The sequence below is a fragment of the Ahaetulla prasina genome, chromosome 3, assembly GCF_028640845.1.
Source record: "Ahaetulla prasina isolate Xishuangbanna chromosome 3, ASM2864084v1, whole genome shotgun sequence".
Classification (NCBI taxonomy): Eukaryota; Metazoa; Chordata; class Lepidosauria; order Squamata; family Colubridae; genus Ahaetulla; species Ahaetulla prasina.
Genome location: NC_080541.1, coordinates 79,478,550 through 79,619,808, shown reverse-complemented (window position 1 = coordinate 79,619,808; position 141,259 = coordinate 79,478,550). Strand labels below are relative to the sequence as shown.

Below are 141,259 nucleotides of genomic sequence, written 5' to 3'. Positions count from 1 at the left end.
CAGTAGTAACAAATTTTACATTTCACCCCTGATTATTACAATTTTTGTTTTTTATGAGATATCCAAGTGGGTATTGAAGTAGATCAGATACATGTAAATTAAATAATTGAAACTGAGTTTTATGGGCCTAGCCCAATGTTTCTCAACCTTGGCAACTTTAAGCTGTGTGGACCAGGGGTGAAATGTAAAATTCGTTACTACCGGTTCTGTAGGCGTGGCTTGGTGACTGGGTGGGCGTGGCGTGGCTAACTTTTTTTTTTACTTTTAAAAGCATCTTTTCTACAACCTCTTCAGCCGAAGAGATTGTAAAAAAATGCTTTTAAAAGCCTCTGATGATCAGGCAACTTAGCTGGGATCGCCAGAGGAGCCTTTTAAAAGCATTTTTTAAACAACCTCTTCAGCTGAAGAGGTTGTAGAAAAAATGCTTTTAAAGGGTTCTGATGATCCCAGCTGAGCTGCACGATCATCACAGGTTTTTTTTTTTTACTTTTAAAAGCATTTTTTCAGCCGAAGAAAAAATGCTTTTAAAAGTTAAAAAAAAAACCTCTGATGATCACGCAGCTCAGTTGGGCATGGGCTTGTGGGGGGGGGGAACAGGGATTTTTTCTACCGGCGAACCACCTGCCGCCATCGCTACCAGATCGGGCGATCCGGTCCGAATCGGGAGCATTTCACCCCTGGTGTGGACCAATTCCATCATGCTGGCTGGGGAATTCTGGAGGCTTAAAGTTTGTAAGACTGAGAAACACTGACCTAGCCTGACCATGTCTAAGTCTTTTTCCAGATGTGTGAAACAACCATTCTCATTAGTCTCAATATTACCAGACATAATAGTCCAACCCAATTAGAAGGGGTTAGTTTAGAGAAGTTTGATGCACTGAATTGGTAAGAGACATTTTGGAATAAAAGTCAATAAAATGTAAAACTTGCATGCTTTGATCCAGGCAGGTCCAAGATCTAGAAGCTAGGGGTCTTTACATTATTCTTGCAGGTATAGTGGGAAAATTAAAAGCAAATTTGTGATAGATACATATACTAGAGTAAAGATTATTTGTCAATAATTAAAGACTCATATTGCAGTTTTGCTTTTGTTTTAGCTACAATCATTATTAAGTGATGCCTTCAGAGGGAAAGGATTTCAGAAAATACATGTAATGATACAAGAAAAAGACAAATATGTCCCTCAGAAGTGTAAGAAGCAATTATTAAATCAACTTGACAAAGCTCTACGAAAGGTATGTAGGAAATTCTTAATTGCTGAACATTAAATCTATTCAACTGTTTAGACAGTCACACATGTGAAATTCTCTGCTTTAGGAACTGGACAAAAATGAATTTTCGAATGTTTCCCTACTGTTGAAATGCATTCAGCTGTACTATAGAAGTGATTATCCGGAAAGTATAAATCTGCTTCTTCAGCAAGGATTGATACCAAAGATAAGTAACCTAATACATTAATATCTTTGTTACTAATCAGTAATATTATATTCTAAAACATACTTGCCTGGCTGGAAGTGTCTATGAAGTTGTTATCTGAAAGGTAAACATATTTTTCAACGTTTCTTGTTGCAGCTAAAACTTTATTTTCAATTACTTTTTTATTGTTTTAAAATTTCACTTCACCTCACTATGCTGATCGTGAGCAAGAATTGCAAACTTCCTATTGACTGTATATGATAGGGGCTGAGTCCAACTGTTGTTCAGTGTGAAAATCCAAATTAAGTAAATCCCACATATCCAATTTGTCCTTGAAGACATTTAGCAAAAGGGAGCCCTTTCCTTTCTTATGTAACTAATTTCCTTCCTCCTAGTATGCAGTTTTCTCTAACATTCAGCCAAAATCTGCCTTTATATAACTTCCAGGATCTGCTATTTGAAAGAATAAAAAAACAGGCTCATCTCCTATAGCAGTGATGACTAACTTTTTTGCCATCGTGTGCCAGGAGGGGGGGCGGGGGATTGTGCGCGTGCATGGCCACACTCATAATTCTATGTGGGCCACCCCTGCGTATGTGCGTGCCCCCCCCCACGATGGCTCAGTAGGGCTGTTTTTTCTCTCACTTGGCTCCAGAGCCTCTCTGAGTCTGGGGAGGGCAAAAACAGTCTTCCCGGCCCTCCAGAGGCCAGAAATGGCCCATTTACCAACTTCCAGTTGGACAGGAAGTGACTTTTTTGTTGTCCCCAGCCTCCAGAGACTCCTAGACTTCCTGTCCAACCGGAAGTTAGCAAACGGGCCGTTTCTGGCCTTCGGAGGGCCTCCGGGAGTGGGGTGGGCGGGGAAAGCCGTTTTTGTTCTCCCCAAACTCATAGAGAGGCTCTCGAGCCAAGTGAGAGAGAAAAACGGGCCTTCCCCACCCGCTGAAGCCCTCCAGAGGCAGGAAACAGCCTGTTTCCCTAATTCTGGTGGGCCCAGAAGGCCCGAAAATCAGCTGGAGCTGAGCTTGCGTGCCCACTGATATGGCTTCACATTCTACCTGTGGGACACATGCCATAGGTTCGCCATCACGGTCCTATAAGATACTTACTTCTTCATGCACTTGAGAAGAATATTACCAAACCCAAATCTCCCTTTGTAAACTAAATCCCTGTCCTTCTTTGTATTTGTTTCAGTTTGTCTGAATCCTTTACGGCAGGGGCCTCCAACCTTGGCAACTTTAAGACTTGTGGACCTCAACTCCCAGAGTTCCTCAACCAGCAAAGCTTTGCTGGCCGAGGAAGTCTGGGAGTTGAAGTCCGCAAGTCTTAAAGTTGCCAAGGTTGGAGACCCCTGCTGTAAAGTGTATCCAGAGCTAAATACTTTTCTCAGTGTTGATCAATGCAGAATACAATTTATTGATTCACATGAGTTGGAAATGGAACTTCTCTTGATGCAGCCCAAATGCAATAACACTGATTCATATATATCCTAGAAACAACTACAATCCCATATTCCTTTTCATAATGCCTCCGTTTTTGGGGAGAGAGACAAATTTAACTAGATCTCATAGGGAATGCATTGTGTGTAGCTGTGTGTTTCTTGACTAGAGAATAGAAAAAGTGCAAGGTATGTACTTCCCAGGTCTGTTGGAGGAACCTCATTAATTGCCTACAGAACCTCCATGGAACTTGAAAATATAATTAGGGTTATCTCAAGACACTTTGCAAATTGAGAAGCATGAGAGCACTCTCCTTCTACCAAGTCAAAGTGCAGACTACTGTGTATTCTTTTCTGGGATAGGCTCCTGGGGCTTCGGCAGGGTTTGGGCAATCCTCTAGCCAAGGTTTGCTGGGGTTCGGCGAACCCCTGGCTGGCCACGCCAACCCCACACTGCCCCTCCCACCCAACCCCTCCCAGGAGTCTCCAGGCAGCCCATTCATCATTCCAGGTAAGTGCAGGGGCTGCAAAGAGGGTCTGAGAGGGCAAAAAATGGGCCTACTGGAGGTTCGGGAAGTCCAGAAAAGGGCCTGTTTCTGGCCTCTAGAGGGCCTCCAGACCCCGGGGGAAGCAGTTTTCGCCCTTGTGGGCGCTCGAGGAAAACCTCCGGAGCTTGGGGAGGGTGAAAAATGCCCCCCTCTGTCATGGTGCAGGCGGCCAACTAGGCTGCATCCACTCAGCAAAGGGGCAGCAAACTCGTTGCTAAAGGATCTGAAGCCCACCCCTGGTTCTTTTGCTGTTGGGGGCAAAGGATTTGAGAAATATCTCCTGCTGTTTCTAGTGATAAAACTACAACAGCAATAAATTAAATAACTTGCTTTCTTTTCGGGACACCCAACTTTCATATTGCCCAGTGGTAACTAACAACAACAAAAAAAGGGTAGACCTTGTAAGTAAGTGGTGGTGGTGTTAAAATGTCTGCTTGCTTTCGTGGCCAACCTGCAGCAAATAATAGTACTGAACCATAGGTTTTTGTCATGGTTGGTTGACTTCAACCATAATGAGCAGAAAATTTTGTAGCACTAAGTCATGATAGTGAAGGCAAGGCACACAGATCACATTGTTATTTACACCCAGTGCTGGGTGAACCTAACGAATGGGAACTGGATAAGTTTTGTTGCAGTAAATCTATCTCCTCTTGCACTTTAATAGAGAACACCAACAGTAACAATAATAATGACAATAATGACATTGTCATTTTACTTACTGCTGAGCAAGCACACAGTAACATTCACTGGTTCCAGTAAATATAATTCCTCTGTAGTTGTATATTAAAATTTGGTGTGAAATTGGCTTTAGATGCTCATTTGATTTTTGCTTGCATGTGTCTTCCTTTTTACATGGTTGCTTGGTTTGAAAGGACAAGAGAATTTCTGATACTGGGAGAATTCAAAGAAAACAAAGACTTGGTAAATCTTATTGAGGATTTCTTTAATACAATCTTGGTAAGCACATAGAAAGAACAACAGAACTATTGGTCTTTCCCTATTAATATATATCCATGTGGCTATAGCCATGTTGCTTGTATCTTTACAACTTATATTGTTTTTATGGTTTCCTAGTATGATTTGATTGCTTATTAGTATCCTATGACTATCACTAAGTGTTCTTATGATTCTTGACAAATATATTTTATTTTTTCTTTATGTACACTGAGAGTATATGCACCAAAGATAAATTCCTTGTGTGTCCAATCACAGTCGGCCAATAAAATTTTCTATTCTATTCTATTCTATTCTATTCTATTCTATTCTATTCTATTCTATTCTATTCTATTCTATTCTATTCTATTCTATTCTAATACTTGTCATTATGAAGCAACTGATTTACACATCTCTTTTTTTCTGACAGCCTTGCCAATAAGTGGGGTTGAAAAGACTTTTGGGGTCCATTGATTTCTTATGTAGTTCACTTAGGGAGTTTGGCACAAATTCATCTTCCAGTATCATCAGACCTAGCATGATCCATACTCATTACCTGCTATATATAATATATAATATATATCCCATCTTTCTATTATGGCAAGTACTCTGGGAGTACTCACTAGAACATTGGGAGCAGTTGTCAATGATAAATATGTTGTAATGATATAGGAACTGAATTCATTATGCAATGAAGCCTCATTTTCACAGACTAATGGGTGAAAGTATCAGTTGTTGCAGCAAACTACTCTATAGAAGAGTTCATTATTGCAGCAAAATAAATTGAATTCTTTATATGATTATATACTGATAATATTAGTATATGGATTGCATAAAGTAACACAAGTGTTTGAAACTTCTGTATTCTTGCTAAATATCATACTGACTTTTAATATCTCCACTCTGTCGTTTGTTCCTTCCTTTCTACTCAACATCTTGCTTTTAGATTATTGGCAAAAACAACACTGAAGGTCAGTTACTAAACAGTGTGATAATTACTGAATAGTCAAAGTGACAGTCAGATTTTGTGATTGTAGTTTATGCGTATAGAGTTAAGTAGACTCTACATTTGAGTAAATTTAGGATGAGTCTATGGATTTTATTGTTGGGTCTGTGTGAAAAGGTATTATGAGTCATTTTGAAGGGGGAGGGAAGCATAAATAAGGCTGCAAACTTTATTTAGCTTAATCATTAAAATGCTGAAGCTAATTGATTCCAGTGGCGCTGCTCCAGCCAATCAGTTAGTTTATAAGGAGTTATGGGGCAATTTGTTGTTCCATATTATATTACATTAGACAGAAAGTATCTTCAAAAATTCAACCACGGATTTTTCTACTTATAGCTTGACTTGTTTCAATATCTCAAAAGCTACACTTCTGAATTAAACAGCAATACGCAGTTATGAGTTAAAAGGAGACGATTGGCTCAAATTTGACATTTCATCATAGCTTTACATGGAAATACTATTTAAAATAAAGGACTAAAAAGTAAACCTCATAAAACTGTTAGGAATATTAAAAATCAATTAAAGAGATAGTGTGTGATTGTTAATACTGTCAATCCTGCCACCTTTTCTTCCTCAACCAATATAGGAAGAAAACAGTTGCTTGACTTTTTCATACAACATCTGGGATATTTAGCCACGGAATCTAATGTGGATTATGCCTTTCGACAGGAGGTTAGTTTAAAATTCATGTAGCAAACTGTAAGGCATGAAATCATCAATTTTTATCAGCTTGCAAATTTCTATTACGTAGCAGAGCACTTTTGATCAGATTGGGATAGCTGAGCTTTATTTCCTGTCTTTTTTCTTTATTTCTTTCAATCGCTAAAACCAAGGCTCTGAAAACATTAAATACACTTTTGGCTAATGTCACCCGTGAGGAGAAGAAGGCCTTTGCTGCCTCTGAAGAGATGTGCTTGCTTATGTAAGTCAACTTTTCATGTCAGGATTATATTTTTATTTATTTTTCACATTCCTTTATCACGTATCTCTCAAAGATATTTAATAATAATAATAATAATAATAATAATAATAATAATAATAATAATAATAATAATAATAATAATAATAATAACAGAGTTGGAGGGGACCTTGGAGGCCTTCTAGTCCAACCCCCTGCCCAGGCAGGAAACCCTACACCATTTCAGACAAATGGTTATCCAACATTTTCTTAAAAATTTCCAGTGTTGGAGCAATCACAACTTCTGCAGGCAAGTTGTTCCACTGATTAATTGTTCTGTTAGGAAATTTCTACTTAGTTCTAAGTTGCTTCTCTCCTTGATTAGTTTCCACCCATTGCTTCTTGTTCTACCCTCAGATGCTTTGGAGAATAGTTTGACTCCCTCTTCTTTGTGACAACCCCTGAGATATTGGAACACTGCTATCATGTCTGCCCTAGTCCTTCTTTTCATTAAACTAGACATACCCAGGACCCAGATTGTTGGGGGCAATAAAAGTTGACTTTGTATATAATATACAAATGGATGAAGACTATTGCTTAACACTGTGTAAGCCGCCCTGAGTCTTATAAATTCAAATAAAAAAATAAAATAAAATAATAATAAAAAAAAACCAAGTTCCTGCAACCTTTTAAAGGATATCCCTTCTACCTTTGACTTCATTTCCTGCAATAGTGTTTAAGAGACAGTATTTCTTAACCACTGCCATGAGTGATTTGTAAAATTAATAACAGCAGGATATATAAATAAAAATCTTATTTTCTGTCTTAATTGGTTATATTTACCAGTTTCTCAGGGGTTTTTTTCTGAACTGAAATAAAAGGATTTTTTTGCACGAATCAAGAAGAGGGCTGTGAAAATATTTACAGATCCCTCACATCCAGGACATAAACTGTTTCAACTCCTACCTTCAAAACGACGCTATAGAGCACTGCACAACCGAACAACTAGACACAAGAACAGTTTTTTCCCGAAGGCCATCACTCTGCTAAACAAATAATTCCCTCAACACTGTCAAACTATTTACTAAATTTGTACTACTATTAATCTTCTCAGTTCCCATCACCAATCTCTTTCCACTTATGACTATGACTGTAACTTTGTTGCTGGCAATCCTTATGATATATATTGATATATTGACCATCAATTGTGTTGTAAATGTTGTACCTTGATGAAGGTATCTTTTCTTTTATGTACACTGAGAGCATATGCACCAAGACAAATTCCTTGTGTGTCCAATCACACTTGGCCAATAAAAAAATTCTATTCTAAAAGTTACCCAAATCTTTAATTATGATTAAGTCTGGAACTGGCTCACTTGTCTTGCTTTTCTGCTTACATTATTAGACAAGCATCTGAATAGTTAATATAGACCCAATTGGTCCTGTTTTTCAAAATAATACAAGCAATTTAGCAATAGATCCTCTGCAGTCCATTGGGTTACATTAATTTGTTTTAAATTTTGATGTGTTTGCATTTTACGTCTAAAAATTTTAATCTCAAATTACTGTTTTACTCTTTCAAGACATCAGTGTTATTAATGGGCTATGTTGTTTCAGGAAGGAACTTGTGAAAACTGTTATGGATATTGGTGGTAAGAAATGTTTGATATCTTGATCGGAGCTGGGGAAATTCTGAATTGAAAATAAAGAGCTGGAATTTAAGATTGTGAACAGAGAGGGAGAGCATGAGAGTCAGGAACTTAACCTGTCCTTCACCACGCCTTGCCTAAGAATTGGAAATAAATTTTTTACCTTTAATTTTAACTTTATTCTTCTTGGTGCACTAGTTTAGTGCATTTAGTAGATTGACATTTGCCCAAAAGATAATAAAGACAGCAATGAGAGTCGGTATGGAGCAGTGGTGAAGGTGCTGGGCTAGAAACCAAGAGGATGAGTTGCAGAAGTATTATGCTCACTACCTTGAGCTGGGCTGAGAGCCAGTTTGATGTACTGGTCAAAGTACCAGGATAAAAATTGGGAGATTGTGAGTTTTAGTTCTGTCTTGGACACAGAACAAAATATGGGACCTTGGGCCAATCATTTTCTCTCAGCCCTAGGAAGGAGACAAATTCTAGAAAAAAACTTGCCCAAAAAATGCTGCAGGGACTTGTCCAGGCAATTTCTGAGAACTGGATTTGACTGGGATGGAATAAAAAAAAATAATGTAGGCCAAAAAGTTTTCGATTTAAACTTGTGACGCTGTGAATAGAAATGAGTTTCTTCCTGCTTTGAAAAGATGATTTGTAGGCTTGGGTGGGGGTAGCTAGTAAGCTTGCTATTTTGAAAAATAAAAAACTTCCTATTTTTTCCCCGCAGATTATGATATTCAGGTTGCTTTTGTTGAAGCCCTGTTTAGGATGATGTTGAAAAAGTGCCGAGATGAAATGGTGCACAGTTGGTTTGAAGATCAATATGTCACTGAGATTTTTAGAGAAATCAAGGATGAAGACTTTGAGACAGTAAGGGTTTTTGTGATTCATATCAGAAATAAAGTCATGGGGAAGGGGAGAAAGGAATCAGACAGCAGTGGTTGTTTTTAAATTTATAGGTCAGTAATACAGAACACACAGTGGTACATTGCTACTCATCGTTAATTGGTTTCCATGAGGACCAAACGCAATGAGTTCCAAACATTATTTCCCATAAGAAATAATGTAGTGAGTCACAAGGCAGCCAACTTCAACAAGTTTTAGCTTGTGCGTTGAGTACCAAACAAACGCTAAGTACTGGGACAATTTTTTCATGGCAAAATGCATTGAGTACCAAATTCGATGAGTTTCAAAGCAGTTGAGTGCCAAGGTACCTCTGTATAACAATCCAGATTTGAATTTCAGCTTTGAGTATTCCTCACTTTTAAAGTGGTGGAATAATGGTTCAGCAGAGTTTCACATCCCTGCAAAAGGCTATTCATAATTCATTTTTAGGATAATTTGTGCTAGTGAACCTAAGCTAACTAATAGTCCATTATAATTATCACACAAATATTTTGCATATTGTCTTGAATACCACTGGAGCGAACATACTTTCTAGAGGTGGATTCTACTTACCTTTACTACTGGTTCGCAGCGGGACCGTGTGAACTTCTGTGCATGCGCAGAAGCTTCCTGATGATGTCGGGGTCAGTGGGCGGAGCCTCCCCCTGGTTTTACTACTGGTTTGCAAGAATCGGTCCGAACCGGGGAGCAACCCACCACTGGTACTTTCTATAGTATTCCCTCCTCCTCAAGTTGGCAAGAGAACATTTAAAAAAAAATAAATGTAACATTCTGTTTTCTGTCTTCACTTCAAGGACAGCAGAAAGTTTCTTAATAAACTAAATGAAGGCCTTGGTGATAAAAGAAGGTAAGTGTTTGCTATGAACCTTTCCCAGATGGGCACAATGGCACACAGCTTAGTCTGCCAATAGGAATTTATTAAAGAGAGAGAGATGCTAGCTAACAATTCAGTATTAACTATTATTTAAAATTATTGGAAAGGTTTTTTTTATTTCAGCATTGACCATTTGAGATAAGGGTAAGTAATGCAAGATATTCAAATCAGCTGCATTTTTATACAAAATACTCTGTTTCCCTGAAAATAGGACCCAACCAGAAAATAAGTCCTAGTATGATATTTCAGAATGCTTTTAATATAAACCCTACCCCCCAAAATAAGACCCAGTTAAGATTGTCAGCCAGATGGATGCATTTAATACCATATTTCCCCAAAAATGAGACCTAACCAGAAAATAAGCCCTAATAGATCTTTTGGAGCAAAAATTAATATAAGACCAGGTCTTATTTTCGGGGAAACATGGTAGCACAATTGATATTCTTGAAACAAATGATTCCTGTAGTTTTATAATATTTAAGGCCATAGATACAATATGAATTATTCTTTAATGCAATTAATAGCCTCTTGAACTTTTAAAAAATCTTGAAAGCATGAACTTTTGAAAAAGTGAAGGCTGGCTTATTCATGCAGGATCAGGAAACATGTTCCTTTAAAAAAAAAGTGTGGATATCCAATTTTGAATCTCATTAATATCTGTGCTGATATTATCAAGTGGTATAAAATGCAGTAATGTCAGAAGTTGATTGTCAGGTAGATTTGTCCATTTTCCATGCCAGTTTCATTGCGCGCCCCCACCCCCGCCACACCAGTGCAGAAAACAACCATATTGGCAAGATATCTTACTTAATTTGGAGTTCTGATATAACCTTAAGCAGTGTGGAAAGGGAAGTGCCTCTCTTAATGAAGTGTGAATTGCTGATGAAGCATGGAATTAGATGTGGGCTTGCTTTATTTTCCACGACTTGTTGACATAAGATAGTGCTGACCTTCCCTAAAAATCTCCAAACAGGTTTGCTAGCCCAGGATAAATCACTCTTTCTCATGTTGTGTCTTGCTAAGTTAGATATTTTGCTAAGCAACACTTCACATAGATTAGCTTCTTAATTCATGAGAAAACTTCATGGATAACATGGTGTTATGTTTGTTAGTAATGCCTCTCTTCATTTGTATGATTGAATCATACCTGCCAGCACTGTTCCTATGAATTGTTTAGGAAATTTTTTATGTACTTAGGCCATATTCAGTGCAATAGGGCAAAAGATAAATGTTCTCAAGTTCACTTTTAAAACCACCTAGATGCAGGCTGCTTTGAAGCACCTTATTGTCTTAGTAATTACTGTGATTAATATAATTTTAAAAACTCCAGATCCACTGTTACTTTGTGATGAGTATAGATTTGTTGCATTTTTGAAGGTTCAAGATGAAATATTTCTTAACTGGGGGACAGGGCATTGCTGTATAGATCCAGATTGACTTCAGTTGATAGTTTAGATAAGCTTGATCTTCTCTGGTTTAATCTTTGCTTATCATTCAGGCTTTTACAACTTGAAAACCTCTAGATGAATTAGGTCTACTATATCTACTGTATTCTAGGAGCAGATTGAAATAGAAATTGTGTTTCAGGATCAATGAAAATTTTCTTATTTTTCAGGATCTATTCAATTCCGTGTAAAACTGCTTATGCTGAACTGATGGAGGTAATCAAGCTAGCAATTACATTGAGATGTTATGAAATATTGGAAGTATAGAGATTTTAATAGGATTGTTTATAATCTGTTCTTTCTAGTTTAATAATGGGATGGCAGAAGTGTTATTTGGGAGAAATTAATTATTTCTGTTACTACCTTTAAAGAGAGAGAGCTGATGAAGGTCAAAGAAGATGTGAAAATATTTTTATGTAACTTGGAGAAATAAACGTTCTTCTCTTTCCATCCCATAATTGTGATGCTTTTTGTTGCTGTTCCTGGTTTCTTGGGTGTACGATCTTTTCAGCTATCAAATAAAAGTATTGAAAACAGTTTTCAGGAACACTTGATGCATATAATTCCACCCATTCTTGAATATTAGCAAAATAAAATTTGAAAATAACTTAAAATTGGTATTTTGCAATTTCTTATTTTATAGCCACTGAAGAAAAAGTACTTGGGATTTTGTGGGACATGTCATTCTTTTTAAGACGTTGTTTTATAATTTCACCGAGAGCTAAAAACACACTTATTTATTCAAGCGGGACTGGCATAGTAGTTTTACTATTTTAAATTGGGTTTTTACCCAATTTTAGGGTTTTTAAATTTTTAAATTTTAAGGTCGGTCTTTTTTCTGTAATTTGCTTTGTTTTAACTTCTGTTTTTAATTGTATATATATTGAGTTTTATTCTTGGCTATACACCGCCCTGAGTCCTTCGGGAGAAGGGCGGTATAAAAATCTAATAAATAATAATAATAATAATAATAATAATTATTATTATTAATAATAATAATAATAAATAATTAATAATAATAATAATAATAATAATAATACTTTTTAGAATTATTATTTTATTCAGGTCTGAAGTGCCTCTTGTACCCACAGCTTCAGAAATTGTTTCCAAAAATTGCATATATTCTGCTAGTACTAAATATTAAAGCTAATCACCTTTAGTTCATTATGCAACAAGGAGTCAGGTAATTTATATCTTGCTAAACAGTGACTTCATTGGGAAGTAGTTTTGAAGAATGAAAAACTTTCAGAAGCTTTATTATCCTTTCATCTGATGCCTTAGGAAATCTCAGGAAACAAAAGCAGTAGAAATTCTCTTGAGGGCTCTGTGCAAGAGAAGGGGAGTAGCTGAGGCTCTCTAACATGTAGCATTGTACTATATAACTTGTTTCTTGGGTTTCAAAAATTCAAAGTTATGTTGTACCAGATTTCTTTGGGGGGTTGAAATCAAATTCAGACTGTTTCCTTTTATATCCAAGTTAAAGAAACCTGCTGATGACAGACTAGAAGAGTTTTGGATTGACTTCAATTATGGAAGTGAGAGTATTACATTCTATTTAGAGAGCCTAGAGGTAAAATTATAATATTTTTAAAAACGGATCTTTATTTACTTACTTATTTATTTACTTACTTAGCTGCCATTAACATGACTTTTACCTCAAATATTGTTTTTCAGGACATACTTTGGGAGTCAGTAAGATTGCCAAAGGAAGACATCATCAATTATTACCTTCAGGGTAAGTCCATGAGAGATTACTCTCAGTAGAAATATTTATGCTTAAATTGAGTTTTTGAAAATGTGTGTCATTTTTGGTTGCACTTATTAAACATCATGGCAGAACTACTTACCTCCACTGCTTCTCTGCTGCAGTGCGTAGGCTTTGATCAAGTGGTAAAATTCAAAAGTTTTCCTTACTGGTTCAAAAATTCTCCCTACCAGGTGAGGTTTGGTGGGCATGTGACTGGGTGGGCGTGGCTTGGTGGGCATGTGACTGGGTGGGCGTGGCTTGGTGGGCATGTGACTGGGTGGGCGTGGCTTGGTGGGCATGTGACTGGGAAAACCAACTATCAAACTTTACCCAAAAATAACATAAAAGCTACACTGACTCACACACAATGCAAAAGCAGCTGGACTTCACACAAAATGGCCCCTGCAACAAGCAGGAACCTCACGGGATCACAGAGCTCAAAAACAAACTATCCCGCTTTACACAAAAATAACACAAAAGCTACACAACTGACTCACACACAATGCAAAAGCAGCTGGACTTCACACAAATGACAAACAAAATTACAGAGAGCTCAAAAACAATATCACATTTTACAAAAAAATACCAGTCCGGGTAATAGATGGTAAAAAAAAATGCTTTAAAAAGTAAAAAAAAAAAGTTCAGAGGATCCCACAGCCAATTGTCACAGCTGATTGTTGGAACCTTTTTAAAACTTTTTTTAAAGCATTTTTTTATTACCTATTGCCCGAACCAGTAGTAAAAAATGCTTCAGAAAAATTAAAAGTTCAGATGATCAGCTGTGCTGTGCAATTCAGAACTTTTTTTTTTTACTTTTTAAAGCATTTTTTTACTACCGGTTTGCGTGAACCAGTAGCATTTTCAGTACCGGTTCGGGCAAACCGCCGTGAACCGGTAGCATTTCACCTCTGCTTTGAGCGCGAAGTTATTTCCACCTTTCTCCAGGGTTATCTAGAACATTGTTGAATGTGTGGATAACTTCCCCCACCTCTATGTTAAAGAGCTGTGAAGATGCCATATGCAGAGTCACCTGGGAATAAAGCTGTACGTTGGCTAAAAAGCTGCTTCCCTTCCCCCAGAATCAAGAAATCTAATTTCTCTCACAGTTGCAATAAAAATGACCATAAAAGTACAGAGCACAGTGATTGGAGAGGTCTGTAGTGAACCAGAAGATTGTTGATCTCTGAAGTCTTCTCCATATGTCTTAGAAGATTTGTATTGCAGTAAGAAGAGGCATAATACTTGTATGCCAGTTCACTTAAAGTCAATCTGGGGTTTCCTTAACAGTGGCTCCATCATGGGGATATGTTCTCAGCAAATGACTAGCACAGCATCTTCACGAATGGCACAAGTACAAAAAACTGTCCCATTTCAGTCCATCTGGAGCTAGTCTTGTATAGGCTGCAAACTAACAGAGACAAGTAAAGCCACCTTGAGTCCCCATGTGGGAATAGGTGGCAATATAATATTTCTAAAATAAAAAATAACTAAAGCCAGATAAGTTCCTTGCTCCTTCATCTTTTTAAACAAATCATATGCAAGGTGATGTTTCTTTAATGTGTGCTATATGGATTGGTTGGTTGGTTCTAAAGTGTCATAGAATTCTTTCAGTTAATTGACAGAAGAATATCTGAGAGATGGAAGAATATTTTGATTTCTCAGAAAAGTTTCTTGATCTATGACAGCTCATTTTGGCATGGATTGAAGATGAATTCTATTTGATGGTATAATGAACAATATTGCATTATGGTCCAACAGTGAAGTGTCTAAAAGAGAGATTTTTCTTCTTCCTTGTGGTGGTGATTGTTGTTGGTTGATAGTGATGATTTTATTTCAAAGGACAGATGTAGATTTTCATGCCAAAATAATTGGAGCTGCTGTTTTGGATATTCTGAGGTGTGGAGATCACTGTTTGGTCTTTTGTTTCAAACAGCAGAATATGCCACACTGATCCTAGTGCCTAATAAGTATTATAGGATGCTTCATTGAAGCTATTCCGAGAAAGTTGCCAGTTGTGGGAATGACTAGAAAATGCATGTGTTCTTTTTCTTTTGCATACAGAGGAAGGAGGAGAAAAGATTCTTATAATCACCATGAGAAGGTTTGTTGTGATCAACAAAGCAGAAATCACCAAGATCAGAATTCACTTTGATAGCCGGTTTGATGTTTTAGCACCACTCCTTAAAGCTATTGGAAAAGATAAAATGGTAAGGAGTTCAAGGTGTGTGTGTGTGTGTGTGTGTGTGTGTGTGTGTGAGTGAATTGTCCATCAACTTTTGTCTAGTAAAAACTATAGGTTTCTACAGTTTTGTATCAAACTAAGCTGTTATTTTTGGTTTGAATATTGTTAGAAATTTCGCTCAAAGTATTCATATGAATATTCTTAATGGGTAGTTGGTTGCAATGTTATAAACGGTCTTCACAAGTTACCGTCAGTAGTCTTTGCATTGTTTTTTCATTGTAATCTTCTCTAATGCTAACTTTCTCTAGAGAGCAAGACATGCTTGATCCGAAGGGACATCTTAAAACATGCATAAGAAAATATATACACCAAATCTTTGTTAAAAAAAGTGAAGTCTTAATCCATATATATATGGATTTTTAAAGCATATATATATAAATTATAAATTTATTATAAAATAACATCCTGATTCTTTTGGTAACTCTTACAAATAGAAAGGGTATCAGAAGAACAAAAGCTTCCCCCCCCTTACCTTAAAAGAAATTATTAGTCCATCTACAAACTGAGTCCATGAATGACAAAAGGGTCTATCTCTGAGAATGCTTCTAAAAACTGATCTAAACTGATTTTAAAAAAACCCTAGTTTTGAGGCAGGATTTAGAAACAGTAAGTAGTATAGGAAATATATTTGCATTAGCTATATAACCCTGGTAGTTTTGCTTAGCTGAGAAATGTCATAAAAATCCTTAAATGGATGACACCTCTATAGATGGAAGACAACAGAACCTCTACATTTGGGCACATATGAGACAGACAAGGCTGAAATCTTCTCTTCCAATGAAGAATAGGTGCATGTGGAATGCACATGGCTGATGAAGCTTCTTTTTATTGATGGAATTGCCCAGCCAAAACTTTTGAGAAGAAACAGCACCAAAGTTTTCCAAATCTGGTTGATTTCTTAAGTTGCTTATCAACTCTGTTGCCTTCTAGTACTAGGAAATAGTAGAAAATTCCACTCGCTCTTCATCTAATGAATCAGTTGTCCTCTGAATTGAACCAAGAGAAATTGTGCCTACTAATTGAAAAAAATATTTTTATTTAAGGGACCCTAATTTGACAACCGAGTTCGATAAAAATGCTTATTAGACAATCAGCTAATGGATATTCCTCTGTTTAAATTTAGAAAGCATTCACTAAAACTCAAGACTATGATTACTAAAGACTTTCATAGGATTGGTTGAATCTTGTTTTTTTTTCTGAGAGAGCTTTCTTTCTCCGGATTAAACTTTTCTTTTCCAATAACTTAATTTGATAGATAATATTGGATGAAGAGAAGAATGCCAACCAAGGGCAAACTGCAACAGGTGAGTGGGAATTAATGCCAAAAGAATCCTCTCAGGTTGTCTTCTTGCCTGATCATAAGCAAAAAGAGGTAAAGTGTGAGCATTTTTGACAGTGGCACCTTACAGGGATTTTCCTGGGCAGAAACACTTATTAGCTTTGATGGTTCCAGATGGGTGGGTGGATGGAGACGGAGGGAGGGAGGGAGGGAGAGGGAGAGGGAGATAGAGATACCTGGATGGATGGATGGGTGAATGGGTGGGTGGGATCTCCTATGTTTTTCTAATTTTCTTGGATATTGACTGTTTAGAGAGAGAATACATTTCTCAAATTTTCAATCTGAATCTGGAGTCTTAACATTATGTTCTTCACTTCCTCTTACCTATTGCCCACAAAAGAGAAGTTTATATAACATAGTAAGGATTTGAAAGAGCTAAAAAGAGATTGAAAGAGATGTAGTAGTAGTATTGTACTAATAGTAGTAGCAGTAGGATAGTGATGCTGATGTATTTTGCTAAAGCAAATGTGTCTCTCATAACATTGTTGGGGTTTTTTGTGATAATACTTTTGTGCTCTGAATGCTTTTTCACTCTTTTTATAAATAGCTGCCTCAATGAATTTCGGCTTGCCGAACACTCCAGGTAGTGTGGAAAAAGTTATTCTCAAATCAAGTAGCATCTTCTTGATTACTATAGGGCACATCCATTTATCTTTATGGACAACACTTTGGACATGATTTTCTACTGTCAAGTTGTGGGTTTTTTTTCTGACTTCCTTGCTTAATCTACTGCCTTATTCTTTGTGGTTTCCCATCCAACTACTAAAACAGCCTGACTTCCATGCCCAGCACATTCAGGCAGATGCTGTCATCCATAGAAAATATAAATTAGGTAAACCTATTGAAAGCCATAAATTGATTTCAACAATCACTGTTACTATCCTTCTGACATATCCTACTGACATTCCATATATTTATTTATTTATTTGTCAATATATATTGACAAATATATATAAGTATAAGCCTGAAATAACCGTACGAATTGGATCCAACCAAAGGGAACATTAGGACAGGAACGGTAGGCATGCTGGTGCTCTTATGCACGCCCCTTACAGACCTCTTAGGAATGGGGTGAGGTCAATAGTAGATAGTCTTTGATTAAAGCTTTGGGGATTTTGGGAAGAGACAACAGAGTCAGGTAGTGCATTCCAGGCATTAACAACTCTGTTACTGAAGTCATATTTTCTACAATCAAGACGAGCGGTTCACTTTAAGTTTAAATCTATTGTGTGTTCGTGTATTGTTGTGGTTGAAGCTGAAGTAGTCTTCGACAGGAAGGACATTGTAGCAGATGATTTTATGAGTTATGCTCAGGTCATGCCGAAGGCGGTGGAGTTCTAAATTTTCTAAACCCAGGATTTCAAGTCTGGTGGCATAAGGTATTTTGTTGTAATCAGAGGACTGGAGAACTCTTCTTGTAAAATATTTCTGGACACGCTCAATTGTATTAATGTCCGAAATGAAGTGTGGGTTCCAGTCAGGCGAGCTGTACTCGAGAATTGGTTTAGCAAATGTTTTGTATGCTCTGGTTGGTAGTGTAATCTTTCTGGAGAAGAAGCTACGCAAGATTAGGTTTACAACTCTTAAAGCCTTTTTGGCGATGTAGTTGCAGTGGGCTTTGGCACTTAGATCATTTGATATGAAAGCTCCAAGGTCTTTGACGGAGTGAGGGTCATCTACAAGGTAATGTCCATCAAGCTTGTATTTAGTGTTCTGATTCTTTTTTCCAATCTGTAAGACAGAGCATTTGCTGGTTAAGATTTGGAGTTGCCAAATTTTTGACCATTCCGACACAAAGTCAAGATCTTTTTGAAGGGTAGCCGCATTGTTGGTAGTGTTAAATAGTTTAACATCATCGGCGAAGAGAACACAATTACTTATAATATGGTCACAGAGGTTGTTAATATATAATATGAAGAGTTTTGGTCTTAGAACACTGCCTTGGGGGACACCGCTATTAACAGGAGCAGGATTTGATAGGGCACTTCCTATTTTGACCACTTGTTGCCTGTTTGACAGGAACGCAGTTATCCAATTATGGAGGGGTCTGGAGATGCCGTAGGATTTTAGTTTTAGAAGAAGTTTGTCATGTACCACTGAGTCAAAAGCTTTACAGAAGTCTATGTAAATTGCATCTATTGCTTTGCCCTGATCAAGATTTGTAGTCCATATGTTTTTGTAGTGAAGAAGTTGTAAATTACAGGATAATTTTTTTCTGAAACCAAATTGTTTATTATAGAGTAGGTTGTTTGTTTCTAGGTAGAGGGTGATGGATTGGTTGATGATTGATTCCAATACTTTGCAGGTGACGCAGCATAAAGAAATCGGCCTGTAATTTTCCAACTAGGCTGGGGTCTCCTTTTTTGAAGGCAGGGATGATCGTGGCTAGTGACCATACTTTGGGAAGGGAGCTGGTCCTGAAAGATTTTTCAAAGATTATGCTTAGGGGTTCTGCTATAACAGTGGAAAGCTTTTTTAAGAAGTATGCACATAGACCATCAGGTCCAATAGATAGAGTTGGTTTCAATCTGCGAAGTGCCTTTTCAACATTATCTTCTGTGAAATCTATTTGTGTTATATCATTGTAATCATTGTTGGTACGACTGGGGAATGTTGGGTATGAGCCATTACTGTTAACAAAGACTGAGCCGAAGAATGTGTTAAAGAGGTTTGCTTTAACTGTTTCATCATTGCATTCTTTACTGTTAGATCCTTTTAGGGGTGGGATGGATCTCGAGTCTTTAAGTTTGTTGTTTACAAAATTATAGAAAGCGTGTTTGGATTTTGTGCACAGAAGGTCTTCTTGTTTGATGTGGTAATTGGTGCATTCAGTCCTTATATGTGAATTCCCCATCACTTCCAGTCAGACATTGGGCCTATTTGACTTTGCAGTTGTATTAAACTTCTTTCATGTCCTTTAGACATCAGGATTTTCAAAGAGTGGAAGCGTCCACTTTTCAATCCTTGTTTTTATAACCAATATTTAGGGAGATCAAGGAGGAGATGCAGTATAATAGTCATTTCATGTTTCTGGTTAGAAATAGTTTGCATTCCTTTGCCTTCTTGCTCCTCTGCATTAATAGAAGGAATGAAAAGTTAAAATGAAATTTGGTCAATGTTTGTGGCCACGCCTCAGTTCTCCTGAGATCCATCTCTCTTTCGTATGTCTTTAGTCAGTAGCCTGTTTAAGGTGTTGGCTGTACTAATGTATTTGATGATAGAAATAACCTTGTTTGTGTTTAAAACTGAGATCATGTGAAATAGCCAATAGCTCATGCCCCACTGAATCAGTTTTCTCAGTAGACATGCAGCTTACAAGTGAAGATGAGTTATGGCAAAGAGGTGCCAAAGGGGGTGAGAAGGGAGAAAGAGAGAGAGTGGGAGATTTGAAATGCAAAGGGATTTACTCTTGAGCATAGTACAAAACATGGGAAAGCCTGAGACTACCATTTCTACTGTTTAAAAAACTCTTGTCATTAGAAACTTAGTTCTGATGTTTAACTGAAAATGTCCTCCTTGTGATTTTTATGTGCTGGTTCGATTCCTGGTGTCAGGGCAATGAAGAACAATTTTGCTCTGTCTTATATGACAGATGTTTAGAAAGTCTCCATAAATAGAGGAGCGACCTATCTGCAAGACAATCTTGTGGAGGTTGATGAAAATGGTGAAGGGTATATCACTTCTCTGTATTTGCATGATTATGAGTCATCTTATTAGTGGTCAAGCCTACCGTTTTGAGAAAATTAGGGAACCCCTGATAAATATCAAAGGATTCATTAGAAACTATAGGCAGTCCTCAACTTACGACCACAATCAAGCCCAAACATTTATGTTGTTACGTAAGGATTTGCTAAGTTTTTGTCCCATTTTACCACATTTCTTGTCACAGTTGTTAAGTGAATCACTGCAGTTGATAAGTTAGTAAGCTGGTTGTTAAGTAAATTTGGCTTCCCCATTGACTTTGCTTGTCAGAAGGTGACAAAAAGGTAATTGCATGACCCTGAGATGCTGTAACGTGTCATAAGTATGAACCAGTTGCCAAGCATTTGAATTTTGATCACATGATCATGGGGATGCTGCAAAGGTTGTAACTGTGAAACATGGTCACGGTTACTTTTTTCAGTGCCTCTGTAACTTTGAACAGTCACTAAATGGACTGTTGTAAGTTGAGGACTACCTGTACTGCCCTGGAAGATACGTGGGCTGTGAAGTCAGTGAGTTGCAGTTCTAAAAATCTAGACATCAGCAGATTGGAGAAGGATGGTCTATAGTAATTGATTTGGATAAGCTTTCCTGTTGACCATTTTACCCTGTTTCTTGCCCTCGAACATTTTTATGATATGACAGTAGTAAATAATATTGCTTTATTACAGTAAGCATTCAGCCGGAGAAGAAAGAAGATCATACAGAAATAGATTCCTTATCAGACATTCTGACATCGCACCAAAGCAATGAGTCGGTTACTCCTGTAATAGTAAGTATATTTGCATCTTAGAAAATCTTGGATGAATTGTGATTGCCAAGGTCTGTCCTTTGCTTTGTGGCAAATGATGAATGAAAAAAAGAAAAGCAGTTCTCCCAAATCTCCAGCCTCATCAGCCATCACTATGAGGCTGCTAAGTTGGCAGTCAAGTTTAATGATCATCATCTTCATTTAACAACCCCATAATCCCTTGTGGAATGGAGTCTGGGCAACTGAATGGAGCTAGTAGAGTTTTTAATGGCCGGATGCCCTTCCTGTTGCCAATGCGGAGTTTTGTTCAACAGATATATTCTCAGTGTGCCCAGAGAGAGAAATAACTGCCTCTACCTAGGATCGAATTCACAGCCTCCTGATTGTGAGGCAAGAGTTCCACTTCTAGGCCACTGCACCGGTCCAGTCAAGTTTAATGATGTAGAAATAAAATAAGAGGAAACAAGAAGAACTGTAAAAGAAATATTGCACAGTAATAGACATAGACATATATCTTGAGCTCCTCTAATATTGATAATGCATTCCAGAATTTTCCATTAAGTCATACACCTAGGCTACAGACTAATAAACATAAAATTTATCCAATCAGTTTCATTTATCTTGGACGGAATTGTTCAAGAAATTCAGAATGAATATTTAGTTTAGTGAACGGTCAACTTACAAATACTTTTTGGGGACAGCCCAAATAGAGAAAAAGACCAAGGTATATAGCACTTGTTGAGTTGCTTATTGGACTATTATTGATTGGACAATTATTTATTTCCCACTGAGCAGGAAAACAGTGGGTTGATTATTCTGTTACCTGCTATAGAATTGGAAAAGAACACCTGCACTTTTTGGTTTTTAAGAACTATTTCTCCCCAGTTAAGATTTTTAAAAACTCCCTGGGTTAATAACATTAATAATACGAATGGTATTGATTATCCCATTATCTAGAAGAAAATAACTACTCCTGCAGCAACTGTGGTCGATGGAGAGAAAGAGAGCCAGCAACTGGAAAACAAAGATGGCTTTCAAGGTCAGAGCAGCCTTCCTGTTCTTTCATGTGATTCTTACATCACAAGACTTACGTTCTTAATCACATTAAAGCCAAAGAGATTTGTTTTAAAATAATGGGAGGAAGCCTGTTGAGTCATGTTGGACATAAAAATACATGCTTGTAAAATCTCTGGTTATTTTTACCTGGAAAGATGCAGCTGTGTCTTTTTTATTATTATTACTTAAAAGCCTTCAGGAGTAGATCTTTGTTTTCTCCATCATGTTCAGAAAATACATTGGCAGCTCCTCCATCCGCACAGAAGTTGAAACCTTTTCGGCTACAACCAAAGGATAAAGCTGAGTAAGTGCTCTAGCTGCACGAACTTCTCTGAAAAGAGATTTATAGAGAAATGTAACATTTGTAAATAACAAACTTTTACCATAATGCCGTGTTTATTTGAGACCATCTCTCTTTTTGGAAGTTCTCCAAATGTAGTAGATTATAATCGCATCTTAAATTAAGACTGGGCAATTCGTGGATTTAAGGGATTACATTTTCCACTAATTTCTACCACACGCATGATAGGGATTAGGAAAGTTGTACTCCAGTGTACTTAGGAGAACCACATACTAACTGTTTTACAGATTGATCTTTACACCGTAACATGTTTCTCAATAGGTAGACACTGTGAACACTGGAGGATATCTGTAAAGATTTTCACTCCCCGTGACCGGAATGGTGCACTAGAGGAGAAATGCTTAAACATGTCTTTGTGTGTGTCCTGATATCTTAGAGTAGGCTGTCCAGTGACACACAAGTGCTCCAGAGGTCTTTAGAACAAGGCATTTTTTTTCCCTACAGTTCCTCTCTCTGCCTTTTATGATAACTTGTTAATGGAACTGCTCAGGAGTGGTATTCACTTACCTTCGCTACCAGTTTGCAAATGTGAGCGTGCCTGACTCCTCCACACATGCGCAGAGCCTTCTGCGCATGCACAGAGAGTCAAAAACGGGATGTGATGACGTCCAGGCGGGTGGGCGGAACCTCCCACCACTGCCGCTACTGGATCATGCGATCCAGATAGAGCCGGCTGAATTTCATCACTGGAACTGCTATAATATTTATGCATATTAGTTGAGAGCTGGCTTGAAATATACAGTATATAAATTCCCCTATCAATCAGTGATTCCATCTCAAAGCTATACACTGCTTTGGATTTGAAGACAGAGAAATGTTCCCAGTGCAAAGGGCTGTAAACACGACACCTTTCAGTTGCTCCTTAGACCAGTGACTTTATGGCAGGGATGTCCAAACTTGGCCCCTTGAAAAGTGGTGGACTTCAAATCCCAGAATTCCCCAGCCAGCAACTTGCTCATATTTATAGCTCATGCTGGCTGGGGAATTCTGGGAGTTGAAGTCCACCACTCTTCAAGGGGCCAAGTTTGGACACCCCTGCTTTATGGTATTGCCCATCGGTGCTGTTTGCATTGCCACAGACTCCAAAGCAATTTACAGCCCTAGTAAATTTGTTTCTTAGTATCTGCTAATTAAATACTGACCTACAATAAAATATAGTACAAGATGCAGCTGATAATGTATTAATTACAAGGAAGTTTTTCTATGTCAGGCAAATCCAAAATGGAAAGATGTTTTTAAACACACTTTAAATTATTACAGTTAATCCTCAACTTACCACCAATCACTTAGCAACTGTTCAAAGTTCTGATGGAACTACTTTCAGGATATGCAGCATATGACCCAAATTTGAAGTTCTGATGGCTCCTTCCTGCAGTCACGTGAACATGTTTTATGACAATTTTGTCATAAATCAGCATTTATTCTGGGTTTTTTGTCAAAACTGTACCCATAGTGAGCTATTGGACTGCATTGTTTGCTTAAGGACTGCTGCAACAAAGGTAATGTCTTACAATGGTTACAGCCCCTATAATTTTCAGTTAAAACTGTGATAGGTATATTCCATTAAGGTTTTAACTGGAGGACTTCCTATATTTCAGTGAGATCTGCCAGGGTCACCCTTTTTGTACTGCTAAAATGATACATTATTTGAAATGGTGTCAAATATTCTCTGCCACAGCACTTTTCTAGAAAATGCGGTTGGAAACTGTAGAATTTGTGTTTTGTTTTGCTTTTAGTGGATGCATTTTTAAATTGATAATATAAACAATTTTAACACTTTAAATTTAAGCTGATGTAGTTGTTGTAGAGTCTTGAGGCTAAAGAATTTCTTTTATTCGGTTCCTTTTTATGGCATGTAGTGAACCAGATGTGGAAGGAGAAGCTGATATCCACCTTAGGGAAACCCACCCTTTAGAGGTAAGTTGTACCTAGCAACAGTGCCCTTTTCATCCTGGTGCTTTTCTGATGTATTGGAAATCAGCTCCTGTAATTTTCAATTAACCATTGTAGGAATTCATACCCAACACATGAAGAGGTCACAATGTTGAGAAAGAGTGAATTTAGCATGGTTGCTTCGGGGAAAGAAATTTCTTTTCTTTGCTTTTCGTTTTTATTACTGATTTTAAATGATAATTATTTAATGGAAAAATAAGATTGATTAAAACTTAGGCTTGGGCTTTGTAGGTTAACAGAAATGCTTGAATTGTAAATCAACAAAATTTATAGATACCTGAACCTCACTATCACCAGACTGAGGTGGCAAAGGGAACAGCAAGAATGGAGGTGGAAATTTGCAACAAAGGATCACTGGTAAACTGGATGATTGTTTAGGTAGTTCCAGTAAAAGAGAAATATATTGCAGCTCCACAATATATGAATAGCGGAATCCTTGTAATTCTCTGAGATTTGTTGTTTGCTTGCAGGTGTTTCGTTACCCAACTAGGTAACATCATCAGTGCGAGTGAATGTCAGGTTTGCCACCAATAAAAATATCCTCCCCAGCAACTAACACCCAAATAAGCAGGGATTAACACAAGGCAAGCAATCAAGCAGAAAACAATACCCTAATCAAGAAAAAAACCAAAAATGCCAAGGCAAGCTATAGGATATAAACCCAAAACTCACTTGCACCTATGATGTTACCTAGTTGGGTAATTAAATGCCTTCAAGCAAGCAAGCTCAGAGACACCAAGGAGTCCAGATTAGGTAGTAAAATAAGGAGGAAAATGATAGTGCCAATAAAAAGGCTGAGATCCTGGCAATTCGTTGTTGTTGTTTTTTCCCTTTGCAATAAGTTGAAATGATTCTGCCAGAAACTGCTTTTGCTGCTAAGATATGCTTAATGGTATCTCCAGGGCCTGTTTTTTGTTTTGTTTCATTCCGTTCTTCCTAGCATTTTCCAACAAGTGCATGGACTGTTTATTTTTGTCCAAAACTTTTTGAAGCAAAATAAATATTTTGGAAATTGTAAACACACTTTCTGTTCCAGAATGATATACTAGAGAAGAAAAAACGAGCAAGAGGTTCCAGTAAGCAATTGGTGAAAGCAAAGTAAGGAACTGTTTTTAAAATTCTTTTTAAATGGACACACAGAAACATATGAAGTCACAGTATCTTACATTAAGCCTGAAAGTTTCATCACAGTTTTAGAGGAAATAATGTAATATAGTTTAGCGAGGGTGAGCTTTCACTCCTGTTAAAAATACACAGAACTGATACATAACAGGCTTTTATTGTCATTAGTCTCACAAGAACACTTTAGTTGAATCAGTATCATAATGTAGATCTTGAATGATCAGATGGAAAGCTACTAGAAATCCTATCTTAAAACAGCAGCTCACATTTTACAGCCTCCAAACCTTTTCAAAATGGCCACGGGTATCTGACAAAGAGAGGAAGTATGAAATATATGGATAGTAACTTATCAAATCTAATTTAGTTAAAGTTGCATTTTGCTTTTGTGCCAGTGTCACGGTTCCAAGCCTAGCCAGTAAGAAACGAGGCCACACCATTGGTAGAGCAATTCTCCTTTACTGGTCTCTCTACTCGGCATGCAGTGAAATGGGAATCTAGCCAGCATTACTGGCTTCCACCGGCCAGCTGATTATGAGGGCTCGGCAAGCCCCGCCCTGATGGGTTGCTTAAGGCCTGCTCCAGCCAAGACTCTCCGGCCATTGCTACTTCGTCCTTCCGGGGCCCCTCCGAGTCTGTCACACACACCCGTGCGCCCATTGCAGCACTCAACACCCAGTAGTGCACCCCAGCTGACCTTCCCCCTCCTCACTGTGGCAACTCTGAAGCGGTGCACAGGGCGTAGCTGCAATGTTGCCGTCTCGGATGTTGACAGCCAGTCTATTGATTATATTATCATGGCCCAGTCTGTTCTTTAATAGACCTTCCACTGAATCATTCAACTTAAGTCTGAACAAGGTTGATGCACTCTTGTCATAGAGGCACAGTCAGTTTTTCTATGCGCTTCTGGGAGTGTTTTGTTTTTGAGAAAGCCTGATCCCCTATATCCACTGTGCCCTTTATATATACAGTATATAATTTATTAACTTTGAAATTGCATTGGAAAATAATCAGTGACTTACACAAGGCATTTATTTTTTAGGATGGATGAATATGAATTTCACTTTTCATCTGGTTCAGGCACAGATATGGTAAAAATATAATTAAACCATTATTTCAGAGGGGAATGTTCAAAATTGATTGATGCATTGATGGTGTACATTCTGTCAGGTTGCTGTGGACTCTTCAACAATCCCAGATAAAATTTCTTCAAAAGAATTTCCAGAAACAATATTAGTTGTGTCCTTCATCTCCTCTATCCCCATATTTCTAGTTATTGTTAATAGTTTCAATAATCTTAAATTCAATTCCTTTTTATTTATTTTCCCGGTGTGGCATAAATAATTCATTACCAGTGGTAAATTTGAGAAGAGTTCATAATCAAGTTCTGTCATAACTTAGTAAATATCTCATTCTTTGCAGGATGAAGGTTCGCCTCAGACTGTATCAAGAATCTACATAAATGCCTAATTTCATACCTATTTAACAATATACAGTATTTAGGTTCAAAATGTTGTGATTCACTAGCATTATTTCCACAGCTTGGAAATTAATTTATTATTTATTTATTTGTGACAAGACATGGACTATATCTTGGTAAGAAGACCCTTGAAATTGTTGAGAACAAATCCCGCCAACATAAATTCAGAAGCAGGCCTGGTTTATCTGTTAATTTGTCTGAATTAAAATTAGGTTTGGCTAGTTGTTCGCAAAGATCAAAGGCTTACTATGTTTCCCCGAAAATAAAACCTTGTCTTATATTTTTTTGAACCCTGAAATAAACATTTGGCCTTATTTTCAGGGAGTCTTACTATTTTGGGGTACATGGAGCAAGATGGGGCTCCTCTTGCCATCTTACCTGATTTCCAGCTCTGCATTTAAATATTTTCGGGGAGGACTTATTTTCGGGGGGAAGGCTTATTTTAGCGCATGTGCTCAAAAGCCCGATTGGGCTTATTATCAGGGGATGTCTTATTTTCAGGGAAACAGGGTAGTATTTAAGGAACAATATTATTCCTGTTTTGCCTTAAAACCATTGTCCCATTTTTCCATTTTCCTCTTTTTTGAAACAATTTTCATTTTGATTTGTTTTCAGGTCTCTGAAATGAAGCAAAAAATATTTGTCCAGAAGAACACTTTGCACAAGTACGGGAACTTTTTGTCATACTGTTGGGTATAGAATTATAACAAGTGTTAGGTAGCCAATGTGAAAAGTCAAAGAAAAACTGTGATGCAGCTAGTCGTTGTTTAAGGGACCCACAATTGAGATTGCAACTCAGTTGTTCAGCGAAGCAATTGCTAGGTGAAACTGCAACTAAGCTTATGAACTTAATTCAGCTTTCCTTTGCTTTACAGACCTGCAAGCTTGTAAATAAGAGGATTGGTTATAGAGTTACTTTTTCATAAGTGTTATAACTCTGAATGGTTAAGGAAGGAAGGAAAGGATATCTGTTATGAAAACATTAGGCATTCTTTTTAATACATTTAGATAATTCTCTCTCCTGGAGATTCATATGGCTCCCACCCTATTAGAATTTTAGAGGCCTCTTAAGAGTTATTGGGTTAGAATATATGTAGAGATCTTCCGTCTTTCTTACACACAGTGAAAAATCTTGGGACTCTAGTAGAACATATTAATTCCAACATAAACCACATTTAGCAGAAAGGTACAGGTGGAGAATATAATCAGAGGAGCTTAGAAAATACAGTCTTTATTTACTGGGGGCACTGACCTATAGGATGTTGTAGAATAATGCTAAATGTTTTTTCTGCGGACACCGTCTCCTTCATTCATAGTCGTATATTGCATGCAGGAGTCTGGAAAAAGGAAATGTGAAACTGAACAAGTTTGAGAGAAGTCTGGTAATGTCCAATTTTCATATTTATTATAGCCTATATTATGGTTTATAGGCACTTCAGACACCCAAATGTTTGTTTAAGGGCTATAACTGCTAAATGCCTTTCTGAATTTTTAAGACATTTGATTACTTCTGCCACCCTAACATATTACCTGCTAATTGAGCAGTGCATGAAATGAGAGATTGGTCATCTCTCACCATCTATGAACTTCTTCTAATACTCTGTCTTTCATATGTCTGGGTCAGTTTAAGTGCTTTGTTTTGTTTTTGAAGAAAAGCCACTATTTAACTGAAACTGGAATGAAACTAATCCTTTTGAAGGAGAGATACCAGGGATGCACTTGGGAAGGAATGTTCCAATCTCCCCCAATCTAGTCCTCCTGATGAATTGGAAGTATACCTTCTCCTCGTTTAGTGACCACAATCTGTTCCTTAAATCGGAAGTAAAAATGATTGCTAAACAAACCTTCTGTGTGTGAGAGAGAGAAAGAGAGCAAACAAGCAAAGATCTCTGGTTGATGCCAGTGGCATTCAGCTAAAGTTCTCTTGTGCAATTATGCCAATGTTACTTGGTCTTTTGTCATACTGTTGGGTATAGAATTATAACAAGTGTTAGGTAGCCAATGTGAAAAGTCAAAGAAAACTGTGATGCAGCTAGTCGTTGTTTAAGGGACCCACAATTGAGATTGCAACTCAGTTGTTCAGAAGCAATTGCTAGGTGAAACTGCAACTAAGCTTATGAACTTAATTCAGCTTTCCTTTGCTTTACAGACCTGCAAGCTTGTAAATAAGAGGATTGGTTATAGAGTTACTTTTTCATAAGTGTTATAACTCTGAATGGTTAAGGAAGGAAGGAAAGGATATCTGTTATGAAAACATTAGGCATTCTTTTTAATACATTTAGATAATTCTCTCTCCTGGAGATTCATATGGCTCCCACCCTATTAGAATTTTAGAGGCCTCTTAAGAGTTATTGGGTTAGAATATATGTAGAGATCTTCCGTCTTTCTTACACACAGTGAAAAATCTTGGGACTCTAGTAGAACATATTAATTCCAACATAAACCACATTTAGCAGAAAGGTACAGGTGGAGAATATAATCAGAGGAGCTTAGAAAATACAGTCTTTATTTACTGGGGGCACTGACCTATAGGATGTTGTAGAATAATGCTAAATGTTTTTTCTGCGGACACCGTCTCCTTCATTCATAGTCGTATATTGCATGCAGGAGTCTGGAAAAAGGAAATGTGAAACTGAACAAGTTTGAGAGAAGTCTGGTAATGTCCAATTTTCATATTTATTATAGCCTATATTATGGTTTATAGGCACTTCAGACACCCAAATGTTTGTTTAAGGGCTATAACTGCTAAATGCCTTTCTGAATTTTTAAGACATTTGATTACTTCTGCCACCCTAACATATTACCTGCTAATTGAGCAGTGCATGAAATGAGAGATTGGTCATCTCTCACCATCTATGAACTTCTTCTAATACTCTGTCTTTCATATGTCTGGGTCAGTTTAAGTGCTTTGTTTTGTTTTTGAAGAAAAGCCACTATTTAACTGAAACTGGAATGAAACTAATCCTTTTGAAGGAGAGATACCAGGGATGCACTTGGGAAGGAATGTTCCAATCTCCCCCAATCTAGTCCTCCTGATGAATTGGAAGTATACCTTCTCCTCGTTTAGTGACCACAATCTGTTCCTTAAATCGGAAGTAAAAATGATTGCTAAACAAACCTTCTGTGTGTGAGAGAGAGAAAGAGAGCAAACAAGCAAAGATCTCTGGTTGATGCCAGTGGCATTCAGCTAAAGTTCTCTTGTGCAATTATGCCAATGTTACTTGGTCTTTGGTTATTCGGGTTTTCTCCCGCGTAAAATTGGAAGTGTCTTGGCAACGTTTCGACGAAGTCTCATTCGTCATCTTCAGGCTTCAGCTTCGTGCTTCTGGGAGCAATGTGTGATTGCAGCTGTTTCACACATTGAAACAGCTGCAATCACACATTGCTCCCAGAAGCACGAAGCTGGAGCCTGAAGATGACGAATGAGACTTCGTCGAAACGTCACCAAGATACTTCCAATTTTATGCGGGAGAAAACCCGAATAACCAAAGACCTACATACAAACACCCGCAAAAACCTCATATATATAAATATATATATATATTTGTTTTCTGAGGTTTTCACGGGTGTTTGTATGTAGGTCTTTGGTTGTTCGGGTTTTCTCCATGTAAGGTGGAAATGTCTTGGCAACGTTTGACGTTCGTCATCTTCAGGCTTCAGCTTCGTGCTTCTGGGTTGCTCCCAGAAGCACGAAGCTGAAGCCTGAAGATGACGAATGAGACTTCGTCGAAACGTTGCCAAGACATTTCCAATTTTACACGGGAGAAAACCCGAACAACAAAAGACCTACATATATATATATACATATACATATACATATACATATACATATACATATACATATATACATATATATATATATAAAAGCTGTTGCATTTGCAGTCACTAAACAAGGCAGGCACTAAAAAGGAATGGCTGTACGGCTTTCAGAATTCCAATATAGCAACTTTGGTAATCAGTCCAAACAGATCTACAGGATGCCAGAATGGGGAAGATTCTACTGTTCCTTTATCGTTCTATATTACCTACCATATCCGTGCTAGCACACATAGAATTACTCTAGAATAGATTTGAGAATAGACATGAAGACCATTATAAAATTCCTGCTCTGTCTCCCTCCCTTCCCTGAAATGACTCTCAAAGCAACTTCCAGACCTGTTATCTGATCAAATTAAGGCTTGTGGACATTAAATTCTACCATAAAGAATATGACAGCACTTTTTTCACCAAGAGATAAAAAACCTCAGTGTGTAGCTTCCTTTCTTATCTGCCTGTGTTTTGTACTTAACTGCCTTGATCAGATCAGACCAATCTTGTACCTGCCAGATAAATCATGTTGCAACACCCATTATCCCAAGATCCACAGGGTTAGAGTGTAACATACTTTCATTTTATTATGATGAACTAATCAGTAGAAGAAAAATACAGATGCATACAACAGCATTAAAAGAATCAATACAAGCTCAATTGATAAGTGTAGCTATGAAAAGAAGGGACCTGACGCTTAATTCCAGAACAACTCCAAAAACGTGAAACATGTTGCTTGAAAGATTTTTTTCCATTTCTTCTTTCTTGGGAAAAAAAATCAAATCAAACAATACATATCAAAATTCTATTGTTACTAACCAAGCATTTTTTTCTTACTCTAATATTTTTTTTTTCGTAATTTTTTTAGTCAGTCGCCAGGCCCCCAAAAATCTGTGAGTTGTGATATCTCAGTAGATTCCAGATTCTGAGAATTCTGACCAGGATAATAATACCTGGGAGGTCCTGTGCCCAAAAAGGCTGTCGTAAGTGAGGTGTAAGGAATTCAAGGAATGAAACAAAGAATGCAAAGACCCTTTAGTTCATTAAAGTCTTGCCTCTCTCGGTGTCATTTGGGATTTAGGCAGGGGCTTTTCATCTGAAGCTGTGATGCGATTGAAGGGACTTCATTGACATCCTTGCTTTGCCCAGTGATATCTGCTGATTGTCCCAAAGGTGCTTTTTTAAGAGGCCACTGGACTTTCTGGTTTTTCTTTGAAGACGTTTTGCTTCTCATCCAGGAAGCTTCTTCAGCTCTGACTGGATGGTGGGGAAGTCAAAACACCCCTTTCCAACCTCATTCCCCACCGTCCAGTCAGAGCTGAAAAGCTTCTTGGATGAGAAGCGAAACGTCCACAAAGAAAAACCAGAAAGTCCAGTTGCTTCTTTTAAAAAGCACCTTTGGGACAACCATGACCTGGATGACTGAGAATCTCCATAGATTCTCTGCTGATTGTTGCCATTTTTAAGACCAGGGCAGGGTACCTGCCTTTAGGAGCATTGTGTATGTTCTATTGTTTCGATGCCTTGAACATTCAGTTTCTGCCCAATATTGAAAAAGGGTTTCCTAAACATTTTAGACAGTTTCCCCCCTAATGGAGAAATGTGATTCCAAAGCAAAATAGGGTTGACCCTTAAGGGTTAGCTCAGTAACGTTGATTTTAAAGTAAGCGACACATTTAAGTGCTTCTGGAATGAAACTTTGTAATGGCAGTTCCCTTTCAGGTGGCACTCACTGTTGCTTGCATGTTTTCCCAGCCTGCTAACTACAAGACTCATCTCTTTTCTGAAAGTAACTCAGATTCTCTGAGCAATGGTATGAGTGAAAAGAGCTGGATTTGTAACTCTCAGAGCAACACATTGCCCAAAGTGGCAGACTACACTCGGAAAAAAACAAAAGTCAAAAGCAAACTAAAAGGTAAAAACAATGATTGGAAACTAGTTATTGGTTTAAAATGTTGCTAGAAGTAATTAGTTCAGTGCAACTTGTTTTCCAGGTAACTAGATAAAATTAAACCGGAACTTTAAAGCAAACATTAGGAATCATAATTCTTTTTAGCCCAAACATAGGCTTGCAGCATTGTGTGCGTTTGTTTGTGTGTATGTGCGTATGCAGGTGTGCCAGTTTATAGACTTGGCAGTGTTCAGTATCATATATTAATGATGTCTAAGTTTGCATATTATGTGGTATATCTGTATTATCTCTGCTCATAATTGCAAACTTTCCTTTATCTTTCCTTTCACAGTATTGCCCTTGTCTTCTCCAAGCAGTAGCAGTGATTATGGTGCAAAGAAAGTAAGGAAAACTGGAATTGTGATATTTTTCTTTTCCTTTCCTTTCCTTCCTTTTCCTTTTTCCTTTCCTTTCCTTTCCTTTCCTTTCCTTTCCTTTCCTTCCTTTTCCTTTTCCCCTCCCCTCCCCTTCCCTTCCCTTCTTTCCTTTCCTTTCTTCTTTTGATGGATATGGCTGCCAGATGTATAGAATATGTAGAATTCTAGCTGACCTAATAGCTTTGTTTTTTCATTGCCCTGTCCTTACACTCTCCTTGTACGATGTTAGAATTTCTGTGAATATAAAGAAAGGATCAACAACTGCATTATTGTGGATATATTCAAAAAAATTTAAAAAACAAACTACTTTAAGATTTGTGTGATGCTTTGGTTAAGTAAGAAGAGCCAAGTATAAGGAAGCTGTTTTGGTGCTCTGCATACCTTATTTCTTCTATTGAATTAAGATTCCATTAGGCTGTCATTTGCTTCAAGAATGTAGCTGTATTGCCAACAAGCACTAGATTTTTTAATTTATATACCTAGGAAGGAATGGAGGAAACAGAGATAATTTATCTAGTAGTAATGTCATTATAATAAAGATACTTTATCTTTTTGGCAATCTTGGCCTGTAACAAAGGTTGGAAATAGACCAGGAAATGTAACACATAATTTCTGATATAATAGTCCTTACATTACATTATACCAGTGGTGAAATGTAAAATTTGTTACTACTGGTTCTGTGGGTGTGGCTTTGTGGGGGGGGGGTGTAATGTGACTGGGTGGGCATGGCCAACATTTTTTTTTTTTACTTTTAAAAGCATTTTTTGTACAACTTCTTTTGTTTTCTTTTAAAAGCATTTTTTTTTTTGCCTTTAAAAGAAAAAAAAAGCCTCTGACGATCAGGCAACTCAGCTGGGATCGTCAGAACCTTTTAAAAGTAGTTTTTTAAAATGCTTTTAAAAGGCTCTGACGATCCTAGCTGAGCCGGCGATCATCAGAGGCTTTTTTTTTTACTTTTAAAAGCATTTTTTTGGAAGAAGAAAAAATTCTTTTAAAAGTAAAAAAACAACAACCCTGATGATCGCACCGCTCAGCTGGGCATCGGGGCCAGGGATTTTTGCTACCGGTTCTCCGAATCACTTGCCACCATCGCTACCGGATCAGGCGATCTGGTCCCAACCGGGAGCATTTTACCCCTGATTTATACCAGTCCTAAGATCCAACCTTGATTTGTGAAGCCAGAGGCAAAAATGTCTGTCAAGGGAGAGTCCTTGTTCAGTCTTGGGATCCTTGAGTTTATGGATATATCTGGAATCAAAGATCTGTGAATGAGATACAGCCATTCTAGTAGATCTTTTCAAGAGGCATCTTTATTCAATTCTACAAGTTGTTTTATAGCAGGATTGGATTGAAAATTTCCCATGCTTTTTTTTTTGTCCTAGCTTTTTTAAAGGTCCTTTATGTCAATATTGTTTTTTTCTCGTAGATTTTACATTATCAATATCTCTTGATTGTAGAACTTTGTAGTGTTTCTACATTTGGTTTATTTGATGCTCTTAACCTCCAATCTTCATTCCATACAATATTAAAAACAAACAAACATAGTAATTCATTTGTCTTCATTTCAATTTTATTCTTCAGCGTATTCAAGCAAAGCCAAGACTTTAAACCTTAGCTGTGGTTTTTACCAGACTTTGTTATAAACAAAGGGGGTTAGACTTCCTGTCTGTCAGAATTCCTAGCAACAACAAATTTAGATAACATATACTTTCACCTGAGTAGTAGTATCATCCATGCATGATATTAAGAGTTATTATATGAAAGAGTATTAAAGTTCTACTGCAGAATAAATTAACTAGAATTCTTTTCAGGTTGTTGAACTTTTTGATCAGTGCAGGTGGTCTTCAGATTAGGACAACAAATGGGATCGGGAACTGTTGCTAAACAACACAATTGTAAAGCATGATGTTTTGTGACCACATCACTTAATGATGGCAATTCTGGCAGAGTCCTAATTTCCATCATTTAATCAAAGACCTCACTCAGTTGTGAGTTCCAGCTTCTTGCTAGCTGCCGTATTGATTTTGCTTGTGGGAAGTTGCCAGGAAATATAGGAAATCATGGCTGTTTGTTTTTATTTTTTTTTTTATTTATTTATTTTTGTCGCACAGTATATATAAGCATAAGCATGAAACAACTATACAACACATAAGCATATATATGAGTATGAGTATGTAATAAATATATTAATTGGATATAACGAAGGAAAACAATAGGACAGGAACGGTAGGCACATTTGTGCTCTTATGCACGCCCCTTACAGACCTCTTAGGAATGGGGTGAGGGATTTTGGGAAGAGACCACAGAGTCAGATAGTGTATTCCAAGCATTGACAACTCTGTTACTGAAGTCATATTTTCTTCAATCAAGATTGGAGCGGTTAACATTAAGCTTAAATCTATTGTGTGCTCGTGTATTGTTGCAATTGAAGCTGAAGTAGTCTTTGACAGGAAGGACATTGTAATAGATGATTCTATGAGTTAAACTCCCAGAGATTAAGTGATTGCAGGGAATGTTCCAATGGCTGGAACTCTGAGGACCATTGTAAGTTCCCCTTGTTTAGCACCATTATAATTTTGAACAGTTGAATGAATGATTGTAATCCAAGGACTACCTATATATAGCTGCAGTAAGTGAAACAACTTTTATCTAGGGGTATGCTAGGTCTGTTGCTAGATGTTTGATTTGATGCTTTCAGTTTCTTCTCTAGGTGGAAAATTCAACAGTGCCTAAGGACAAGATACAAAGAAGAACAAAGCCAGTATCAGAGATGCATCCCCATACAACCCATTGTTCAACTCCTAATTCACATATTAGACAAAGTATGTGCCTCCTTCCAATGTCATTTGAATTCTGTTTGAATCTAAAACTTTATATCTTATTCTAGTGGTGTGGGCTTAATCATATTATAACTGGCAATTCAGAACTCTGCTCCTTTCACTATTGTCTCAGATTGTGTGTGAACTCGTAATTTTGTTATTTTGGAAATCTGTGTTACGTAATAGGATTTGGAATGCTTTCCATTATCTCTTTGTGAAGAGATGGAGCAACTTTTGTAGCAGACCATTGCCATCTTGTGGTCTGCCAGGAGTATGTCATTTTTTAAAAAGTTTTAAATTTTCCCACAATCTGAGCTTTTTGAAATCTCTTCAATTTTGAATGTATTGTAACATTTAAAATTGAAAGGAGTGTTTACATTTTTAAAAAACAGTGTTTGTCACTTGTGAGAATGATATGTCTCTAAAAGAAGTCTTCATTCTCTATCATAATCCTACATACTCTGTGGCCCACAGTTGACATTATAGAAATTATTTAAACCATTATATATTAACTCTTTAATCATCAAAACTACAGCACATATTTTTTTTTACACATTAAAGAAATGAGGTGACCCTTGAATGATAGGTGGCGGTAGCAGGAATGACCAAGCCACTACCCCAAAATAGGAGGAAGAGCCAAGGTATGAAGATGTAGAAGGTCTCTGGAAGATGAAGTTTGAGAACTCTAGATTTCCACCTTATGGACTCAGGCATTCAATACAGCTAGTCCTTGGCTTACAACAGTTCATTTAGTGGCCATTTAAAGTTACAACAGCACTGAAACAACTTACATTTTCACACTTACAACCTTTTTTCACACTTACGACCATTGCAGCATCCCCATAGTCACGTGATCAAAATTCAGATGCTTGGCAACTGACTCATATTTATAAAGAGTTGCAGTGTCCCGGGACCATATCATCACCTTTTGTAAACTTCTGACAAGCAAAGTCAATGGGAAAACCCGATTCACTTAACAACAGCTGCAATTATTTACTTAACCACTGTAATCAAGAAAGGTTGCAAAATGGGGCAAAACTCACTTAACAAATGTCTCACTTAGCAGCATAAATTTTGGGCTCAATTACGGTCATAAGTCAAGGACTACCTGTATAGTTTCCTATATGTAACTACCTCTCTGGTTGAGGATGCAGCTAGGGCTGTCTTCTCGGCATGAGGCTCTTTTTGGGGGATAGAATGAGTTAGCTGCCTGGTTGTTCTTGATTCTTTAGCTCAGTGGCCTCCAAGCTTTTGTGGGACGGGGACTAGTTCTGTTTTTCGTAGACTGGGGGGGGCATGGACATCCCGTGTGTGTCCAGATGCCAGTCCCCTGCCCTAACCAATAGGAGGGACTTGATTGCTTGGACCTTTAGTTTTCTATATAATAAAAAGGTCTGAATTATTTCTCCAGAAGATTAAAATGCAAGATCATGAAATACTGCATTTTGGGATGGGATGTTGGGGGGAAATTTGCATTAGCAAATTTTATTAAAATTTATGAAAATATTTGCAGATCCCTCGCATCCTGGACATAAACTGTTTCAACTCCTACCCTCAAAACGACGCTATAGAGCACTGCACACCAGAACAACTAGACACAAGAACAGTTTTTTCCCGAAGGCCATCACTCTGCTAAACAAATAATTCCCCCAACACTGTCAGACTATTTACTGAATCTGCACTACTATTAATCGTTTCATAGTTCCCATCACCAATCTCTTTCCACTTATGACTGTATGACTATAACTTGTTGCTGGCAATCCTTATGATTTATATTGATATATTGATCATCAATTGTGTTGTAAATGTTGTACCTTGATGAACGTATCTTTTCTTTTATGTACACTGAGAGCATATGCACCAAGACAAATTCCTTGTGTGTCCAATCACACTTGGCCAATAAAATTCTATTCTATTCTATTCTATTCTATTCTATTCTATTCTATTCTATTAGAAAAAGTCTGTATAGTGGTAGCTGTAGTGAAAAATGGAATGTTATCCATCTATGAAGTTCGGCACCAGCAATTTACCTGTTGCACGACCAGGTGCTAACACTGCAAGAAAATCTGACTTTGGGGAGCTGTTCAATTTCCCACAAGGCTCCTAATGCCACACTCTAAATAATGATACTGAACAAGGTGTACCCAGCACTCACCCACCCCCAACACATGATGTGGAAAATAGTTATTTTCATCTTCTTCCTCAAAGCTGAATTTAGATTAAGGACTAATATTTAAAGGATGGATGTCGAACATTAAAAGCTAAGTTTAGATTTAAATTTGGTAAGAGATGCATACTTGGGGACCCTCATCACATGCATTGTAAACCGGTTCCAAGCCATTCAGAACGTTGTGTAATCCTTAATTTGTATCATGCTTTTCATCTAGGAATAGATTTTTTTTCCTGCTCATTAGGAAAATACTTCCTGACAGACAAAAAATAAAATGTGGCTGTAAAATGAAGTTGAGGTTTTCATCGAGGTTTTCCGTATGATTGTTTCAAGTTATGTATTATGGTTGTTAGTATTGCTTTTACACACATATTTTAATCATTGGTTGCAGAAAAGTAAGATGTAAAATGATAAAGGCAGGATACAAATAAAAATACTTTAAAGTAGTCCCAAAGGTGCTTTTTCAAGAGGCAACTGGACTTTCTTGTTTTTCAGCTCAGAGCTGAAGAAGTTTCTTGAATAAGAAGTGAAGTGTTTTCAAAGAAAAATATGAAAGTCCAGTTGCTTCTTGAAAAAGCACCTTTGGGACAACCATGACCTGGTTGACTGAGAATCTCCATAGACTCCATTTTAAAGTCATATGACTATCTTTTTTTTTTTTTTAGACGGCATAGAAATGATGGATGCTACTTTCCTATTAAGCAGCAGTTCTTCACCCTGTCAATCAGATCCTAAAACAAGCAAGGTATAAGTTTTGGAAACACATGTATACTTATGTACACAGATGGAATGCATGAAATATATACTTCATTTTGCTTATTTGTATTTATATAACTATAAGACACCAGATTATCCCCATTGCATTGTCCCCATTGCATAATACTGGAATCTGAAAAGTATTGCAATTTGGATATTTTTCCTCTTTTCTTCTGTTTTTTAATGCTTTCTAGAAATGTGAAGCTGCAGCTAGTACTCTACTCCTGGAAGATAAAATCTCCAACTCTAAGAGGAAATTTTCAGGTAAAATAAGTGCTAGCAAAGGAAAATTGGATAAAGCTGAAAGAAAAAGAGCAATCTTGACACCACTTTTTTAGTTTTTAAGGAGAAGGATGGTATCAGTCCTCTCTGCTTTCTCTCCTGTTGTACTTTTGTGGCCTGGACAGTTTAATTATCAACATTTGAAAAGGCAAGCTGTATGGGTCCAAATGATGTGAACAAAGCTTGGTTTGAATTGCAAGTCCCATCAAAATTTCAGTGACATTTAAAACGGTAAAAGTCTAAACTGGTGAAACTTCCCACTAACTGCTGAATATGGATTTCTTTTCCTAGAATGGTCAGCTGATTTCAATAGAAAACGCTCCAAACACACTGAAAGGCTGCCTAGTAATGAATTCAGCTTAACTTTTGAACCAAGAAAATTCTTTTCCTCCACAGAAATGGCGGATGAAACAACGAAAGGTAATCACCCTAGAACTCTAGTAACAACATTCCATAAAAATTGGAGCAAAAATGTGTGATCTGAATCGAATTGCCTTCAGATGATGAAGTTGATCTATTCAGTTGTGACCGACACTTGGCGATTCTGTGGGCCAGGCCTCTCCGCATCTTCCAATCTTTTACCACTTCTTTGAGTTTTGCTATGCTCTGGTTGGCGTCGGCTTTAATGGTCTGCTTTCAGAATGGATACAATAATGAGTAATACATTCCCTTTTCACTTGTGTCTTCTCAAAAGGAAAGGCCTGTTTTGAGGGCATTCGGGGGATAATTTTTTGTTTCATTTTTAGCAGCTCTAATTTTTGCTAATACTCTCTTTAATATAGTCTGAATTTGGATTTCATCTGTCCTGTCATTGTTGATCTCCTTGAGTATTCCCTGAAAAGATAGCTTAAGAGACAAAACACTTGGTTCCTATTTTTTATAATTAATAGCAATAGCACTTAAACTTATATTCACAGTGCTTTATAGCCCACTCTAAGCAGTTTACAGAGTTGGTATATTGCCCCCAACAATCTGGGTCCTCATTTTACCAACCTCAGAAGGATGGAAGGCTGACTCATCCTTGAGCAGGTGAGACTTGAACTGCTGGCAGAACCGGTAGTAAAAAAATTTGAATTTTACCACTGCTGCATCCTATTAAATTTCCTTCTATTAACATTTATATAGCTATTTCACTTCTCTACACAGTTTGTAAGCTGTTACAATTTAATCGAAACATTAAAACAAATTAAAATATCATGAACGAACAGATTATAAACTGAAATTCCCAAATAACGATTTAAAGAAAACTTTATGTGAAAGGCTTTTATGAGTAATATCTCCAAAATGCTAAAATAAGCATCAAGATGAATTAGTATACAGCTACTGTAAATAAGGGGAGAAGGAAGCAGCAAGTTTTACAACAAAAATTTAAACTTTTGGTAAGTGTAGATGAGAGAAATTGTGTTTCAGATAATTGGCGGTATTCAGTTAAACACAGCTTGGTATTTTCCTGATTATCCTCCTGCTGCTTTTTGTTATAAATACCTTGCTAGGGAAGCTGTGCTTCTTTATTTGCAGACCAACCTTTAAATGAATTTGAGAACAAAATATTTGCCTCTAAAATACTTGGAGAAGAATTTGGTAACTCGGAGGTTATTTCCGCTTTCGACAATTTTACAAGCGAGTTGAAGAAAACATTTTGGGTAATCCTTTTTCTCTAAAATTGGCCAGCAGTCATTTTTATATTTGTAAATAACTTCTAGATAGGCTCACAAATATGTAAACAATTTTTTTCCCATTGCAAATTCCCTTATGTGCAACCAGTTGTCCCTCCTTCTCTTTTCCTGTCTTCCTGTGATGACCCGGGGTAAGGCACGGAGGCAACACGGTCAGCTGATAGTTCAAATAGATAGTTCAGCTGATAGTTATTGCTCCAACTTCCCCCCAAACACTCCCATTTTTATGGCAAGTCCCAGAGCAAAGTGCTCAGACATACATACATACATACCTTCAGGAGCCTCTGGCTGCAAGTAGTTCAATAAAATGCTATGAGCACAATGGCTGCACAGCAAGAAATCCAGCAGGGCAGGGGAATAAGTCAATGAGTCCAGGAAGCAAAAAAAACAAGGCAATTAGTCCAGAAAGCAAGGAATAAATCAAGAAGTCCAGGAAATTCCAAACGTCAACACAAAATTCCACAAATTCAGCATTTGTTCCTGACAAATGCTCCTCCCCACAGCATCTCCTTAAGTCTCAGTCCCCAGGGGGTGCCTTGTGAAGAGGGGCGGGGCACTCTCCTCCCGAATCGTTGGGTTGGTCTGCACTATTCCCAACTCTCCACTCTCCATGTTCGGGGATCAGGAGGGGGACGGTCTTTGCTCATCACCAAAGCTCCGTTGCTCTTCGTTTCCACTGCCTGGCCTCTCTCGGTCATCCTGCCCCTGTTCCTCCCTGCTAACAAGCCATCCCAATCCTGAGGAGCCTTGGGCTGCCTCATCCTGCTCCTCCCCACATTCCTCCAAAGCCAACAAAGCCACCCCCTCAATCTCCGTAGGCCACAGCTCCTGCTCATCCTCCCCTGCGGATTCATGCTTCGACAGGGGCAGGACACTTCCCTTCCATCTCTTTTTTATATTGTATGGTCCTTACAGACCGTTTAGATTTGGGTTTTTCTTCTTACTACAAATAATTTGTGATTCTAATCTCCCAGTACTGTGACTTAGTTTAGATACAAGAGGATGGAGATTTATACACACAGAGTCATGCAGGCACCTGAACAGAATATATCAGCCTTGTTGTATCGCATCCATCAGAGGCGGTAAGTGGTACCCATCTTATGTAGTATAAACACAGTAATTTCTTTCCCTAGTAGAAGTTCAAAGAGACGGGACGGCTTATGCATTTGGCAAGATAGCTCATGGTTCATAAGATGAAGCTTTGATGCTGCTCTGTTCACCTAGGAAAAACATACTCATTTTTTCGGCTAAGGAATATTTAATTAAAGTAATGGGCAAAAATGGCATAATATATACACTGCTTGATTTTCGTATTTCAGCCCATGACTGTTCTTGTTCTATGTGCGTTGCATTGGAAGCACTTCCATAAATAATTAAACAAATTAGGATGGCAAGGTAGACATTGGTTAGGCTTATTTGTGTCTTGCTATTGCTTTGTGTGAACTGAGCATCATGGTAGAATGTGTACAACAATAGTCTTAGATTGTATGTCGTAAAGAAATATAATAATAAATACAAGCAATAGTAGAGGGAAATCTGTGCCCAGTGGTTAGTTTTAACAAGGCTTCCATAATAAAAAAGTTTTGAAGGAAACCAAATGTCCCAAAAATACGATTCACTAACAATTTACAGGGAGTCCTCGACTTAGGACCACAATTGAGCATTTTTGTTGCTAAGGGAGACATTTGTTCAGTGAATTTTGCTCCATTTTACGACCTTTCTTGGTTAAGTGAATCACTGCAGTTGTTCAATTAGTGACATGGTTGTTAAGTGAATCTGGTTTTCCCGTTGACTTTGCTTGTCAGACATTCGCAAAAGGTGATCACATTGACCTCTCAACCATCACAAATCTGAGACAATTGCCAAGGCTCTGAATTTTGATCACGTTACCATGGGGCTGCTTGCAAAGGTCCTGAGTGTGAAAAACGGTCACAACTCAAATGTTTTCAGTGCCGTTGTAAATGGTCACTAAATGAACTGTTGTAAGTCGAGGGCTACCTGTATTAGAGGTTATTCAAGCTAGATTGGTTTACTCATCAGTTGATTTCCAAATCAAGCATGCAAACCTATTAAGACACTTGACAGAGACTGATGAAGTGGATAAAGTGGATATAAAGAGACTGATAAAGTGGATATACAGGTCCTCAATGGAAGGCAGGTTGGTAGCAGTTGTTTTTTCTGCAGTTCCTCTGCACATCCTCTGAAGTCTGTGTCTGTCTTTTCCAATTTATTTATTTTTTATTTTTTTTAACACAAAACACACAAACATAAAAACATTTTCAATCCAATTACTGTGTGTCGGTGGAGTGGTTACATATCTCTTATGTGCATTCAACATAGAAATATCCTTAATTCATCTAATGTTACATTACTTCCATCTAATATCTGATCTTTTAATTAACCAATGGCTGTAGCCTTTCGTTCTCTCATTCCATATACATGTCCACAAATATATATTTTATCTAATAACATTATTCATTCCATCGTTCTAAAACCGTTCAGTTTAATATTTCAGTTAGTAATGATCTTCCTCTAATCTTTACTAACACAACTTTCCTTCTAGCCATTGATAAAATAAATCCCATATCTTATAATATTGCTTTTCTTCCTGCTCTCTAATTTCAAATGTCAGTTTACTCATTTCTGCACATTCCATTATTTTCCTAATAATTTCATTTTGCAAAGGTATTTTCTCATTTTTCCAATTTTTAGCAAACACAATCCTGGCTGCTGTTATAATATTCACCATCAGATTATTTCAATTCTCTACTATATATTTCTGGTATGATCCCCAATAAGAAAACTTCTGGCTTAAAATCTATATGTTTTTTAATCATTTTTTCCAACCATGTGTGTATTTTAGTCCAGTATCTTTTAGCTTCCACACATGTCCACCACATATGGTAATATGATCCAGGTGTCTGATGACATTTCCAACATTTTTCAGATTTATCCTTGGACGTTCTGTCAATTCTTGTCGGGGGTAAATGCCACCTGTAAACCATCTTATACAGATTCTCTTTATATGCTGTAGACATTGTCATTTTATAATTATGTGTCCATAATTTTTTGAAGTCTGTGTCTGTCTTGTTGGGTTGCAGAACCAAACTAAACAGTTATAGAGGTGCAGATGACAGACTCAAACCAGACAGTTATAGAGGTACAGATGGCAGACTCAATAATTCCTTCTACAGAGGAATTATTGAGTCTTATCATCTGCACCTCTATAACTGTCTAGTTTGATTCTACAACCCAACAAGACAGACACAAACTTCAGAGGATTATTAGACCTGCAGAAAAAACAATTGCTACAAACCTGCCTTCCAGTGAGGATCTGTATACTGCACGAGTCAAAAAGTGGGCTGTGAAAATATTTACAGACCCCTCGCATCCTGGACATAAACTGTTTCAACTCCTACCCTCAAAACGACGCTATAGAGCACTGCACACCAGAACAACTAGACACAAGAACAGTTTTTTCCCGAAGGCCATCACTCTGCTAAACAAATAATTCCATCAACACTGTCAAACCATTTACTAAGTCTGCACTACTATTAATCTTCTCATCGTTCCCATCACCCATCTCCTTCCACATATGACAGTATGACTGTAACCTTATTGTTTGTATCCTTACGATTTATATTGATATTTATATTGATATTGATATTGTATATTGATATTGTTTCCTGATTGCTTATTTGTACCCCATTAAGTGTTGTACCTTACGATTCTTGATGAAGGTATCTTTTCTTTTATGTACACTGAGAGCATACTGTATGCACCAAGACAGATTTTTTAGTCTAGTCTAGTCTAGTCTGTTCTATTCTAAACACATTTTATATTTTGCACTAGTGTATAGCAATGTCAAGATTCTTTTTTGCTAATGAAATAAGTATCTTTGATATATCTGCTGCAGAGTGCATGAATTAGAAACCTTCCAGAAGAGTGTCGTTAAAGAACTTGCCAATCTTGAGAACAGAACAAAGTTTCTCTCAAGCCTTGAAAAGGATACCATGGTATGTATGATGATTCTTTCTCCATTGTTGGTTAATTGATTTAATGTTTTTGTCATTTGACTCACATTAAGAAAATTTGTTACAGGAATTTTGGACAAAAGAATCCAATAAACTGAACAGTAAACTGAATGCATTTTGCATTCATCAGATTCAGAGGTATTTCATTTTATCCCGTCTGTCCAAAAAGCACCATTGAATGCTTCCTTTGCACAACTTTTCTCTGGGATGTGGGTTCAAACATCTCTATCTCACCATTGCTAGACTATTTTTATACTATAAATTAAAAGTAACAAACATCAGGAAATGGATGGTATTTTCTTCTCCTGTGCTATTTGCAGTTTTCCCAAGCAGTTTGAGTAAAATGATGCTTTTTTTAAAGGTATATAGCAGTAGCAATATCCCTTAGCAATGGACTTATATATCACACCATAGTGGCTCTACAGCCCTCTCTGGATGGTTTACAGTGTCAGCATATTGCTCTCAACAATCTGGGTCCTTATTTTATCGACCTCAGAAGGATGAAAGTCTGAGTCAATCTTAAGCTGGTGAGGATCGAACTCTTGGCAGCGGGCAGAGTTAGACTGCAATACTGCATTCTAACCGTTGCGCCACCATGGCTCATTCACATCTATCGTGTTGTATCCTGAATTGCAAATCCTATATTGGGGAGAGACCTCCAATTCTATTACCTCTGATATTTTAACTGACGCATTCATTTCTTGCTTTTTGTACTAGAGGTGAAAGACCCTATCCTATATTGCACAAATAATAATAAAATTTAGATTTCCCCTTTTGTTTTGGGGAAAAAAACAGCCACAGTCCGGGTCTGTTGTATGGGTGAAGTGAGAACTAGATAGATAAATTTCTCTTCTAAGCTGTTCTGTTTCCACTTTGCACATCTCAGTTGCTTCTGCTTTGCCTTTTATTGCAGAATAGAGTCCATGGATATACTGCAGGAAGACACAAGGGGTCTTGATGGAACCATTCACAATGAAAATGTATGTGTTATAATTCAATATCTATTTCAACAAGCAGCTTAGAAAATGTAAGGATTAACAGATTTCAACGAGTGTGAAGATACATTTTTACTAAACATTTCACACAGAGATTAAGTATCTGGTCTCCAGTTACCCACATGAACAACGCTCTTCAGTTTGACGCTCACCCAAAATACATAATATTGTAGCTTTTTCTATATGATGGGTTGATATAAAAATAAATTGTATTTTAACTCGTGGTTAGTTTTAGGTTCCGTTGCAAGATGTCAACATAAATAATGAAACTGTTTTCCTTCTTTCCCCACAGGATGGAAACACCTCTGACCACACAGGAAAGCGGAGCAAAATGCACACTGGTTCTGCTAACTAACTAACATTTATCTTAAATGTAAGCTTAGGCAACACTCATCAAATATATCAAGTCACTTGAAAATACACTGGGTGAATATATTCAGTATGTAGTAGTCATTGTCTCATTATTCAGCGCAATCATAAATTTTCATTTGTTTTCTTAGCCAGAAGGGGGTAATACTGACTAGTTTTTGCATTGGAAGAAAACCCTTCAAATTCCGTTTTGAAGTGCAGCAATCAGCTACATTAGAATATCTGTCTGTCTATCCATCCATCCATCCATTTTTACGGTGAAGATTTGTCACCAGCTTTCACAAATGAAAAATTAGGTACTGTAATCCTCAATTTACAAACTGGTCGCTTAGCAACTGTTCAAAGTTATGACAGCCCCTCCCTCAAAGCTGCTTACGATGCACTTCTTAAGTTCTGATGGCCACATTTACGGCTACTTGCAGCACTGCAGGGTCAAGTGATGCCTTTTACAATGTTTTTGCTAGAAACCAGTGTTTGTTTCCAGTTTCTGCCCCCCCAAAAAAATGATCCATAGCAAATAATAGACTTGCTTAACTAATGCAATGTTTGCTTTACAACTGCAGCATTCATTTAATGACCTCTGCAAAACAAGGTTAAATTGGCTCGGTAACTTGATGACCTGCTTTACAACTGTCACAACTTATCATAATTACTAAGTTCGATCAGGGTTGTAAGTTAAGGACTATCTATATACAATATCTGGGATAAAACAGTCTGGATGACTACTAGACCAGAGGTCCCCAACCCCCAGGCCATGGACCGGCACCAGGCTGTGGCATGCTAGAAACCAGGCCGCACAAACAAGTGAAGCCCCATCCGCAAGATACAGGTAGCACACAAAACCACACCCCCTCCAGTCCGCAGAAAAAGTGTGCTCCACGGGAACCAGTCCCTGGTGCCCAAAAGGTTGGAAGCCACTGTCCTAGACTGCTGCTAGACAAATGACAAATTTCTGTATCTTGTTTTGGTATCCTGTTAGGAGTTGTGAAAGACCCACTTCAGCCTGTTTTGAGTATCTTGGAAAAGAATTAATGTTGTGAATTGTTCATCCATGAGCTTTAAATATAACTCTGCATGTCACTTTATAAGAGTGTGAATCCTTTCTGTTTCCACTTGTTCATGATAATCTATGGAAAAACAACTTACCAAACGTTTTGCTTGAAAATCAATGTGGTATTACAGTAGGTTGGTGAGCCAAACCGCAAAGAAAGAAACTAATGATAAAATTGCATTTCTAAAGGAAACACCAGGTTGGTACACAAAGAAAGATTATTTTCTACATCTGCTTGAAAGAGTAAGGCTGTTACAATAAAATGTGATATAGGTTTTATAGGATTGAAGAAACTAACTGAAAGTTAACAATGAATAACTTGCCAACTAGTGTGTTTGAAGTTATTTCAGTGCCACATGGATAAAAAGAGAAGACTTTAAAATGTGTTGCTGTAAAACTTTGTTTATTTTCAATGGTCAATGTTTACAAGAAAATAATTTTAAAATCTTGGTTGTGATTCAAAATAGCAGCATTTTGATTGGTTTTTCTGCATTCAGTGAATACCTGAATGTAGCTTATTCAAATAGTTTTAAATGTTAACATGATAACATTTTTTCAGCCCTTTAAAAGCTTGATTAAGCCTTAATCATTAAGGCAATGTTAGTTTTTTTTAAACCATCAAGGTGAATGAGACAATCCTTGTGTAATTTATTATCTCTAATATAGTCACTGACTTGTGGAAAGGTTTCTAAGAGAATGCCTCCAGGGACTCACGAATATTGTTGGGTGCTCTTCATTAGAAATTTGCTGACTTACTTTGATTAAACTCTCTTCCTTAATTATTACCTTCAGTAAACCTAGGTTTCAATTCTCAGCGCTCCCAATCAGTCAGATCATGCAGATTGGAATGCTAGACGTTATAGTCTCATGCAGGGGTCTCCAAACGTGGAAACTTTTAAGACTTATGGACTTCAGCTCTCAGAATTCCACCAGCTGAATCTGGGTGTTGAAGTCCAGAAGCCTTCAAGTTGCCATGTTTGGAGAGTCCTGGTCTAATTCATCATTCTGATGGATTTATAGGGATTTTAGTGTTGACTTTCAGTAGAGAGTTATGGGAAATTACATGAAACTTCTTTTAGGAATTATAATACAAAATTATTGAATCATACTATTGAACCTTTCAGAGAAATACTTAAGCTAAATTGGTGAAAAAATGTTTGCAGTGGATTTCTAGCTATTCTGTTTTCATGTCTTCCTCCCTCTGCAATAGGAATGATAATAAAGTACTCTCCCAAACTGGTTATGAAGTCAGACACTAAAAATAGTAAAATTAAATGTAAAATGACCAGTCAAATACCAACTGTCCCGTTCCCCCCATCATCATCATTTTACTTTTAGAACTGAGCATGTCTCTTGTCTTGAGTATGTGGAATTTACTAGCTTTGCAAATGCTTTTCTCCACGTTACTTATTTCTATAACAATAGAAAAGGTATCAAACTGGATAAATGCATTTAGCTCTGTGTAGGGTGAATGGGTAGTCCCTTCTTCAGTATTTGAATACTAAGGATTCTAATCTTCAGTATTTGAATACTAAGAATACTAATAGCTTTTTCACATCTCATGTGAGTAGAGTTTTACTTGGTATCCAAAATGCCAAGTTGGCATACATGGGCAAACTTGCCTTCAGCAAGGCTGAGTTATCTTGTTGCATTGCTAATCTCAGTTATATTAACATTAACGTATACTCAACCAGCCATTTGAGGCTGAATTGGTTTTAGTTTGTCTGTAGATGTGGCATAATGAGAATAGAAAGTGCCCCTATTGAATTTCAAAGTAACAATTGACATTTGGGAATAAAACCAAAATTTTTGGATGTCAACCTCCAAAGTTAGTAACATTCAGGCCATTGTGTGATTGTCATGGTGTTTAAGGTATACAGCTACAAATACAAATATTTAAGGAGAGGTTTATGGCGCTATTCTTGTTCAGTTTTAAAACAGTGCATTTTAAAAAGATGGCATACAGCCAATGTTCAGATGGTTTCACTGTAGCTAAATGTGAATTTGTAATTAATCCCATTGCACTATGTATTCCATCCTGTATCTAGAATAGGTGATAAGAGCAATCTATAGCACCATCAAGGCAACAACCAAGATTTTGAGCACACAGATATTCCCCCCCCCTTTATTATAAACCAAGGGAAACTAAGAGAACACAAAAAAAGGAGTGAGCTGTATCACTGAACGAATAATACATTGTTTTCTCATAGCCTGCAGTCTGCTGCTAGTTAACTTTTTAGATTCAAGAATATCCAAATCTTTGTTATTAAAGGGAAAGGTCTCAAGGCATCTTCTCTATATTAAAAATTACAGAATGCAGTTTGACTTCAGCCCGATAAAAGAGATAAGTGCCTTCACCATTTACAAGTCTTGTTAAAAAGAAATCAATGAAATAGAGAGTAGAAGAACCAATTGCCACCAAGTTTAAAATTGTACTAAAGTTGTGTATAATAGTTTTGCTTTGTTTTAGAAAAGTGTTGTGAGAGGTATTTGTATTCTACAAAGTAATAGTAAAAATATGGTTATTGTGCTTTTTTCTTCAGAGCACCATTAATTTCCTTTAGGTAGTCTTTATGGAACCCATTCTTAATTTCTGTCACCAGAGGAATCTCTTTCACATTGGCTTTTGAAGATGCTTTCCGATACGTCTGAAAAGAAAAAGTAGTGATTATAGGTGGATACAAAGAAGCATGCAAATGTGATTAGTCTAATGTATAAACAGCACACAGTCTCATATCAATACTGTCATACTAGGTAATGCCCACTTGGTTTAACAGTTTTCGTATCTTGCTATTGCAAGTTAGTTTGTAAAACTATCCCTTCTGACCAGTGGTGAAATCCTCCATGGTTTGCCACCGATTCGCTGCCTGCGCATGCACGGTGCGTGCCAAACACATGCTATGTGTGGATGCTTCAGGTGCACCAAACACACATTGCATGTGCATGCGCAGTCTGCACCAAATGTGCCCTTTATATGGAAAAAGGACGCTTAACAAGGTAAATAGAACAGCGAGGGGGGGGGAACAGCCATGCTGCGCTATTTAGATTCGCTAGAAAGCAGGATTTCCTGCTTTTGAACCAGGGGTGAACAGGTAGGATTTCACCACGGTTTCTGACTTTTGGAACAGCGAAATAGGCAGCTAAAACTGTACCTTTTCTTTGCCCTTTCCTTCTAATACACCTCCACCTCACTCTGAACATAGATCCAACAATATTCTATTTGTAGACAGCAGAATTTGGAAGAAAAGTTCTTTCAGCTCATCTTTTGCCCATTATGCAATCATACTTAACCCTGATAATAGCATTATTTCTTCTTACAAGACAACGTAATGAAAAGATGGGTGAGAATATTTTGTCCTATCATTCTTTCCCACTTTAAAAAAACAACAACACAGGCACCAGATTTGCAAAGCTGCGATGTGAGAAGCCTAGCTCTTAACAACAGCACTGGGTGAACCACTTCTGAAGGACAACGTTTTCTCAGATAACAAACAGCATAGCTTTGAGTACCAAGAGAATGCAATATAACCGTAACAGAAGAAGCACAGCCTTGAAGACAAGATAAGGGGGGCATGTGAACCAGCTAGAAAACAAACAAATGCGCAATACAGAAGGACTTTCATAATTCCACAAGGGATTCTATGAGAAGATTTAAATTAGCCCAAATATAGCATATGAGGAGCAGAAGCTGGATAAAGTTCACATGAGGAATAAATTGTCCCTATTTATATAGCCTCTACCTAAAAGGGAGAGGCTATATAATCACCTATCATTTTGAATTCACACAGGAAGTTGCATCCAATAACCTAAATCAATTTCTTTCAATTTTATGAATGCTTTCCTTCTGTTTTGGGCAATGATGTATGAGTCCTATATGAGGATACTATTGATTTGCAGTTAAAATTGTCTGACTAGTTACATTCATCATTTGTCACCCACTATCCATCAGTCCTTTAGCAGGTAAGGCTGTCCAGTACTTTGAAGTTAGGGTTCAGAGCACACGGGAGTATGCATATAGCAACTGCTTAAGCAAAGGTGCTTAGGGTTTTATTCCCAACTACAAAAGGTAGCTGTGTGATCCTGGAAAGACATAGCTACTTTAATGAGTTGCAGCCAAGTGTGTTTGCAAACATGTTTTTTTTGTTGTTGTTTTTTTGGTTTTCAGATCTGAAATGCTGCAGAATTTTGCCAGATATATCTTTGTAGGTTTTTTAATGTTTGTATTCTTTGTCCCATTATTAGTGGCTATAGAAGTGTGATCTGGTTATTAATTTGCCCTCGTATTTCATGGGGGGGGAAAGCATGTGAAGAAAGCAACAAAATCTCTCACCGATCTAGGTTGGACAATCAATCAGAAGCATCACATTACTTAAACCCAAAAGCAGAGGTGCTTGTGCTTCAAGCAGCAACTTTCGTTCCTTAAAAACAGACCTCTGTGTGCACTTCTCAATTCTCTTGCTTGTCTTACCTTGATGTAAAAGTTAATGAACAGAACCACCAATGTGGCCATATAGGAGAACTGGAAGGTGAGGCATCCAAAGGGAAAACCACAGGGTTTGACAGCTGCACTGAGTGTATGTGTAATGGTGAGCAAAAACTGAATCTGTTAAAAGAAGCAAAGGCATGACAGCAGTTGGAGAATGAATTTGCCAGATTAAAATTAATCCTCATAATATTATTATAGGCAAGTGATCTGTAGCCATACAGATTGGGCCTCTGGTGGCTCAACAGGCTAATGCAGTCTGTTATTAACACAGCTACTTGCAATTACTGCAAGTTCAAATCCCACCAGGTCCAAGGTTAACTCAGCCTTCCATCCTTTATAAGGTAGGTAAAATGAGGACCCAGATTGTTGGGGGCAATAAAAGTTGACTTTGTATATAATATACAAATGGATGAGACTATTGCTTAACACAATGTAAGCCACCCTGAGTCTTCGGAGAAGGGCGGGATATAAATTCAAATTAAATAAATAAATAAATACCATATTTGCTTGGGAAGGGACCTTGTGTTGAAGGCTCTGGCATTGAGGGGGGCAGGATAGGACAGAATAAGGGAGAACTGGAATAGATCTACATTTACCAATAGGTGTTGCAACATATATTTATTTTCTAATTTAAAATACCTGCTGAAATATCTAACACTTGATGTTTCTTGATTTACAACTGCTCTGCTTCTCATCAAATCTATTTCTTTTTCTTGTCTCACTTTCTGTGTTACGTAATTCTTAGAATAGATGGCTATTTTCTGACTATAGCTTCAGAGCATACTGTGATCTTTCAGATGCTGAAGTATATCGGCCATCATTTATCATTTCTGATCATGACAGTTAAAGCAAACAGAAACACAGCTTCACATTTAAAGGTCCCATTCTGCCCATCACTGGTTGGATTCAAATGTGCATAAAATTAACTGCCATGTTTACTAAAAAGCTTAACATGGAAGTTTCGAAAAGCTGAATAATCTAATGCCCAAATTGATTTTTTCCTCAGTTCTTTCTTTGTTTCAAAGTGGTTTGTCCCCATTATTCCATATTGCTTCAACACTTAAGATTTTTATTCTTTAAACGGTGATTTACTAAGAATAAATAAGAATATAATCGTACCAGTTGTGCTTGAGTGAGGTATTTCTTCCACCAAAGGTATTTACGCATGGATGGAATGACCGACAATCCATAGTAAGAATACATGAGGATGTGGATAAAACTATTCAAAGTGGGTCCAAAGAAACCTGTGAAAACATAATTAAATATGTTGTCACATATTTATTATAAAATACTTCTTTCTATGAAGCAGCATTATACTTAAGTGACAATTTATGAAACTTTAACATTGCAGTTTTCTTTGTATTGAAGAATGCATCTTGATTAATGTGGTACAAATGATTGATGTAAACATGTTGTTTGAGGTTATGTTGAGTTATTTCTGCCCTTAATACATTTCGGCTGCAAAATCTGGATGGCAAAGTATTTTCTATCATTTGGAGTATGCCAATCCTATTGTGAGCTATAAATATTTCCTTACATCCAGAGCAGTGATTCTTATAATGTGATCTGCAGTGGCCGCCTGCAATCTTCCCATATTGACCTATTGCCAAATGTTTATTCAGATTCAAAGCCATTTTTTGTTCATGTTTACTAAAGATATTGTTACACACACACACACCTATTTTTTTAAAATAATGTAGATTGGCAATCAGACACATTCTACAGGAAAGTTTTCCAAGCATGTATTTTAATTGACATCTCTAAATACTCACTTTGTCCACAAGGTATCCAGTTCATGACGCACCACCAGATGTTAAACATAGTGGCATGATGATAAACATGAAGAAAAGTTATTTGATTGTTTTTCTTTCGCAAAACAAAGAAAACTGTGTCAGCAAATTCAATGACTTTGGAAAAGTAATACCACCACAACACACGGGCCACCTGCAAGAAAGAATCTGCAAAATTAATCATCTCATTTTAAAGCAACATATTCAGTTAATATAAAGAAACCATAGGAAAAAAATACTCTTTCTGAAGATATTTTACAGTAGCTGAAAATAAAAGTTTAATGTTGCTGGAAGCACATTTGTATTTTAATTATGTCTGTCTCTTTTAAGAAGGTGCCCAACGGCTTTTAGCCTCAGTTTCTAGAAGTGGTTATACAGCCTGACAATAACCATATGTCTGTCCTTGGAAGTAACCTCAGTTGATTTTATTGGGAATTCAGTGCAAATGTAATTAGAATTCCTGTCTTAGAAATTACCCCACTTAAAATGCCATGCAGCTTTTTCAAGCAATTGTTGTTTTAAAATACTCTCTTCTATGTATTTCCTCACAAAGTCTTAAATTAAGCTTCAGCTGCATAATTAAGCTTCATGGTAGAAAGTACTTTTACTAATCATCTATTTATAATAAAAAGCAGTCAGTTACTAATGTTTGAACTGGCATCAGAATCAAAAACTCTTTTAGCAGAAGGGTGTAACTGACTTCAGAATCAGTAAATGTGGAATTTATTCCGATCTAGATAAAGCTATAATTTGGCAGTGTAAAATCTAGAAGATGGAGAGAAAAAAATGAATACAAGAAACCTTGACAGCACTGGGAAGTATAGCAGCTGTTCCATTTAGCAAGGTTAATCAGTAATAAAACAGAAAAATAAAAGTAGATGTAGTCTTGACTTACGACCACAACTGAACCCAAAATTTCTATTACTGAGAATTTGTTAAGTGAGTTTTGTCCCATTTTACAACCTTTCTTGCCACAATTGTTATGTGAATCGCCGTTAAGCTTGTTAAGTTAGTAACACGGTTGTTAAGGGAATCTGCTTCCCCATTGACTTTGCTTATCAGAAGGCTGCTAAAAGTGTTCACATGACCTGGTTGCAGGATGCTGCAACCGTCATAAATATGAGTCAATTGCCAAGTGCCTGAATTTTGATTGTGTGACCATGGGGATGTCGCAGTGGTCGTAAGTGTGAAAAATGGTCATAAATCACTTTTTTCAGTGCCATTGTAACTTTGAATGGCCACTAAACACTGTGAAATAGGTTGTAAATTGAGGACTACCTATACCAAATCCTCAAAATCAGAATCAAAACGCAGCTGACTGTCGGGGGCGAGTTATTGGCCCCAATGGAAAGGGTGCGCAACTTGGGCGTCCTCCTGGATGGGCGGCTGTCGTTTGACGATCATTTGGCGGCCGTCTCCAGGAGGGCTTTTTACCAAGTATGCTTGGTTCGCCAGTTGCGCTCCTTCCTTGACCGGGATGCCCTATGCACAGTCACTCACGCTCTTGTCACTTCCCGTTTGGATTATTGCAATGCTCTCTACATGGGGCTGCCCTTGAAGTGCACCCGGAGGCTGCAGCTAGTCCAGAACGCAGCTGCGCGGGTAATAGTGGGAGCAACTCGTTGCTCTCATGTAACACCAATCCTGCGCGGCTTGCACTGGCTTCCTGTGGTCTTTCGGGTGCGCTTTAAGATTTTGGTTACCACCTTTAAAGCGTTCCATGGCTTAGGGCCCGGGTACTTACGGGACCGCCTGCTGTTACCTCATGCCTCCCACCGACCCGTACGCTCACACAGAGGGTCTTCTCAGGATGCCGTCCGCCAAACAATGTCGGCTGGCGGCCCCCAGGGGCAGGGCCTTCTCTGTGGGAGCTCCTACGCTCTGGAATGAACTTCCCCCTGGATTACGCCAAGTGCCTGATCTTCGGACCTTTCGCGTGAGCTGAAAACACACTTATTTATTCAAGCGGGACTGGCTTAATAGTTTTATTAAATTTTAATTGGGGTTTTAGTACTTTGGGGTTTTGAATTTTAAATTTTAAATTTTTTAAGGTTGGCCATTTTTCTAATATGCTCTGTTTTTAGTTTGGTGTTTTAATTGTATATTTATCATGTTTTTTATCTTCTGGATGTACACCGCCCTGAGTCCTTCGGGAGAAGGGCGGTATAAAAATTTAATAAAATAAAATAAAATAAATAAAATAAATTGAAAATGAAACTGAATGGTAACGAAATGACAAAGGTGTCATTTAATTCCAATCAAGTTACTTGATTTGCTTTTTGCCAGGTTTAAACTAATCAAAACACCCCATCAAGCACGCACGCTAATTACACAAACTTTCAGGTCTTCCAGAATGTGTGAAAAGCCCCTACATTGACTTCCTAGTCAAACACACCTAAATGGATATAGGAGAAAGTAAATGCCTGAACTATGATGTCAAAGGCATAATCATTTATTTTCACCCTATGCACGGTGTTTCTTCATCCAGGCAAGGAAGGACATTGTGTTGCAAAATGTGTATGGCACAATGGAGCTTAGTAAAGCTATTTTTAGGAAAATAACCTTGGTGACAATATTGCTAATAAAAACCAAACAACCTGTGGAAAAAAAAATTAAGATTAGGAAAATGAATCTTTTGCTCTATTCCCAAACAAGAAGTAAGTAATAATAAAAAATATGGCAAATAAAAATCCCAAACACTGGAATTTAAGTACACAAAAGAGCATTTCCCCAAGCTTTTGGACCAAGAGGTTACATGAGTTCTACTGCTGATGTATTTTTTTTTTTATGATTGGGATTATTGCTTTGATCTTGGGCACCATGGGCTATATGTAATAGCTGCTGTTTTTAATCCTTGTATGTCAACCAAAGTTACTGTTGTAAAATGGGCAGTCACATAAATCAAACAGTACAATACAAAACACATATATATCTATCCAAAACAAGCACCAAGAAATTCAGTGGGACAATAACTGCTAAGACTGTCAAAAGTCTGTACAAAACATTATAAGATATTACAGCAAACATTTTTAATTTAATGCTCTCCAGATGCATTAAGACTCCTTATGGAGAATTTTCGGGATTCAAGTCCCACACCTATGCAAATTGATTGTTCGGGTCAGATGCATTAAAGCATGTGTGAACACATCGTTGTTCCCTGTTAATAAGTTTCTTTTACCCTGATGTCAGCTTCTCCTGCGCTGGTCAAGTTCTGACATTGTAGGTTATAATTTCCTTCCCATGTAGCAAGAATTAGCTGAAAGAAAACATATTTATTACTCTGAATGGAAAATACTGCTTTTAATAGTTTTTACGTTTTCAATGTTTTTTGTCTTTTGGGTTCAAAAGATCATATGCAATCTCATATAGAGGCATACATACTATTGAGCAATCTGATGACATGGCTCATTATTTGACAGTGCCCCTTGCCTTCTAAAATGGACCTGTTTAGTCTCAGAGGAATGCAAGGGAAGCAGATGGAAAGAGCAGAATGATTTTTGCCTCTTGAGATATATTTTTGCAGGAACCTAATGAAGTGCATATTTCTTTGTCATAATAACAGCCTGTGTATCATTTGTCATGCTTACAAGTGGCACAAAGTCATGAAGGCAGGCAAGAAACCTGAGAGTTTCTGTTTTGTGGATTCAGCTGGAAGGTTTAACTAAAAAGCTGATAAAGCTAAAATCCTAGAACCAAGTTTACAAGGAACTTTCCCCCATGTTCCTTATAGTCCTCTCTTTCAGTCACTCTTGGATTAATTTTCTGATCGTAAACAACAACTTCCATTTAATATGTACTCTGGAAGGATGACAAAGACATAAATCAATAATTCTTACTTTCTTAATTATCTTTTTGCCATTATTTTGTACGAGTCAGCAATTTGTTTGCTACAAAATTCTGTTTAGTCAAAAAGCAAGGGTGGTTTATTGCTTGTTTAAACCCATAATGCATATTGCAAACATTCAAGAGAGTAGGCCAGCTACCGTGAATAAAAATCAAATAAATATAGTCTACCTTGACTTCTAAAGGAACTGGCAAAAGATATAAGCATCTGGGTGAGTCACTCTGATTTTTCTCTCTAATATTCATTAGTGGCTGAGAAACACTGATACTTTCCTGTATAAATTCTGCTCACTATTGGGTTGATTTTGGCAGTTGTTATGGTGCAGTGCTGCTTGAAGCAAATGGTCCACAAATGGTACATAAGGTCTTAGTTTCAAAATGATCAGCGTTCCAAAATACATCTGGACTGTAATCTAAAACTCCAAACTCGCTTACCTTACTTATCATTACATCTCTTTCTGTAATGCATGAAGATAGACATGAATGTAGAAATTCCTTGTGTGTCCAATCACACTTGGCCAATAAAAAATTCCTATTCTATTCTATTCTATTCTATTCTATTCTATTCTATTCTAGACAATATGAAACTTTTTTCTTTGTGATGGTATTGCAATGAGGTAAGAAAAGTCAAATGTTTCAACCAAATCCATGATTAATTAATGCTGAAATGACCTGTTTCATTTCTTTTCAGATGGATTCGGAAGGAACTGTGGAGAAAATCGGTACAGGAATCCAAAAAACAAATCTAGGGCAAGAGAGGAGGTCCTTCATCATTGCTTTGTTCAAGGAGCAATCCAGATTTCCTGCTCTGCTTTCTATGTAGGTTGCCTATTTTTAGATGCTCTTCAAAGAGCTAGTTTAATCCATGGTTTTAGATGGGCTGCTGAGATATAAGGCAGGCCGTCCTTAAAGACCACAGCTCCTCTATCCCAGAAAAATAAATTACTAGAATGTAGTGTATGATGTACACTAAGCTAAATAATCAAAATGTGGTGATTGTCATCCATAATGAGAGAATGTTACCACATAAAATGACGTGAATCATGTCTAAAACTATGGTCTTTGAAAAACTACTAGCCATTGTTGTGTTTTTTAATATGTCAATGGTAGTTGTTGCTATTAACTTGTCTGTTTTACAGACAAATTTCTGACTCAGTGGAAGACTAAGGAAAGTCTTCCTTAGTGCATATGTCTGCACTTTAGCTAGAAAAGGACTGTCAATCCTCACATACTCTGATAGCCGCAGTCACTGTTTAATTCGGTAGTGGTTGACATTCAGATTTAGTTAAATAGGAACAGCTTATACCCAACTGTGTGTTATTGCATAAAATAAGACACTGTAGAAAGATTATTTTTAAACAGTCCTAATTTCATTAGGAAAAAAGCAGTGTACTGGGGATAGAGAAGTATGAAATTTGAAATACCCAAATGACCGAGAAAGCTCTCTATTTTGATAGATTAGATAGGTGGAGAGAGGGAGAGAGAGATGATAGCAGGCAGGCAGGCAATTCCTTTCTCACTCCTAAAGGTGGTGTGTGCCTTCCTCAATTTCACATCCTCTACTAGAAGCATGGGAGTTTGAAGGTTCTGTGCAGTATCTTAGCTATTCCTAACACTGCACTTTTTTGGACAGAGAGTTCTGAAGTTGATCCTGGGAACTGTGTTTCTACCGCCACTGGGATCACTTTGGCATTTACTTTCCGCATCCTCTCCAGTTCCTCCTTCAGAACCTGGTACTTCTCCCGCTTCTCAAGACTCCTTCTTCCTGATGAAGAAGTCACTCAGCACTGCTGGCACTTAGCACTGCTACATCTACGGTATCACCACTGTTGTCTTCTGGTCTACCGCAACTTCTTCTTTTTTTTAATTTTTTTTATTCAACGTTTACGTTTTTAAATCATAATTACATTTTTACAGCTTTCCAATACCGGCATTTTTAGTAATATCCACTATCTTTCAGCCGATTAGCTACATTATATACCTATGCATTTTGTTCGTTACATACTTATATATATAATCAATACATTTTATATACATACCTACTACGCATTAAATATAACATTTCATTATAATAACTTCTCTTTTACTATACACTATCTATTAACTTTCGATTCCTTTTCCAGCCAATCATACTATCTGTTCCGTATTTCATAATAAATCATTTCCTCTCTGTTCTTAGTTCCATTGTTAATTTATTTTTATTTTTATTTATTTATTTATTTGTCATAACAATATAACAATATATATATATATATACAAGCGTTGCATAAAGGGTTATATAATATATGAACGTATATATGAGGAGAAACGAGGTACTAAAAACGTATATATACATAGGGGAAGAAACAGTAGGACAGGAACGGTAGGCACATTTGTGCTCTTATGCACGCCCCTTAGAGTCCTCTTAGGAAAGTGGTGAGGTCAACCGTGGACAGTTTTTGAGTAAAGCCTTTGGGGTTATGAGAAGAAACCACAGAGTCAGGTAATGACTTATCTGCTTTTGCACACTCCAGCACCTTTTTTATAATTATTGTGTTTGTTGGAGTATATTGTTGCTTCCAGTTTTGGGCAAATGAAATTCTAGTGGCCGTAATTATGTGGAATATGAGGTATTGAAAAATAGATATGAAACCGGAATTATTTTTGTTAGGGATTATAAAACAAAAAATTACTATTATCGCAACTTCTGTTACCATGACTTGCTGTTTGTTTGGATCTGTCCCACAAAATCTTAGCCCTCTTATTCTCCGTGACCTCTGGCATCTCCCATCTGAACTTGGGAGGGTCTAGCCCATACACTGTGCAGATGTTCCTGTATACAATGCCAGCTACTTGGTTGTGCCTTTCTTGTGTATGCCATCCTGCCTGCATCTTAGACCCTTCCATTATGTATTGGACTGTCTCTGAGGTTCTCTGTATATTTTGAACACTGGGTCCTGTCTAGTGTGGTATATACCCTTGCTTCTATGGGTCTAATGCTTAGTGCCTGTTCTTATGCTGATATGAACAGTGCCTTGGTGGTATTGTTTTTACTCCTATTGATTCACAGAGATCACCAAAACTGTCGTTCCTGCATGTACAGTATAGATGCATTTAAAACATTTTTCAATTCCACTTTGAGAACGTTGAGGTCAATTTGACCCAAAAATGCTTGCGAAATCCCAATCAGTTGAATAAAAAACAGAAACGTGTGTTCAGTTAAGAAGACCTACCTCTATCAGCATGTAAAACGATAGCACTGTGACGCCAAAGTTATATACAATAAGAAGACCCCTGAGTGACAAAGCAGGCCTGTTCTTCATAAACATGGTGCCCAGACATATGAAGAGCAGATACAGCATAGTGAGAGCAAAAGTAGGTAAGTATGAATCCAGCATAAGCCACCCTCTGACCCTGGGATCTGAAGAAATGACAATAAAACATATCCCAATAAAAAAAAATTAATTACCATGATCAGTTCTTGCTTATTCTTCTAATACCCAATGAAATTGTTATGTCATCATATATTATGATTATAATATACAGTACATACTCATAGACACATACAAATACATATTTGCATTTGCATATTTTAAAAAATTAAATAAATTTATGGGAAGCAGCTATCTTCTATGGCTTAGGCTATGGCTTAGGACCTGGGTACTTACGAGACCGCCTGCTGTTACCCTTTGCCTCCCACCGACCCGTACGCTCTCACAGAGAAGGTCTCCTCAGGGTGCCGTCTGCCAAACAGTGTCGGCTGGCGGCCCCCAGGAGTAGGGCCTTCTCTGTTGGAGCATCGACGCTCTGGAATGAACTTCCCCCTGGCCTACGTCAAGTGCCTGATCTTCGGACCTTCCGTCGTGAGCTAAAAACATATTTATTTATTCAAGCAGGACTGGCATAATGGTTTTTATAGTTATAATCTTAAATTGGGGTTTTTATTGGGTTTTTAAAATTTTTTATAATTTTAAATTTAAACTTTTAATTATCAGCCTTTTGAAATTTGCTAGGTTTTAAATTGTTGGTTTTAATTGTATATTATTGTGTTTTATCTTTGGCTGTACACCGCCCTGAGTCCTTCGGGAGAAGGGCGGTATAAAAATTTAATAAATAAATAAATAAATAAATAAATAAATAAATAAATAAATAAATTTAATAAATAAATCTTATCCTGGTCATACTACTGTAGCTAAGCTGTCCTCCACAGCATCCTGAGCGTGTGCACAGGAGGCAGCGTTGAGATGGTCATGCCCACCCAGCCACACCCACTTGGCTGCTGTGAGTCGTCACAGTTTTACATGCAACTGAGCCTTTGAGGGCAACCATAATGCTGATACAGCCCTTGATGAAACAGAGTTTGACACCTCTGGCATAGAGATTATTTGTAGAAAATATTATGCTTGGGCAAGTTATTCAGATACAATACAGGTGGTCCTCAACTTACGACAGTTCATTTAGTGATCATTCAAAGTTACAACGGCGCTGAAAAAAGTGACTTACGACCATTTTTCACACTTACAATCTTTGCAGCATCCCCCTAGTCATGTGATTTGCATTCAGAGGCTTCGCAACTGACTCACACTTATGATGGATGATCCCAGAGTCATGTGATCTGCTTTTGTGACCTTTTGACAAGTAAAGTCAATGGGGAAACCAGATTCACTTAAAACTGTGACTAATTTAAGAACTGCAGTGATGAGGTGAGAAAAGTAATAAAATGGAGCAAACTCACTTAACAAATTTCTCACTTAACAACATAAATTATGGGTTCAATTGTGGTCGTACATTGAGGACTACCTATAGTTATTTGATGTACTGTAAATTATTTGTTTAAACTCCAGGTAGTACTCACCTTATGGCCACAACTGAGCTTAGGATTACGGTCCTTAAGTTGTTGCTGTTGTTAAGCAAGGCACATGTGCAATCCTGGCTCTCCCACTGTAGTCATTTTGCGAAGCATGATATAACATAACATAACATCAGAGTTGGAAGGGACCTTGGAGGCCTTCTAGTCCAACCCCCTGCCCAGGCAGGAAACCCTACACCATCTCAGTCAGATGGTTATCCAACATTTTCTTAAAAATTTCCAGTGTTGGAGCATTCACAACTTCTGAAGGCAAGTCGTTCCACTTATTAATTGTTCTAACTGTCAGGAAATTTCTCCTTAGTTCTAAGTTGCTTCTTTCCTTGATCAGTTTCCACCCATTGCTTCTTGTTCTACCCTCAGGTGCTCTGGAGAACAGCCCAACTCCCACTTCTCTGTGGCAGCCCCTGAGATATTGGAACACTGCTATCATGTCTCCCCTAGTCCTTCTTTTTGTTAAACTAGACATACCCAGTTCCTGCAACCGTTCTTCATATGTTTTATCCTCCAGTCCCTAATCATCTTTGTTGCTCTTCTCTGCACTCTTTCTAGAGTCTCAACATCGTGGCGACCAAAACTGGATGCAATATTCCAAGTGTGGCCTTACCAAGGCATTATAAAGTGGTACTAGCACTTCACGTGATCTTGATTCTATCCCTCTGTTTATGCAGCCTAGAACTGTGTTGGCTTTTTTAACAGCTGCTGCACACTGCTGGCTCATATCTAGATGGTTATCCACTAGGACTCCAAGATCCCTCTCACAGGTACTACTATTGAGCAAGGTACCACATATACGGTACTGGTGCATTTTGTTTTTTTGGCCTAAAGGTAGAACCTTACTTTTTTCACTGTTGAATTTCATTTTGTTAGATAGCGCCCAATGTTCAAGTTTGTCAAGATCTTTCTGTAACTTGAGCCTATCTTCTGGAGTGTTGGCTATTCCTGCCAGCTTGGTGTCATCTGCAAATTTGATGAGTTCCCCATCTATCCCCTCGTCCAAGTCATTGATGAAGATGTTGAAGAGTACTGGGCCTAAAACAGAGCCTTGGGGTACTCCACTGCATACTTCCCTCCATGTGGATGTAGTTCCGTTGAGGACTACACGTTGAGTGCGGTTGGTCAGCCAGTTACGAATCCATCTGGTGGTGGTGCTGTCTAACCCACATTTTTCTACTTTATCTAGTAGTAGGTTATGGTCTACTTTATCAAATGCTTTACTGAAGTCCAAGTAAATTATATCAACAGCATTCCTCTGGTCTACTAATTTTGTCATTTTGTCAAAGAATGCGATAAGATTAGTCTGGCATGATCTGTTTTTGACAAACATGCCTCAAGGGGTTGGGGAGGACCTAGGTTGCTGAACGAATGGTCATAAGTCGAGAACTACCTGTATAGGGTATGGTTGCTAAATGTATCATAATAAACTGGAAGTAGAAAAAAACGTTATCGGAATCCAGTGATTTTGATTGTTAAAAGTTTAAACATAGGGCATAGGGCCGGGTTATCTACGGGACCGCCTACTGCTACCGAATACCTCCCACCGACCCGTGCGCTCTCACAGAGAGGGACTCCTCAGGGTGCCGTCAGCGAGGCAATGTCGTCTGGCGACGCCCAGGGGAAGGGCCTTCTCTGTGGGGGCTCCCACCCTCTGGAATGAACTGCCCCCAGGACTTCGTCAGCTTCCGGACCTTCGGACCTTCCGCCGCGAGCTTAAAACATACCTATTTAACTGCGCAGGACTGAGTTAGATTTTAGTTTGTGGGTTTTATCTTGGGTTTTAATTTTTATATTTTTAATTATTAGGCTTTTGAATAAGTTTTTTAATTGTTTTTAGAATTGTATTTATTGCTTTTAAATGCCTGTAAACCGCCCTGAGTCCTTTGGGAGATAGGGCGGTATATAAATATAAACAATAAATAAATAAATAAATAAACATATTTTGACAGTGAAAATCCATTGAACCAAAAAACTCTTATTTATCAGTAAAATAAGCTTAGGTTCCAGGGGTTTTTGGAGCTACAATCCCTGTTTAGGAGTCATAGCCTTGAGTGCTCCTACCGTTTCCCCAAAAATAAGACATCCCCTCATAATAAGCCCAATTGGGCTTTTGAGCGCATAGTCTAAAATAAGACTCCCCCTGAAAATAAGCCCTCCCCGAAAACATTTAAACGCAGAGCTGGAAGTCAGGTAAGACGGCAAGAGGAGCCCCATCTTGCTCCACGTGCCTCAAAATAATAAGACCTTCTCGAAAATGAGGCCAAGCGCTTATTTCAGGGTTCAAAAAAATATACGACAGGATCTTGTTTTCAGGGAAACACGGTACCACTCTTGGGGACATTTGGCCTTTACTTTCCACATCTACTCCAGTTCCTCCTTCAGGCCCTGGTAGTTCTTTGGCTTCTCATACTTGCATACACATTTAGACGCATGCACATACACAGTATGTTATACATAATAGAGAAAGAGACAAATTATAAATTTATTAATTTCAGGCTTTGTTACTTGCCCGATTCTATATAAGAATGTACATGAAAATTCCTAAAAACCTGTCCTAATACATTATGGTAAAAGACTTTCCTAGTCTATACCTGATGCAAAATGTTTTCTTCAATGTATTTGTATAAACGTATGCACTTTGCCCTAATATGTACATTTTAATTGACTGACAAATCCTAAAACATGTGCCCCAATTGTTAATAACGACAAATCAATTTTCCATTAGACAATTCAAATTTTCGTTGGTCCTTCAGTTCAGTCTATTTCCACATGTTTTTCATTAACATATACTTAATTGCAAAGAAAATTGGGTGTTCCTCCCTTTCACCCGTGTGTCATTGCTGTTATGTGAGCTGCATGAGTTATTGGTTGATCTCAAATGAAGGCACTGTTCATCACCCATGGAGCAGTTCATGGCAAAGGGCCTGGTTATCTGAAGGGCCACGTATCTCCAAATTTTCTGCCCCTCTGGTAAACATGGTCAGAACATGTGTGCTCCAGGTTCCCTCCATTAAATGTTTTCATCTTGTGGGACTGAAGAAATATGCCTTCTCTGCCAAGACCACTACCTCTGGAACAACATTCCCCTGTGCGCTGAGCAGAGGGAATAGTCTTGAGAGACAGAAGAAAGATAAAAGAAGGTATGGAAAAGAGCATCCAGATTTACAGGATTATGTTACTATATCTTTATAATAAAAGTAATATTGGCTCGCATGACATTGGTTCCCTAGTCTATTCAATTTAGGAGGGCTGACACCATGGAGATTTATATAACTCCCACTCTTTTAAGTGTTCTGGAGACCTAGTTCTGCTCCCCAATGTTAAAATCAGGGTGCTTGTGGAACTCCATTGATCTAAAAAAAATACTTATGTGGTTTGGTCCAGGTGGCCATGTTTCTTAAATTATGTATTTTCAAATGTTGTAAAGCATCCAGAGACTTTTTGAGGTCAGGCAATCTCAAAATCCAACATAAAGTTAAAAAACAGAGAAGAAGTAAACTAGACATAGGAACTGGATCCACTCTAAGTGAGAGGGAATGGAAAAAAGAATTCCTTTTTCCATATATCCAAGTGGATTTCTCATCTCTCTTGAACATTCCCAAATTACAAAGAATTGAAGAAAGAATTTTGAAGTCAATGAAACCTTGCCAAATTTCACATTTTAAATTACCATAATCATTTATTACTCAGCATGGTGGAAGTAAAAGAAAGGAATAGAATTTCTAAGGCTCTCCATCACTTACTGTGCTTAGTCATTTAGATCAAATTTTCAGTAATACATTATTTCTAAATACCTACTAAAGCCACAAAGCTCCAGAAAATGCATACCTCTATCTCCAAACATATAATCCACAAAGTCATTCACTTCTTGATCAAAAGCCTTCAGCTGTTCCTAAAAGGTAACAGAACACAGAAATTGTATTATATTCTATATTATATAATGATTTACATTCATTATTTGTTCATATTTATATCAAAGATGATAGATAGATAGACAGACAGATTATGACAGCATCTTATGGTTGAGAAAAAACAATCTGCAGTCCTGAATCTTTCCTGTTTTGGGTTATTTTAATTGAAATGATTAGTACAACTTAAAAAGTACAGAAAAGGTGAATGAACAAAGTATGAATGCATGTAATCTGAGAATGCAATTTAACAAAGTTCCATTTTCAATATTTACTGTATATCTAAAAACCATTTGTATGTATGAAGAATATATATGAAGAAAAATTTAATAAGCTAAAAAAATTTAATAAGCTAAAAAAATACATCAGATTTGAATAACACTGTCTTTAATTATGAGGTTTTTCAATGCTTTTCACTATTATTTTAAGTTTTAAAACAAGCAAACCACAGTTTTAAGTGTCAATGATATAAAGAAATAACTATTTTGGCTTTCCAGCGTTTTAACACTAATGCATCTGGGAAGCTAACAATAGAAACAATTAATTTCTTATCTTTAAAATCTTAATAAAAATGAACAGTAATTTGAGAACACATTCAAACAAAAATTATTGAGTGATTTAAAAAATAAGCCATCTGGCATTAGAATTAAAGAAGGCAACATTTGTCAGTTTGAATACCTCCTTTTAAAAGCAATCTAGAAAGAGTACAATTTGCACAATAACATTTTAGAAAAGATTGTGATACTAATCAATTTTTTAATGGCATTATTGGTTGACAGGGATCCTTTGTCGCAAGCATAACCTGATTTGCTCAGGTTCAAATTTCAAATAATTCTGTCAAAGTTTATTGAGATTTTAAAGACAGTTCTTTTGCTTAAGAATTTTATATAATATTGAAGCTTGATAATGATCGCAACTGATAATTTCTGGAAAATGTGAAATCTTCTACCGTAACTGCTCTTATTTGAAATGGAGTTAGAATTTGTGACTAGTCATTTGCAAAATATATTCAGAAAGAATAGAGTTAAGTCAATTATTACAAGGAAAAATCAATGGAAAAGTAAGAGTAGAAGTATGGTAAAATCTCAAACACCGATTCTATAATTAAAGAAGATTATTCTACCAATTTAGTAAATTAGAAATTAGCTAAACAAGTAGATTAAATTGGACTATCTGTTCTCAGTTTCTATTAGCAACCAAACGGAATTTAGCTACATTATGTAACTTTTTTTTTTTGAAAGAAGGAACTAGATCTAATGATTGTCAGTTCAAGGGAGGGAAAGGAATCATAAATAGCACTAACAATAAATTGAAAGAACCACTGCAAAAGATACAGCAACAATTATGACCACTGTTCCACAGTCACAAGAATATAAGGTTTGCATACATGGAGTTTACTTAAATGTGACCTCCAAAACTGCTGATGAAATGTTTCTATTAACATGTGAGAATAATGAGCAAATCAGGATACATTGCTGGCTTGGCACACTACAACTGGCTCCCTAAAATTCATGGATATTTTGTTCATGTTATCATTTTCTACCTAAATAATTTCCTAGCCCATTCATATCCACCCCCAAAGGCATAAAATATTCAGGATGCCCTGCTACAAAGTTAATTTAAAGGTTAACCATAAGATGAGGGAGACAATTTACTGTATTTTAAACTATCTCCAAACCTTCTCCATTAATTGGCCCAACGTACTGTACCTGACACAAGTATTAGGATATAACCTGTAAATGAGAATAAACAAACACAGATCTATCAGTTAGTCCTTACATTTGCTTCACAAATTTTCCTCAAGACAGGATCAAATGCATAGCTGAAGTTAACAAAGGCGACTTAAGGCAACAATTTAATATTTTTTAACTAGGTGGCATTATACCAGACCTTGTCTGTGGTTTGATGAGTTAGTTCTGAAATTGTTTGCTTCTCCCACTAGAATGTTTCTAGAATGCAGGCAATACAATAATTTCTAGAAAAGATGTGTATGTTTTGCTAATAATACTTAAAATGCTAATTGGATTATAGTTGCCCAGACTGTCAAAAATCACTCCCAACTTTTAGGGATACACGTCAACAGACCAATACAGATAAGAAGCCATGCCAAATTGGGACCACCATTCTATATTATTTTTGATTAGGTTGCCATCCACAGTTCTTCCTAGTTTCTGTTGTTTCACTAACTTGTATATTTTAAAAAATGAATTTGAGGGTCCTTTAGAGAGAGCCATTATCTAACCCAACTAAAGAATGGTGGAAAGACTCTCATCAATAATAAATTTTCAATCAATCAAATATTTATTTGGATAAATTTTTATTCTGATTCTTCACACTCCATGTATTTGGATAGGTTTACCCCTGTGGAGAAGACATGTATGGTCAACAGCAGAAAATTCAATGGTCTTTCTTTTGTTATTCTTTTGGACACTGGGAATTTTCTGTTACATGTTAGTAGCAGTATTGGATTGCAGCATTTTATTGGCATTTAAATATAGCATTTCTGATATCAGATACTATTGGTGGTGATTTTTTTCTACAGGACCGCAGATTATAAACTATTGCATTTCATTCAAATGCATGTTCTCTGGTTAAAAAAAAAAATCAGATTTTTTTTCCCTCTGAAAATCAGTGGCTAGCAATTTAGAATGAGTTGACTCAAGATCCACAATTACTAAACAAGTCAGAATAGCAAACGGGTTGTTTTAATACTTGGGAAATTACAATGCAACAGAGAAATGAATAAAGGACTGAGAATGGTAAAATGGGACAAGGCTGAATATATTGGATAATTGTAAATTATTTCAGCTCATTTCTATGAATTCTCATGCTCCTGATATACAGGTAGCCCTTGTTCAGGATTGGCAACTTTGTCATTAAGCAAAGTTGTTGCTAAGTGAAACTGACCATGCTTATGATCTTATTTCAGCTTTCCTTTGCTTCATGGACTTTTTTCATTTTTTTTAGTGAACAACCACTAAACGAGTCAGTTGCTAAACAGACTACCTATACTACAATAGCATGTTATTATACAAGAATGCTCTGTGAGTTTTGCCACTATAGATATTAACAAGGTCAGGACAGAGTGCTCTTTAAATAATAAGATGCTTAGGCAACATATGCTGCTGAAAGAGGGAAAACCATAAAAGTATCTTTGAAAGATGTAGCAAATGCTACTATGTTATATTTTGAAACAACTGCAACTGTTTTTGTTATTATAAACCACAAATTCTCAGGGCATATAATGTAATTAGGAAGTAATCTCCAAACTTGGCAATAAAACTTCGGAAGAATTATGAACCATGTGATCTCGCCTGCATTCCCTTAGCTTTGTAGCCTTCAAATATGATGGAGGATACTATTTCATTACCCATGTTGAAGAAAAATTTAAATGTCTACACAGACTTTTACACAGAAAGGGTGTCATCTTGTCCTTTCCCTTAAGATACAAAATGTTTTAGGCTGTATGCAGTATGCGGTATAAATTGCATTGGAATGTTTTATTGTTCTGTTCTTCTCCTTGTATGTGGAACAGGGGTGAAATCCAGCAAGTTCTGACAGGTTCTGGAGAACCGGTAGCGGAAATTTTGAGTAGTTCGGAGAATCAGTAGTGGAAATTTTGAGTAGTTCGGAAAAACAGCAAATACCACCTCTGGCTGGTCCCAGAGTGGGGTGGGAATGGGGATTTTGCAGTATCCTTCCCCTGCCATGCCCACCAAGCCACACCAGGCCCACCAAGCCATGCCCACAGAACCAGTGGTGGGATTCAGCCAGTTCGCACCTATTTGGGAGAACCGGTTGTTGGAAGAAATCTTATTTTGTTTTTTCCCCCACTTTACAGGGCTAATCCTGTAAGGAAGGTGTTGTTTCTAGCCTCATCTTTATTGCCCTGCTTACAGAAACTGCCTCTCTGGTTAACCCTTATTACACTGTAACAGCTAAGGCGAAGCGCCCATAGACGTGAGTGATGTTGCGTTGGCCATGCCCACACGGTCAGCTGACCACCGAGCCACGCCAACCCAGCTGGTCATCAGGGCAGAGAACCGATTGTTAAATTATTTGAATCCCACCACAGCACAGAACCAGTAGTAAAAAAACTTTAATTTCACCACTGATGTGGAAGATATACTAAACAAAATATATCACATAGATCCACACAAAAATGGTCATTACAATAAATATTTTTTTAAAAGAACCTGGCTGTGATACCTGAAGTGTCACGAAATAAACTTAAACCCACCTTTGCTATTCCTGCTTACCAGTTATATGTGCACATGCTTTAATTTATGATTATATTTATGAATGTCAATTTATGCAAAATAGTCATAATGTAAATTATTAAATTGAAGTTTAATGTTGGGGCAAAATCAAGTCCTTAGGGTGAATGACTGTGATTCATTTGTATTGTTGAATGGAGGATGAGAAATACAAAATTTTATTGGAGAGGGATATTTCTCAGTCTAAGTGACTTTCCATAAATTGATATTCTGAGTCATTTTACTGATAACTACATGAAATTGTTTTCCAGGAAGCTATTTCTTTTAATAAAATTTGACTGTTGATAGCTGCTATTTCATTCTAGTTTTATAAGATTCAGGTAGAGAATTCCCAATTAATTAAACATGAATAAATCAATCAATATTAATAAATCCAACTGATTTCAATAGGCATACTCCAGGAAATTTTAAATCTGGATTCATCCCCCTAAATTTGATATAATTACTTTGCCTGCAATACTAGGCTTGAAAAATTTTGGAGAGAGATTTATCGCAGTGAAGCGGCAAACAAATCTAATCCAAAATGAAACTGTGAAATTAGTCCACTTTTAATGATGACAATTGGGATGGCCAACTCTGTTGTTAAGCAAAGTGATTAAGTGAAATGTCATGTGATTGTGGCTGACCTACAACCTCACTTCTGCTCTGGTTGTTAAACAAATCACCCAGGGTCATTAAGCAAACTATCATGTGATCACTGCCTGTAATTTTACTGCCAGCTTTTCCATTAACTTCGTTAGAAGTCAGCTGTGAAGTAGACAAATGACGATCTCCTGACCAGGGATTCCTGTGATAGCCATAAAAACCCACTGTTGCAAAGCCCCCATATCTTGATCACATGACCATAGGAACACTGCAACAGTCGTAAGTGCAAGGAATGGTCGTAAGGTTACTTTTTCAATGCTGTTTTAATGTCAAAATGTAAACTGAATAGGGCAGTCCTTAAGTAAGGACTATCTGTAATGCAAAGTCATCCCTTTTTCACTTCTAAGCAGTACAGTGGTTGAACACCCACCTACTTTGAAGTGAGGCCAATGAATTAGCCCTACCTCAGTACTTCCCAAAGTGACAAGTATTGTTATGACAAGTGCTGCCCATTCATACATGCTTACTAGCAGTGGTGGTTGCTCCTGGTTCTGTCCGGTTCTTTAGAACTGGTAGTAAAAGTGTCAGGAGGCTCCGCCCACCTACCCGGATGTCATAATTGACTATCTGCGCACGTGCAGAAGCGCGCACATGAAGCAAGTGAGCATGCATTCTCCCGTTGCAAACCAGCAGTAAAAGTAAGTAGAACCCACCCCTGCTTACTAGAAACCAATAAATGTACAGTTGAAACCTGTACTTCTGCTATGTATTGCTTAGCAGCCACTCCTTCCCTATTAGTAAATTCATACACACTTTAACACTGTCATAGCAAGGCTACTTCACTCCCATCAGATATTTCACACTCTTAGTGGGTTTGCCTGGAGCTGATACATAGATATACATTAACACAACTGTATAAATGGCTACTTAATGGCTACCATAAAGGAGAGTCTCCTTAATGGTAAATTCATTTTCCCATACTGACCATATTGTTTATTTTAATTCTTGCCTTTTTGCTTACCTTTACTTCCATTTGCAAGGTAGGCAAAATTACTAACAAGCATTAGTTGTGTTGTTCCCATATTGCTTAGTTTTAAAGCATGTCTTAGGTTAGATCAGGGGTAGTCAACCTTTTTATACCTACCACCCACTTTTGTATCTCTGTTAGTAGTAAAATTTTCTAACCGCCCACCAGTTTGCGGGGAGATGCGCAAGCTATTCTGGGACCAGGCTGTTTGCAGTCTCACTATAGCGCCATTTAGATTCACTTACGTAACGTGAACTAAACTTATGCGCGGGCGATACAAATAGTATATTTTCAGAAATTTAAATTGTCACGGGGAATTTTATGAAAACCTAATGAAAATGTTTTTAAATAATGCTATGAAATTTTTTTAAAAATTTAAAAAAAGGAAAGTGCTTCGGTATCAGACAAAATCCCTACCACCCACCATGAAAGCTGGAACACCCATTAGTGGGCGGTAGGGACCAGGTTGATGACCACTGGATTAGATTATTGGCTTTCCAGACCTAATATTGTTTCCTTTGCTAATCCACCATTTCATATTATAATATAAAATCCAAACCCAATTTAATCCTGAGTAACAGAAAAATCTGAAGTGCTTGTTTGTTCTTTTCTACTAGCATACACTTAGTTTTCTTGCTTCCCATTCCTGCCCAGATGGTGAATGCCTTAATAATAGATACCAAGCCAATGATTAACCATTAATCATTAATAATGAGAAATGGAAGGGTATTAAAAATATTCTGGCATTTCACAAAAGTATGTAAAGATTAAAAGCAGAAATGTAAGAAATACTTGTACAATTGAATATGCTTGACAATGATTATTAGCCAGCAATAATTTTACTGGGTTATTATTTTAAAATGAAATACGGGTGGTCCTTGTTTAACAACCACTCGTTCTGCCACTTGTTCGAACTTACCACAGTGCTGAACGAACAGTACTTAACAACCAATCTTTACAACTGTACTGGTTGCAGTGTACCTGCAGTTATGTAATTATGATTCGAGAATTCAGTTAGATGCTCACAAAATTCAGGTGATTACCATTCGATCGGCTAAATGACAGGAAAAGTCAGTAGGCAAACTGGCAGAAGGGCCCAAATGGCTACAGACCTGCTGTCCTTGCTTAACAACCCAAGGTGATGCACTTTAATTGTCAGAGGGCCGGATAGCTCAGGCTGGTAATAGCCTGTTATTAAGAACACAGAAGCCTGGAATTACTGCAGGTTCAAGCCCGGCCCAAGGTTGACTCAGCCTTCCATCCTTTATAAGGTAGGTAAAATGAGGACCCAGATTGTTGGGGGGGCAATAAGTTGACTTTGTAAAAAATATACAAATAGAATGAGACTATTGCCTTATACACTGTAAGCCGCCCTGAGTCTTCGGAGAAGGGCGGGATATAAATGTTAAAAAAAAAAAAAAAAAGGAGGATGTAGGACTCAATGGGGCAGGATGAGGGAAAGATAGGAGGAGAGGGGTTCATAGGAGCAACCAAGTGCCTAAATTTTGTTCACATGACCACGGCATTGCTTCAGTGGCCGGATTTTTGCATAAATAAAAAGGATTATTTATTGTCTATAGCCACAACTATTCATACAACCAGCAGGCATGATGTGAAAGCTTGAGGAAAGATTTGGAATGTATGATTTTGAAAATGTGTAACGAGCTGTGAACATAGTCATTGAAAGAACTGAGCCTTAATTATCTTTCGGAAGCATCGGAAAGCATCTAATTCCTTCACTTGGTCATGGTGAGACGATACACAATTAAAGGATATTATATTCCAGTTTTTTTCATAGCCAATATGTGCCCAGAAGGGGTGTGTGAATAGGCTGTACGGAACCAATTATCCTTTCTCATGGAAAATAATTACATTCTTGTTTCACTGTTTATTCAGCACCCACATTCAACTTTGAAAGAGAGGGGCATGCATATAAAAATTGCAATGTCTGCATGCATATTAGCACAATTGTAACCAAATAGGGCTAAAAAGACCCCTCAGTTGGCTAATTTAAACAGTGCTGCATAAAATGCTTTCAATACATTAAAAATGGAGAACAGAAAAAAAAATTGAGCAAATATCTCACTAAGATATTTAAGATAAGAAATATTTCACTAAGTGGCAAATGCAATTCAACAACAGCCAGAGTAATGTGATGCACACTGCAGCGAGGAATCCATGTTTCCTCTTATAAAATGATGGGGACTAGCTGTCAGTGACACAACCAAGAAAAAGACCCTGGGTCTTTGTAGATATTTTAGTGATACCATCTGAACAGTGTCCAGCAGCTATAATGAAGGTAAATTCCATGCTACCTGCTATTAGAAAAGTTATATTATATTATGCTATGATGTTCCTATCCAAATCTATGGTGCAACCACACCTAAAATACTTAGGATAGTTCTGGTCAGCATGTTTATCATGAATATATAGGAGATGCATTTGGGAGCAAGCAAGATGACCATAGGCTTGAATACCTTATACTGTATGCAAGTAGAAGATGTAAAAGTTGAGGCTTTTTGGCTTAAAGATGCTTATGGAGTGTTATGAAGCTTATACATTTATGCATGGTAAAGAACACCGTGTTTCCCTGAAAATAAGACCCTGTCTTATATTTTTTGAACCCTGAAATAACCCTGAACCTTGGTCTTATTTTTGGGAATGTCTTATTATTTTGGGGTGCATGGAGCATGACGGGGTCCCTCTTGCCATCTTACCTGCTTTCCAGCTCTGTCTCCCTAACCCTAACCAGAGGTGGGGACCGGCTGCGCATGCAGTTAAATATTTTTGGGGAGGTCTTGTTTTCGGGGAGGTCTTATGTTTGGGGGGGGCTTATTATAACACATGCGCTCAAAAGCCCGATTGGGCTTATTATCAGGGGATGTCTTATTTTAGGGGAAACAGAGTAGGTGAACAAGAAGTAGGGTTAAGGTTAGAGCTTGGGTGGTGCAGTGGTTAGAATGCAGTATTGCAGGCTAACTGTGCTGACTGCCAGCAATTCGATTCTTAGAGGCTCAAGGTTGACTCAGCCTTCCATCCTTCCGAAGCGGGTAAAATGGGGACCCAGATTGTTGGGGGCAGTGTGCGGACTCTATAAACTGCTTAGAGAGGGCTGTCAAGCACTGTGAAGTGGTATAGAAGTGCTATTGCTAGGGTGTATTTTGAAAAACATCAGGTAATTTTGGATGAGGATGGAAGATATGTAATAATTGTGGGAAATCTTAATGAGGAAAAAGTGACACTTGTTAATTTATATTTACCGAATGAGAAACAAAGAGAATTTCTTGAAAAAATAACAAAAATTTTGGAGAATGAAAGTGTAGGGAAAGTAATTGTGGCTGGGGATTTTAATTTAATCAGAGATAAAATAGATAGTACTAACCCCACTCGTTGTGCAGGAATGTGATATTAAAATTAGAAGTGGTGTGTATAAAGAAGATATTTTCTGGAAGATTTGGAAACCATTCGTGGACTATGCGCTTGGAACATTGGACGCCTCGGTACCTGTACCTCGAGAACGTGGATTTTGGCAATCATGAGGACATAGCCGAAGACCCAAATTTTCCTTTTTTAATGTATAGCACAAGGGTGGAATAATGTATTTTCTTTTCTGTTTGTGATGTTAGAAAAAAGTAATAAAAATATTAAAAAAAAAAAAGAAGTGCTATTGCTTTTTTTTTTTAATGTCCCATGATACTAGATCTAGAGTGTTATCCGATGTTTAGAAGATTTAAAATTAATAAGCGAAGATACTTCTTTATCTAATTAACCTGTGGGATATACTGCCCCAAGATGTTACATTGAACGCTAGTTTAGATGGTTTGAAAAGAGGGCAGGTCTATGAATAGTGGACTAATGCCTGGAAGCTGCTTTCAGGCGCAGGGGCAGTCCGCCTCTACATGCTAAACATGAAGGAGTAATTATGGTGGATGCGAATTGCTTTGATCTTCCTTGAAATCTGGTTAGTCCAGCGTGAGACAGAATGTTGGCGTAGTTGAGCCAAGGCTTGATCCATCACAGCTACATTAATTTTTTCATATATTTGTTTAAAAGACCTAAACTTCATCTATCTAGTTTTCTGAATCTGAAATACAGAAAAAAGATCTGCTGTGTAATATGTAGTTCCATATCATATTAGATGTTTCTCATCTCTGATTAAGTTTTGCACATTTAATGACTATTTTTTTCTTTTGTGCTTTGCAGATTAAAAATCTATAGAAACCCTATAAAAATTTTGGTTACTGGATGGCAACAAAAGAGAATGTGAGTTTGCACAAGAATTCCTTTCCCACACAAAGCTGCCCCCGTTTTCCCCTCAGGTTTTATTGATTTCAGCAGCACAATAAGGAATAGAAAACGTTTTCTTGTAGATTTATTGAACTATTATGATTTAGAAGTCCTTATTAATACCTCACTCACAGAACTATCAGGAGCTAAAAGAAGTGGTCACTAGTAATTTGGTTTTTGATGTGATATATTTGTTATAAACGATACATTCCTACTATTGCCCACTTCTAGTTTACTATGCATGCATATGAATGCAGAGGTGTGGGATCTGTAGACCTCCAGATGTTTTGAACTGTAACTTGGGCAATAAGAAAAATCCTAGGAGTTGAAGGGTCACATTCTCCCAGCAGCAGAATGGTTGGTTGAGTTCATGGGTGAAAGACTGCAGTCTCAAACTTCCTATCCCAGAGGTCTTCTGAGACTACAAACTATTCACTGCCTTAGTATAGCAGAATAAAAGAGTTGGAAGGGACCTTGGAGGTCTTCTAGCCCAACCCCTTGCTCAGGCAGGAAGCCCTGACCTAGACAAAAGAAGATGCGGGTAATTTATTTATTAAAGTAGAGTAGAATCTCTGGTCACGACCATAATTTGTTCCATAACTTCGGTCGCAAACCGATTTGGTCGTGACCCGAACCTAATTTTGGAAATTTGGCGCTTACAATAAAAATGAAGCAGAAGGGGAAATAGGCCTCGGGGAAAAAAATTCTGAATTTTTTGGTTAGAACCCAATTTGGTCGTCGACAGAAGTGTTCATGACTAGAGGTTCTAGTGTACTTCTAATTTTGAGATACTCTGGTGTAAAAAAGATTTTAAGGTACAAAAAACACTCAGAACACCAACTAGCAGTCAGAAGATATTATTGAAAGTCCTTAATTTCACACCACATGGACAGACTTAACCATAGATTTAAATGGACAATTGTGAGTATCCTAGACTAGGCCATGTTTGAAAAATGCTATAAAATTCCTGGAAGCCTGGCACTCAGACAAATCAGCAGTCAATAGGTACATAGACATAAATAACATATACATACCATTCAAAACAAACAAAAAAGCCAAAAAGGAAACAAAAAGACCCAAACACCTCCTCACTAACAATCAACATCCAGATGAAACCCCAAAATTAACACTAGACCAACAATCAAGAAATGAACAATATCCCAATCAAGGAACTACCAACTCAGACAAATAAGTAAAAAATGCAACCTAATCAACACCGCTCCCACCAACACTGACAGACAAACCATTAGTACATAAAATAAGAGCAAACCCCACTTCCTTCTAGTACTGATGTTACGTAGTTTAGTAATGAAACATCTGCAAGAAAACAACCAAGCTCAGACAGCACCAAGGACCCAACACAAAACACTCTTATTTACTGAGCACATGTAGACAACATAAATTCCAGACAACAGAAATTAAACGTAGTTTAGTTCTTAACTAACTTCCTCCAAGACCCAATGACCTTGAATCAAATTGCTTTCAGATTTGTTATCCAGACAAATCTTTCTACATGCAAATTCCAATTTTAATTGGATGGGGGGGAGAATCTTATCTCTCCCTCCTGTTTAATTGACCTTGGAATGTTTTTGCTCCTTTTCTCTGATACTAAAAGAACAAACGTTCTTCCAAGTAGAAAGGAGGAAATTTCCCTTGGGGAAATCTCTTTTTGTTATGTTCTAAAGTATCTCTCTCTCAACGAGGTGTTGATTTCAAAGTCCGGAATTTGCAGCTTGCCAGTTGGCATAAGCGACTGGCAAGCAGGCCAAAAGAGGGAATGCAAAGGTAGGAAATTACCTTCCTGTCTCCCTCCCACCCCCGCCCCACAAAATACTATAAGATTACAAAGAACAGGTGAGAAATAGCAAATGTCAAATTGTGCTGCACCACAGACATATTTCCTTGCTAAAAAATATGGCAAAACCTTGTATCTGTTCTTGATCCTTATGCACAATATGGATTGAAGGTGCATAAGAGTCAATGAAGGCGCATAAGATTAATAGAGCATAAATATTCAAGATTAGTAAATTAACTGTGATTAACAAAATAGGAATAAACCAGTCAAAGCTAGGTACTCGAGGTTACAATTTCCCCTCCATCTTTTTCCATCTGCAGACCCAACAATAAATATTAATTGTTAATATATTCAGTTGGTAAGTGAGTGTACTACTGTTTATATACATTTTAGGTTTATGTAATTTCTTAGATGCATGAAAACAACAGGGAAAATATTCCCTCAGAAGAGGGTTTTCCCTCTCATCTTCTTTCATTTTAATCCATTCTATAATACTGGACACACAGTTTGTACACTGGATACTTCTGATGATTCAGAAACAGACCTTTTCAGGATAAAGAAAAGGAAATTTAAACTTTTCGATCATTCAAATCTGAAACTTAAGACAAAGAAAGCTCTATGTTTAAGTAGGTTTCTTTGTTGCTATCCTGGTCGCCTGTGTGTAGCCCCATGTCCCAAAGATTAGGATTAATTGCCAGAAACTGCACTGCCTGTTCCTGCTGATGAAGGATTTTCTTTTTCACACTCTTTAACTGAAGTTTTGCTGTGCCATAGAAGATCACAATGCTATGCTCATTCTTTCTTTGATACCAAATATAAATGTCTGTTTTTACATGCATGATCACAAGGTGGCTAATGTGGTGAACACAGGTGCAGAGATGGTAGATTCCTAATACCTGGAAAAGCTCAGATGTAACTGATATAAGGCTATAACAGAAGACTTTAGTAGCAATTATTTTATTCCTTTATCAATCTTGCTCAGAGAGTTATGAAATTTTGAAATTTTTAAAACGCTTAAATTAGAATATGACATAATTATATGCTTATTATTTTACTGTAATACTTCGGTAACCAGATTACATTTTTATCTACATTAATGGAATAATGTTTTATTGTAAATTCCCCAAAGTCCATTGGAGTTGGGCAGCCGGTAAATTTAAATAAATAAAAGGTTTAAAAATTATGGCTGGCAAACACCATTTTTGAAGGTTTATGTAGCTTCCCTTATAAAGAAATTCTCACTGAAAACGAAGTTTAATTTTACAGGTAAAATGAGTGTCACAAGGATTCTGCAGAGCTTGGCACAATTACAGGTAGTCCTCAACTTACGACCACAATTGAGCCCAAAATTTTATGTTGCTAAATGAAACATTTGTTAAGTGAGTTTTGCCCCATTTTATGACTTTTCTTGCCACTGTTGTTAAGTGAATCATTGCAATTGTTAATTTAGTAACACAGTTGTTAAGTGAATATGGTTTCCCCGTTGACTTTTCTTGTCAGAAGAAAAGGGGTTCACATAACTCTGGGATACCGCAACCGTCATAAATATGAACCAGTTGCCAAGCATCTGAATTTTATCATGTGACTGTGGGAATGCTGCAGCGGTTATAAGTGTGAAAAATGGTCCTAAGCAGTGGTGGGATTCAAATAATTTAACAACCGGTTCTCTGCCCTAATAATTTTTTCAAACAACCAGTGTGCCAAACTGCTCAGAAAGTTAACAACCGGTTCTCCCGAAGTGGTGCGAACTGGCTGAATCCCACCACTGGTCCTAAGTCATTTTTTCCATGCTGTTGTAACTTTGAACGGTCACCAAATGAACTTTTGTAAGTTGAGAACTACCTGTAATTTTGTGTTTTATAAGTGGAAGGAGAAGTATTCTTTTTACAGGCACGTTTATTCTGTCTTATTATTAATTACATAAAAATGGAGCTTTAAGAATAAAATGAAAGCCACAAAGCTCCCTGAAATGTAACCCTGAGATGCTTTCAATTTAGATCAGGAAAATTTACAGCAATTTAGATCAAATTAGAAAAAACAACAGAGATATATGAAATGCAGAGCTATTGGAGAAAATGCTGTATTTAGACTTCAATTTTCAGACTAGGTATCCACAGGGTCACCCCGCTCCATCCATTAACTTCAAGAGAGAGATTATATATCCCATGGCATAGGACCGGGATATCTTCGGGACCGCCTTCTGTTACCACATGCCTCCCACCGACCGGTACGCTCTCATAGAGAGGGCCTCCTCAGGGTGCCGTCAGCCAGACAGTGCAGGCTGGCGACCCCCAGGGGGAGAGCCTTCTCTGTGGGGGCACCTACCCTCTGGAATGAGCTTCCCCCAGGACTTCGACAGCTTCCAGACCTCCGGACCTTTCGCCGCGAGCTTAAAACATATTTATTCTTTCGAGCAGGACTGGCTTAATAGGGTTTTAAATATGGATTTTATGGGGTTTATTTTATATTTTGTATTGTATTTTAAATTTAGGCTATTGGAATAAGTTTTTTAAATGTTGTTTTTATTGTAATGTATTGTTTTCATTTTATCTGCCTGTTCACCGCCCTGAGTCCTTCGGGAGAAGGGCGGTATACAAATTAAATTATTATTATTATTATTATTATATAATAATTTATAACAAGATTAGCTGTGAAAAGTTTAAATGTCAGTAAGCACCATATCTAAACTTTACAAACGTATTCAAGATATGTTCAAGACTTTGATTACTTAATTGTGAATTGTTGCCCAATGTTATAGTTTGGATCATATATAAATCTTTAGATTTGGTGAATTTAGTTGGACTGCAATAGAGTAAATGTAGTCAGATGTCTGGGGGTATATAAATATATTTGGGGGCATATAAAATACTACCTTCTGTTCAAAAAATAGAGCTAAATAAAACATTTTTTGAACAAACAAACGCTCCCCAGAGAAACAACCACAAATATAATTCATTCAGTTAGCGCATCCACCCCAATGACTCCAGAAGCAAATCCGGCAAGACTACCACTATTGAATTCCAATTTCTTGAAACAGTTTTTTCCCCTCCCCTTTTCAAATTGCTGCCAGTCTTTCAATTGCCACCACCAGGTCACTCTTTAGAAAGTTTCTGTTCAGATTTTAAAGCAAAAGTTGCAAGGAGCAAAGTAATTCTGCCTAAATAATGCTGGCCATGAAAAATATTTATAGGGGAAAGGCAGCAAATTGGCTACTGATTGCAATTTGAGCTGATGAAATAAACACTGAAAAATAATTTCTTTCTGCATTATTAAAAGCTAGATGAGGCTCGATTGCGTCTCTTCTAAGCTTACAATTAAAATTAAACAGACAATCTGACGTTTGAAAAAGCGGTCTGAAACTGTTGAAGAAAGTAAAAGTAGCAGGTTCAGCAGGAGAAACTGAAGGGGGGAAAAGGTTATTTTGCTTTTATTTTGCTGTTATGTGTAACTGGAAGAAGTTCATATGCTTCCTGTTTAGTGTAATCTTTCCTATTACCTTATTTCATACCAAATTTTAGATTAGATGGTCACTTGGGTATGGAACTGTCTCTCTTTGCCCTGTAAGGTTGTGACACAGAGGCTAATAACACTTAAAAAACTTAAAAAAATTTAAGTTTTTTAAATGTTGTTTTTATTGTAATGTATTGTTTTCATTTTATCTGCCTGTTCACCGCCCTGAGTCCTTCGGGAGAAGGGCGGTATACAAATTAAATTATTATTATTATTATTATTATATAATAATTTATAACAAGATTAGCTGTGAAAAGTTTAAATGTCAGTAAGCACCATATCTAAACTTTACAAACGTATTCAAGATATGTTCAAGACTTTGATTACTTAATTGTGAATTGTTGCCCAATGTTATAGTTTGGATCATATATAAATCTTTAGATTTGGTGAATTTAGTTGGACTGCAATAGAGTAAATGTAGTCAGATGTCTGGGGGTATATAAATATATTTGGGGGCATATAAAATACTACCTTCTGTTCAAAAAATAGAGCTAAATAAAACATTTTTTGAACAAACAAACGCTCCCCAGAGAAACAACCACAAATATAATTCATTCAGTTAGCGCATCCACCCCAATGACTCCAGAAGCAAATCCGGCAAGACTACCACTATTGAATTCCAATTTCTTGAAACAGTTTTTTCCCCTCCCCTTTTCAAATTGCTGCCAGTCTTTCAATTGCCACCACCAGGTCACTCTTTAGAAAGTTTCTGTTCAGATTTTAAAGCAAAAGTTGCAAGGAGCAAAGTAATTCTGCCTAAATAATGCTGGCCATGAAAAATATTTATAGGGGAAAGGCAGCAAATTGGCTACTGATTGCAATTTGAGCTGATGAAATAAACACTGAAAAATAATTTCTTTCTGCATTATTAAAAGCTAGATGAGGCTCGATTGCGTCTCTTCTAAGCTTACAATTAAAATTAAACAGACAATCTGACGTTTGAAAAAGCGGTCTGAAACTGTTGAAGAAAGTAAAAGTAGCAGGTTCAGCAGGAGAAACTGAAGGGGGGAAAAGGTTATTTTGCTTTTATTTTGCTGTTATGTGTAACTGGAAGAAGTTCATATGCTTCCTGTTTAGTGTAATCTTTCCTATTACCTTATTTCATACCAAATTTTAGATTAGATGGTCACTTGGGTATGGAACTGTCTCTCTTTGCCCTGTAAGGTTGTGACACAGAGGCTAATAACACTAGATTCAAAAAAACATCCAAAATCTAGAGAATGGAAATGTATTTATTAGAAACAAATTTTCAAACTTCCCAGAACACTTTTCCAGGCATGAAGCTGGGTACTTATTCTCAGATATTTATTCCTAATTAGCAAAATATCTCCTGTATGTAACATCTTGCCTCCCCAATAAACTTGTGTTATCTCTGTGACGAGAGAGATTTAAGCAGCTGAAAAAAATGCTTTTGTGTGTTGCTATTTAATGGGTGATGTTTTCAGTTGATATTTACATAGAAAAATTAATCTGTGGACCAGGGGTGGGTTTCACTTACCTTTGCTACTGGTTCACTTGTGCAAGCATCCTGTCTGCACATGTGCAGAAGCTTCTGCGCATGCGCAGTTCATATTTGATGACATCCAAGTGGGTGGGCGGAGCCTTCCGCTGCTTCTGCTACCAGTTCGCCCGAACCAAGGCGAACCGGTAGCAACCCACCACTGCTGTGGACCTCCCTAGTTCATATACTCTACCTGCATTGCCAGAAATGTGTGAAATATATCCATTCAAAGTCTTGACTTCGTTGAAAAATGGTGCCGTGTAACCCAGTTTTCTTGCATACTTTCACTATTGGAAAAATATGACACCCAATCATGCATGTTCTATTTTTGAATTTCAAGTCAAAGAAAAACGAAGCAAATTAATTCATTCCATCCTATTAAAATTCTTGCTGTGTAAGGTAAAAGCAGCAATAGGTTATTACAAAAGCCTAATCTGGAACCCAGGGTGCCCAATGCAGCATAATGGTTAAATTGCTGGATCATAACTAGAGAAATACAACTTAGTCATGAAGTTGTAATCCTGAGGCTGTCATATTTTCTCTTAATCAACTAACTATATACTACTAAAGCTCTCATCATCATCATCTTTTACTGGGTGAAACGGTCCATCATAGCCTAGGTGAAAAGGTTTGAACCAACATATCTTAAATGTGCTAATGTACCGAATGTATCCAAAATCTGGGATCCATGATTCCTAAGGAAATGAAATTGAAAGATTTTGTGGCTGTTTCAGTGCTGCTGGTGTTCTTCATTTTCAACATTCTTGTGACAGTTTCCCAGGGAGGGAGGGAGGGAGGGAGGGAGGAAGGAAGGAAGGAAGGAAGGAAGGAAGGAAGGAAGGAAGGAAGGAAGGAAGGAAGGGATATTTCTGATACTTCCTGCTAGATTCCCACAAGGGAACTCAATGGAGAAGCCAGCAGGAATTTGGAAGTCGCTCCTGCTCTCACTTTTTTGCCTGCCCTTAGTCATTCTGCTTCTCTGTTTATGTAACGAGGTATTTTTTAAAATGATTACCCAAAGGGGCATAAGATATCTAGTATATGTTAGCTTCAGCCAATATAGACTGAAATTGCCAACATATTTGAATTTTATATAACAATTTCAAATTCATTAGATTTGGTTTAAACTCAGCTATCTAGATTTATTTATGGTACTATTTGAAAAAGAATCATAGGCAAGTTGTTCAAATGTAAATCTAATCTGAAGAGTATGAAATTATAGTCTTATTGCTTAACTGGTTGATTGACAAATAAGTATAGAATATATTTGTGTTATTCAAAATATAATTCCCCAAAGACTGTATAGGCTTTGAGGGAGGTCAAGTTACTGATTTTTATTTATTTATTTAGCGTACAACACTGTTACATTAGCCAGGAGATTACAATGATAATACAGAGTAGTAGTTTGTCTGCCTAAGACCACTAGCCCTATTTGGTTCATGCTATCATGCTTTTCAAGCTGCGCCACAGGGGGTGGGTTAGCTCCACACCAGAAAGAAAGATGAACAGCTTCCTGCAACATCATCTAAACACCCTCCCTCCACTGAAGCCACCTCACAAATGGGTGTCACAGGATTCTAATGGTTCGTATGAAGCTCCATTTTGTCTTCCCATGGAAGTGGTACCTATTTATCTACTTGCACGTATCATGCTTTTGAACTGCTAGGTAAGCAGAAGCTGAGGCGAGTGATGGGAGCTCACCCTGTCACACACTGCTAGGACTCAAACTGCTAGAGCAAAGCCCATCTCCAGTGTCATTAAGTTACTAAGCCACTACACATCTAAGTAACTGTGAATGTAAGATATTTTATCTAATTAAACTCTTAATTACTAGAATCAAAATTTCAAATTGTGCAAACAGAGTTATTACATCATATATTAAATTTATATGATAATTAATGCTATCTTGGGGAAGGTCATTTATTATCACCACTAACATACACAATGACACATTACTGTATTAAGAATGAGAATAAAGAGCAAGGAGAATCTCTTTTCCCCTCAACTGACTCATTAATAAATGTCCTAAATTGGTTGACAGGCATGATAACATTGATGTAAAAACTATATATATGCCATTCTCTTTTATAGTTTGCTCTCACATATAAATATTTTATATCCTAAAGATTTATGTAGGTTTTTAAATTAAAAGCTGTAAGGAAAAGAAAACAAAGTCTTGAAAAAAGATACATTTCTCAATAATGTAATGGCAATTATTAGGGAAAAAAACCTGCCTATATAAATAATTGATTCTAGGAGCCGAGTTCTTGAACCTGACAAGGATTCAGATTGAGTGTTTTTTCCTCTCAAATTAAACCAAGTACATGTCCTCCAGGGCAGGGATCTCCAACCTTGGCAACTTTAAGCCTAGAGGACTTCAACTCCCAGAATTCCCCAGCCAGCTTGGCTGGCTGGGGAATTCTGGGAGTTGAAGTCCGCCAGGCTTAAAGTTGCCAAGGTTGGAGACCCCTGCTCCAGGGGGCTTGCAAAGACTGATCTCTTTTTTGTTTCATTTCATTTTAAGAAATAAAATCAATTAGGAATAAATGTGTAACTTGCCTTTCCTCCCTCTATTCTTATTACAGTAGTTCTATAATGCAACACTGAGAATTTACACAGACAGCAATCACAATCTTTGACTCCCACCACCCATTGCTGATTTTGCCTACAACCCTTGAGGGTGGAAAGGATCACCTCCCCATGATTCAGATTAGTTAAAATTGGGTATTTCAAGTTTCTGAGTGTTTATTATTTTTTCCTCTGTATATTGATCCTCGCTCTTTTAAATGGCTAGGAAAGAAAGTCAATGAAACGTTACGGAGTCCTTGATGTACTGTTTATGTTACCTAGTCAGGTAACAAAATGTCTGTAAGCAAAGAACCGAGGTCAGAAGAGCATTAAGAATACCTGAGCTACCTGTATTCTGTTCTGTTGCAATGCAAGTTTGCTACAGATGGGACAACTAAAATAAATGTCATTTAACTATGATGATGATGATGATGATGATTATTATTATTATTTTATTACTATTATTATTATTATTATTTATTAGATTTTTATACCGCCCTTCTCCCGAAGGGCTCAGGGCGGTTCACAGCCATAATAAAAATAGAACAATATACGAATAGAACAAAGATTTAAAAACTTATTATATATCGGCTAAAATATAAAAACAATATCCCATTAAAATTAAACTCACTAAAAATTTTAATATTATAAAATTTAAAAATCACGAAGCCAGTCCCGCGCGAATAAACAAATAGGTCTTCAGCTCGCGGCGGAAGGTCCGAAGGTCAGGCAGTTGATGTAATCCAGGGGGAAGTTCGTTCCAGAAGGTAGGAGCCCCCACAGAGAAGGACCTTCCCCTGGGGGCCGCCAGCCGACATTGCTTGGCGGACGGTACCCTGAGAAGCCCCTCTCTGTGTGAGCGTACGGGTCGGTGGGAGGTATTCGGTAGCAGAAGGCGGTCCCGTAAGTACCCTGGCCCTAAGCCATGGAGCGCTTTAAAGGTAGTAACCAACACCTTGAAGTGCACCCAGAAGACCACAGGTAGCCAGTGCAGTCTGCGCAGGAGTGGTGTTACATGGGAGCCACGTGTGGCTCCCTCTATCACCTGCGCAGCCGCATTCTGAACAACTGCAGCCTCCGGGTGCTCTTCAAGGGGAGCCCCATGTAGAGAGCATTGCAATAATCCAGGCGGGAGGTAACAAGAGCGTGAGTGACCGTGCACAGGGCATCCCGGTCAAGGAAGGGGCGCAACTGGCGAATCAGGCGAACCTGATGAAAAGCTCTCCTGGAGACGGCCGTCAAGTGATCTTCAAATGACAGCCGTTCATCCAGGAGAACGCCCAAGTTGCGCACCCTTTCCGCTGGGGCCAATGTTTCGCCCCCAACAGTCAGCTGCAACTGCAGCTGGCTGTACCGGGGTGCCGGCATCCACAGCCACTCCGTCTTGGAGGGATTGAGCTTGAGCCTGTTTCTCCCCATCCAGACCCGTACGGCTTCCAGGCACCGGGACAGCACTTCGATATGATGCAGTTTTCTGATTAGAACTGAGAAATCATTTAATGTATATAATTTTTCCCACCTGGTTAAGTTAAATGATTATGATTAAGTTCCTATGCTGCAAATATTAAATGCCAAGCATTTTACTTTTTCCTCACATACTACTTTTTCATAGATCACTGACAATACGGCCATTCTCAATAACTCTCAAAAGATCCTAATGCAGAATCCACTTGAGAATAATGCGAATTCATAATGATTCTGAAATACCAATTCTCAGCCATGGAACTGTTACATTAATTAGTGCCCAAGTTAGGAGTTAGATTCAAACCTTCAATATTTTAAATTATATTGGATTTGCAGTTTTAAACTTTCTTCTGCAAGGGCATCTTTAAAAAACCCACACACATACTCTTCTCTCTAGACATTTGAACTATCGTTTGAGCAGAGTGATATGGACCAGAAAGAAGAAATAAGTTGAAAGGCTTCTTTTAAACTGACCTTTCTTCTCAAAACTTTTTGAACAAGAGCAAACAGAGAGAATAATTTGGAAGCACCGGTAGTACTGACAATTAGTGATTCCTCTGAGAGTTCTTCAATTTCTGTGTAAGCTTGTTTTAGAGCCAGTTTGTGTTAGTGGAGCCATATTAATCAAATGTCTTCACACATCTCTCTATTGAGTATATTTTTAAAGCTTCTTTTAGTATGACTTCCTATAACAGAATGCTATTGTTTTTTTTAATGATTTGTTTTTAATAAAAGATGTTCAATATATATCTCAGGAAACACGCATTGTAAAACAGAACAAACCAGTTCTGATGGGATGCCTTTAAAAGAAGTATGAAAAAGAAAGTTCAAGAGAGTACTACTGTAAAGACAAAAAGAGAATAACTGTTTTCCACTAGAAAAAGAATTAACTTATAAGAGAGAGGTGGAAGGGAGAGAGAGAGGGAGGGAGGGAGGGGGAGGGGGAGGATTTTTGTATAGTTTGTAGAATCAGTGAAAAGATGACTGTGTAGTACAAAGCTAGGTGAAGGACAGCTTCTGTCAGCAGGCTGTATAAAGCAACCTAGATAGCATTTGCATGTGTAAGAAAGGGAAGCAACATGCAGCACTGTGTAGAATATTAATGAGAATAGTGTACACAATACTAGGCAGAGCAAATTGTGTCTTGCATAGGTGTCAAACAGAGAAGAAAGGGGGTGACATGCAGATATAAAACACAATGGGTCAAAAGTGGATTATTACAGGAGGGAAAGAATATTTGGAATGTATATGCCACTGAGATTAGCTGAGTTGAGATGGAAATGTGCACAGTGAGCAGGTAAAAAACGTGGCTGGTCTGAGACAGAAAACAGCAGGAGGAGAAGAGCAAAAGGGGCCCAGGACTATGGAAAAGATATGATCTATGTGCCGTTTTGAAGAGAAATGTGGGAAGAATGATTGATTGAGTGGGTGTGAGAGAGAATACAGTGTGTGCGCGCGCATGCACACACACACATACATTAAAAGGCAAGGAAACCGGCATGTCAAAAAGAGAATAGATGGTGCATGTGTACACGATCCAATAACTGTAAGAGAATAAGATGGCTGTATAGACAGTGTGTGTGTGTGTGTATTTGTGTGTGTGAGAGAGAGGTGGGGGGAAAGGGAGGGAGGGAGGGAGCGAGAGCAGATATAACTAGCATTGTAGGGATACCTGACAGGAATGAATGGAGGAGTGTGTAGTTGCAGATCTGTCTGCACCGATACAGAGCAAATGTGACCCTGGGACCTGCCTTAGCGAGTGGGGTTGGGAGGCGCGATTTAGACGAAGGCAGGCAGACGCTTCGCTGTGTGCCGGCTCGCTTTCCTCCCTTCTCCAACCTTAAATGAACGTACCTTGATGAACGTATCTTTTCTTTTATGTACACTGAGAGCATATGCACCAAGACAAATTCCTTGCATGTCCAATCACACTTAGCCAATAAAAAATTCTATTCTATTAAAGAAAGGGGGGCAATCCCGGTCTGAAGGCCCGCTCCCCACCACCACCACCACCCCGGCATCCCCTAGCTAGCTCGAAAAAAGCCAGCCAGCTAGAAATAGGCCGGTCCCTTCACTCACCATCTTGCCGCCGAGAAGGGAGGGGTCGCTCGTCGGTGGGCGACCGGGCACAGGTTGTTCCGACCGCTGCTGCTGCTGTTGCTGCCTCAAACGGGGAAAGGCAGAAACGAAGAAGCAGCGGCGCGATGCTCGCCGCCCTCCTCAGTTCCGCTGCCTGGCAGGTGCTCGAAAGGGGTTTAGTCGCCTCTCTGCCTTCTTCTGCCGCTTTCTCCCTTTCTGCAGCTTAAGCAAAGCCGTGGCCGTACCATGCTCCCCTCCCCTCCCCCTCCTCCTCCTCCTCCTCCTCCTCGTCTTCTTCCCCACCGCAAGGATCAGGCGGGGACTTCGAAGGCAGGGGCGGGGCTAGGGAGGGGCCGGGGGGGGGAGATTCCTCGCTCGCCGACGGGGAGAGGGGCGGGGGGAGAGGGGGTGTCTTGGAAGGAACAACGCCGGCCTGAATACTGGCGGCGCGGGGGCGTGAGGGATTATCGCCGCATCTCTGGGAACGTTCCCGGACGTTCCCGGTGAGATTCTCTGCCCACTCTGAGCGCCTGGACCTTGGGCCGTGGCAGCAGCTCTTCTCGCGCCCATTTGAACTTGCCCCTTTTGCTGTCTTGGCTACCTCGGCTACTGCGAGGCTGCGCTGAGGGAGCCACTTTGCAGCATCCCTTACAACCCCACCCATCCCCCTTTAGGATAAAGGAAGCGCGATAGGTGTCTCCTGTCATTCTCCTATTTCTTTGTTCAGTCAGATCAATGTATAGACTGGGCTTGGCATTTTTATCCATCAGTCAAATCCTTCCCAAGCTCCTGGGATAGGCAACAACAACAACAACAACCGCTTCCATCCTGCAAGGTATCTGTAACACTATCAAACATCCAGATCAGCGTATCCCAGATCCTTGGTAAGGACTCAATAAGTACACAAAAATGCCAAATCCAGTCTGAACACCTGGTTGGCTGTGCGATGATCAACGACGACAACAAAATAATAATATCATGGTTGACTGAGTTGTTCAGTTGACTGAGTTTCATGTTTAATGAATAAAAGAGATAATAATAATAATATCATCACTGTTTTTGTTTCCTGGTGATTTTTTCCCCTTCATCCATATGCTCCAATACCACTTAACTTTGTTGATGTTAGCAAGGGTGACTGAGGTGCATATTTTTATAGCCTCGCTTCAGTTTGAATAAATTATTCTGAAATGGTTACTATTTACTGTATATATATATATACAGTATAGTACAGTATAGTACAGTATAGCTGCAGTATATACAGTATAGTACAGTATAGCTGCAATCACACATTGCTCCCAGAAGCACGAAGCTGAAGCCTGAAGATGACGAATGAGACTTCGTCGAAACGTCGCCAAGACACTTCCAATTTTACGCGGGAGAAAACCCGAATAACCAAAGACCTATATATATATAGGGCTGCCTAGGTTTCCGTACCTCTTCCACAATTCATTATGTGGAATAGATTAAATAGTAAACCATTACTATTACAGTAATGTAATAGTATATTACATTACTGTGTATATATATATATATATATATATACAGTATATATACACAGTAATGTAATATACTATTACATTACTGTAATAGTAATGGTTTACTATTTAATCTATTCCACATAATGAATTGTGGAAGAGGTACGGAAACCTAGGCAGCCCTGTCTCTGAAAGATGGAAAATCTTACTACATCTCCCTGTTGGCTCTTGAGGGTTATTTTCCCCATTGGCCACAAACCGTACATATAATATCGTTGGCTAACATAAAAGAACGTATGGTTCAAAATGAAATTGAGGTGCTCCATCAGCAGAGTAGCCAGCCACAGCAAAAGCACTTGGTATATTATAGATATCTCAACAATTCTAATAGTGTAATTATATCAGCATATCAGAACAATTCTGGGTCATTTTCTTGCAAAGGAAAGCTTTTCTGAATGGTTGGCAATCTGCTACAGTAGTGGTTAAGGCACCAGGCTAGAAACCAGGAGGCAGTGAGTTCCAGTACCGCCTTAGGCATGAAAGCCAGCTGGAGTAACATTGAGCCAGGTATTCTCTCTCAGCCCAATGGTTAAAATGCCAATAAATGGGGCATTCAGTTTCTGACGATCTGTGGATTCAAATTTGCTTACAGATTATGGAAATTCCTGGTGATCAAGACAATATTGCTCATGCATCCTTTTCATTGCACTTAGTTACATCTTCCTGATTTTTTTTTTTTTGAAAATAAAATGGGCAACTTTGCAATAGGGGAATTGCAAAATGCATGGTAAAGGGGAATATAGAACATAATGCCATCAATGGTACCATTATCATGGTAAACAGTTATGATACTTCAGATTTTTCCTTTAATCTTTTTTGTGGGAAGAGGGTTGGGGCAAAACTAAAAGCACAGTGAGGGACTCAATACTTGACCAATAGCTGAGAACTGATTGGCTAATACCTCTGCTTTTTTATTGACCAGAAAGAGCATATTCTGATTGCTTGGCAAGTAAAATGGCAAGAATAACCCACTCAAATCCTGCTTCATAATGGTTTTGAAATTAGACTTTCAAAAGAATGGCTGGTCATGTGGAAATATGCTTAGGGTATATTCTATAGTCTATACTAAGGATGCCTACTAGGATTTTGTCTTTCCTCTGGACTATTATGTTACAACAGAACAACAGTGAGGCGTAATTGCTTACTGTCTAATTGTAGCTAAGCTTACTGCACAAAAAGATTTGCCAGCTATTCAGTGACTAGTGCCTCTCCTATACTGCTCCACATAAAATCACTGACAGTGCACAAAAATCATGGTTTTTATTTTGTTTTTGTGCAAAATTTGACACCAATAATTGAAATTTCTCTCTTGATTGGCAGAGCTGCAAAATACCATTGTTAAATGATTTATTGCAAAGATTTCTGGTCTGCACAAGTGAAACCTGCTTTGGATTTCTAGGTATGAAATAAGCAAAAACAATTTATTTGTTCCACCCACACAACACTTCTTCTTGAACTCTCTTCTTTTTCACTGCCCCAAAGAAAATAGCTATTGAAAACCCCCATGCCAGCGTTTATTATACCTGCATACAAACATACAAAAAATATTTATTTTATTTTTAGCCCACCTTTATTATTTTATAAGTAACTCAAGGCAGTGAACATACCTAATTCTATATCCTTCTCCTATTTTCACCAAAACAACAATCCTTAGAGATGAGTTGGGCTGATAGAGAGTGACTGCCCAACGTCACCCAGCCAGCTTTCATAACTAAGGCAGGACTAGAACTCACAGTCTTCTAGTTTCTAGCCTGATGTCTTAATCACTAGACCAGTGGTCATCAACTGATAGTCCATGAGAAAATTTTGATGGTCCACAGAAAAATTATTTGCATTTTTTATATTGCACTAAATCAGGGGTCCTCAAAGTACAGTCCATGGGCCGGATACATGCAATGAACGTTTGTGTTGCTGCAGAGAGTCTCCCCCTTTGGGGTCTTTTTGTGTGGGTCGGAGTGGGGCAGAAATTCCAACTTAGGGTCTGCTTTGGCCTCCTGGTGTGGGGCTTTGGGCAAAGGCTAGAGGGAAGCACTGCTGGTGGCAAAGAGCTGGAGGGTCTTGTTCCAGTGGGACTGCTTCGTGGTCTGGAACTGGCTGATCATCTCATTATTATCATTATTATTATTCTATTATAATAATAATAATTAATTATAATTATAATTATAATTATTATCATCAAGGGCCATGCATAAGAGCACCAACGTGCCTACCGTGCCTGTCCTAATGTTCCCTTTGTATCCAATGTCATATAGTTATTACATACTTATGATTATATTTATGCTTATATATCGTATAGTTATTTCATGCTTATGCTTATATATACTGTTGTGACAAATAAAATAAAATAAAATAAAATAAAATAAAATCATCTCAGTCTGCTGAGCCTCCAGGTGCCAGTACCTGGCCTTGCACTTCCACAGGTCTTCCCTCTGCTTGGAAAGCCTATGCTCGTAGTCCTCAGTGAGGTGCTTCTGTTGAGCCTCTTTCTTGGTCACATTCTATTTGAACTGAGCCAGCTGTTTTGCCAACTCTTTCTCGTGGTTGCAGCTTAGCTCCAACAACTGCTTCCTGTTGGGGCCCTAAGGAGCCTGGGGAGGCGAGGAGTGGCTGGGAGGGGAGGGGTGAGTAGAGGCTGGTGTGGTGCCCCTCCACATGAGTGACATTGAGTTGGCCATGCCCACCCAGTCACATGACCACCTAGCCATACCCACCCAGCCGGTCATTAGGCAAATCATATTAGTGGTCTGCAGGATTTAAAATTATGAATTTAGTGGTCCCTGATGTCGAAAGGTTGGGGACTAGACCATATAAAGTGTGAATAAGGAATCTTTGAGCCCTATGAGTCTTCTGTGTGTTCCATAACTAGTACATATCTTCTTATAATGGGAGCTTATAAGCATTTTTGATCAGTGACATCACTTCCGCATCCTCCCCATTTGTCCAAACTGGATATGATATCATACTCCCTCCCCCAGAAGCTGTACAAGATCCAAAGTAGCATTGACCCAAACTCAGGGGTGAAATCAAAATTTTTTCCCTACCTGTTCTATGGGTGGGCGTGGCAGGGGAAGGATATTGCAAAATCTCCATTCCCACCCCACTCCAGGAGAAGGATACTATAAAATCTCAATTCCCACCCCACTTTGGGGCCAGCCAGAGGTGGTATTTGCCAGTTCTCCAAACTTCTCAAAATTTCCGCTACAGGTTCTCCAGAACCTGTTACAACCTGCTGGATTTCACCCCTGCCCAAACTGGATATGACATCGTGTTCCCTCCCCTGGAAGCAGGGGTGAAATGCTCCCGGTTTGCAGCGGCTCTCCCGATTAGGTAACGATGGCAGCTGCTGATTTGGAGGACCGGTAGCAAAAGTTCCTGGCCCCGCCCTCCCTGCCTCTGCTGAGCCACACCATCAGCAGAGGGTTTTTTTTTTTACTTTTAAAAGTTTTTCTTCAGCCGAAACATGCCTTTAAAAGTAAAAAAACCAACCCTCTGATGATCGCGGGGCTGAGCAGAGATCATCAGAACACTTTAAAAGTTTTTTTTTTTAAAAAACCGCTTCAGCCAAAGGGGAAAAAAAGAAAGAAAAAAACCCAAGGTTTTAAAAGCCTCCTCTGAGGATCCCAGAGGAGTTTCTTGATCCTCACAGGCTTTTAAACTCACTTTTTAACAGCCCCACTTACAAGAGCCCCCACCCATGCCCAGCCAATTCCCCCTCCTCACTTACCTATAATTACTGCTCTTTCGGGCTGGCAACGCTATGCTTTCTTCAGCTACTGAAGAAAAAAACAACCTTGCTTTGACTTCCTGCTTTGCTGGCTGAGGAACTCTGGGATTTGAAGTCCACAATAAAATAAAATAAAATAAAATAAAATAATAAAATAAAATATTTGTGCAGCTTTCTGAGATTTGGTGTGTTTCTGTAGTGTTTCACTCTAACTACACAAACACATAAAATCTCAGAAAGCTGTATCTGGCATTTTGTGTGTGTGTGTGTGTGAGAGAGAGAGAGTTGTGTGTGTGTAAAGTGTGAAAGTTGGTTTTTGAGCTTTTGTGGCTGTGTGAAGTGTGAAGTGCAGCTGCTTTTACATTGTGTGTGAGTCAGTTGTGTTGTGTTGTGTTGTGTGTGTGTAAAGTGTGAAAGTTGGTTTTTGAGCTTTTGTGGCTGTGTGAAGTGTGAAGTGCAGCTGCTTTTACATTGTGTGTGAGTCAGTTGTGTTGTGTTGTGTTGTGTGTGTGTAAAGTGTGAAAGTTGGTTTTTGATACCTCTTATTGTTTTTTATACTTTATTATTTTTATTATTTATTGTTATTGGCCACGCCCACCCAGTCATCTGACCACCAAGCCATGCCCACCAATTAAGCCACGCCCACAGAACTGGTAGGAAAAATTTTAGATTTCACCCCTGCCTGGAAGTGTTTTTGATTGGTCCAAGGCCAGAAAGGGGGTTACTTTGCTAAATCAAAACTGATATCATATACCCAAACCAGGAAATAAGGTGATTGTCCCAAAACCTGGAAATAATGAGATATAGTTTCCAAACTCAGATTAATGTAGCCCTCCAACCACATACAGCAGAACTAGCAATTTGAATTATGGGAATCCAGAAATCATTCTCTTACTAAAAGTTATGCAAACTCTAACCATATTCCTCCTTCATTTAATTAATAGAACCCTTTTTTTACATTCATCCATACACACACCCACACCCACAATGTTCCACATGCTTTTTTAATGTGGGATTTGACCCCCTTCTTTTCTAGTCAGTTTATACAGTACTTCCTTCAACAGTATTTTTCTGTTTGTAAAACTGAAAAAAAATCTACTTTGCCAATATATGTAAGAATGGGAAGGGAAGAGAGTAAAGAACTCCAACTAGAAATAGATAGCCGATCCCTAGGCTCTGCACCAGCAGCTTCACAGATTATGGAAATACAGCACCTTGACACTGCCACGTGATGAAAATCTTCACCCATTAGAACCAGGGGACTGGGCCTGAATCAAGTCATTCACCAGAAAATCACCAATACAGCCCAAGTGGAAAGGACTCTTTCAGATTCTCCTGACAATTCAGACAGCCATCAAGGTAGTTGAGAAAGATGCCTGGATCATTGGACCCATGTCAAGCCGGCTGTCCTTGATCACAGCACTGAGCCAACCCCAACATCGAAAGTCCCACCTATAAGGCTGAAGAAGGACCCAGAAACAGACAAGTGGGATCTAAAGACTCTTTTTAATAATCAGGATGATGGGGAAGACTGTGCGGGGATGGGGGAGGCTTGCCATGACAGTGTATCTGTCTTGCCTTATAACTCACCTGACTGATAGATTTATTGAAACAAATTTGTTCCCCGATAAAGGAAATTTTTGGGAATATCCAGCACAGGACATTACTGATTTTTGTCTGAAGAGAGGAAAGTTAGTCAAAAACATTCTGACAATCTGCCTCATAGGAGTGGCTGTGTGCCCGTAGGCTATCCAGAACTTCACCAGGCTCAGGAACCTCCACTTAGCAGCGTCATACACCACCATTTTCGATTTGGGGGCCCATCCACTGTTTTTAAAGATGAAACTATGATGAAAGTGTTACATATGGTACTGTAACCAATGCCACCCTGTGTTTCAGAATGAAGAGCTGTATGGTTCATGGAGCACTTGATTGCCAAAATCTGAATGCTCAAAAATCAATAGCCATCGATTACCTATTACTAAGACACAATCATGCTTATGAAGAATTTCATGGTATGTATTGTTTTAATTTGACTGAAAAACTTGGAATTCATAGAAAGTGACATTCTGCTCCCCCCCTCTTGCCTCAACTGCCAGAGCATCTCTCAACCATTCCAAAACCTAACAAAAAGGCGAAGCGAGTCTCCTTAATGATGAGTCAAACAAATAGCAAATACCAAGTCTACTCAAACAGGACCTAAATTATGCTATATATACAATATATATATGTGTGTGTGTGTGTGTGTGTGTGTGTGTGTGTGTGTGTGTGTGAGAGAGAGAGAGAGAGAGAGAGAGAGAGAAGTATATATTTTAGCACAAAATGGGGGACTTTTAGAAAGTAATCGCGCTCTTTTATAAAATAGTTGACAAAAACCCCTTCCCAAAAGCAAGGAAAAAACTTCCCCTTGAGGCATCCTCCCACTAATCACCCAGAGCAGTTTTTGCAATGCCAAAGTACCTGTGAATGTATCCATTCATAAAAATGGAATGTTTTGTGTAAACGGAAACTTAGTAGCTAGACTTTCTTCTGAGCATGCGCGAAATGGCGGCGATCTGATTTCGCGGAAAGGGCGAGCGGGGCATTCCCTGGCCGAGGCATTGCTTCTGCCGACCACCGGGCTGCTTGGATCGCTGGCTCCGGGAGAATAGCATGTCGGCAACCGAGGGAGAGGTCTTTGGGCTTTGGAAGCCCCTCGGTTGCTGAGAACGGAGCCGCGGATGAGCAGCGGATGGCGGCGGCCATTTTCAGGCGATGGGGGGGTGTTCCGGCCTGGTTCCGGCTCCGGGAGAGCAGCTGGCTCCGGGAGAGCAGCATGTCGGCAACCGAGGGAGAGGCCTTCGGGCTTTGGAAGACCCTCGGTTGCCGAGAACGGAGAACGGAGAACGGAGCCGTGGACGGGCAGCGGATGCGGCGGCCAGTTTCGGGCGATGGGGGGGGTTTTCCGGCCTGGTGTGGCCTGAGGCCCACCCATCTGCGGCGTCCGTGCCGCGGCTACCATCAGCTGATTCCGGACTTCCTATCGGCCTTGGACATCGGCCGACCTCTTAGCCTGCGCCACGGCTACCATCAGCGGCGGTATGAGTTCGGTCTTCTCAATCGGCCTGGACATCGGCCGACCCCCAGCCTGCGCCGCGGCTACCATCAGCGGCGGTATGAGTTCGGACTTTTAATCCATCTGGACATCGGCCGACCTCCAGCCTGTTCCCAGCCTGTTCCTGGCCGCGGCCTGCGAACTTTAATTGCAGTGGAGGTATGTTAGTGGCCCCGTTATCGGCCACGATTTCCATCGACGACATCGACGATATGTGGCGGCCTTGGTTTTGGCCGCGCTTACCCTCTTCTGCTGCGTCATCTTCGGCCACGTTAGGCACGCTGGTGGCTTTTTTTTGGCCGCATTTTTTATCACCATTAACAGCTTGGCGAGAGTGAACTTTCTAAATTTTTAACATCTTACAGCGTGTCTTGACCGGGTCATTTGAAGGATTGTGATGCCTATACCGGTTAGGGATGGACCCCTTTTTTGCCTTCTATTATTTCTTCTCCATGAGATACTCGCCTATTGACCTCCTTCGACTGCGAGGTTCCCCCGCCTCGCAGGAATGGCCCTCCAAGTTATCGAGGGCCTACCTCAACGAAGGGTTTTGGGACCCAGAGAGGTGGCATGCTGCTAAGAAGAATGTATGGGGTTTTTTAAATAGATTTTTAAACAAGGGTTTTTTAAAGGGGGGGAGGGACGAGACGGGTGCAGGGGAGAACCCGTCGGGGAGGGATCCAGCCCCGGCGCCAGTTCACGGCACTATTACATCTGGTCTGAAGGCAGGGGGGGAGGGGTTTGTTCCAGGACTAGAGGGTGGTTCAATCTGTACGGTAAGTGGGAGAGGCAGATATGGCGAAGGGGGGGGGCATATCGAGTGTGGGGAGCACGTGCTCGATGTCTGACAGCGATCACGTGCTCCGGCCCCTTAGTCCCTACCCGTTCCTCAGGCGGCCATGATCCTCAGAGCCTGGATCTTCGGTTGATGTTATGTAATGCCCGGTCCGTGGCAAATAAAGCCCCCTTGATTTGTGATCTTATTCAGGGGGAGTCCGCGGACCTTATGGGCATTACGGAGACCTGGTTGGGGCCAGAGGGGGGGGTTCCCCTCGTTGAACTGTGCCCCCCAGGTTTCCGAGCATTCCATCAGCCGAGGGTCCAGGGTAGGGGTGGAGGGGTGGCGGTTGTCATTAGGGAAGATCTAGAGCCGAGGGAGGCCACTGTTCCTCAGATTGCCGGCTGTGAATCCCTCTATGTGCGGTGGGGCCATAGGAATCAGTTGGGCTTGTTGATCACGTACCTGGCTCCTTGCTACGTGACCACAGCCCTGCCCGAGCTGCTGGAGTTATTTGCCACTGTGGCAGTTGAGACCCCCAGACTGATAGTTATGGGGGATTTCAACTTGCCATCAGCTGGCTTATCATCGACTGCAGCTCAGGAGTTCCAGGCTTCCATGACAGCCTTGGACCTGATTCGAGTAAATGATGGCCCTACGCACATGGGGGGAGGCACGCTGGATCTGATTTATATCTCTGGTCAGTGGTTAAATGATCTGATACTAGACGATTTAGTAACAGAACCAATGTCATGGTCAGATCATTTTCTCCTTCGCCTGGACTTCGAACCGCCACCACCATCGCAGGGAGACGGAACCTACACGTTGGTTCCGTCCCAGGCGCCTGATGGACCCTGAGAGGTTCCTGACGGAGCTTGGGCCATTCCTGAGGATCTGGCCCACGGCACGACTGAGGAACTAGTTGCGGCCTGGGAACAGGCCGCGGCTGGGGCCTTGGACCGTGTCGTGCCTTTGCGACCTCTGACCCGGCGCAGATCTCGTCCGCCCCTTGGTTCTCCGAGGCTGAGGGAGATGAAACGCCGGAGAAGACGCCTAGAGAGCACTTGAGGTCCAGTCATTCCGAAGCTGATCGGACACTAGTTAGGTCCTATTCTAGGACCTACCTAGTGGCAATGAGGGAGGCGAGGCGTTCCACGCCCACCCTCATTGCGTCGGCAGATAACCGCCCGGCCGCCCTGTTTCAGGTGACCCGTTCCCTCCTTCATCAGGAGGTACGGGATGACCCGTTACAGGGACGTGCCGAGGAGTTTAGTGGTTATCTATACGACAAAATCGCTCAGCTCCGGGATGGTCTGGACCGAAATTGGGATGATCCAAGCGAGGGAGAGGAGGCACGTCTTGTTGAGTCTGTTTGGGATGAATTTGACCCTGTGGCTCCCGAGGACGTGGACAGGTTGTTGGGGAGGCTCCGTGCCACTACATGTTTACTGGATCCGTGTCCTTCCTGGCTGGTGCTGGCCACTCAGGAGGTGACACGAGGCTGGCTCCAGAGGATTATAAATGCTTCTTTGTTGGAAGGGGTTTTCCCTGCCGCCTTGAAAGAGGCGGTGGTGAGACCCCTCCTTAAGAAGCCCTCTTTGGACCCGGCTATTTTGGGAAATTATCGGTTAGTCTCCAACCTTCGCTTTGTTGCGAAGGTTGTAGAGAGTGCTGTGGCCAGCTACCCCAATACCTGGAAGAATCCGTCTATCTAGACCCGTTCCAGTCCGGCTTCCGACCCGGTTACAGCACGGAGACAGCTTTGGTCGCATTGGTGGATGATCTCTGGAGGGCCAGGGACAGGGGTTATTCCTCTGCCCTGGTCCTATTAGACCTCTCAGCGGCTTTTGATACCATCGACCATGGTATCTTGCTGAGCCGGCTGGGGGGATTGGGAGTGGGAGGCACCGTTTACCGGTGGTTCTCCTCCTATCTCTCCGACCGGTCGCAGACGGTGTTGACAGGGGGGCAGAGGTCGACCGCGAGGGCCCTCACTTGTGGGGTGCCGCAGGGGTCGATTCTCTCGCCCCTTCTGTTCAACATCTACATGAAGCCGTTGGGTGAGATCATCAGTGGCTTTGGGGTGAAGTACCATCAGTACGCTGATGATACTCAGCTGTACTTCTCCACCCCAGGTCACCCCAATGAAGTTGTTGAAGTGCTGTCCCGGTGTTTGGAAGCCGTACGGGTCTGGATGGGGAGAAACAGGCTCAAGCTCAATCCCTCCAAGACGGAGTGGCTGTGGATGCCGGCATCTCGATTCAGTCAGCTGCAGCTGCAGCTGACTGTTGGAGGCGAGTTATTGGCCCCAAAGGATAGGGTGCGCAACTTGGGTGTCCTCCTGGATGAGCGGCTGTCGTTTGAAGATCATCTGACGGCCGTCTCCAGGGGGGCCTTCCACCAGGTCCGCCTGGTTCGGCAGTTGCGCCCCTTCCTTGATCGGGATGCCTTGTGCACAGTCACTCACGCACTCGTTACCTCTCGCTTGGATTATTGTAATGCTCTCTACATGGGGCTCCCCTTGAGGTGCACTCGAAGGCTTCAGCTAGTCCAGAATGCAGCTGCGCGGGTGATAGAGGGAGTGTCGCGTACCTCCCATGTAACACCTCTCCTGCGCAGACTGCACTGGCTTCCTGTGGCTTTTCGGGTGCACTTTAAGGTTTTGGTTATGACCTTTAAAGCGCTCCATGGCTTAGGGCCTGGGTACTTACGGGACCGCCTACTGTTACCATATGCCTCCCACCGACCCGTACGCTCTCACAGAGAGGGACTTCTCAGGGTGCCGTCCGCCAAGCAATGTCGGCTGGCGGCCCCCAGGGGAAGGTCCTTCTCTGTGGGGGCTCCCACACTCTGGAACGAACTTCCCCCGGGTTTACGCCAAATACCTGACCTTGGGACCTTTCGCGAACTGAAGACACATCTTTTATTCGCAGAGGCTGGGTTAACTTTTATGGATTTTATAGTTATTATTAATTTTAAACGGGGTTTTAGTTTTTATATATTTTTAAATTTTTAGGCAAATTATAATAAGTTTTTTAATTTACATTTTATATATAGTGTCTTGTTTGTTTTTATTTGCCTGTACACCGCCCTGAGTCCTTCGGGAGAAAGGCGGTATAAAAATCAAATAAATGAAATGAAATGAAATGAAATGACAGCACCATTCATAAACAAAAGCATTGCCGGCTGCAGCCTATTCACAGGCAAAATGCTGCCAGTGTTGTGGTCCACCAGTGGCACTGTGGAGCTGGCAGCAGAGTCGGAAAGGGAGGAGGTTGGGGAGGAACTTGGGCCAGTCCTGGAGTCTGGGGAAGGCTCGGATGAGGGCTTTGCGTCAGAGGCAGAGAGGGGGGCCATCTGGGATTTATGTGCTGCCTCCAGAGCCTCCGGAATCGGACATCAGCGAGGCAGAGGAACAGGGGGAGCCTATTCCCAGTGCACGCATGCGCAGAGCTGCCAGAAGGCAAGGACAGTTAAGACAAAAGGGACAACTCAGGAGTAGGGCTTGGAGATGATTGGCCCCTCCCATAAGACATAAAGGAGGAACACTAAGTTCATAATTTTAAATCCCGTGGACCACTAATATGAATTTTTAAAAAAGATAAATAGTATTTAATGCAATATAAAAAATGCAAATAATTTTTCTGCCGACCACCAAAATTTTCTCACAGACCACCAGTGGTCCACAGACCACCAGTGGTGACCACTGGACTAGAGGGGAAGTCCAGAGTGCAAAAAAGTGAAAGGCGATCACTTGTTGCATGGAAGGACACCAGTGGTGGGTTGCTACCGGTTCGGACTGGTTCTTGAGAACCGTTGGCAAAAATCTGGCCAAGTTTGCAGAACCAGTAATGGTGCCCAGCTGGCCACATCCCCGAACCGGTTCCCTTGGCCGAAGAGGTTGTAAAAACAAAGGTTTTAAAAGGCTCCTCTGGCGATCCCAACTGAATTGCCTGATCACCAGAACCTTTAAAAAACATGTTTTCTACAAGCTCTTCAGCCAAAGAGCTTGCTAAAACAATCCTTTTAAGAGGTTCTGGGCTGCAATGAGGCAACTTCAGCTGGATCGTCAGAGGAGCCTTTTAAAAACATTTTTTCCTCTGGTGATCCCAGATGAGTTTCCTGATCATCACAAGCTTTTAAAATCACTTTTTTACAACCTCTTACAACAGTCCCCACCCATGCCCCCCTCCTCACTTACCTATAATTGCAGCTCCTTTCAGGCTCGCAAAGCCATGGCTTCTGCAATCAGTTGCATCAGCTAGCAACTGAATCTGCCTGCCTGCAATCCATCTTGTCAGTGAGCAACTCAATCTGCCTGCCTCAATTGGGTAAGTAAACTATTAAAAAATAGTTAATTGGTTTTTTTTAAGGAGTTGGGTTTTTAGACAGCAATTTAAAGTTAAGGAAGTTTTAAATTAGCTGCTTTTATCTAAAACAGGGCTCTCCAACCTTAGTAACTTTAAGACTTGTGGACTTCAACTCCCAGAGTTCCTCAGCCAGCTTTCCTGGCTGTGGAACTCTGGGAGTTGAAGTCCACAAACCTTAAAGTTACTAAAGTTGGAGACCCCTGATCTAAAAAATATAAATATAATAAAATAAAATAAAATATTTGTGCAGCTTTCTGAGATTTGGTATGTTTCTGTAGTGTTTCACTCTAATTACACAAACACACAAAATCTCACAAAGCTGTATGTGGCATTTTGTGTATGTGTGAGAGAGAGTCAGTTGTATTGTGTTATGTGTGTGTAAAGTGTGAAAGTTGGTTTTTGAGGTTTTTGTGGCTGTGTGACTTCATTTTGGGTGAAGTGCAGCTGCTTTTACATTGTGTGTGTCAGTTGTGTTGTGTTGTGTGTGTGTAAAGTGTGAAAGTTGAGTTTTTTGTGGCTGTGTGAGGTTCCTGCTTGTTGCAGGGGCCATTTTGGGTGAGGTGCAGCTGCTTTTACATTGTGTTTGTCAGTTGTGTTGTGTTGTGTTGTGTTGTGTGTGTGTGTGTGTGTGTGTGTGTGTAAAATGTGAAAGTTGATTTTTGAGCTTTTTGTGGCTGTGTGAGGTTCCTGTTTGTTGCAGGGGCCATTTTGGGTGAAGTGCAGCTGCTTTTACATTGTGTGTGAGTCAGTTGTGTTGTGTTGTGTGTGTGTAAAGTGTGAAAGTTGATTTTTAGTACCTCTTATTGTTTTGTATACTTTGTTTATTATTTTTATTATTTATTGTTATTGGCCATGCCCACCCAGTCACGTGATGGCCAAGCCACTCTCACCCAGTCACATGACCGCCAAGCCATGCCCAGTGTCACATGACCATCAAGCCACGCCCACAAAATAAGCCACGCCCACAGAACCAGTAGTAAAAAAATTTAGAACCCACCCCTGAAGGACACCCCTGTCAAACCAACGTGAATGTGCCTGCCATTGTGTTATGGCAGACCCGAGGCTGCGATGATCCAGAGAGCAAAGGGGAGAGAAGATTTTCATAGCAAACTGTGACATTTGGAATGGCTGATTATCCTGAAAACTGCAAGGCTGACAATCACTTGGAAAAGTGAGTCCCATTTACTTGGTTAAAAGGAAACTCCAGCTGTGAGAGCTGGTGGCGACTCAGCAGGAGGAGCAGTGATTCAGCATAATACACCTAACTAACTAACAAGTGATGAAGAAAAGGAAAGACAAAAGTGTTTGTGGCAGTGATACAGAGGTGAGAAGGGGAGACATTCTGGTGAGAAATGGAAGGAGAGGAGAAACAATGAAAGAGAGAGAGCTGGGCATCCTAGAGCAACAGGAAAAGAAAAGAGAGAAAGAGAAGCGGGAGAGCAGACAAAGGCACGCCATGAAGGCTTGAGGAGACGAGCACCCAAGCTAGAAAGTTGAGAAAGTACCTGCCGCTTTAACAGAACTTTTGAACAGAAGAACCAGAAAACCCCGAGGCTGAATAAAGGTGGAGAAAGTCAATAATAATTTATAATAAATATAATTGAGACAGTAAAGACTCAGGAGGAGTAAAGAGAATTATAATCGGGAGAAGATACAATGATTCATACCTTCTTAGAATCAAATGTTTGAAATCTGCATTTAAGGCATATTTATTATCTCTTACTATTTCCAAGCTAATTAAGAAGACCTAAAAGATCAATTATACCTATATATTTTATATACAATTAATAATGGTAATTGCAAGTACTTATGAATTAGTAATATTGATAAAAGACGTATTTTAGGGAGAGTTAAAGTATAATATATTTGTATTTGTATCTAACCACTTATAAATTTGGATATATTTATCTGTTTATAACCTGGTATTTTATATTCAATTCTATAGATACTCTGAATTGTTAACACATTGATAATTGTAACTACATTTCTATGCAAATTGATAACTATATTTAGAATTAACTTTAGATATATACTGATTAATTGATTATCAACACCCACTTTTATATATATATAGGCCTGCATATTGATATAATTTAAAACCCTAGTTGGTATATTCTGTTTAATCTACATAGATTATTGATAATAATATTTATGTCATAAAAACTAATGTTCACTACCATATTCATTATTTATATCTAATCTTATTTTAATATTAATATGTATTAATATTGATATTGATATTTATATGTACACTCAGATCTCCTTTGATAGTTAGATATCAGATAGTTAGATAGTTAGATTTTCTTTTGCTTCTGTCTTTGCCTCTGTCTTTGTTGATAGTTAGTTGTTATATACATTGATTAAGTTGTCAAGGTTGATTAAGAATAGAGATAGCTAACATTAGTGGAATTGATTACCTAATAGCTAATATTTAACATCATAAGAAGGGTAAAAAAGGGGGGGAAATATATATATATATAAATATAAATATATATATATATATATTTGTTTTCTGAGGTTTTCGCGGGTGTTTGTATGTAGGTCTTTGGTTATTCGGGTTTTCTCCTGCGTAAAATTGGAAGTGTCTTGGCGACGTTTCGACGAAGTCTCATTCGTCACCTTCAGGCTCCAGCTTCGTGCTTCTGGGAGCTTCGTGCTTCAGAAGCACAAAGCTGAAGCCTGAAGATGACGAATGAGACTTCGAAACGCCGCCAAGACACTTCCAATTTTACGCTGAGAAAACCCAATAACTAAAGACCTATATATATATATATATATATATATATATATATATATATATATATATATATATATATATATATATATAATATTATAAGTAAAACCCAACAACAACCACAATAACTATAAAAAGACAAATAGTCAATGGTTGATGATAGTGTGGAAAACATCTATAGAATACTAGGAGAACAAAGTAGGGTATTGAAAGAGATGACCAGTCTTACAACAATGACTTGAAATCAAGGAAGTCCGAGAACAGCGTAAAGACTATCGTTTCTTGGCAATACAATTGAATAAACAAAATATTTTGTTTTCTGAGGTTTTCATGGTGTTTGTATGTAGATTTTTGGTTATTCGGGTTTTCTCCTGCGTAAAATTGGAAGTGTCTTGGCGACGTTTCGACGAAGTCTCATTCGTCATCTTCAGGCTTCAGCTTCGTGCTTCTGGGAGCTTCGTGCTTCTTCTTCGTGCTTTTGCTCCCAGAAGCATGAAGCTGAAGCCTGAAGATGACGAATGAGACTTCGTCGAAACGTCGCCAAGACACTTCCACTTTTACGCGGGAGAAAACCCGAATAACCAAAGACCTATATATGTGTGTGTGTGAAAATATATATATATATATATATATATATATATATATATATATATATATATATATATATAATATTATAAGTAAAAAAACCCAACAACAACCACAATAACTATAAAAAGACAAATAGTCAATGGTTGATGATAGTGTGGAAAACATCTATAGAATACTAGGAGAACAAAGTAGGGTATTGAAAGAGATGACCAGTCTTACAACAATGACTTGAAATCAAGGGAAGTCCGAGAACAGCGTAAAGACTATCGTTTCTTGGCAATACAATTGAATAAACAAAATATTTTGTTTAGGTGGATACTTCCAGAAGGAATGCTTGTGTCATGGTAAGGCAAGTAGGTTAAAATTCATAGTTTAGTGATGGCACAAGACTTTTTCGACCAACTGATGGGAAATGAAGAAGATCAGAGTAGTAAGGAGGAGTTGGAGACTGTGAGTCAAGAAGAGGAATCACTACAACATCAGGAAGCCAAAAGAGGAGTCCGGGAAGAGAGAAGCAAAGAAGAAAAAGGAAGCCAAGTAATAGGAGGAATAAAAACAAGAAACCAAATAGTCACAAGGGCCAACAGATACTAATACTTGGTAGATAGACAATAGAATGGAAGATTTGAAATTAATATCAATAAATGATAATCGACTAAACACAGCAGCAAAAAGGAGACAAATATTTACAAAGCTAATTAAACAAAAAACAGACATAACATGCCTCCAGGAGGTGCACATCCGAAAGCAGGATGAAAAATATTTGGAATAACAATAAACTAGGAAAACTTATACAGCACTGGCAGAGAAGAAGAAAGGGGTAGTGATATATGTTAAGGAAGGACTAAAGGCCAACCAAATTTACATGGATCCCAAAGGAAGAACATTAATGTTGGAAATAAAGAGAGGGCGTACACCTATTTTGTTGGTAGTTATTTACACCCCTAAAATCAGGGGGAATACTATAAGAAACTACATGAAAAGATAATTATGACAGGCTATAGGAATATATCCATTGTGGCCAACTATAATGTGATAGTGGATACCAAAAAAGACTATGCCAGCAATAAAAATAATAAGAAAAAAAGAAATATATCACCCAAAACCTTTTTTTAATATGCTAGATGAACTAAATGATGCTTGCCTGGCTTGCCTGGCTGCCGCCGGCCCTTTTTGGCATTCTGGCGGCGGCGGCGGCGGCGGCGGTGGGGGCCTTTGACATCTTGGGCCCCCTTAGATCCCCCGCCCTGATGGAGGAGGCTTCAGTCGTGGAGGAAGATGGATGACGGGCGACTTCAGGGGCGAGGGGAGGAGCCCCGGAGCCCCGGAGGAGGAGTTGTGCCCAGTGGAGATCTGGAGGGCCTACCGGGCCCCCGTCGGCCTTTGTTGTTTTCTGGCAGCGGTGGCGGCCTGGCTTTTTCGCCTGGCGCTGGCGTCGGTGGAGTGACTGGCGTCCCTCCCTAGTTGGGGGGGGGTGTCGGTGGCCTCATGCGGCGGCGATGGGACGCTTTGGTGACGACGGCCGGGCGGAGGTGGCCGGTGGCGGCGGCCTACCTCGGCGCTTCAAGGTGGCGGACGGCCTGTTTAACATCTCTACCATCGGTCCGCCCCCCCCCTCTCCTTCTTCCTTAGTCCACCCCTGACTATTTATAGGTGGGTGGCGAACTGACTGAATGAGTGGTTTTGTTTTCTACCCCACGAGGATCACTATTGACTGCGTCCCATCAGGACTGACTGACAGACCGGTTGTGGTCACTGTATCATCTGTTACCATCTTGACCGGCCCAGGATGGGCCTCCTGCCGGACTTTCTTGGTGATGCGAACGCCACGGCGGCTGACCTTCTTGCTGCGAGACGCCTCTCTCGGGTTTGGCCTCCATACTATCGAGGGCCCACCTTGAGGACGGGCTTTGGAGCCCGAGAGGTGGCATGCTAAAATAGGAGGCTTAGGGCTTTTAATTAGTTGTTTTAAGAAATTTTTAAGGGAGTTTTAATGGGGATTTTAAGGGTTGGGGGAGGGATTCACGGTAGGGGAGAGAACCCGCCGGGAGGGGGTGGGAGGGTTAGGCGGGTATTGGGAGTAGCCCGCCGGGTAGGGAGCCAGTCCTGCGCGCCGTGGCGGTTTAGTAATGGGTTCGGAGGTTATAGGGGGATTACGCCTTTTGGTGAGGGTGGTTCCATTTGCACGGTAAGTGGGAGGGGCAGATATGGCGGAAGGGGGACCGCATCGTTTGGGGGCGCGCCGATGTCTGCAGGCGATCGCGCCCGATCCCTCCTTCTCCTGCCTCGGATGGTCAAGACCCTCAGAGCCTGGGCCTTCGCCTGATGTTATGCAACGACGGTCCGTGGCCAATAAGGCCCCTAATACATGATCAGATTCAGGGGTGCCGCGGATATTATAGGCGTTACGGAGACCTGGTTGGGCACTGAAGGGGCGTGCCCTGGTCGAGATGTGCCCACCGGTTTCCGTGCATTCCATCAGCCGAGGCCCAGGGTAGGGGTGGTGGGGTGGCGGTTGTTATTAAAGAGAGTCTAGAGCCGAGGAGACCACTGTACCTCAGATTGCCGGGTGTGAATCCTCTTGTGAGGTGGGGTCATAGGTGTCAGATGGGCTTGCTGGTCACGCACCTGGCTCCTTGCTGCGTGACAGCCGCCTGCCCGAGCTCCTGGAGGTGCTGGCTGGGGTGGCAGTTGAGACCCCCAGACTTTTAGTCATGGGGGACTTTAACTTGCCATCTTCCGCTCGTCATCGACGGCAGCTCGGGAGTTCATGGCTTCCATGACGGCCTTGGACCTGACCCAAGTAGTTGATGGCCCTACTCACATTGGGGGTGGCACTCTGGACCTGATTTTTGTCTCTGGTCAGTGGTTGAGAGATCTGGACTTAAAGGAAATAGTCATTGAACCTTTGTCATGGTCAGATCACTCTCTTCTTCGCCTGGACTTTCTGACCGCCATTCACCACCGCAGGGAGGCGGAGCCGATACGTTGGTTCCGCCCCAGGCGCCTGATGGACCCGGATGGGTTCCGGACGGAGCTTGGGCCATTTCCTGAGGGTCTGGCTCACGGCTCGGTTGAGGAACTTGTTGCGGCCTGGGAGCGGGCGCGGCGGGGCCTTAGACCGTGTCGTGCCTTTGCGGCCTCTGACCCGCGCAGGTCCAACCGGCTCCTTGGTTCTCCGGGCAGCTGAGAAGGATGAGGCGCCGGAGAAGACGCCTAGAGAGTTCCTGGAGGTCTAGCCGTTCAGAAGCTGATCGGACACTAGTGAAGTCCTATACTAGGACTTACCTAGTGGCATTGAGGGAAGCGAGGCGTAGCTACGCCTCCTCCCTCATTGCATCGGCAGATAACCGCCCAGCCGCCCTGTTTCGGGTGACCCGCTCCCTCCTACACCAGGGGGAGCGGGATGACCCGGTGCAGGGACGTGCTGAGGAGTTTAACGGTTATCTATACGATAAAATCGTTCAGCTTCGGGATGGTTTGGACCAAGATTGCGGTGATACGGGTGAGACGGCTGAGGGTGGTCTTGGTGACATTTTATGGGATGAGTTTGACCCTGTTGCTCCCGAGGACATGGACAGGTTGTTGGGGAGGCTGAATGCCACCACATGTTTACTGGACCCGTGCCCCTCCTGGTTGGTGCTGGCCACGCAGGAGGTGACACGAGGCTGGCTCCAGGCGATTACGAGCGCTTCTTTGGTGGAGGGTGTCTTTCCGGCCGCCTTGAAAGAGGCGGTGGTGAGGCCCCTCCTCAAGAAGCCTTCCTGACCCGCTGTTTTAGGTAATTATCGTCCGGTCTCCAACCCGCCGCGGCGAAGGTTGTTGAGAGTATGGTGGCATATCAGTTTCCTTACACCTGGATGAAACTGTCTATCTAGACCTGCTCCAGTCCGGTTTCCGCCCGGTTACAGCACGGAGACGGCTTTGGTCGCGTTGGTGGATGATCTCTGGAGGGCCAGGGATAGGGGTTGTTCCTCTGCCCTGGTCCTATTAGACCTCTCAGCGGCTTTCGATACCATCGACCATGGTATCCTGCTGCGCCGGTTGGAGGGATTGGGAGTGGAGGCACCGTTTATCGGTGGTTCTCCTCCTATCTCTCCGACCGTCGCAGTCGGTGTTGACAGGGGCAGAGGTCGGCCCGAGGCCCCTCACTTGTGGGTGCCGCAGGGATCGATCCTCTCGCCTTCTGTTCAACATCTACATGAACCCGCTGGGTGAGATCATCAGTGGGTTCGGTGTGAGGTACCAGCTGTACGCGGATGACACCCAGCTGTACTTTTCCACACTGGACCACCCCAACGGTTATCAAGTGCTGTCCCGGTGCCTGGAGGCCGACGGGTCTGGATGGGGAGAAACAGGCTCAAGCTCAATCCTCCAAGACAGAGTGGCTGTGGATGCCGGCATCCCGGTACAGTCAGCTAAACGCGGCTGACCATCGGTGGCGAGTCATTGGCCCCGATGGAGAGGGTGCACAACTTAGGCGTCCTCCTGGATGAACGGCTGTCTCTAGAAGATCATTTGACGGCCGTGTCCAGGAGAGCGTTCTACCAGGTTTGCCTGGTGCGCCAGTTGCGCCCCTTTCTGGACCGGGAGGCCCTATGCACGGTCACCACGCCCTGTGATGTCTCGCCTGGATTACTGCAACGCCTCTACATGGGGCTCCTTGAAGGGCATCCGGAGGCTGCAGTTAGTTCAGAATGCGGCTGCGCGGGTGATAGAGGGAGCCCCTCGTGGCTCCCGCATAACACCCATCCTGCGCAGGCTGCACTGGCTACCTGTGGCCTTCCGGGTGCGCTTCAAGGTTTTGGTGACCACCTTTAAAGCGCTCCATGGCATAGGGCCGGGTTATCTACGGGACCGCCTACTGCGACCAGATACCTCTCACCGACCCGTGCGCTCTCACAGAGAGGGACTCCTCAGGGTGCCGTCAGCTAGGCAGTGTCGTTTGGCGACGCCCAGGGGAAGGGCCTTCTCTGTGGGGGCTCCCACCCTCTGGAACGAACTCCCCCCAGGACTCCGTCAACTTCCTGACCTTCGAACCTTCCGTCGCGAGCTCAAGACACATTTATTCATCTGTGCAGGACTGGCTTAGATTTTTAAATTTAGAGGGGTTTTAAATTGATTTTAATATTTATATTTAATATTTATATCTCTATTTTTAACAATTCAGGCGTTAGAATAAGTTTTTTAAGGATTGTTTAATTTGTATATTGATATTGATGTTTTATATGCCTGTGAACCGCCCTGAGTCCTTTGGGAGATAGGGCGGTATATAAATTCGAATAATAAATAAATAAATAAAATAAAATAAATAAATAAATAAATAAATTTGATAGATATGTGGAGAACTCTCCAGCCAAAAGAAAATAAGTATACCTTTTACTCCAATCCCCATGCATCTTGGTCCAGAATTGATATGATATGGATGAATAAGGAATTAGGTTTAGAAATAGAAAAAACTGAGATCTCTCCAAACACGTGGGCAGACCACAATCCCCTTGAAATAATATGGAGAGGTAAGAAAAAAACCCTCAGAAGATGGATGTTACACCCCCAAATCTTAAAGGAAAAGGAATATATTGAAAGGATAATGAAGGAATTGTCATTATCTTTTAAAGAAAATAAAAAACACCATATTTACCTAATAAATTTATGGGATACTTTGAAAGCTTATATAAAAGGAATAACAATAGCAATTCAAAGAAAAATAAGGAAAAATGGAAGCAGCATAATACCATATTGGAAGAAATTGGAAATTTGGAGAAGCGACTCCAAACAAAACCAGGAGATCAATCTGTTAAAGAAAATTTGATCCTTGCGAGACATAAATTAAATATATTAGAGCAAGAGGAGATCGCAAGAAATTTAAAATATGCTAAACAATTTTATTTCAGACATGCTAACAAAACCGGAAGGTGGCTGGCTTACAAATTGAAAAAAGAGAAAGAAGGATGGATTATCCAACAGTTAGAGGACGAGATGGAGATCACACAAAACAATGAAGAAGAAAAAAGAAAATAGTACAAGATTATTATGCAGATCTTTATAAAGAAGAGGAAATATCGAACAATAAAATTGATAATTATTTACTGGAAGAAGGGATTATACCACTTGAGGAGGAAAAAAGGGAATTGTTAAATAAAGGAATAACACCAAAAGAACTGAGAAGGGCAATCTTAAGACTTAAGAATAATAAGACACCAGGAACGGATGATTTCCCAGGGGAAGTCTGTAAAAAATTGAGTGAAATTATAGAACCGGTGTTATTGGAACTTTGTAATGAAGTACAATACAAAGCGAAAATACCAGAATCGTGAAGGAGGCATACATCACCTTAATCTTGAAAGAAGGTATAGATAAGAGTCAAATTAGAAATTACAGACCTATATCCCTCTTGAATGCAGATTACAAAATATTCATGAATATAATAGCAGAAAGGCCGAAAAAAGTATTGAATGGGACTATACACCCGGATCAAAATGACTTCCTTCCCAATAGACAAATAAGAGATAATACGAGAATAATTGTAGACACCCTGGAATATTACGAAGCTCATCCAGAGAAACAAGTGGCGGTTGTTTTTCTGGATGCCCAAAAGGTTTTTGACAATCTAAAATGGCAATTTATGATTAGGCAAATTAGACAAATGAAACAGAATTAAATTTGAGAATATGATAGAGGCAATTTATAAGACACAAAGGGCAAGGGTAATAGTAAATGGGGCTATTACCAACACATTTCAGATAAATAAGGGTGTACAACAAGGCTGCCCATTGTCACCATTGCTCTTTATTTTAACATTAGAAATATTACTAAATAGGATCAGAGCAAATCAAGAAATAAAGGGAATGAAAATTAAAAGAGAAGAGTACAAGGCACAGGTCTTTGCAGACAATATGTTATTTATCATCTAGGAACCTCTGGAATCTGGCCCTATTCTAATACAAGAAATAGAAAAATATGGGGAGGTATCAGGACTCAAAATTAATAAAGGGAAAACCAAAATAATAGTTAAAAATTTAACAAGTCAGAAAAAGGAATTAGAAAAAGAAATGGACTTACAAATTGTTAAAAAAATTAAATATCTAGGGATATGGTTAACAGCAAGGTGTTCATCCCTAAAGGAGGATAATTATATGGTTTTGATCCAACAAATAAAGAAGGATTTGGAAAAGTGGGGAACATTACAAATATCGCTTTTAGGTAAGATGGCGACTATCAAGATGAATATCCTACCCTAATTATTATATTTATTTCAAACAATCCCCATTCCATTAGACAGAATTTTTTTCAAGGAACCTAATAAAATTATTGCTAAATTTGTCTGGTCTGGAAAAAAGGCAAGGATAAAACTACGCTTTCTCCAAGACTGTAGAAATAGCAGTGGTTTTGGTCTACCAGCGTGGGAACTATATCACAAAGCAGCTACGTTAGTTTGGATAAGGGATTGGGTTAATTTAAGGAAAGGGAATTTTAGTTCTGGAAGGACACAATCTACAAAAGGGGTGGCATGCTTTTATGTGGGACAAAGGGAATAGGATACACTCATATTTCTACAGACACAAAATAAGAGATGCACTGGTACAAATTTGGGACGATACAAAGAAGAAACCATATATGAAAATTCCCGGTTGGCTATCTACTATGGAAGCTATGATCCACCCCAACACATTAGACACCAGCAAAATGCCCAGAAACTCAGAAATCTTAGATAAATAGGGAAAGCTTAAAAATAATCAGGTATTAAAAGAACAGAAAATATTCATTGATTGGTGGCCATATTTATAACTGCAATCCAGATACAAGAAAGATGTGGAAGAATACAGAATTGACATGGAACCAAAACAACTAGATAAATTGCTGATTGGCCCCGAAAGAAAATTAATATCCAAATTATACAATTATTTATTACAATTCAATAGAGCAGAGGAGGTGGTGAAAAAACCAATGATTGCATGGGCTAAAAATATAGGGCATAATATAAACCTAGACGATTGGGAAACCATCTGGAACAAAAACTACACGTTAACAAAATCGGTTGCCTATAAGGAAAACCAGTATAAAATGCTCTATCGTTGGTACAAGGCTGGCTAAAATGTACCCAAACCTAAGCCCCAAGTGCTAGAAATGCAACTAGCAACAAGGTACCTTCTTTCATGCCTGGTGGTTATGTATGCCCTGAAGTGAAAAAGTATTGGACCAAAATACGAGGTTGGCTACAAGGTTAATAAATTGCTAAATTGAGTTCAATCCAGAAACATTTCTCCTGAGAATATTAAAAACTAAATTTGATAAAAACATAAGATATCTGATCCTACATATAATAACAGCAACAAGAATTGTGTTCGCACAATAATGGAAGGAACATAACTTACCACCAGAGGGATTTATTATCCAGAAAATATTTGAATGTGCCGAAATGAATACACTAACCTTAGAATTAAAAGAAAAAGGTGATTCGGAATATTATGCAGTTTGGGAAAAATGGTATAGATGGATAGACAACAGAAACAAAAATAGGTAATTTTCATAAGGAAGTTGAGGATGTGTATATATGTATATAATGTAGATTTTACTTGAACTGTTAATCAAAAGTATATAAAAATGACACTGTCTTTTTGACAATGTATTAGAGTTATGGAAAAGAAAAACTACAATAAAAATTATTTATAAAAAAAAATAGAATAACCAAAGAGTCACACTTGAAACTATTGCCCAACCAGCCCAGAAATCTCAATCACACAGCCCCAAAATAATATAAAAGTCCATCCACTCACCACACCAGGTTGTCAGTTGTCCCAGAACCAATTGTTATGTCACTTTGCTTCTAATTCCTAAATAAATTGAGACCTCTTTTCCAATTGCAGCTTGCCTTCAAATTAATTTCTCCTACATCTTGGAACTGGGCCAGATTTTATTCCAACAGAGGGTTATTTTAAAAAGGGGATAGGACTGCAGTGGCGGTGCAATGTCTCTATGGGCATGGCCAGAGGGCATGTTTAGACTTGTCAAAGCAGTGATTCTGCGCAGGCGTGTTTGTGACAAACATGCTCAGGACATGTTCAGGCATGCAAGAATTTCATGTTCCAATCTATTGAAAGTGATTCTGCATAGATAACAGGATCGTCTATAGGCTCATCTACAGGTGTCTGTAATGTTCATTGGTTTGAACTCTGGTCTGCATTTGAGAATAGTATGGCAGACTCCAAAGAAGCATTTAATAAATATTCTGATGGTGACTTGTTTGATGTAAAATTGATTCCCAAACTAGCAAAGTGTGGTCACAAAGTTAAGAAAATAGCAAAGTTATATAATATTGATGAAAATGCCCAAAATAATATTATTGCATCCTGCCACTGCCAATTTTGTTGAGCAACTAGTGTTGGGTTCAAAATTCATTCATTGTCTGTTCTTCCGTCCTTCCTTCCGTCCTTCCTTCCTGTTAAGCATTAGAAATTAAGCATTAGTTAACATCATTGGTGCATTCTGTTATTTTTTGTTTTAGAAACGACAGTGTCTAAGCATATGTCGGCATCACCCAGATTTTGAAAGCTTACATTGTTCATTGTTTAACAGGCTTTCAACGGTGTGAAGACCAAGTGGATGGAGTTGACAAAACATATTATTATATTATTAAAAACCTATGCCTTCAAATTTTTATACCTCAAATCATATGGATAATCACTAACATTTCTGACAAAATTAACAAAGTATATTGCACATGAGACACAATGGGTGAACTCATGGCCTTTATAGAAGATATTGAGAAGGAGAAGTTCCCACGGGGTTTGGGATGAGACTCCTATCTCTTCTCAAGAGAATAATATGCCAGTATGTAACAAATTAATTACAAGCAAGTGATACTATTCACCCCGATGAATGTATCAGTTAAAACTTAAAGGGGGGTTAAACAGAGGTGCATTTTAGCCCCCCTGCTTTTCAACTTTTACATAAACGACATGCTAGAATACCGTATATACTCGAATATAAGCCGATCCGAGTATAAGCCGAGGTCCCCAATTTTACCCCAAAAACTGGGGTAAACTGGGGACTCGAGTATAAGCCGAGGGTGGGAAATGAGGCACCTACCGGTTGGGGAAACCCTCCCTCCCTCAGCTGAGAAGGCTGGCGGCTCCCCCGCCCCGCCCTCTCACTGCACCGGCAGGGCTTCAGTCCGGTAAAATGTGAAAAAAAGAAAAAAAAAAAACTCGAGTATAAGCCGTATATACTCGAGTATAAGCCGAGGGGCTTAAAAAAAAAAAACTTGAGTATAAGCCGTATAGACCCGAGTATAAGCCGAGGGGACGTTTTTCAGCACAAAAAATGTGCTGAAAAACTCGGCTTATACTCGAGTATATACGGTAGTTAAACAAACCAAATCACCCACCCCACAAAAATAGGTGACCGAAGCATCACCCTCTTACTCTATGCAGATGATGCTGTGACCCTCTCCAGGATGCCAGTAGGCCTTAAAAGAGCCTTGCGAGCCCTTCTCCAGTATTGTAATTACAATGAACTGGACATAAATTATGAGTAAAAAAAAGATCATGGCCTTTGCAAAAAGGCCAAAACTTTATTCATGGTATCTAAATAGCCACAAAATAGAGCAGGTAACCATGTTCAAATACCTGGGGGTGGTCATTTAGGCCAATGGTTCAAGAAAAGCACATGGAGAATATGCAGCTGCCTTGGGCCAAAGATCAGCGAGCATCATTCTTAAATTTTTCCGCACAAAGGGAGGATATTAGAATAGAATAGAATAGAATAGAATAGAATAGAATAGAATAGAATAGAATAGAATAGAATAGAATAGAATAGAATAGAATAGAATAGAATTTTTTATTGGCCAAGTGTGATTGGACACACAAGGAATTTGTCTTGGTGCATATGCTCTCAGTGTGCATAAAAGAAAAGATACATTCATCAAGGTACAACATTTACAACACAATTGATGTCAATATATCAATATAAATCATAAGAATTGCCAGCAACAAAGTTACAGTCATACAGTCATAAGTGGAAAGAGATTGGTGATGGGAACGATGAGAAGATTAATAGTAATGCAGATTTAGTAAATAGTTTGACAGTGTTATTTGTTTAGCAGAGTGATGGCCTTCGGGGAAAAACTGTTCTTGTGCCTAGTTGTTCTGTTGTGCAGTGCTCTATAGCGGTAGGAGTTGAAACAGTTTATGTCCTGGATGTGAGGGATCTGTAAATATTTTCACGGCCCTCTTCTTGATTCGTGCAGTATACAGGTCCTCAATGGAAGGCAGGTTGGTAGCAATTATTTTTTCTGCAGTTCTAATTATCCTCTGAAGTCTGTGTTTTTCTTGTTGGGTTGCAGAACCGAACCAGACAGTTATAGAGGTGCAAATGACAGACTCAATAATTCCTCTGTAGAAGTGAATCAGCAGCTCCTTGGGCAGTTTGAGCTTACTGAGCTGGCGCAGAAAGAACATTCTTTGTTGTCCTTTTTTGATGATGTTTTTGATGTTAGCTGTCCATTTTAGATCTTGCGATATGATAGAACCTAGAAATTTAAAGGTTTCTACTGTTGATACTGTGTTGTCTAGTATTATGTCCCTGCTGCAATTAAGCTTTTTATGGCCAAGTCGCTAGCACAGCTTCTTTATGGGACCTTGCTCCGATCATCAACTTCATGTTTTACATCGTTAGAAATAGTTCAATCCAGATTCATGAGACCAATTCTCCAGATGCCACATTGTGTCTCAAATGCACTTCTGCACCTGGAGACAGGATTGACAAAAGTTGAAGCAAGAATCTGTATAGCGTCCTTAAATCTCTGGCTAAAGCTTAACTGTCAAGCCCAGCTCCGGCTCGACACATGATGCTACAGGGATACAGATCATGGGAGCAGCCCCTAATCAAAGATCCAGAGAGATGACATATCAAGGACTTGTTTGAGGGCTGCAAAGATCTGTGTTTGGCAAGCATGAGAAAGGAATCAGCACACTGGTGGCCGGGATAGAGGGAGATGAGGGCTGGGCGTTAGGAAGAGCTGCTTTAGTTCCAGGATTTAGCTGATGACGTGGCAGCTGAGGCTGTCAGACGAGGAGGGAAAGAGTGGCCAGGCATCCAATCAACCAAGCAGTTCAGCCATGGGGCGGGGCATGAGCAGTGTGGGATGTTAAAAAGGGGCTGAGAGGCAGAAGCTCTCAGCACTGACTTTATACAGAAAGACCTCGACTTTTACTGAGACCCGGTTTGTAGCAGACCCAATAAATGAAGTCACTATTGGAAAGAAAACCAAGTTGGCTTGTTTCTTCTCATGGCGTCTGACACAACTGTGGCTGAGCAAGCCAAGACTATCTCTTACAAAATGGGACCCTGTTCCTGCAGTTAAAAAATGGTTAAGAGCACACCATCACACAGCTGATGATCTGAGAATCAAGATCAAGAAAAGTGGAAGTGAGGAGTGTGCCATTGAAAAAATTATGTGGAAACATCTTAAAGTTAAAGACTACTAACACTTTTATGTAAGTATTTGTGTACCTCTTTTATTGTTTTGTGTACTTCTTTTGTTAAGTATTAAATGCTTAAATTGGTATATCTTGGTATAGCTTCTTTTTGTAGGTCATTATTATCATTGGTGCAAAGAAGTGACATTGAAGACACTTTTATTGCTTTTATGTAAGTATCTGTGTACCTCTTTTATTGTTTTGTGTACTTCATTTATTCTTATTTAAGTATTAAATGTACAAAATAATTGCTGTTGAGCTCAGCCACGGCTCAACATCTAACCATTTGGCACAAGACCACATTGCTGCCAAACCTCACCACGACAACAGGAGCATAAGGGTTGCACGGGGAGGGGGGGTTGATAACTTCAAGGTGTTGGTTACCACCTTTAAAGCGCTCCATGGCATACGACCGGGATATCTTCAGGACCGCCTTCTGTTACCACATGCCTCCCACCGGCCGGTACGCTCCCATAGAGAGGGCCTCCTCAGAGTGCCGTCAGCCAAACAGTGTAGGCTGGCGACCCCCAGGGGAAGAACCTTCTCTGTGGGGGCACCTACCCTCTGGAATGAGCTTCCCCCAGGACTTCGATAACTTCCTGACCTCCGGACCTTTCGCCACGAGCTTAAAACATATCTATTCTTCCAAGCAGGACTGGCTTAATAGGGTTTTTAAACATGGATTTTATTGGGGTTTATTTTATATTTTGTATTGTATTTTAAATTTAGGCTTTATTGAATAAGTTTTTTAAATAGTGTTTTTATTGAAATGTATTGTATTATTTTATCTGCCTGTTCACCGCCCTGAGTCCTTCGGGAGAAGGGCGGTATAAAAATTAAATTATTATTATTATTATTATTATTATTATTAATGGATGGTGGTGGAGATTCTCTGCGGGCTGCTGCGGTGTTGGGTGGCAAAGGAAGGCAGAGATACCATCGACTGTGAGAAGAGCCACTACAGTTCCTGGTGCTGACAGATGACCAGCAAGGGAGAAATGGCAATGATGACGCTAACCCCTGAACAGCTGAACCACATGTCTGGGGGTGAAGCGCGGAGTGGTGCTGCATGTTTAAAAAGAACTGAGAGGCAGAAGCTCTCAGCGCTGACTTTGTATCATTCGTACTTGGAATTGACTGAAACCCGTTTGTTGCAGTTAATAAAGAAGAAATAACATCACTAGTGGAGAAACCTATCCTGGTTTGTTAATTCAACTATTTCTGGCACAAACATAGCTGAGCAAGCCGAGACTATTGTTGTGAAGGGCCAGGGAGAGAAGATCCAGGGGACTGCAGTGCTCTGGTAAGCCCAACCAAAACGATCGGCTCCACCTTTTCTGATCAGTGTTTGTTTTCAAATGACGTCTATGCTTTTTACGTCACGTTTTGTAAACTTTTTTCTGTCTTTTTATGTTAATCACTTGGCTGTGTATTGTAAATCTTAACTCCCCGCACCACCCCAATTAGATTCACAACTCCAAGGGTTATGATAGATATCTAATCCTCAGACAGTTGATCTGTGAAAAGGTCCAGGTTCAATTTTTAAGTGCTATGTATTATCCTGCCATACTTTAAGATTTGATTTATTGCTAGCCTTTTTTTTTTTTGACCCTTCAATTAAGCAAACTACCCAAAGCTATAGGATTTTAGGAGAACAAGTGGCATTTTCCTCATTTGTGTAATACAAATGGACAGTCAAGTTTATGAGGGGCTGCAGGCTGATGCCAAGTATTACAGTCCTGAAACCATGATGCCTGGTGAGAGAGAAGAACTTCTGAAATGACACACTGCTAATAGAGGTACCATGTTTAAACTTACTGCAGCTTCCTGCTGCAGACAAAATGTAGACATATTGGGAGAGGCTTGTAATTGGTTTAGGGAACAAATGATGCAAATTTTTCACAAAGAGTGGGGGAGATGTTTCTGAGGAGATTGCGATTCGATGCACTCCAGTATGCAACATTGACCTCTATCTGTCTGGCGCAGTACTGCTGTGTATTTTTGTGAACAACACAATTGCATTAACACCTTTGGACAGTTACCAGAAGACCCCCAAAAAGTATTCAGCACTCGCCATACAATGGCTGATGTATATGGCACACAGTGAGAAACTTAACATTCAGCATGTTTGGTAAGGAGATGAAAACCAAAGAAATTATTTTTTGGATGGATTTGCTATCATAAACAGCTCTACAGCCTTTGAATTTAATGGTTGTTTTTTTCATGGTGGTTCTACCTATTATTCTGCAAATAACTTTAACAGTTTACTTGATTCAGCCTATAGGGCTCTGCACTATCATACTAGGGTTAAAGAAGAACACCTCAGGGGTTTAGGTGATGTAGTGCACAGCACCTGCGAACACAAAGGGAATGCCATAGTAGATGCTGACATATCTTTGAAGCTATTTCTAATTGAGAATAAGCTCCCAGTTCCTTTGAAGTGACGAGTTGCCTTTTCTGGCAGTAGAACAATTGCTACGTGCCTGTACTACAAACCAAAACCTGGCAACAAATCTTATGATTTTACCATTTTTTATCTCTTTGTGAACAAGAACAAGGAGTGCGCAATTGAACGCCCACAAATCCTCTACCAAAACTTTGGGTATATATAAAACTTATGGGTATTTTAGAAGACGTATAATTAGGAACTCACTACTATTAATTTGGAACAAAATCAAAAAGCAACATTATATGAGAATACCGTTTTGGATTTTGCCCAATGAAACATTAATGCATCCAAATTTAATAGACTGGACTAAAATAATTAGATACTGGGATATATTAAACGAATTGGGAAAATTAAAAACAAAACAAGAATTGGAACAGGATTTGAATAGGGAAGTCGAATGGTGGACTTATTTACAAATCAGATCAAAATATATAGAAGATACCTTGACCCTTCTACGCATGCTCAAGATGGCGCTGTGGCTGTGAAACAGAGAATGGAATGACCTTCTCCAACCGGTCCTGACCAGGGAGACCGATTTCGACCCCTTCAGTCCCTGGCCTGGCTAGGGGAACGTTTCTTCAGCCCGGAAGAGAGTGACAGGCTACGAACGTAGTCGGGGGTGAGCGATGGCTCTGTCAGCCTGGCCGGGTGATGGCGGCGGCGGCGGTGGAGCGGCATCTCTGGCAGCGGCGATGTTTCCTGCGGCTGTGGTTTTCAGTGGTGGTGGCGGCGGCGGTAACGGTGGCTCCCCCGCGGAGCCCCTACGGAGCCCCACAGACCCTGTGGAGCCTCATGGAGCCCTCACGGAACTTCACAGAGCCCCCACAGCGTTTCCGACTGCGGCAGTGCTCTCTGCGGCAATGATTTTCTGTGGTGGTGGCGGCGTGGCAGCGGTGGTGGTGGCGACAATGATGTTTCCCCCCATGGAGCCCTACAGAGCCCCATGGAGCCCCCCATGGAGCCCTCTGGGAGGTTTGGGCGGCTGTGGCCACTGCGATGGTGCCTGCCGCGGCTGTTGCTGCAGAGGCAGTGGCGTTTTTCAGCGGCAATGGCTTCTTCACCTTGGGGCCTGTGGCGGTTTCTTCCCTCCCTGGGCGCCCCCCCAGAGGCCTGAGCAGCTGGTCTGGATGGTGGCTGCTGCGATGGCGACGGCGGCATCTCTTGGCGGCGGCGGCATTTTTGCAGCGGCGTCGGCGGTGGCGTCGGCAGCGACATTTTCCCTCCTTGGGGCCTTCTCAGAGGCCGAGCAGTTGTGGCCCAGCGACCGATGCGGGCGACGATGTCAAGGGATTGCTCAGTCGTCGACGAACATTGCTGATCCTGTAACATCATTTTCCACCTCGGACTTATTTCCATCTATCTGTTCCCAGTCGGAGATTTGTTAGGTTATCATCTGGACTGGCCAGGATGGGATCACTTGCCATTCTTCATAATCACAGATGTACTCGCCAGCAGAACTTCTTGGTCTGCGAGACTCCCCCCTCTCACAGATTTCCACTCTATCGAAGGCCTACCTCGATGACGGAATTTGGAATCCTGAGAGGTGGCATGTGGCAAAGAAGGGACTTAGGAGTTTTTTAATATCGTTTTTAAAGGGTTTTTAAGGGGAGGGAGGGTTAGGATGGGCTCTGGGGGAAACCCATTAGGGATATGGCTGGACCCTGCAACGGCTCGCGGCGTAGATACCATCGGTTCGGAGGCGAAGGAGGAGGCTGGAGCTCGATTCTATGAGGGCTATTCCATTGGCATGGTAATTGGGAGGGGCAGATATGGCGGAAGCGGGGGCCCGTACCATGTTTGGGGAGTGCGCGCTCGCTGTTTGCGAGTGATCGCGCACTCCGGTCCCTCTGACTTTTCTTGTTCCCCGGGTGGCTGGAATCCCCAGAGCCTGGACCTTCGGTTGATGTTATGTAATGCCAGGTCCATGGTGAATAAAGCCCCCCTTATTTTCGATCTTATACAAGAGGGAGGTGCTGACCTGATGGGCATTTCAGAGACCTGGTTGGGCACGGAAGGGGGGGTGCCCCTTGTTGAAATGTGCCCACCGGGCTTCCATGCATTTCATCAGCTGAGGGCCCAGGGTAGGGGTGGGGGGATGGCGGTTATTATTAAAGAAGGTCTGGAACTGAGGGAGGCCGCTGTACCACAGATAGCCGGAAGTGAATCTCTCTTTGTGAAGTGGGGTCAGGGGAGGCAGGTGGGCTTGCTGATTACGTACCTGGCTCCTTGCTGCGTGACAGCAGCCCTGCCTGAACTGCTGGATGTGATAGCCGGGATGGCGGTCAATACCCCTAGACTTATGGTTATGGGAGATTTCAACCTGCCATCAATTGGTGAAGCATCTGCAGCGGCTCGGGAGTTCACAGCTTCCATGATGGCCCTGGACCTGACCCAGTTAGTTAATGGTCCCACTCACATCTGGGAAACACTCTGGATCTGATTTTTGTCTCTGGACAGTTGTTGAATGATCTAGAATTAGGGGATTTAGTTATTAAACCCTGTCATGGTGAGATCATTCACTCCTTCGACTTGACTTCCGAACCGCCAACCCACACTGCAGGGAGATGGAGCCGATTCGTTGGTTCTGTCCCAGGCGCCTGATGGACCTGGAGAGGTTTCTGACAGAGCTTGGGCCATTTCCTGAGGATCTAGCTCACGGCTCAGCTGAAGAACTTGTCGCCGCCTGGGAAAGGGCGGCAGCGGGGGCTTTGGACCACGTTGTGCCTTTGCGGCCTCTGACCCAGCGCTGATCTTGACTGGCTCCTTGGTACTCTGAGGAGCTGAGAGAGATGAAGTGCTGGAAAAGATGCCCAGAGAGTAGTTGGAGGGCCAGCCGTTTTGAATCCAACCGAACACTAGTAAGGTCTCATATTCAGACCTACCTAGTGGCGATAGGAGCGGCAAAATGTGTGTATTTTTCCGCTTTTATTGCATTGGCAGATAACCGCCCAGCTGCCCTGTTTAGGGTGACCCACTCCCTCCTTCATCAGGGAGCTTGGGAGGACTCCTTGCAAGGGTGTGCTGAGGATTTCGGACTATATCTGCATGATAAAGTCGCTCAGATCCGGAAAGGGCTGGACTCAGATTGGGTAGATTCGGGTGGGATGATGGAAGTAGATCTTGAGGATACCATCTGGGAAGAGTTCGATACTGTGGGTCCCGAGGACATGGACAGGATACTGAGAAGGCTGAATGCGACCACATATTTATTGGACCCATGTCCCTCCTGGTTGGTACTGGCCACACAGGAGGTTACATGAGGCTGGCTTCAGGGAATTATCAACGCTTCTTCAATGGAGGGTGTCTTCCCTACCGCCTTGAAAGAGGCGGTGGTGAGGCCCCTCCTCAAGAAGACTTCCCTGGATCCAGCCGTTTTAGCGAACTATCGTCCTGTCTCCAACCTTCGGTTTGTGGCGAAGGTTGTTGAGGGTGTGGTGGCGCATCAGCTCCCCCTGTACCTGGATAAACTGTCTATCTTGACCCATTCCAGTCCGGCTTCCGGCCTGGGTACAGCACGGAGACGGCATTGGTCGCGTTGGTAGATTATCTCTGGAGGGCTCGGGACAGGGGTTGTTCCTCTGTCCTGGTCCTATTAGATCTCTCAGCAGCTTTTGATACCATTGACCATGGTATCTTGCTGCGACGGTTGGAGGGTTTAGGAGTGGGAGGCACCATTTATCGGTGGTTCTCCTCCTATCTCTCTGACCGATCACAGACAGTGCTGGCAGGAGGGCAGAGATTGGCCACGAGGCGCCTCATGTGTGGGGTGCCACGGGGTCGGTTCTCTCGCCACTTCTGTTCAACATCTACATGAAGCCGCTAGGTGAGATCATCCGTGGTTTTGGGGTGCAATGTCATGTGTACGCTGATGATACTCAGCTATACATTTCCACCCCGACCCACCCCAATGATGCCGTTGAAGTGATGTCCCGGTGCCTGGAGGCCGTGTGGGTCTGGATGGGGAAGAACAGGCTTCGACTCAACCCTTCCAAGACTGAGTGGCTGTGGATGCTAGCATCCCGGTACAGCCAGCTGATTCCATCGCTGACTGTTGGGGGCGAGTCATTGGCCCCTATGGAGAGGGTTCGCAACTTAGGCGTCCTCCTGGATTTACGGCTGTCCTTAGAAGATCATATGACGGCCATCGCCAGGGGAGCGTTTCATCAGGTCTGCCTGATACGCCAGTTGCGTCCCTTCCTAGACCGGGATTCCCTATGCACGGTCACTCACACCCTCGTCACTTCCCGCCTGGACTACTGTAATGCTCTCTACATGGGGCTCCCCTTGAAGAGCACCCGGAGGCTCCAACTGGTCCAGAATGCGGCTGCGCGGGTAATAGAGGGAGTGACTCGAAGCTCCCATGTAACACCTCTTCTGCGCAAGCTGCACTGGCTTCCTGTGGTCTTCCGGGTGCAATTCAAGGTGTTGGTTACCATCTTTAAAGCGCTTCATGGCATAGGACCGGGGTATTTACGGGACCGCCTGCTGCCACCAATAGCCTCCCAGAGATCTGTGCACTCCCATAGGAAGGGCCTTCTCAGGGTACCGTCAGTCAAACAATGTAGACTGGCAACGCCCAGGGGGAGGGCCTTCTCTGTGGGGCTCCTGCCCTCTGGAATGAGCTGCCTCCAGGGATACGACAACTCCCCGACCTCCGGACCTTTTGACGCGAGCTAAAGACCTTCTTGTTTTATCGCGCAGGGCTGGTCTAACGTATTTTAAATGTGGGTTTTATTATGGTTTTATCACTGTTTTTATTCGTTTTGGCCTAATTTGAATTAGATTTTTAAAATGTTTTTAATTTTTTGTAACTTTGTTTTTATCTGGCTGTAAACTGCCCTGAGTCCTTCGGGAGAAGGGCGGTATATAAATTAAATTAATAAATAAAATAAATACAAATAAATACAAAAACTAATCAGATACAATTGGAGCAAAATGAATTGGATAAAATTATATATGGGAGGGAACAAAAGTTAATTAGTAAAATATATAAATTCATGTTACGGTATAAAATGGAAGAGGAAATAGTGAAGGATACTATGATCAAATGGGCAAGGAACTACAAACATACAATTGAATTAGAGACATGCGAGACGATGTGGAGAATAAATATGAAATTGACAATATCAACGGCATACAAGGAAAACCAGATGAAAATGTTTCATAGATGGCATCTTCCGCCAGCTAGAATAGCAAAGATGTTCCCTAGTAATTCACCAAAATATTGGAAATGTAAGTGTAACTATGGAACATACTACCATCTCTGGTGGACTTGCCCAGTGGCATAGCAATTCTGGGCCAAAGTTAAAAACTGGCTAGAGGAAATAACACAGGAATCAATAAAGAGAGCCAGAGCAATTTTTACTAGGAATTCCCATAGGAAATTACACAAATGAAATACAATATTTAACATTACACATATTAACAGCAGCCCGCATAGTCTCTGCACAAAATTAGAAGAAGGAGATTTAATTAAAAAAGGAAGATTTAATTAAAAATTTTTTAGAATGAGCAGAGATGGACAAACTAACAAAAGAACTCAAGGAGAAAGAGGATACAGAATATTACAAAGTGTGGTGTAGATGGTATGAATGGTTGGAAAATAGGAAAAAGGAGAAAGAGGAATAAAGGAGAGAGGAAATGGTGAAGATCAAGGTAAAATGTAGACGAAATAAAGGAAGATAGATAATAAATGTAGATTAAAACAAAGTTAAAAGATGTGTAAATAGTAAGAAAGGACCACTTTGAACGAACTGATAAAAAAAAAGTGGTATGTATATAAATGTTGTATGTTTGTGTCTTGTTTTAATGTGTTTAAAATAAAAAACTTTTAAAAAAACTTTGGGGATATAAAGCAGTATACAGCTAATCCCCTGGATATGAGGGTTCCTTCAGCAAATTTTCACTAGAACGAATGTATTCAGAAAGGGTATTTGTGTTAGAAATTCAAAACTGCGCTCAAAATTAGGCCTCTGTAGCCATGTGACTTGGATTCAGTCACTTGCTGCAGTGGCCGCTGTTTTTAACTCTGTGTCTTGCCTGGCCTTTTCAGGTTTACAAGGCAACTTCTGAAAGCTGGCCGTTTTTTTTTATTTTATTTTTTGGGGTACCTGGCGATATAGCCAAACAAGATCCCGTGTCTTTGCAGCCAGCCAGCCAGGCCAGGCTCCTAGGTTTTTGTTGTTTTGGTGGTGCATGTAAGATTTGCTTCTGCCTGGGCTTGAGAACTGGGGTGCTGGAATTGTTTTTGTAAGTATTTTAAAATATTCTTTTTTGTTACTCTACAATACTGTACTGTTTGTAAGCACTTTGGGAACTGCTCTGTTTCTTTTTAAGTACTGTACTATACTTCGCAAACTACAGTATTGTGTTTGTAAGTACAGCTCTTTGCAAAGATAAAGTTTGTTTGCGTTTGCTTAGAAACTGCTTGTAGTAATGCTACCCAACATCTACACAAGTATGTGGGCATTCTATAATGTTTTGAGCTATATCTGTTCTCTAAACTGCTGGTTTTTGTTAGATACTGACAGCCTGATAGTTTTCCCTCTGGTCCGTTGTTTGAATGGGAAGAATACTCAAACGTGATTGGCTGAACTTCCTGACAGCTCCCTATATAAGGGCAATCTAACACATTTGCAAACTAGTTATATGGGTTTTTGGATTTTGCCTTGTGCTAATCAGGACAGTGTTGTTCCCCAGCAGTGTCTGGAGACAAGAAATCATGTTGAAGGACAGCAGAAGTCAATGTCCTTGTTATTCAAACTTTTCCTTTTCAGTTGAAGCTTAGTTTCTCTCCTTTTGAATCAGGAAAACACCTGGATATTCCACCTTCTGAGAATCCTTTGAATTCTTCTAATGGTTCTTTAGAAACAGGAAGGGGATGGATTGATTGATTGATTGATTGATTGATTGATTCACCCCCATGAATTATGGACCTCCTGCTTCTGCTTCTGATGCTGCTGATGTCCCAGCCAGTCTTAGGGAGGCTGAGAATGAAGCCCCCGCTGAGTGTGGAGCACCAGGATGGGAACAACACATAGAGCTTTTTCAGACCAGGAGACCACCTCATGGGAAGAATCCTCAATTGAACAAGAAGATTGCATACAAAGACTTCCAACCAGGCTCCTCCTTGTCAGTTTCATTTGTAAGTCATTCCCTGTGCTGGAGTTTCCTTTCCTCTGTTTGCATTCCTAACACTTTCCTTCTTTTCTCTTTATTTCACTTACTCCTATATTATAGGACCTGTCTAATTTCCTGAATGGTCTGGATTTCCAAAGCTTCACTAATTTTGTCTTATTTTGTGGAAGTCACTGAAATCCAAAGATGGGACAGAACAAAAACCGTAAGAACTCCAGATTATTTCCCTCTCTCCATCCAAACTTGAGGTCATCACTTGAATACTAACGTTTGTTTAAAGAAGTGATTGAAACAGTTGTAGTGGCCCCTGCAAAAGCCAGTTCCATATTTTTATAACCGCTCATTGATACACAATTCCTGATCCTTATAAAAACAAATGAGTTTTTTAAAGAATTGGTAAATGTTTCTCACATTAAAAGAATCCTCTTCCTTTTATAAAAGTTCTATTTTAATGATTGGATTATTCTGAATCCCCTTTTGTGGCCAGATAAATATTAGTCCTTCTACAAAAAAATAAAAAATAAAAAAAGGACAGTGTTGTTATTTTTTTAATCTAAATTGCCTCCAGGAGTTGTGGGTAAAACTAGGCTTTTAAGAAGAGACTGGATAAGACATTTATCAGAAATTCTCTCTTTTCAGTATGGGTAAAATAAGGAAAAACACTATTTGAAAATACCAGTCTGCTCTCCATGATGGAGGCATTGATACATCCAAATGTATCAATTGATATGGAAAAAATCATAAGATATAAAGATATTTTGTATAAGAAAGGGGAATTGAAAAGTAAACTGGAACTGAATAGTCAAGGGATAGAGTTAGCATGGTGGCCGCAGGTACAAATACAATCAAGATATGAAAAAAATGCTAAAATATATGATGTCTGCAACTGGTCCAATGATGTCTGCAACTGGTCCAATGAAAAATTGTACAAAAGAGATGGATTGCATCCATCAAAGAAAGGGACTGAGTTACTTAGCAATACATTCACAGATTTTCTGGATAAACATTTAAACTGAACAGTGGGGACAGAGAATTAACTGATACAAAAAATTTCTGTCCCCAGCAATCGAAAACTAAAAGGGTTATAAGTGCATGTAACATAGATGTCTGTATGGGTAAGACTAACAGCCCTGCTATCAAGCAAAACCAAGCATTTAACAGTGAGTGCCATACCATGTGCACTAAACCAACAGGTGGCAAGAAAGTAAGGGCAGTCAACACAGGTTATATAGACAGTAAACACAAGGTCAATCCAAATGGACTCAAATGTCTATACACCAATGCACAGAGTATGAGGAATAAACAGGGTGAATTAGAAATTCAAGTAAATGAGGGCAGATATGATATTGTTGCCATTACGGAAACTTGGTGGGATGAAACTGACAAATGGAACATACAGCTAGAGGGATATAAATTATTTAAAAGAAATAGACCAAATAAAAGAGGAGGTGGAGTTGCACTATATATAAGAAATAACTACATCTCTACAGAAATAGAGCACAACAATGATGAAAATCATCTTGAATGTATTTGGGTCAATATAAAAGGGGTGAAAAACAACATTGCCATAGGTCTATACTATAGGCCACCCAACCAAACAGAGGAAGTAGATGAACTTTTTGCTAGTCAGCTAACTAAGGTATGTAGGAAGCACATCACCATAGTAATGGGGGATTTTAACTACCCTGACATCAACTGGGAAACAAACTCTGCACCAAGTGGAAGATCCAACAGGTTCCTAACAAACCTAGCAGACAACTTTGTTTCCCCAAAAATAGAGAAAGTCACAAGAGGATCAGCCATACTGGACTTAATTCTCATTAACAGAGATGAAATGATAGAAGGTGTTGAAGCTACAGGAACCTTGGGGGCAAGTGACCATGCAATATTGAAATTCGACATTAAGCAAATACAAGTAGTAGAACAAAGTCAAACTAGAGTCTTGGACTTTAAGAGAGCTAATTTCAATAAACTTAGAGAGATCTTGAGAAGGATTCAATGGATGAGAATCCTCAGGGGGAAAACAACTCAAGAAGCTTGGGAAATTTTGAAAAGTGAGATTATAAAAGCGCAGTCTAGCACAATACCAATGAAGAAAAAAAATAATAGATCACAAAAGAAACCAGCATGGATGCATAAAGAACTATCTGACAAATTGAAAGACAAAAAGGACAAATATAAAAAGTGGAAAGACGGGCAAATAACTAAGGCAGAATATCAGCAAATAGCCCGAGCCTGTAAAGATGAAGTGAGGAAAGCTAAGGCTCACAATGAACAAAGGCTAGCGACAAAAGTAAAAAATAATAAAAAAAGCTTCTTCCAACATGTTAAAAACAAGAAAAAAGTCAAGGAAACAATTGGCCCATTGCTGGGAGAAAGTGGCAAGAAGATGACAAGCAACAGGGAGAAAGCAGATCTACTTAACTCCTATTTTGCATCTGTCTTTACACAAAAGGAAAAAACAATCCAACCTATCAAAAACAGCACTACAAAAAACAGATTAGAAACACAAGTTAAAATAGGGAAGAAAATGGTAAGTGAACACCTGTCTACCCTAGACGAGTTCAAATCACCAGGACCGGATGGATTACACCCCAAGGTTCTGAAGGAACTGGCAGACGTGATCTCAGAACCACTGAACTATATCTTTCAAAGATCCTGGAGCACAGGGGAGCTGCCAGAGGACTGGAAAAGAGCTGATGTAGTTCCCATCTTCAAAAAAGGAAAAAAAACAGATCCAGGAAACTACAGACCTATCAGTCTGACCTCAATACCGGGGAAGATTCTGGAAAAGATAATCAAGCAACGAATCACCAAACACCTAGAAGCAAACAAAGTAATAACCAAAAGCCAACATGGGTTTGTCAAAAACAGATCATGCCAGACTAATCTTATCGCATTCTTTGACAAAATGACAAAATTAGTAGACCAGAGGAATGCTGTCGATATAATTTACTTGGACTTCAGTAAAGCATTTGATAAAGTAGACCATACTACTAGATAAAGTAGAAAAATGTGGGTTAGACAGCACCACCACCAGATGGATTCGTAACTGGCTGACCAACCGCACTCAACGTGTAGTCCTCAACGGAACTACATCCACATGGAGGGAAGTATGCAGTGGAGTACCCCAAGGCTCTGTTTTAGGCCCAGTACTCTTCAACATCTTCATCAATGACTTGGACGAGGGGATAGATGGGGAACTCATCAAATTTGCAGATGACACCAAGCTGGCAGGAATAGCCAACACTCCAGAAGATAGGCTCAAGTTACAGAAAGATCTTGACAGACTTGAACATTGGGCGCTATCTAACAAAATGAAATTCAACAGTGAAAAAAGTAAGGTTCTACATTTAGGCAAAACCAAAATGCACCAGTACCGTATATGTGGTACCTTGCTCAATAGTAGTACCTGTGAGAGGGATCTTGGAGTCCTAGTGGATAACCATTTAGATATGAGCCAGCAGTGTGCAGCAGCTGTTAAAAAAGCCAACACAGTTCTGGGCTGCATAAACAGAGGGATAGAATCAAGATCACGTGAAGTGTTAGTACCACTTTATAATGCCTTGGTAAGGCCACACTTGGAATATTGCATCCAGTTTTGGTCGCCACGATGTAAAAAAGATGTTGAGACTCTAGAAAGAGTGCAGAGAAGAGCAACAAAGATGATTAGAGGACTGGAGGCTAAAACATATGAAGAACAGTTGCAGGAACTGGGTATGTCTAGTTTAATAAAAAGAAGGACTAGGGGAGACATGATAGCTGTGTTCCAATATCTCAGGGGTTGCCACAAAGAAGAGGGAGTCGGGCTGTTCTCCAAAGCACCTGAGGGTAGAACAAGAAGCAATGGGTGGAAACTGATCAAAGAAAGAAGCAACTTAGAACTAAGGAGAAATTTCCTGACAGTTAGAACAATTAATAAGTGGAACGACTTGCCTGCAGAAGTTGTGAATGCTCCAACACTGGAAATTTTTAAGAAAATGTTGGATAACCATCTGACTGAGATGGTGTAGGGTTCCTGCCTAGGCAGGGGGTTGGACTAGAAGGCCTCCAAGGTCCCTTCCAACTCTGTTGTTATGTTATGTTATGTTATATATTTTTTAATAAAGAACCAACAGAATTGGACCAGATTCTAACAGGAACTGATGAGAAATTAATTTTAAAAAGTTAAATTAATTTTTTAAAATTTAATTTTAAAAATTAAATTACCTACTGAGTAGTAGAATGGAAGAAGAGCAAGTAAAGGCAATAATGATAGAGTGGGCTAAAAAAATTGATTATTTTATAGAATTGGGTAAATGTCAAAAGTTGTGGGATCGAAATTATAAACTAACAATGTCTATTGCATATAAAGAAAACTTGTATAAAATATTTTACAGGTGGCACTTCCCACCAGCAAGATTAGCCAAGATGTTTAAAGACATGTCAGCTAAATGTTGGAAGCACAATCAGATTCCGGGCTCATACTACTATATATGGTGGACATGCCCAAAAGGAAAAGCATACTGGACAAAATACATACTTGGATAGAAAAATGATAAAGGAACATATAGAGTTAAAACCATTTTTGATGACCATTGCTCAAATTAACTGTAACCAGACAACATGTTGTTTATTTAGACATTGAAACTGTTGCTCTTTCTTTATATAGAAAAAAATAAATAAAAAAAGAAATACCCTTGTGAGAGCAGTGGATTGGACTAGATGACCTCAAAGTCCCTTCCATCTCTGTTACTATTGCAAGCCAAGAGTTCTGTAAAATCCCTCCCCTCCCCTCCCCTGGGTGGCTGGGTGGAGATTGTTAAACTAAGTGGCAGGTGATTTTTAAAAAAAAGCAATTGCAATGGAGAATTCTGTAAATTACCACCCCCCCCCTTTGGGCAGCTGTCTGAAGACTCTTGAGCAAATAGGGTTTTTTGTAAACTTGAAACGGAGCTGCTTGGAGGCAATTTAGTTCCTCCTTTGGCTGTACTGGAAACAGCTGATTGGCAGAGGTGGAAACAGCTGATTGGCAGCAGGCGGGAAGTAAGTCAGATCTTCATTTATTTAACCAGCCATTTGATTCAATTAATGAATTTAATTTTAAAAATTTGCAAAATTGGTCTGATTCATTTGTTGAATTTTTTGACTTGCAAACCTAATGGGCAGGTTCCATTGGTTCGTACTTCGAGGACTACCTCTATTGGATTTGCTAAAGTTAAAGTGTACCCACCGAAGAACCTCTATTTACCAGTCCTACCCAGTATGTGGACTCAACCACAAAATGGGTCGCAACCCAGCCCATAAACCCAACCACTATTGCCCCCGTTGTAAAAGCCCACATCAAAATCCTTTATGAAAACTTTTTGGAGGGGGGGAGGTAGAACAGTGGAGAGAGAAGTATGAGGCAAATTTTAAAGAAGGGTTTTGGCGAGTCCCAGATGGCAGGACTATAGTTCCTTGCTGCCTTTTATGGCTTTTATGCTGCATTTGAAGGGTTACTGCAGAATGCAAGCCATAGTGGATGCTCGCATAGCCAAATCTTGTCAGACATGCCAGGCTAACAAGGGAATGAAATTATCTTCCACATCGACCATCCACAAAGGGGGAAGACACTGGGCACAGCGCCCTTTTGAAAAGTTACAGCTAGATTTTATCCAACTATCCAGAGCCAATAGCTACCAGTATGCCTTGGTGCTAGGACCAGTTTACCCACTGTCCTCAGGCACCCATGAACCTTTCAACAGTCTCATTCCAAAGGAAAAAGCAGATCATTTATCAGCCAGAAGGATTTATTGGATCATTACTAGGGGCTGCTAGTCTATTGCTGACTATTCTGTTAGTCAGATAAACATAGATCATGCTGAGAAAATGTAACTCATCTTGTGCCATCAAGTGGAGCAAGTACAGGATAGGTATCTATCGTGGGGACTATGGCCACTAGATGATTAGTTGACATGCAGGACATTCTTCAGAGATCTGATTTGAAACAGGAGAAGAAAATTAAGCTGTAGTTCGGTGCTACAGAGATTTTTAAGGCTGACCAGATAAAATGACTGAGAGAAGGACATACTGAATCTCATTTACACTCCAGAGACATTACCAGTCAGCTTTGCTGGCTGAGGGACTCTGGGAGTTGAAGTCCACAAGTCTTAAAGGGACCAAGGTTGGAGACCCCTGCTCTGAAGTGTTCTGCAGAGATGGTTTTGGAAAGTTTGGAATGTAGAGATTGGTATGTGGAAGTGGAGGAGTGTTTAGAGAAAGGCAAGAGGGAGACAGGCAGAACACTTGTCTCTGAGAAGCTGGAGATTTGTTGGAGAAACAGAGAGGTCGAGACCTTGAAGAGTGGAGGGGTCGGAAAGGGGTACCTGGAAGGTGAGAACAGAGGTGGTGGATGATTTATGACTATGTGGCTTCCCTGGACTCTCCTGGGGCTCCCCCTGGATTCCCCTGGGTCTCTTTTAACTGTCTTTGATGTGACAGGTGGGTGGATTCTGGTAGTGATTAATGCTTTCCTACAGGAAGGGCACTTTAAGGAGGCTGTGGTCCATCCTCTTCTTAAGAAGCCATCACTGTTGCATGGGGTCAAAATATTGGACATAATATAAATTTATCAGACTGGGAGAACATATGGAACAGAAACCATCAACTAACAAAATCAGCAGCATATAAAGAAAATGCATATAAAATGTTTTATAGGTGGCACCTACCCCCCTCGAGATTAGCAAAAATGTACCCTAAAATGAGCCCCACATGCTGGAAATGTAAAAAGAAAGAGGGAACATATTACCATATGTGGTGTTCCTATCCCAAATCTCAAATATTGGCTTAAAATTAAAGATTGGCTACAGGAAATTACTAGTGAACAAATAGAATTAGAACCGGAACTCTTTCTATTGGGGATTTTCAAAAAAAATATGTGAAGAGCACAAAATACCTAGTATTAACTGCCACCAGGATGGACTTCGCTCAGTGTTGGAAACAGCCATGTATACCTACAGAGAAACTTTTTATACAAATGGTCATGAACTGCGCAGAAATGGATAAATTAACAGAGTTTAAAAGATAAAGAGGCATTGATATTCTATAATGTATGGGAAAAGTGGTATAAATGGATAGAACGGAGACAGATTAAAAATAGTTAATTATTAAGTATAAGCAAAAGATAAAACAAGAATGTAAATACACACAATTTAATTTTTGTAAATAATGCACAGAGTATTGTTATAAGAAAAACACCACAAATAGCTGTTAAGTGATATAATCTTTTATGTTTTTAAGATAAAAGTTCAATAAAGTATATTGGGGGAAAAAAGAAGAAGCCATCACTGGATTCCACCCTGCTGGATAATTTTCAACCTGTCTCCAATCTTCCCTTTTTGGGGAAATGGTTGAGAAAGTGGTTGCACCGCAACTCCAGAGGTTTCTGGTTGAAAGGGATTATCTAGACCCATACCAGTCAGGATTCAGGCCTGGATATGGGACAGAAACGGCTTTTGGATGATCTCTGGCGGGGGCGGGATGGGGGTAATGCATCCATCCTTGCTCTACTTGACTTCTCGATGGCTTTTGATACCATAAAACATGGTATTCTTCTGGAGCAAGGGTCTCCAACCTTGGTCCCTTTAAGACTTGTGGACTTCAACTCCCAGAGTTCCTCAGCCAGCTTTGCTGGCTGAAGAACTCTGCCAGCAAAGTTGAAGTCCACAAGTCTTAAAGGGACCAAGGTTGGAGATCCCTGTTCTGGAGCATCTTCGGGGGATGGGAGTGGGAGGCCCTGTGCTATCCTGGTTCACTCCCTCTGCGTCCATTCTCAGTCAGCGTTGAGAGGAGGGGAGAGACCCAGCCCTTGCCCCCTGTGGATGGTCAGCCACTTGTGGGAACAGCCTCGCATTGTCTCCTTTATTATTTCTTTATTAAATTTATATGCTACCCATTTCACTATCCAAAGCTCTAGGCATACAATCATACAAATTGCATGAATGGTTCCCAGGTGGAATCACCTCTATTACATCACTAGCTACCCTCAGCATGGGGCATCCCCATCAGGCCTCAAGCCAACCAGCAGAGCCAAGTTTTGTAGGGCTTGAAGCTGAAGAGTTTGGGAATCTCTGTCTAAAATGAACATTTTATCCGGTTTAGCACCTCACTTAGATACACACACTGGTTTTTTTGTTCCCTTCTATAGCAATCTAGGAAGCCCCACCCCCTTTCCAGATTAAAATATTCTTAATTCTTAATATTAAAAAGAGACAGGTTAGAATATTTCCCCAAAGGACAAATGGAGAAACATCTTAACCAAGGCAGACAGCAGCCCCAGTTATCCTGTCAAGGTTCCAGAATCAATGAAATCTATGCTGAGTGAGAGGATAACAGTGACAGAACTAGCAGAGGCGATCAAAAAACAAAACAACAAAACACCTGGCCCAGATGGGCTACCTGCAGAAATATATAAAGAGCTACAAGATACTCTGGGCAACCATTATTAGAGATGTACAATGCAGTTTTATCTGAACCGAAGATACCACCATCCTGGGTGGAAGCTAATATTATCTGTAATCTACCTGGAAGCTAATATTACCTGTAATCAAAAGAGGATTCAGATTTAATGCAAATTAAGAGCTACAGACCCATATCCCTACTGAATACCGATTATAAAATATTCACCTCAATAGTAGCAGAAAGACTGAAGAGATTTTTTTGAAGGAATTTATATACCCTGACCAAAATGGCTTCCTACCCAAAAGGCAGATAAGAAATAATATGAGAGTAATATTCGATACATTGGAATACTATGAAGCACATAGTGAAAAGCAATTGGCACTGTTGTTTCTGTTACATATTTGAATTTTGGAGGGAACTTTTGGAGGGAAAAAGCACATTATTGATTGGCTGGTGCCTCAGCCAGAACAGTATAAAAGGAGAGCTTTCCTATTGTTTCAGTTTTTGGGTTCACACCATGGATTAAAGAGCTGTTGTTACTGATGACTCGTCTCTTGCCTCTTCATTCACTTAACACAACATTGGCGATGAGGATGGGATCGAGGCTGGCACAGAGACCCGAAGAAACAGTTAGTCGCCTCTGAACCCAACGAGTATCCGTGCAGCATTGGCTGGACAAGATGACAAGAATGTCTGCCTACATGCCGCCAGCACCTTTCGATCCGGCCACTGAAAAGTGGGGATCGTACATGGCCCATTTCGAATGCCTCCTCGAAGCAAATCACTTCCAGGGACTACCGGACAATAGAAAGGGGGCATATTTTCTGAGCCGCTGCAGTCCCGCCATATTTGACATGGCCAAATCGCTGTCGGAACCGACTCCAGTCCAGATGGTACCCTGGCAAGTACTTCAGGCTACTCTAAGGGCACACTACGCCCCAGTACCATCGAAGTTCATGCAACGGTATGAATTCCGCCAAAGACTGCAAAGAGAAGATGAGCCGATCAGTGCTTACATGGCTGCCCTGTGCAAGGCCACGACGCACTGTGAATACCGAGACCTCGGTGACGCGCTCCTAGACCAACTTATCTGCAGAGTGAGAGATATTCGGCTACAGAGAAGACTATTAGCCAAGTCCAATCTAACGCTACAAGTTGCCCTCGACGAAGCCAGGGCACACAAATTATCTACAAAAGCCACTAAAACACTCCAGAGACCGAACTCAACGAGCACGCCATCAAGCACCGGTATACCGAGAAGAGATCCAACTAGAGAGTGAGGGAGAGTCGGACGAAGAGGTTTTTAAAACAGAGAGGATGGGGTGCGATGAATGTGTGGGCTATGTAGGGGCACACTCTAGAAGCACATGCCGTTTTAAGGATGCCATTTGCAGGCAATGTGAATAAAAAGGGCATCTAGCTAGAGCTGTCCCGCCAAAAGAACAGTGCTGTCATGAAGCCAACCAATCAGCAGCCACCATTCCGCAGGAAGAATCTGAATGGCCAATTTCAAAGAGGCGCAAAGTCCAACCAGACGCGGATCGGCCAAGCAACAGCCAGCCCAGAGGAAAATATGTTCACCGTAATTGGCATCGACGGTGTGCCATGTGAGATGGAAATAGACACTGGATCATTGATCACTATTATGTCTTGTGCCAACATAAAAGCTGCCCTCCCACATTTAACAAAGAGGAAACTACAACAGCAAAGGCTAAGGGTTCGAGACTATCAGGGGAATCGAATCCCTGTGGAAGGCATTGCCACCGTCAGAGTGACCTATGGCCAACACAACAAAGACCTACAAGTCACCATTGTTGGTGGAAAACTTCCCAGCCTCCTGGGTCTAGACTGGTTTCGAGCCCTTGGGTTCTGAGTCACCGGAGTCATCGGAATGCACACCGTTGGGGGAAGCCTGAAGGGAGACCTCCTCAACGAGTTCCAGGACGTTTTCACAGGCAGCCTCAGCAAGTATGTGGGGACCCCTATCTCTTAGACCCAACGATTGCCCCAATTAGACTAAAAGCCAGGAGGGTACCCTTCGCGCTTAAGCCAAAAATTGACCAGGAATTGGGCAAACTAGTCAAACAAGAAGTACTAGTCCCTATAGATCACATGAAATGGGAAACACCTATAGTGACTCCCATCAAGCCAGATGGGTCTGTCCACATCTGCGTGGATTACAAAACGACCCTGAATAAGGCATTACAAAAGAGCACTTACCCAGTACTGATTGTCCAGCACCTCCTGCACTCCCTAGGACTCGGGAAAATATTTGCTAAATTTGACCTGGCACAGGTGCACCAGCAATTGCCAGTAGATGGCACCACGGCCAAAGCACAAACCATCGTAAGGCATTGAGGTGCCTTCAAATGCACCCGATTGCAATTTGAGGTCAGCGTAGCCCCAGGGCTCTTTCAAAATCTGATGGAGCAATTGCTGCAGGGGATACCAGGGGTAGTTCCCTACTTTGATGACGTGTTGATAACAGCAGCTAACCAGCAACAATTGGGGGAAAGATTAAGGAAAGTCCTAACAGTCTTTAGGACTGCTGGCCTTCAAGTAAACCTTGACATGTGTCAGATTGCAGTACCAACTGTCGAGTTCCTTGGGTATAGAATTGATGAAGCAGGCATTCACCCCATGGAGAGTAAAGTCAGAGCCATCCAAAAAGCCCCCACCCCACAGAACAAAGCGGACCTCCAAGCCTTTCTTGGACTATTGAACTTTTACTCCATATTCCTAAAACACAAGGCCACCGTAGCAGAATCTCTACACAGGCTGTTGGCCAAGAAATCGCCATTAGTCAAAACCCTTAGAAAACTATTTGCGACACATGGGTTACCAGATACCCTAGTTTCGGACAATGGGCCCCAAGTCACCGCGGCCCTCTTTGAGGGATATCTGGCAGAGCTAGGAATCTGCCATGCCCTGTCACTGCCGTTTCACCTGGCCTAGAATGGATTGGCAGAACGTTTTGTGAGGTCAGCCAAAGAGGCGTTGGCATGGTTGGGACTGGGGGACTGGCAGGAAAGGATAGACACCTTCTTAGCCGCCCAGTATGGCACCCCATGTACAGCTACGGGCCACAGCCCAGCAGAATTGCTAATGGGAAGGAGACTCTGGTGCCAATTGGACAGGTTGAACCCCAATTACTCCCCAGACAGTTACCAGGGGAGAGGAAATAAGACAAGAGGTATCCAAGTAGATGCCAGAAACTATGCCGAAGGGCCCTTATGGCTAGCCGGCATCATAATTGAAATCACAGGCCCAAAGTCCTACATCGTAGACATGGGGGATGGAAAAATATGGAGAAGACACATTGACCAAATACACAAATAAATAGAGTCCAAGCAAGAACAAATACCAAACAAACCAGTCTCTGATTACCAAACAATTTATCCCACAGCTAACTCAAGCCCGGAGTGGCCGGAAGACTCACTTGAGGACTTTGGTGTCCAGTGCTGGCCTCCCGAACAGCCAGCTCCAATTAGAAGAACAATCCACCAATAATCCATCCACGACTGAAGAAAAAACCGCCTTTAATCCAATCCCACAAGGCCCAATGGACGAGCTGGGAGGAACAGAAAGTACCTCTGACCAGCATAACTCCCCGCCTAAAACTGAGCCATGCAGGTCAACTAGACACAGAGAACGCCCTAGTTACCTGTGTGACTATGTATGTAAATAGTTGCAAATGTTGGGTAAAATGCCTTCTGGGAGGGGAGGAATGTTATGTATTTGAATTTTGGAGGGAACTTTTGGAGGGAAAAAGCACATTGTTGATTGGCTGGTGCCTCAGCCAGAACAGTATAAAAGGAGAGCTTTCCTATTGTTCCGGTTGTTGGGTTCACACCATACATTAAAGAGCTGTTGTTACTGATGACTAGTCTCTTGCATCCTCATTCACCCAACACAACAGTTTCTAGATGCCCAAAAGGCATTTGACAATGTGAATTGGCAATTCATGTTATATCAAGTAAGACATATGGATTTTGGAGATAAATTTATAAATATGTTCAAGGCACTATATACAAACCAGAAAGCCAAAGTGACTGTGAATGGCAAGGTAACTGAAAATTTTTCAATACGAAAAGGTACAAGGTAAGGCTATCCATTATCTCCATTGTTATTTATCTTAACACTAGAAGTACTAAGCAGAAATATCAGGCAAGATGAGCAAATCAAAGGAATAGAAATCAAAAGAGAAAGTACAAACTACAAGCATTCACAGATGATTTAGTTTTCATTTTACAGGAACCATTAGCATCAGGCCAGAGACTGATGGAGAATTTAGAGGAATAGATTAAAAATAAATAAGGAAAAAACCCAAAATGATAGTTAAAAATCTTACCAATAAACAGAGGAATGAATTTATAAAGAAAATGGATATCCAGATAGTGAAAAAAGTGAAATACTTAGGAATCAGTATTCCTAAGGAATACTTAGGAAACAGTAAGATGTACAACAATTAAAGAGGACAATTATACAAAATTAATGTATCAAATTAAGCTGGATATCGAGAGATGGAAAAGCTTGCAATTTTCTATGATGGGTAGAATAGCCACAATAGAGATGAACGTACTGCCGAAGATACTTTTTTTTATTCCAAACAATAGCAATAAAATTAGAGAATTTTTTTTTTGATGAGTTGAATAAAATAATGTTAAAATTCATTTGGCAAGGGGAAAAAAACGAGAATAAAACTGAAACTACTGCAAGAATCAAAAGGGAGAGTAGGTTTTGGTCTGCCGGACTGGGAACTGCATTACCAACCAGCTGCACTCACGTGGGTGAAAGAGTAGATAACTTTGAGGCATAGTTGACTATTATTATTGGA

The 141,259-nt window shown here is 39.9% G+C and overlaps 1 protein-coding gene and 1 long non-coding RNA gene across 2 annotated transcripts; one reads left to right on the top strand and one right to left on the bottom strand.

Moving 5' to 3' along the window:
• Window positions 1-49,486: 49,486 nt before the first annotated feature.
• On the bottom strand, window positions 49,487-114,797 carry ELOVL2 (ELOVL fatty acid elongase 2). The gene is made up of 8 exons (XM_058178509.1): window positions 114,714-114,797; window positions 65,941-66,004; window positions 60,482-60,669; window positions 56,605-56,682; window positions 53,409-53,580; window positions 52,756-52,880; window positions 51,619-51,753; window positions 49,487-49,798 (listed from the first exon to the last, which is right to left on the bottom strand). Exons 2-8 carry the CDS (start codon window positions 65,954-65,956, stop codon window positions 49,673-49,675), a joined length of 840 nt encoding a protein of 279 aa, XP_058034492.1. The 5' UTR covers window positions 65,957-66,004; window positions 114,714-114,797; the 3' UTR covers window positions 49,487-49,672.
• A 3,532-nt stretch (window positions 114,798-118,329) lies between these two features.
• Window positions 118,330-128,335, top strand: LOC131196148 (uncharacterized). The gene is made up of 3 exons (XR_009154641.1): window positions 118,330-118,433; window positions 119,573-119,718; window positions 128,104-128,335. It is a non-coding gene; the product is annotated as an uncharacterized LOC131196148 (long non-coding RNA).
• The last annotated feature ends 12,924 nt before the right edge of the window (window positions 128,336-141,259 follow it).

What these genes read in the sequence shown, in the direction of transcription:
- ELOVL2 (XM_058178509.1), bottom strand. An exon ending in CGTTTTACATGCTGATAGAG is followed by an intron (nt 56,683 to 60,481) that starts GTAGGTCTTCTT and finishes GTTTTCTTTCAG; the next exon opens with CTAATTCTTGCTACATGGGA. An exon ending in CTGGATACCTTGTGGACAAA is followed by an intron (nt 52,881 to 53,408) that starts GTGAGTATTTAG and finishes ATGTTTTCACAG; the next exon opens with GTTTCTTTGGACCCACTTTG.